The sequence below is a fragment of the Rhamphochromis sp. 'chilingali' genome, assembly GCF_963969265.1.
Source record: "Rhamphochromis sp. 'chilingali' genome assembly, chromosome: 6".
Classification (NCBI taxonomy): Eukaryota; Metazoa; Chordata; class Actinopteri; order Cichliformes; family Cichlidae; genus Rhamphochromis; species Rhamphochromis sp. 'chilingali'.
Window position 1 is genome coordinate 40326617 of NC_137933.1, and position 121896 is coordinate 40448512.

Below are 121896 nucleotides of genomic sequence, written 5' to 3' on the forward strand. Positions count from 1 at the left end.
CCGCAATGGGTTGGTCGCGTATACGGACAGGACATGGCTGCGACAGGCTTCCCAAATCCACCTTGGCTTTTATAGCCGTGGTCTCCCATCTTGATTACACGAAGTAATTTACTATTACTACTCTGAAATATGAATTACATCTGTAATAATCACATACATGTAATAGAATGTTAATAGTTCATTTCCCTTTTTTAGGAAATGACCTGTATGTATCTGTGTGACATCAATAAAAGGATCAAGTGCTGCATTATCTTTAGTTACATTGATGTTATTTATTTATGGTGAAACAGTGGTGGAATATCGCTGTTGCTTTCGTATAAATGAAGCGGACATACCTGCGTGGCCGCGATCTAATCCTGTTTACATAAAGTAAACCTGCTCCCGAGCAGGTTTACGCTTACGGCTCTGTTGCTATGACAGCAAGTCCCGGATGAGCTTCGGGGAACCGAACGATCCAGGATCACGCGAAATCGTCAACAATCTAATCCAGCTAACTTACTTAGCGAGGTACGAAGAACAGGCCCCTGGAATCAGACTGATGTTTCCCTGGATAAGCTGGAGGAGGTGCAGAGAGGGAGGTCTGGGCTTTTATAGGCTGGATGATTTATTATATGATTTTAAGTTTTATTGAAGTGGTTGTCATGAATCTTCCAATAATGCGTATTATTCATAATGCACTGCCTCAACCGCAACCTGTTCAGCTGGAGGTTTCTTCTTCTGGAGGTTTTTCCTTCCCACTGTCCCAACTTCACCTTTTCCCAATACCTTTCGACACCAACACGTGTAATGAATCTGCTGAGAGACAGAAAAGCGAGCTACGTGAATGCAGAGGAAATTTTGGTTTAGTGATCAATGGTCATGAGAATTTGCATAATTAAGATTAAGGAACTGACCTCCCAGCCCATTGTTCCCTCAGTGGGCTGGTTTCAGTCATTATGCAAATGTCCTGTTTATAAGATTGAAACCTGCAGTCAGCTGAGACTGAAGAAGTCACCTGGATGATGACAAAACGTTTCTCCCACAAAACGCTACGTCCAGATGAACAGAATCAACTTTTGGAGATTTACTTACCTGGATGATTGAGATGCATCGAGACGTTTGGTTTAGTGAATTAATAAGTGTCCAAGGCTTCTGCTTACTGGTCACAGAGATTTAGTGCCCAGCTGCAGTAAAGTCAGTGTGGTGTATTATCAAGCTAATGCTACTGAGTGTGAGTTTGATATACTTGCCTTGGAGGGGAAACGTGTAATGTTTTGCCAGAGGCTCTGATGTGTATGGTCCTTTTTCCTTCCTCAAAATTAGCTATCGCTGTTTTTACAGCAACAACTTTAGAACGCTCTCATGTTGAAGCTGTTATTGGTAAAAAGCAAACATTTGCACTGCTTGATCTTTTAAGGCCTGTTTATACTCCTTCAATTCCCCGTTTGTTTCCCCCAAATCTTTCCCTTATTTGATTTTTTTTTTTTTTGCTCAATGTCTTGAAGTTCTTTTTGAAAAATATGAAAAATTACAAACTGTCCCAGAATCTGTAACGGGCTTCATGTGTAACACAAGACATGTTCATGTCTAACCCGCTTATAGGATTTTAAAGGCCACCGTAGTTCCAGTTGTTCCTGTTCAAAACTAAGATACAAAAGCCTTTTTGTACATTTTTATTATATTTTTATATAATACATATAATATTTTATATTACAAAAGAAATATGTTACAACATTTTTTGACATTTTTTGATACATTTTTAATAATTTAAACCTATCACTTTGCGTGCATTTAACATTAATTGATCAAGTTAATAAAATCTGTGAATTTATAAGAGTAATAAATAATATATATACAATATATTTTCCATTATTAGTTTTCTGTAAATTTTGCCAATTAGGTCAAAACTCTGTGAAATTAAAGTTATTGTAACTGTTTTCAATAAATGTATTTTTCAGAGTTGACTAATGCTTGTAGATATATGTCGCAAACATTATACTGTTTATAGTTTTATGGTGAAGCTATTCATGTATTTTTAAGTATAATTCTTATACTTTCATGCTTCGTCTACTTTATTTTTCACTCAGTGCATCAGATAGATGTGTTTATAGTGTTAAACTATCATTTAAATTAAAATGTGAGAAATTATGTTAAATGTGTAGCTTAAACTAATTAAATTAATCTCTTTAAATTTGTCTTTTTATGTGAAAAATCTGTCACAGCTTCTTTCCTGTGTACCTGTACGGTGCGGGGCCAGAATGAACTGCATGCCCAGGAAGTGAATCTGTCCATGGCTGTTTCAGCAACACTGTCTGACCAGCAGTCGGCCACAAAAAAAGAAAGAGAAGAAAGAAAAAGTCTAACACGGATCAAACAAAGGTCTGAGGATGGTTCCTCTGCCACTTCCTGTCACACAGACCTCTCTGTCCAGTCATGGGACTCGTGTGTGTGTGTGTGAGTGTGTTTGATATCATCCAGCGATAAAGGTCAGACTGTCTGTCACGCTGTCACCAGACTGTTTTCAATCTCACCGCTTTGCTGTTTGATCGACTGTCCGTTTAAAACCGAACGAGCTGTCTGTGTGCAAAGTTCAAATCTTGAGCTATATTTGGAGGAATCTGTGTCTGCGTAAATTTGATCACTTAGCGCCATTAAATTCAAATTAAATTCACTTTGAGCAGCTGCTGTTTGCTCTGTGCAGAAAGAGCAAACAGACAACTTCTGAGCTTTATTTTTCTATGATTTCTGAGCAAATGTTTACAGAAAAAATAAAACCACCCCTTTGGATCATGCTGCTCCTTTGCTTTTTTTTTTTTTTCTTACAGCAGACATGTGATGTTACTGGCTGCGTGTTAACTCTTTATTGGAGAAAAGACAAATCTTCCCTGACCTTTAATCAGTTTATTGCACCTGTTGAGGTCAAAGATGAAACACATCAGTGCTTTAACACCCCCCCTGGACAAGGCTTAGAGACGGTGCAGGACTCAGCCTTCCCTCTTAGGAAGTCCATAAATGATCTTTGGATGGTTCCTTCAGTGCAAATGTTTGACTATTTTGGACCTTCTGAAAACAGAAATTTGGAGAAATTGTACATTATGTGTAGTGTTGCTGGCAACAACATCAGAAACCTTGACAGGTGAAGCCAGTAACTTTGATTATGTCCTTACAATTATATTATCGCGCACTGCACTGGAGACGTTTGCATTACTGTCACTCATTGTTTATGTGTGTTAGCAAAAACTCGCTGGAACTCACATGTGACACTGTTGCTAACACAGCTTGGTTAATTTCATACTTGTTATTAACCTCTGTCTCTCTTCCACAGCATGTCTTTATCCAGTCTTCCTTCTCTCACCCCAACCGGTCGCAGCAGATGGCCCCGCCCCTCCCTGAGCCTGCTTCTGCTGGAGGTTTCTTCCTGTTGAAAGGGAGTTTTTTCTCAGCTCTTCCCAGGAGGGTGGCACGGTTCCCCCCCTTTGGTGGTCCTCCTCGGGTCCTTGTACTCTGGGGCCTCTGGATGTCTGGAGTTTTGATCTCCTCCATACCTGCTTCATACCCTGGTGGACGGGGCTGTGGCTCCCCACACTCCCTAGCAGATCGTTACATGGAGAAACCTTTGGAATACAAGCATGCTGATCCACACAGGTATGCACACAGGTGCACACACGGGTATTCACAGACGCGGACTACACCTTTCTTGGCTGCTGCCTCAAAGCACATTGTGCGCTGTCTATCTTGCGTGCTGCACAATATCGTTTAATATTTAGTATTTACTGTTATCTACTGCTAGCTAGCTTATTGTGATGGTGCTGTTTTTATCATGTTGCTCTTTTTTGTTTGTTTTCTCTTCTGGTTTTTTTTTCTCCATACAGGTGATCCAGGTGCTTTGTTTGTTTTTCTTTCTTTCTTCCCCCCTTTCTCACCGTCTCTTTCTTTCATTCTTTCTCTCTGTCCTATCCCCCAGTCATGTCTGTCCCGTTTGTAGCAACTGAAAATAAAATAAAATAAATACATAATTATAATAAAGGTCAATCAAATGGACCAATATGCCAAGGCCATGATGATCCACTTGGTAAAGTAAATCTGCTTGGCATCTTTCTTGGCCTTAAGACAACAATTCTGATGGCTAAAGACAAAAAAAAAAAAAAATGTTGTTTTATGTGTGACTCCTCCCACCAGAGGATGGCTGTGGGGTTTTTCCCCTCTCTCTTAGGAGGTGGACACCTGGGCGTGCCTGCTGAGTAGCTGGGTGGAGTCTCTTCATGTCCTGGGATTGGATAATTGGTTGATCACCTCCAGTACTTAACTACCGGATCACAGCCACTTGGCCCCCGATCTACTAGCTGCCACCATCCAACAAAGAGCATGTGTTTTTGAGTCGTAGAGTGTCTTTGCCCATTGATTTGCAAGTATAACCGTGTGTGTGTGTCTGGTGTTAGTATCTTCATTTTGTAAATAGCTGTAATAGATTTGTAAAGCAGCAATTGTGTATTTTGTTCACCTTGTATATATTCTTCGCTGCAGCAGCCTAGTAGGCGTGAGAAGCCGTTTTTGTTGATTGACTTTTCTCCTGTTTTTCATTTAGAAAGTTAGGTAAGTGAATTGTCTTTTGTTTGGTTTTCATTTGTATAGGAAAGCGTAGGGACCATTAGGGAGTTTTGTTTGTTATTTTTGGCACTGCTCACTGCTGAAGCAAATAAATGGCTGCTTAGCACTTTAAAAGATACAACTGTTTGTGTTCTTGCTTTGGTGGAGCGGGAGTGGGCCAATTTCTTGTTGCGTTCAATACACGCCTTGAACGTAGCACCACTGTCGCCAAAGTGCTTCTCACAGGGGGTCATATGATTGTTGGGTTTTTCTCTGTATGTATTATTGTAGGGTCGACCTTACAGTATAAAGTGCCTTGATCTCTGTGCTGGGTGGTTACAACAGGACTTCCAGGGAGAAATCTGCAGACAGCTTTGGCAGGTGACATAGAGCACAGACAAGGCAAGCTCCTTAAAATAAAATAGTCACATCAGACATACTAAATTGTGTTTGTCTATAGATTTTACCCAGTGTTGGGGGAACTTTGTGTCAATACTAAAAAGGGGTCATACATTTATTTAATTTTCTTTTCTTTTTTTTGTCCTATTTGCATTTTTTTTATTCTTAGATTATTTTCTGTAAAACAGTTTGCGATTTCTGTCTGGAAAAAAAAAAAACCCTGCACAAATAAATACGCAGTAAATGTTTGTCATCATTTCCTACTCAACATCTTTCTTAGTGACACTTATCATTTCATTAGCATCAGGCCATATTAGAACATTATAGATTATAAAGCTGTATGTAAGCATGTCATTTTACTGTGAAATGCACCGTATACAGATACTGTATACGGTGCCGAAAGAACACGCGAACGATCTTTACACCTGTTGTTGAAGCTACATAATTTGAGCTCAATTACAGCAAGGAAACTTCAAACCTACTGGTTTACGCTGACACATGGTATCCTTCATGGATGACAGGATTTTCTTAAGTTTGTCAGTAAAATCATCAGATTTTTTTTGTTTATTGTGCCATCTTTGGACACAGGTTTTGTGTTTTCGCTTCGCTTCATTTTTGCAGATGACTTGTAGGGGCACAAATAATCTGACAAAGGCAAAGGGACACACAGATCTATATATAGATGACAAAAACACGGGGGTGCTTGTTACTAACACATATGAAAGTAATGAGGGTGGGACAGACAATCACGAAAGAGGGAAAGGAACAAAAACATGATGTCAAACCTCAAGGAGACGTCTGAGAAGAAAACAACCTTCACACTGAAACAGGAAGCAAACAAAAGACAATTAACGCGTGAGACTAACGCAGTGACAGAGACAAGGGAATCGGGAGGGAATGACTAAAAACTATTGAAGCATCAGTTCCAGGATTCCTGGATAGCCTGATATAAAACCGTTTGTTTGATTCAGCTCATTTATTTCTTGCAAAATCCCGGTGAAGACTAAGCATCCATGCATCCAGCTCCCAAATACCCACCGTTAGCTTTCACATTTTTGACGTTTGATAAATATACAGAAAAATGTACATAATGCTTTTTGCTTTATAATTTTCTGTAGTCTTTCTTTGAAGTAACATTTAGAGCGTTACTTAATCCACCGTCTGTTTGGGAACACATGAACAAAAACAGCGCAATCGATGTATTTGTGTAATAAAATTGATCAGGATCAGGACCCACCCTGTCTCTAAGCCTCACATCCTGTTGCGCATAATGAAAAGTAAAGTATGTGCTCAGATACACAAACGCACCTCAGCCTGTTGTCTGTTCATGCTCTCAGTGAACCCTGAATTGTGACTCGGTTACTCATCACCTCCCAGTGTTTTTGGTGGTTAAATCAATTTCAGCTGCTCCTTCCAACCTTCGCTGGAAACACACTTCCTGTGAAAGTCCTCTAGCCTGCCAGCTTCTCGACAGGGCTCTGCTTGCCCTAAAACCAGTTTACAAACCACACAGCACAAACCAAGCTGTCAGTGTCCAGCTGTGCTCGGTACACCAGCTTCGATTATTAACACACAGTCCCCAGAGCCTGCAGTGTTTGTTACAGCTGTTCTAGCGGCCCGCTCTAGTGAAGCTAACGTCCGTCCTGTGAGGCCGCCACCGAGTGATCGAGCTTAAAATGTCACTATATGGACAGCAACGTTAAGATGACATCATTACATGGAAATCTGTTCAGCTGCCCAGTAACAGTGAGTTACTGGAGTGATGTTGTCATCTACTGTACACTTGATGTTTGGCTGTTTATACAAACCGTGCGTAATCAACAACCAGCAAACATTTTGGGATTCACTCTCGTTTGAGTAATTATGTTTGAATTATACGTTTCAAAACAGAAACTTAAGCCAACATTTGGAAAATGAACTGGCCGTCTGTTCAGTGTCCTTAATGAACACGCACTGGAAGACCTTTCACGGCTGTCTAGCAAGTCCTGAAAGTTTGTTTTTTTTATGTTAATCAGGAAAGAAAAACATTGCAAGAGATAAAACTCAACAGCCTGGTCTGCTGGCAAAATATAAAATATACACAAAAAAGCCATGTGGCTGCTTGATGAGTCATTGTCACACAACTGGACAAAACTTTGAAAGTCATGGATTTCACTGGGAAGTGTATTCAATCTCTGCACCATTGATGCTTGTCACCCTGGCAACCAGAAAATAGAGCTTTGTATTAAAAATACAAAAGTTTATTTTAAACCAGCCAAGAACTTTTTCGTACCTTAAAATCTTTAGTAGTTTTTAAATATATATAAATAATTTCCCCACTCACCCCTGTGGGCGGTTAATCCTGCGCAGTATCTTAGCTGTTCCCAGGACTGCGCTCTTCTGGACAGAGATCTCCGATGTTGTTCCCGGGATCTGCTGGAGCCACTCGCCTAGCTTGGGAGTCACCGCACCTAGTGCTCCGATTACCACGGGGACCACCGTTACCTTCACCCTCCACATCCTCTCGAGCTCTTCTCTGAGCCCTTAGTATTTCTCCATTTTCTCGTGTTCCTTCTTCCTGATATTGCTGTCATTCAGAACCGCTACATCGATCACTACGGCCATCTTCTTCTGTTTGTCTACCACCACTATGTCCGGTTGGTTAGCCACCACCATTTTGTTCGTCTGTATCTGGAAGTCCCACAGGATTTTAGCTCGGTCATGCTACATCACCCTTGGGGGCATCTCCCATTTTGACCTTGGGACTTCTCGGCACAGATGTTCCTGTGCACTATGATGGCCACTTGGTTATGGCGTTCCATGTATGCCTTGCCTGCTAGCATCTTACACCCTGCTGTTATGTGCTGGATTGTCTCTGGGGCATCTTTACACAGCCTGCACCTGGGGTCTTGCCTGGTGTGATAGACCCCAGCCTCTATGGATCTTGTGCTCAGAGCTTGTTCTTGTGCTGCCATGATTAGTGCCTCTGTGCTGTCTTTCAGTCCAGCTTTGTCCAGCCACTGGTAGGATTTCTGGATATCAGCCACCTCCTCTATCTGCCGGTGGTACATACCGTGCAGGGGCCTGTCCTTCCATGATGGTTCCTCGTCTCCCTCCTCTTTCTTGGGTTTCTGCTGCCTGAGGTATTCACTGAGCACTCGGTCAGGTGGGGCCATCTTCCCAATGTATTCTTGGATGTTCGTTGTCTCATCCTGGACTGTGGTGCTGACACTCACCAGTCCCCGGCCCCCTTCCTTCCGCTTAGCGTACAGCCTCAGGGTGCTGGACTTGGGGTGAAACCCTCCATGCATGGTAAGGAGCTTTCTTGTCTTGATGTCAGTGGCTTCTATCTCCTCCTTTGGCCAGCCTATTACCCCAGCAGGGCACCTGATCACGGGCAGGGCGTAGGTGTTGATGGCCCGGATCTTGTTCTTACCGTTCAGCTGACTCCTCAGGACTTGCCTGACCCTCTGCAAGTACTTGGTGGTTGCAGCCTTTCTAGCGGCCTCTTCATGGTTCCCATTCGCCTGCGGGATCCCCAGGTACTTGTAACTGTCCTCTATGTCTGCAATGTTGCCTTCTGGTAGTTCAATCCCCTCAGTTCTGACTACCTTCCCCCTCTTTGTTACCATCCGACTACACTTCTCCAGTCCAAACGACATTCCAATGTCATTGCTGTATAGCCTGGTAGTGTGGATCAGTGAATCGATGTCTCGTTCACTCTTGGCATACAGCTTGATGTCATCCATGTACAGGAGGTGGCTGACAACTGCTCCATTCCGTAGTCGGTATCCGTAGCCAGTCTTGTTAATGATCTCACTGAGGGGGTTCAGGCCTATGCAGAACAGCAGTGGGGACAGAGCATCTCCTTGGTAGATCCCGCACTTGATGGTGACTTGTGCTATGGGCTTGGAGTTGGCCTCTAGTGTTGTACGCCACATCCCCATTGAGTTCCTGATGAAGGCTCTCAGGGTCCCATTGATCTTGTACAATTCTAGGCATTCCAGGATCCAGGTGTGGGGCATTGAGTCATAGGCCTTCTTGTAATCAATCCAGGCAGTGCACAGGTTGGTCAGTCTGGTCTTGCAGTCTCGGCTGACTGCTCGGTCTGCCAGTAGCTGGTGTTTTGCGCCTCTGGTATTCTTGCACATCCCTTTCTGTGCCCCCTCATGTATTGACCCATGTGCCTGTTCATCTTAGCCGCTATGATGCCTGACAGGAGCTTCCACGTGGTGCTGAGGCAGGTTCTTGGTTGGTAGTTGGAGAGGACCGGCCCCTTCTGGGGGTCCTTGGGGATCAGGACCGTCCGGCCTTCGGTTAGCCATTCTGGGTGTTTTCTCGTCAACTAGCAGCTGGTTCATTTGTGCTGCCAGGCACTCATGGAGTGCAGTCAGCTTCTTCAGCCAGTAGGCGTGAACCATATCAGGCCCTGGTGCTGTCCAACTCTTCATACTGGAGACCCTTTCTTGGATATCTGCCACTGTGATGGTTACTGGACCCTGTTCAGGGAGGTCGCTATGGTCTGCCCTCAGATCCACTAGCCACTGAGCATTGCTGTTATGGGTTGCGTCCTTCTCCCATATGCTCTTCCAGTATTGTTCCGTCTCCAGCCTTGGTGGTGCTGTTGTCATATTGTTCCCCTGCCACTGAGAGTACACCTTGGCTGGTTCCGTGGAGAACAGCTCGGTTATTCTCCTGCCTTCTATCTCTCTGGTGTACCTATTCAAGAGGCTGGCCAAGGCTGTGAGTCATTGCTTGGCAGTTTCCAAGGCCTCAGATATGGACAACTTCCTGTACTTCATGGGCACCTTCTTCATTGTGCCTTTCTGTAACTCCGATAGTTGGCTGACCTCCCTCCATGCTACCTTGATTTCAGCCTCTAGCCTCCTTCTCCATGGAGAAGTATATATATATATATATATATATATATATATATATATATATATATATATATATATATATATATACACACACACACACACACACTCTAAGCGGTTACCCGTTCAATGTTTGTGTGCATGAACGCTGAACATATGTTGTTATTGTCTGCTTGTCTGTTGTGTTACGTACATTGAAAGTACAAACAAAGCAGATTCTTGGCATCAGGTCCACCACACACCTGAGCTTAATGGTTGGTTATCCCCACACCTGAGTACAATCAATAAGTGGAGCGCATCAGGTGCCCGGGTCATTTGGCTACTGTGTTGTGTGATGACTGGGAGTTGTGGTTAGATTTGTTTATTGGACCTAGAATTGTGTTCCTTGGAAATAATCAGTTTAACCTCCCAAAAGCTAAATTTTTGAGATAAAATGTTTGTTTCGTTTCTCATGAGAAGGCAAATTAAGCCCCATAGGGTTATTGTGGCTTCCCCTCCTTTTTTGTAGTTTGCCAGGGTGCACATGTGATTTGATTTGCATGAAATTCTTACCAGAACAACTCCAGTGAAGGCATGGTGTGTGAATGTTTGGCCTTGGCAGAGGTATGCAGTCTCAAAGTATTTGTTATTTTGGTGTTAGAGACCCCGACATGTTTTTGGATGCCCTTCTTGCTTTTTTCACCATTCCTTGACTTCTCTCTGTAAAATAATCGTTGTTTAAATAAATGTTATTTGTTTCAAAGAGTAGTTCAGTGATTTGTTCCTTATGTTGCTCATTTAGCAAAAGTTGCTGTGTGCCTGGATTTTGATTATGCTGACTCTATATTCATGTGCACAGATCATAGAGCACCTTTTGCAGAATTTACAAATTATATTAGTTCATATTGTTCTAACAACATTATTGTGTAGGAGACTTGCAGCTTATTCTCTAAAATGAGCTGTTTTAGCTCCTTAAAGCTGGTCCCAGAGAGATGTAGCCAAAGCTGTGTGTCTGCGATGAGCTTTGGGATATCCCATGTTTTTCAAATCATAAAGATCTACGAGTGAAATAAAGTGATCAAACTGAGTGTTCAGATTGGTCTGAAGCCTTTTTGCTTACAGGGGTTACTTGAGCGTGTTATTTGAATATGGATTTAGATAAACTGGTAAACTAGTGAACCTTTGCTTTGAGGCTTTCTTCAGCATGAGGGACCAGTTCATCACTGCACCAATCCATCTGTCACTGGGAACGTCACAGGCCAAGCTCTGTAGCTGTACAGGGGATGAATGGTTAGTAAAAACAACCAAGATGCCTCATGTTCCCAAAGCACCTCCCACAGGATACTTCGAAGGACAAAGTCTGCAAAAAACATGTAGACTCCAATGCACACGTACAGTTTATCCTGCATTTTTCCAGGGTTTGACTCACACTGGCCAGTGTGCTTAGTGAAAACTAGGCAGCAGAAACCTGAGAAAGAAAAGGAGCAAGGAGAGGACCAATCATGGAAGGACAGGCCCCTGCATGGCATGTACCAGACAGACGAAGTGACTGACACTGAAAAATCATATTAATACATGGAGAAAGCCAGCACAAAGAGAGTAATCATAGTAGTGCAGGAAAAAACTTGATAGAGTCTAGGGTCCTACACACCAGGTAAGACCCCAGGTGCAGGCTGTGCAGAGATGCCCTGAGACAATCCAGCACATAACAGCAGGGTGCAGTTTTCTTTATATACTGTAGTGCCAAATCACAACAACAGCTGCCTTAAAATGCTCTATAATGTAGGGTAAAAAACCTACAGTAATACAGAGAACACCCCAACAATCATATGACCCCCTGTGAGCAAGATGATGTGGAGGGTGAAGGTAGCAGTGCTCCCAGTGGCAACTGGTGCACTCAGGGCAAAGATTGAGGGCTGTGGATCAGTATTTTTTCTGTCATATATATACATAGAGTTTATTGACAGAGTTTAGGAAAACCATGGACGATCCCTTTTAATGAGCTTATACTCCAAATTAACCTTAAAGACAAATCCTATATGGTCCCATGGTCACAGAAACCTGGCTCCCTGTCAGAAACTTTGGAGAGGAGAACTGTGACAGCCTTACCTGCACCAACCAGCAGAGCACAAACAATAGGAATGACTTATTTCCTTATTTTTCCCTCTCTCTGTCAGTCTCTTCATCTATCTCCTTAGCCAACAACAACATGATATCAGCAGCTTTGCGTCAGTTCTGCCACCACACGTTCAGAGTTTATTACCTTCTTCTCGCTCGATGGTTGAAATATGACACGGTCTCATATATCCATCAGAAATTCTCATATAATGTGCTGTATTCTTGGATCAGAAGGTGATTTACTGCTGCTGGGAGATGAATATGTTTAGAGAAAAATACAGACACGGGAAGATATGTCATATGGAGGCAGGGATGTTTTTTCTATAAGCATTCTTTGTACAATTACAGGAAGTCAATGTTAACATGGGAAAACATTTCCTCCAAATATCTGTGCAACACATTTTAAAGACCCAGAGTACCTAAAAGCGCCGTGGCATTAAGAAATATCAACTTCATATTCAGTATCTGGTCAGGAGTTATATTTTATACTGTAATCACATTTCTTTTGAATTCACTTTCTGCATATATTTTGGTTTCTCTTCCTACCTTGAGTCACTCTTTTGTTTTGATCCACCTGTTCTCCTCTTTGTTTTCTTTCTTTCTGCACCTTCTGATTTCATCAGCCATCATTCTTTGCTCTGACATCATGGCACAAAAGCCTTTGTGTTGTATGAATATGCCTTTGTGTGTCCATTCAAACTTCAGTCTTGTTTTACTTTTCAACCATCTAAAGAAAACAATAAGACAATACTAAAAGTTACTTTATAATCATTTATTCATTTTCGGCAAAGGTAACCAGGTAAATGACTCTGTCACCTTCAGAGTTTGAAAGTGTTGGTATACAGCAAACCGTTCTATTCAGCTACTGCAGTAATCCATATTACCTCAGGACAGAGACTTAACTTAGTAAAGAAAAAAAGTCAATTGTTACACTAAAATCAGTCAGTTGTCACTCCTAGGGCATCAGATTTTGCCCTTTGACATAATGCACCATTAATGTTTTAGTCATCAGTGAAATGAGTCTGTCACTCCGATCCTGTCCCATGTGGACATTTGTAAAAGACGTCTTGGTATTACTGGATGCACTGGGTAAGCATTTTTTTTTAAGTTGATAAACCTAACTAGTGAGTAAAAGTATAAAACCTAAAAGGGGTCTGGTGACCCAGTGTTTGTGTTTTTGGTTTGGTTTTTCTGTCACGTGTCTGCTCTGTGCCGTGGCCCACGTTTCATGTCTAGTCTCCCCTGTCTCTGTGTTCCCTGTGTCTCCTCAGTCACTCGTGTCTCCATGTCGCAGTTTGTACTCGTGCTCCATGTTCGCCCTGTTTTCCCTGTCAGCCGTGCCTCCTCGTCCCTGTGACTGTCTTGTGGTTCCTGTTTGACTCTCTTGTGTCCTGTGTTCAGTGTTTTGAGTTTTGCTTCCCATTATGTCAGATTAGTCCCAGCTGTGTTTCCCTCCTGTTTCCCATCCCCTTGTTACTCCCTGATGTATTTAAGCCCTGTGTTTTTCTCTGTGGGGCAACGTATTCCGTTACGTTACTCAATGAAAGTAACGTATTCTGAATACTTAGGATTACTTAATATATCGTCATGCTTTTTACAGCTACATGAATGTACTATTGCTGTGTGATTCATTACTATTACTGAAGGTTACTCTCCACACCAACACCAACTAGATGTTTAAATCTTGATATAAATGAGTAACAGTAGGTGGACATTAGGTAAGGCTGCACTTTTTGCAGCGATCTCGTATAGAAACTATTCCGCGCGTATATAAAACAGGTCCGCGGCTCCGAACTGTAGTAAAGGGACCTCTGGCTAATACGTCGGGTTCGTGTTGGGCTCTTAGCCGAAAACTAGGGGCCTGTATCAATATGCGTACTTGTGCGTTCTTGCGTTCTCATGTACTCGTGATACGTCATCAGTCGGAGACCAAGCACTGTTCCAATTCAAAGTACGCATCAAGCCGAGAACGCAAAAAAATTCCCGGACGTGTTCTCGCTCCGCCCGTTTTATCGAGCATGCATTGGTGGTGACTTGTGTGTACTTGGTACAGCTAAGTATCCCAGAATGCATTTCGTCCCAAACCCAAATGCGGCAATGGCGGAGGAGCGCGGCTAAAAACTTTGTAATATTACTCTTTCTGGGTCACAAAATAAACTTTTAAGTTATTTTCAAGCGCAAATGTAGCTGTGTAAGCTTCAAATATCTGCTCGATTTATCAAGATATCATATATTTCCAAACGTGCTCCGATGTTTTTGGAGACGTCTGTGACCCGCCAGCTCCATAACTGACCGGGAGGTCGAGGAGCACTAGAGCCGGCGAGAACTCCCGGCACATCGTTTTGAACCCCCCGGTGGTCTTTTCACTACTAAGGTTAAGTAAGTTACTAAGGCTGCAAGTAGAGGTGGCATGGGCCACGAGACTGAGACATTTGAGCCTCTTAATGTGTGTTTTGTTTGGGTTTCCACCAGCGTGGAATTACCAAAACTAGAGAGGGCATATCCTAACATATGAAACAGGAAAAGACTGTCGTCTAATCCATTTATTTCAACAAAGTAACTGTATTCTGAATACCACCTTCTGAAATGGTAACTGTAACAGAATACAGTTACTCGTATTTTGTATTTTAAACACGTAACGCGTAACATATATTCCGTTACTCCCCAACACTGATAACCCTCATGTACCCACTCTGTGCTGTGTGTGATTCCTCCATGCTCCTTATCTAGCTACGACTCCTGCATTTGGGTCCTTCATCCTGCCTGGCACACAGTAAACCATGACATAAAACTCCTGAACAAGACACAAACCATGGTTGCCTGGCTGAAGAGCTCCTAATGTGGACTTTCTTGTGGACTCCTTTATCCGAGTATCTCTGGAATGAGAAGAGGTTGTTCAAAAGAGGAAGGCCAGTGTATGGAATATGGAGCTGACAGAAAAGAGGAAAAGAGGAAGACCACAGAGAAGATTCATGGATGTAGTGAAGGAGGACAAGCAGAGGTGACAGAGTGAGATAGACGCAGATGATCCACAGTGGTGACCACTGAAGGGAGCAGCTGAAAGAAGAAAAAGACATTAAAGACACTGATCCAGTCACCTCCTACCCCTCATTATGGGATGGCATGACAAATCCCTTCCTTTTGGTGTTTTATCCTGACTCTGATCTGCTCAGTTCAGCAGTTACATGCACGAATACTGGCAGATCATCCCTGAAAATATTTCACAAAATACTGCCTACTGTTACTTTAAATGTGGCTATAAACCAAATCGAAAAGGACAATCTGAGCTGAAGTCTATAGTGATTATTCCTGATTCTCTGCCATTCATATTTCAACATGAGACATAACCGAAACAGTGCTCACTGTTCTGGTTATGTCTCATCAAATGAGACAGAAAAAGAGACTCTGTGGATCCTGTTTGACCAAGTGTGAGCATCCTTGTATAAAATGACAGTGCTGCAGTATTAAACTGGTGTATGTAAAGAGAGAAATCCCTGGAAGTGTTGTGAAACTGCAAATATGTTGTACTCTTGACATAAGAAGCTCATACAAAGGGCTTATTTGAAGAAAAATGCAGGAGTTGTTTTTGCATGACTCAGACTCGCCCAAGTGTTGTTTTTCTCTCTATGTGTGCCTTGCCTTAAATCCTAATCTGACCTTATCTGCCTCCCTTCTGTCAGATAACGACAGGTATAAAATGATGAGGCACAGGTGTACAGTTCAATGGGCTGGGCCATCGCTTCCTGTTCACCTGAGCCCTTTTACCGTCAGTGTGGGCGAAAGTGTCAACATCTGACGTGACGCTTTCTCACACCTACGCACGATGATTCAGATGTTAAGTTTTTAAGATCTAAGAAAAAACTCCAACAAGTTGATCACGATGACACAACCATGCTAACCACTACAACTGCATTCCAGACCTATGGGAAGATATCACAGAAACATCAGTGAATATTGAACGTGCGTGCCTGAAACCCACACACACAGACTTTTACTTTGAAGAAGGTCTAAATCTGCTTTTTTTTCTTTTTTTCTTTTCTTTTGACCTTTAAATTTCAAGGTTAGACTGTTTGGTAGATTCATACATAGACAGAGCTCTTTATGTCTTTTCAACAACTTGAAATATGCTTATAGCCAAAAATAGACATCAACTTGGGATAAATTTCGGCCACGTCTGACCAACCAGCACAACATAATTTTTTAATTGGTGCTTTTGGGCTAAGATGTAGTCCAGAGGATCGTATCCATGACCTTAAAAAAGATAAATTAGATCACTTTTCATATTCAAGAAACACTGACTGGCTCATGTATATTCACACAAATATTAATAATAGACAATTTAATCTTTATTTGAAATTTTGCCCCGTCTTCTTTCTAGAATGTTTTTTATTCATTGGAGGGTCTTCGAGGATGAATAAGCCTGTTTAAAGTCATGACAGATCATCTTATCCTCTGTGTGTGTGTGTGTGTGTGTGTGTGTGTGTGTGTGTGTGTGTGTGTGTGTGTGTGTGTGTGTGTGTGTGTGTGTGTGTGTGTGTGCGCGCTAACATTAGTGAGCTTGAACATCGCAGCCTTCAGGATTTTCTGATAGAAATTCGTGATTCCATCAATTACAGCAGACCAACGCACTACCACTACCATGTTTGACTGTTGTGTTAGTTTTGCACCAGATGTAATGGGACACACTTGCAGGTTTTACCCATTTGTGGATGATGGTTCTCACCCTGGTTCAGTAGAGTCCCCTATCCTTAGAAATGTCCTCGTAACCTTTTCCAAGCTGATAAATATCAATGAATTTGTTAATCAGCGATTTCTTTGGTATGACGTGCTTCCTTTAGCTTACTTCACTTTGTCAGACAGGTTCTGATTGTATGATTTCTTGATTCAACAGGTCTACAGTAACAGTAAGTGTAATCAGGCCTGGGTGTGGCTAGTGAAACTGAACTCAACTTTCAAAAAAATGTGGTTAATCACCTGAGGAGAAAAGGCTTTTTCACACAGGGCCAGATAGGTCTGGATAGGTTTAGCCGTGTTATAGCTGTCTAATATTAAAATTTGTTTGATCATTTGAAACAGATGTGACAAATATGCAAGAAATGAGCAAACTACTTTTTCACTGCACCATATAAATGTCCTCAAACATGTGTAGTGCAAATTAAAGGCACTTCTGAGGAATCAGACTTATTATGACAATAACAATAAATGACGCCTGACCGTGACTAATCTTGTAGAAAACAGACTCGGCCTCAATAATTCAGCATTTTTTCTGTAATGCTGATGTCAAGCAAAAAATGATTTTCTGAGTAACTGACGTCCAAAAGCACCTTTACCCAAACATACTGCTTTAGATGTGAGAACCTGTAATGACACAATGCATTTTCAGACCCCAAACACAAACTTCAACCATCGTAAATAAGTGGTTTACCTAAACCTGCATCTGGTTCTAATTTGAAGCACATAACCAGGTCTGAGTCATTTAACAGCTCTTTAAAACTCCGTCTTAAAGCAAAGCTGATCCAACTCTTAACTGGTCTTCACAAAGATAGACGCTCAAGTGCAAACAAACACATACACACATTTCTTTCCTTAGAAAACCACTCAGTCGAAGAACGCGCTGCCAGTAAGTGCTTCGGTGAGGTCACACACACGCACACACTCGCCAGTGTGTGATGAGTGTGTTTTGATGTGTGCGTGCATCTGTGTATGTGACGGATAATTGGAAGCATGTGTCTATCTGCGCCTTTTCTTCTGCAGCTCGACTTGGCAGAAATGTTACCTGGCTCAAGAGAACATCAGAAGCAGCAAAATATGGGATTCTTTCTGGAATATGATTCATTTAGATTGTTCCAAAAACACTTTAATGTAACTGTAAATATAGATAGAACAAATTCAAACAGATGCCCCAATGAAATGTGAACAAAGCAAACAAACTGGTTTGTTAGCAACAGATGAGAGGTGTGTGTAGGTGTTCTTGGAAGTTTTGCGGGTTTAGATGTGAGAGTCAGTCTATGCAAAATGTGTCCCCAGGCAGTGGCACCGATGGGACTTAATTTCGTAGTATGCACAGGAACAGCAGAACATGATTCCTGCATTTAGCATCAGCCACAGCTGAGGCACAAGGACAAAACCAAGGTGCTGCAACACACAGCTAAAATGAGAAAATAACATCACATCAGCCTGACGTTCATTCTGCATCTCAGAATTGTCCAACTTGCCAAATTGGTCCAAACATTTGTTCTTATATAAGGATATATGTTCATCAGTCCACTCGGTATGTATTCCTGGAATGTGTATTCAAGCCGAGCACTGGCACTACACGGGGCTGGACTGGTAATCTGGCATACCTGTCATTTTCCCAGCCTCACAAGCACTGACATTTCTATTACTGACAATGTATCGCCCAATCAAATCTCAAAACACAACCAGGGCCTCCTCTACCTTTGCTACACATCTCGTACAACAGAGTTCAGTGTGGCAGAAGTAGTGAAAAGGTGGAGCGATGGAGAGAAAAAGAAGCAAAAAATAAACACAGCAAAATTAACTGACATGGCGGCTGTACAACAGTAGATCCACCAACAACTAGTAACAAACCCTCGCTAGCACAGGAGGCTCCTGCTAGCACCAGCCATAGAGAAGTGAAGGAGAAGGGACAGCAGTCCCAACAACAGAGTGAGTAAGAGACAGAGGAAGGTGACATTAATGTGATAAGAAAATACATGGAGGAACAGAAGGGAAAGATTTCACTACGTGCCACTTCTAACAGCTAAAGTGTAGCTTTTAATTGTCACGTGCTGCAGTACAGTGCAACTAAGAAATGACCCGCCTGGACCAAAAATGTGCCAACACCAATTTTTCATCCCAGTCCAACAATGATACTAGATAGAAGAAAATAGAGTGCATGCAGGATTATGGGAGCTGAACGTCTGTTTAAATTCCAAATGATTTTAGGCTGCTATTAGGCGGTTGCTAGGCAACATGATAGTTACAAAAATGCCTAATTCAAGTTTTGTGGATACAAATGTTACTGTAATGACATGAAGATGATACAATTCCTTTATAAGTTGTTTCTAGGTGAGAAATGCTTTGCAGTAAATGCCATTTTAGCCCATTGGTAGGTGGTTGTTTGGTGACATGATCATGTCATAATGTATAATAGAGAAAAGAACCTCGTTGTATCATAATAAGATTCTTAAAATAAATTCTCCTTTAAAACTAGAGTTCATTGTTTGGTTAGACGAGCAGTCTGTGCAGAAGAAAAGCTCAATGCGAGATGATGAAACTCACGAAGAGAAAACACAAACATGATGAAAATTGGACATTTCTGTGGGCTTCATTTGTTGGTCTATTTGTATCTTTGTGTCTTTCTCCGGAAGTTTCAGTCAGTGAAGTCAGAATAAAGTTTAAAATCTCAAGCTGTTTCTCAGAATCCAGAAAAAAAGGTCAATAATTAAACAGCTAGGAAGCTGCTTCAAATTCCACAGACGAGCTGTTCTAATATTAAATGTAGTGTGATGTAAAACACACACACAACATTATATGTGGATTCTGAAAGTGGGTCCGTTTCAAAGATGCACATGTGAATACTCGTAGACTGTTTTATTACTCTATTATTAATTCTCTGTAAGCTTGGAAGGAGTCTTCCTAAGAGAGACCACTCGGTGTGCTGAAGATCTTTAAGTATCTGTACAGGTTCGTGTCCTCTTAGAACGTGTCCTGGACTAGCAATTGGAACATGCGACGAAGATGAACTGGCCATAGAGCGAGCTCAGTCAGTGGAGCTGAAACATCTGATGGATAATGTCTCTGTTTTATATTTCAGGAAACTGAATCTGTTTGAACTTCCAGCTGTTTTTTTACATTTTGTGCATTTCCACACTTTGCTTCATGAAAGTATACATGAAAATGTACAGATGAAAACCCACCAGCCAGTTTATTAGTGAAAAAAACGTATAACACGGACAATCATCATCCTGTGGGATTACATTGTTATACGGTTAATGCATTCTCTCCTGATGTTGAACAGATTCCAAACATATTTGTCCCGATAGTAATTTAGACCAAAAGGAAGTAAAATTAGGCAAAAGTTTATATGCGCTTTAAAAAACACAGAGTGCAGTTAAATCCAGCTGTGAGTGCTGGTCTGAAATCAAGTATGTCTCTGGGTGTAATCCTACGTACATGCAGAATAACACACAAGCCTGAACTTTGGTACTTCCTGTCCAATTAAAATACATTTGTGCCAAACTTAATCTTGGTTTTAAACATGTAATCGATTGAAAAACTATATTTTATAAGTTGTTGCTGGATTATGTTACCATGTTCAAAACAAAGCCACATTACATCGTGTCAGAATAAAGCAGCTACAAACTGTTTTGATTGGCTGAGCATCCTTTGAATTTATGTTTCTTAGACACAAACTGGCGAGTGTCATGGCTGCGCTTTGAATGTGTGTTGGACTGAAGCCACCAGTTCAGAGAAGTTTTAGTCATTTAATAAACTGGTATTCTGGCACAGAGCCAGCAGATTGCTGAGTTTTACTTCCAAGGAACTGGAAGCATAAGTGACACACCTGTGCACAACTTCTAGGAAGATTCATTCATCAGTAGTTTACATTGTTTCTCAGCTGCGGTACAGCTGGTTTTTCTGCAGTGCTCCACGTTCGTCATACCACACAATGTTTCTGAGAATTACAAATTAGATGTCAATACGTGAAACATCAGGGGCATATCTGCTCATGATGCAAGTGACAAACTGAAAACTGAAGACTTCCGTGCAGATGTGAGAGCAAGTTATTACTCATAATAAGTAATAAGATCAAGTGGAGGAATCATTAATGATAATTATCCTTTTAGGGTGGCATGTTATGTAAAAGAAGATGGTCACAGTCAGTTATTATGACCTTGGATCTGATGGTCTGATTCATTCAAACTTGACATGAAGTGAATCATGTTAATCAAACAAATGTTGGAATTTTCTAAACAAACTTTAAAGGTAGCTTATTTTTAACTTTGGTGTACATGCTGGCTGATTATTTCTCTCCGTGTGTGTGTGTGTGTGTGTGTGTGTGTGTATGAAAGGACTGATTTACTGTTAAATATATCATTGAAGGTCACAATATGTGCCTAAATTGGGTGCAACCGTAAAAATCATTTCTTTGTATCATTGTAGGCTCTCACAATATGAAGCACAGAGAGGTGACTGTTGTTGTGAATTGGTGCTATATAAATAAAACTGAATTCAATTTTGAATGAATTTAAAACTGCATGTGGAGAAAATGTTTTGGTCATGCTGGTCAGATTTATTGATACACACAGCAAACAGACTCTCGGTTTCTTCACAAAGTTTGTTTGTAATTCCTAAAGTGGAATTTTTCAGTACTTTCATTGGATTGGATTATTTTCCTGTACACCATATTATAATAATTAAGAAAAAATACCAAAACTTATAAACCAAATAGTTTTAACCTGCTGACCTCCAATGCCCCGGTACCCCGGGCAGAGGGGAACATGTAGTTTCACAGGCTGTGCCACCAGCTCTGTTTAAACATAGACATGTACGGTATCCAGAGAAACATCAGAATCTCAGCTAAAAGCTTGCTAAACTCTTTGACCACCAAACACAGCTAAAACAACAAACAATGCAAAAGCAGGTAAACAGATTCCACAAAAAGATGTAAACACAAAGCGTGGATTCCCACGTTCACCCGATGGCACGTACACGGACGAACAACGTCTCAGCTGAAAGCACAGATCTCAGATATCAGAACTGCAAGTTTCATCCGATCAAAATTCACTAAACCTGCAGCGAAAGAAGACCAAAATTATGCTTCACATTTGAAAAACATTAGCATGAATTCTGTCTTACCCTTGCTGTCTTGGTTCCATCTCCCAGTATGCTTCAAGAGCAGTTTCCCTTCATACGTCTCTATTTGTTTACAAGCAGATGCATTATGCACCAGCCGACCGTTGTGTACAGTGTGGCCGTCCGCTTTTTAATTCTTTTGTTATGCAAAAATGACCTCCAACAAGGCGGTCTAATTTCTGCTATTAAATACCAAACAAATGTACACCAAACAGCAAAACTCTTAGCGATGTCTCTGTTTCGCTTCAGCAGCATCAGTCTGTCCACAGGTAATGTCCATATGTTGGTTCATGGTTTTTTGATGAACTGCAGCATATTTACCAACAGGTTATATGTTATAAAAGAAAACAATAAAAAGCCTAGTAAAAAATTCATATCTTTCTTTATTACATCCTTTTCACCTATAATTAGGTCTCACTAGTGTTAGCTTTATTTTGACACGTTGATGCCAAGATGGATTACACACAGTTTGTAACTGCAGAGAAATAGCTGGTTCGTTTTGGGCAGGTCTTGTTCAAGCAGGCACCTCAGAAAGCCCCTGGGGTTTAAATAGTAACTGGGAACACTAACAAGTCAGACTAAACTAAAAAATAAACAAATAAAGAATGAAAATACTAGGGGTGCAACGATACTCGTATCGATATTGAACCGTTCGATACAGTGCTTTCGGTTCGGTACGCATGTGTATCAAACAATGCAAAATTTTTAATTTATTTTATCAACTTTTCTTCTGACGATGCTGTCTGTGTTGAGAGCTTAGTGGATCTGCGCTCAACAGTGCAGCCTAGGCGGAGTAGTCGAACGCAGATTCACTGAGCGCAGCGCAAGCTAGCAAGTGAGAAGTTAAGCTCTCGTTGCGACATGGCAAACTGAACCTCCCCCATCCTCATTCAGATCTGGCGTTTGGAACTATTTTGGTTTTCATGTGACGTATGACCCTGAAGGTAAGCGCGTCATGGACAAAAGTAAAACAGTATGTCGGATGTGCCACGCAATGCTCAATTACATGGGTGGGAACTAGTGCGTTAGCGCAGTTAGCTCGTTAACGTGTTGGCCGTCTAGCCCCATGCACGGGGCGATCCGCGGTAGCTTGTTAGCGGAGATTTGCCGTGTTGTGGCGTTAACGTCATTTCAGATTAACGCTGACAGCACTAGTGGGAACACAACGAATATGACTGCACATTTAGACAGCATCCTAGTGCAAAGACAAGTGGAAGCAGACAAAAACAACAAGCACACATGCTACAAACTTTACCCGAGTCATTTAGACAGCCGTTAGCACATGATTCTCCTTATGGGGACCTGATATGTTTAATATGCTGCTGAGAATATAGCCCAGAAGAAGCGTATAGTATAGCTTTTATTTTGGAAAGAGACATTTCTCTGTAATAAACTCTCTTTTCCAAAGATGAGTGATTCCTCGATCAGATAGATTTATTTTTTTATTACTTTGTAACATTAAATTTAAAAACTGTACTTTTGAGTTAAAATATATATTTATAATTTTAATAAATGACAAATTAAAAAGGCATGAACATTTTTTTTTGTATCGAAAAAATATCGAACCGTGAATTTTGTGTATCGTTGCACCCCTAGAAAATACGTAACAAACCTCCTTCATCGATAATGGCTCGTGTTATTTCTCTGACATAGCCAGATGCCATAAAACTAGATGTTGGGGGTCGGGGTGGGGGGTACAACGGGACACATTACTAACATGTGACAGATAATACAAAATAAAAGATAAACACACAGAGACCATGCGTGATTTTAGTATAGGAAACACTAACAGAGGCCTGTTGTTCTAACTCAGTGAAGACAAATCTGAAGTTTGCTCTTATTTTGATGAATTCTAATTTTCAAATATTCAAATAACAGATGCTCCTGTTTTGGCACTTGTTCTGTCTGATAATCATCTTTGGGTTTCAGTGGAGATGCATCCATATATCAGCAAACCTCCATTTAAGCCATACATCCTTTTCTTTGTAATAGTTTCCATTATTTTTCCATCATAGTTTGTAACTTCTGTGGTACTGCAACATTTCCCCATTAGGCAGCAAAAACGTAGTCTGTGACTCATGACGTCAGCCTGCCCTAGTTTCTTTATGGTCACTAAATTAAAGCCAGAGGGAAAAAAAACGTCTTTCCTTTAGTGTTGACGTTTGAAATCCAGAGTCAATAAAAATGTAGGAGATGTGTTGAATACGGTGGATAGGAAAGAATTTATAGAAATGCTTTGCAGTCCTCGGTAAATAAGGATCTCTTACCACCCTGTCAGAGAGCTTCTTTGATTTCTCAGACTATTTAGTTTGTGGTTAGTTGAGTAGGGAGGTTAGTCCACACGAGTCAGCCCAGTCTTCCAGTACACATTCAAAGCTCTGAGGTGTGTTTGGTCTCCCCGTCCCATGGCATTATAAATTATTCTCCAGACAGTGACACATGTTACTGTTGTTTCTCCTCAGCCAGAGTGGAGTTTCTTATGCCATATAAATATTATCTTCATTGGGGTTTGAACCTCTTCAGCTTGGGTTTGGGTTCTAATAGCAGAGCCAACCCAAGAGCAGGTGGCTTGGGTTTAAGATGTGCAGAGTCCAGGTTGGACGGTATCAGCTCGCAGGACTCTCTGGTGGCTTTGGCCAAGCTGGACCCGCTGAAGACTTAATTAACGAAGAATGAGCTTTCTCAGCTGATCCAAACAGATTCAAAGAAACACAGTCCAACAAGGGAGAACAAAACAGGAATCTAAAAACCAGGAGGATGGGGAAGATTATTGGAACACTTGCTGTGCCTAACAAATGCAAAGAGAAAGGCAGGATTCAGTCTTCCCCTATAAAAGTCAAAAGTGTGCATAGTGTATGTGTATATTAGAACAGTCGCACACAGGTGCAGGTAAGTCACAACAGTAAAGTAACTCACGTTAAGACATGATGAAAAACGCGATGGCAGAGACCAGGGAGGCCAAACGGTGGCCAAAGCACATCAAATACATTACAAAGCTCCCAGGTGATGATGATTATCATGAACTCAATTCTTTAGCGTGACCTCTGATGTCTGTGGCTGTGTTAGGTGATTCCACAGGCAGTCCTATATGCTAGCAGATACACACCTCTGAATATCTGCTTTATGCTAAGCCTGCAGCACATCTGGAGAATGCGGCGTGGTGTTTGTGTTTGTAGGTCACAACGCGCATGGCGCTCCTGTTTATGATCAAATGGGAATGGATGAGTTAACGCCATTATGGTCTGTTCTAACATGTTAGTGACTTTTACAGACTTGTTGGCTTCTTCTTCTTCTCTTCCTGCTGTGCATCCAGTAAAAATAACCTCTGAATTAACTCCCCTCACATTATTTACTTTAGTTTCCTCTGCACCACAACAACAATCAGACTGTGGGCACAGGTCCATCTGCAAGTTTTTCTTGGCCCCGGCCTTCAAACCGAACACTTCATATTAACACACATGTCCCGAACTAACAGGAACATTACACACATATCTTGAAAACTAATCCTTTAAGGCTGAGTTTTCCCAGAAGCGCTCTGAAAATAATTCCTCCTCTGTTGCTTGGGAGGTGAATGGTGCCCAAGAATGCTTCAGGGAAACCTGGGAAAGTTTCTTTCTGGATTTCAGCCGCTGTCATCATCTGAGCTGAGACTGCAGCGCTGCTCAGCACAGACAAGGAGGAGAAAGTCTGAAAGTTTGACAGGTTGCACTATGTCATGAAAAAGGAGAGTGAAGAGAACTCTTGGTTTGGGAGGCTTTTCTTTTTCACCCTGAAGTCACGTCACTCGCCAGGTTTTACAATTCACCTGCAGCTTCTCTCACCCTTTAATTTGTTCGGGTTGTAAAAGTCGGAAATTTGAGTTTGTGCCAAAAACAAAATGATAAAACCAACAAAATGAGCCGTTCATTGCTGCACAGTATTATAGAAAACACATCTGTTGATGTGTCCTTGAGCAAGAGAAAATGACTGTTGACCTGCAGTTTAGTGTTTACACGCAGTGATCAGATTTATTTTCCTTCTCCTAACTCAAAACTGAAAGCTGTGTTTCATCGTCAAAAAATATTTATCTTAGTCAGAATGAAACTGAAAAAAATGACATCTTACATTCACTGTTACATCACTGCAGAGTCGAAATCAACACAAACCTGTTGTTACTAAGTAGAAAGAGGTACGTTTGCATCAGCGTTTAGTCCATCCATAGCTGTGGTAGTGTGAGAACATTAGGGCTGGATCAGGTGACCCTGAATCCTCCCTTAGTGACGCTGCAATAGTTGTAGGCTGCTGGGGGATTCCCATGATGCATTGAGTGTTTCCTTCTCACCCACTATGTGTTAACAGACCTCTCTGCACTGAATCACACTTGTTATTAACCTCTGTCTCTCTTCCACAGCATGTCTTTATCCCGTCTTCCTTCTCTCACCCCAACCAATCGCAGCAGATGGCCCCGCCCCTCCCTGAGCCTGGTTCTGCCGGAGGTTTCTTCCTGTTAAAAGGGAGTTTTTCCTTCCCACTGTCGCCAAAGTGCTTGCTTAGTGGGGGTCATGTGATTGTTACTTCCAATATAAAGCGCCTTGAGGTGACTGTTACTGTGATTTGGTGCTGTTTAAATTGAACTGAACATTAGCAGATAACTTAATGACACCAGTAGCTCGGTGGAGAAGAAAAGCTACCAGAATCAGCAGGTATAAAGGCAGATCAGTGATCTGCAGCTCAGTCAGCACTTCCTCTGAGACCAACAGCAGTGAAGTTGTTATAGGACCCGTTAGGCCTTAGAGGCTCTAATGATGAACGTTGCTTCATTCTATCACAAATTGTTTGATGTTTGCAAGGTTTCGTTGCAAAAACTAAACACTTTCTCATTTTCTTTTTGACTCTTCTCTTTTGGGGTCACCATCTGCCTTCTTAGTGTCCTGCTCTGTCACAGCTCGAGTTTCCCTTTTAGCACTGTTAAAAGTGGAAAAGCAACATATTCCACATGCTAGTTTTAAGTAAAATTAAAATCCATTAATTCCAACTGTGGCTGAAGTGCACATTCCCAGAACAAGTTGCAGCAGCACAGACGTCAACTATGGTTTGTCTGGTAGCAATGTGCAGCGTAAACACAGTATAACTCAATGATAATATCTCTGTTAAACAACGTGTAATGGGCTGTAATTGTATCTAGTTTGCTCATTATGCTAATGCGATCGTTTGTGTTCTGCAAGCACATGCCTGCTTCTTCTCGTCTGACAGTTTGTGTACAGATGCCGTCTGTCCGGAAGTCTTCCATGTTTCAGTAAAGCTACAATTGCTCAACATTTATGTTTTCCAAAACCAACAAAATCAACTTGCGATAGACGAGCACATGTGTTTGGATAAAAATAGGGATGTCGCCTGCTGTGGCGTAGGCTCGTCGAGGCCTTTCGCTCTGCAGCGATGCAACAGATGGATTTTTTTAAAAACAGACCTCTCTCAGCACCTTAGTCAGAAGAATGTTCTCTCGCTTGTTCACTGAAATCATGTCGACATAATAATGATCTTCTAAACACCTACAGGAAAAGACGTAGAAAGAGCACCATGAATATTGTAGCATGCCGGCTGAGAAGAGTTTGTCTTCAGTGGAAAAAAATCTGGCAGTATTAATATATATTAAAGAACAACAGTGAGTGAAGCCAATGCCTCAGAAAGTATTGCAGTGCCTTCATCTGTGTGAAACTGGCATTTGTGCTCCAAAACACCCTGCAGGACAGATCTTGTGCCATGAGCCCATTTTTTACTTTAATGACAGAGTGATTATTTCGACTCACTGTGTAAATTGAACGAGTCCTTGCATGCCTTGCACGTTCTGTTGTATTAAGCTGCTCTCTGCAGGCACAGCTGTGTTTATGAAGTCATAATAAATGACAATATTGCAGTGTTGTAAAACTCATCTTTCAGTTTAAGGGGCACTCGTTTGGAATTTAACAACGTCTTTGACAGCTAAGATTTTTTTTAATTACTTCGATTTTAATTGCCATTAGAGATATTTGACCTACCATCTGCAGTAGGACTCGATTTGACAGCTCATTCTGACCCTTCACCTCAATTGAATGAGTTTATTTTGTTAGTTTTCTTTTGTTTGCTTAATTTACACTAATAACAGTACAAGAGTGACATTTACATTTATATTAATTTTACAAAACAATTTGACGAAATTGAAAATTTATTAAAAGACTTTATTTATAAAAAACAAACAAACATCAAACCCAATGATGAGAAAGTAAGAGAAATAAAAAAAGCAGCACATCCATGGATCAAATGTTCATAAGAGCCTTTGTTACAAGAATGTCTTAATAAAAGATTGCAAAGGTCCAGTCATCTTTGTCTCGATGCTTAAATCCTCCAGATAAGCAAATCCCAAAAAGTTGATTCTGTTCATCTGAACGTAGCAGTTCAATGTTTCTCCTGCTAAAAGAAAAAGCTACATCCAGATGAACAGAATCAACTTTGGGGGGTCCAGTCACCTTTGTTTGCTAGCTGAGACCACAGAATAACTAGCAAAGACTAAGCCATCGCTCAAACACTTCAGCAGCAGTGGATGTACTTCAGAGCAAGGGAATCTAATACTTTAAACCTGAGGAACAAAATGTTTAAATCAATAAAGACTTCAGCATGCAGCCAGATAAACTTGCCAGTACCAGAGAACTGCATTCATATTTTTTATTGCCAGTTAAGTCTGGGCAGCACTAATTCTGGATTAGCTGGAGTCAGTGAAGTCAGTTTGACTCATGCCAAGATAAAGAACAAGAAAAAACTAATCCATAAAGGGCCTTATGTAAATCAGTAGCAGACAAGAATCATCTAAATCTGGAAAGTATTAGACATGTAAGGACTTTTTTCCAGTGAACATAGTGTATTACTTAAGAAATAACCTCCATGAATAAAACCCAGAAGCAACCAGGAAAGCATCCTGTTAATCAAAGGCCTCGCAGTGATAGATGGACAAATGTGTGTGTTTGAATCCCTGATGTGCGCTCAGCAGCATGTGGACAATGCTGCTGGGAGTGACCACAGAAACAAGCCGTACATACATGTACTGCAAAGCTGACTCACACACACACACACATTTGCCTTTGTGAGATCCATTATCCATACCTTACTGTAGACCCCGGTTCTAATCGAGACCTTAAACCTGAACAAACAGTCTCAGGTCTGTCCGAGTGAGGCTTGGACAAAATGTCCTCAGATTACAGATAGTAAAACTCTTATTGGTCCACATGAGGATGCCTGTACAAGTATATGCACACACACGTCCTCTGGGACTTTTATATAATGTGGACTTTGTGTCCTCCCTCTGAAGGACGATAAGGTTTTTCAGCTCTGCAATAAATCCTCACTCCTCCTCCTCCTCCTCTTCCTCCTCTCTGCTGGAGTTTGGCTTTCATAAACACTCATCAACACACACACACATAAATATACACACTAAAATATGAACAAGCAGAAAATCTATTAGTGAGGCGTCCTTATTTCACTGCTGCCACAAACCTTAAAATCCAACTGGAAACTAAACCAAAGCCAAGGAAATATGACAGAGGAGAGGAACCAAGGAGAGGGAACAAGAGAGGGAACCTAACCCTGGTTCTGTGAGAAGCTGTTATTAAAATACAGGAAGGGTTAACCGAAAGTCTGTGAAACTTGCAAAGAGTTGTTGCGTCATTTTATTAAAAAATTTAGCCTGAATTCTTTGTGTGTTTTGGAAACTTTGAAGATGAGTGTTTCCTCAGGACGTGCAGGGACGACACCAGCGATGCACGTCAGTCATCCTTCCACCACGAGGCTCTGGTATTTCCTCTCCTGTGACTCCCAGTCACTGCCTGCTGACTGCAGCACGCTCATCTAAAATTAACCCTCCTGCTGTCACCCATGATGATGTCACCACAGCTGGAAACGCTGAGCAAACATCAGTTCGCTTCTCCAACGTCACTTGGCGAGCCCTGACGACCGACCAGACACCAAACTGTTCTGCGCCGCTGTACTTTCATATGTTTGTCATGGATGTGTCAGACCTGTCCTGGTGGAGTCATATGAGACCAAAAAGCTGTGCCTTGTATGACCTGTATGACATCATCCACACCCCCTGGTGAAAGTGTCTTTCTCACCCTTTTGTTTGTTCCTCTGTTGTTTTCCAGTTTCTGACATGACAGCGTAGCCGTCAGGACAAAGGCGGTCGAGCATTAAGTCATTGAGTCGGAGATTTTTAAAATGAAAAAATAAACAACCTACAATATTTTACCAGTTAAAAAAGATGAAAATCTGTCTTTTCACACTGTTGAAAAGACTTCCCTTCATGTCTCAATTTAGTGGCAAAGTCTCCGTCGTGTTCAACAGACACCACCCAAGACACAATACATTTTAAATGTCTCAGAGCCTGGTACAAGTAAGCTCACCTTGCAACGCACAGCCACATATAAACAAGTGCGTCGGGTGTGTTTTAATTCTTACGTTTGAACATATGCTACGGCTCAGCAGCGCTGTGGGAACGCCAGTGTGCATCGTTCTGCTTCTTCAGTTAATGAGTAATTAAATCTGGCAGCCAGGTTAGTGCTTGTTACTGCTGAGTTAATTTTTCATCAGCTGTAGCCTGGAGTTGCTTCCACTGATGGCAAGTAAGTAATAGGAAGACAATGACATCCCGTGGCCTTCACTGCAGCTGTGAAGCTTCCCTGTGGTCTTCCTCTTCCTCCTGCCTGGCAGCGCCATCTTCAATGTCCTTTGTCTAGTACATCCACTCTCCCTCCTCTGCACATGTCCAAACCATCTCAGCCTTGCCTTTTGTCAGTGTGGCTGTCTACAAACCTCACATCCTAGCAGGTCTCACTACCGTCTTCGAAACCCTTTGCTGCCTTCCTTCTCCTGACTCATCTTACTTTGGATTAACTCATCTACCTTCTGCCTCCTATGGTCCTTGGATCCTCATCTGTCCTCCTGTCTCTCTCTCATTCACACACATATATTCTATCTTGCTTCTCCACAGCCTACACCTCCACCTCTCCAGGCTCTCTTCCACTTGTTCACTATTCTCACTGCAGATCAAAATCACAAGATCTCGAACGTCCACAGAAACTCCTGCCTGACCTCATCTGTCAGCTTGTTCATCACCACTGCAAACAAGAAGCAGATCCCTGATGTAATCGCACCCCCACCTCAAACTCGTCTGTCATTCCTATTGCACACCTCGCCACTATCTGTCCTCATACATGATCTGCACCACCCTCACATGCTCCTCTGCCACTCCTGACTTCCTCCGGCAGTAACGCAGTTCCTCTCTCGACACCCTCCCATCTGCTTTCTCTAGATCTAAAAAGTGCATCTGCTTCCAACTTTAAATCCAGCACTCTTAAAACAAACACTGCAATTGTCCTGCTCTTTCTAGAGATAATAAAGCAGAGTAGCTCTGAGAACATCATCAAAGCTCGGTGCTTGGCGAAAATCCCAGTTAGCCTAAATGTAATTATTCATTTTTCACTTGAACTTAAATTTGCTTCCTGGGATCATCTGTGTGTAATTTTTCTGCAACAATGTTTCCTACCATTGAATTTTTCTGTCTCCTACACGTGTTTTTTACAGGAGTTGGCCCGCTGGTGTGGCAAGGATAATGGAAAACTGTTTGGGATCATTTATATAATCGTATACGCTTTGATTTAACTGCAATTTTCCACTTCTAATCGCTACATTGTGATGTTTTTCACTGAACCCTGGCTAACAGACCCAGAACAAGATTCAGAGATATAGTGAAGTACACGCAGTTTGACAGTAACCACGGCCGACAGCCATGTTGTAGCCCAGATAACCAGTTACTGTTTCCTTGGTATTAAATCTCTTTGCATTAAAAATGAAAACTATCATGATTTACTTTTGACACAGGGAAGAACACAAAAAATAGCCATTAAAACGCACTTCAGTATAAGATATAATCAGGTCATTTATAAGCACCTGGTGACAGTATAAACAGTATAAACCTTCATTTGAGTTCATTTACATTGGGAGGTAGTTAAATGCATTTTTTTCTGCTGTGTGTTTTACAGAAGGACCTCCTAAACAGAAGAAATGTGCTGAGTGTCCACCGCAGTGTTTGTCAGAGTGGTCAGCCTCTGGACCTCTGGGTCATTCAGGAGGAATAACTTCATTTCACCATAATTTCGTTTTGTAGAAAAGGTCCTGGTCACAGAATGTACAGATATGACTAACATACAATATAATCACAGGCTTCTCTCTCCACTATTGTCTCCCACATACAGTGTAAACACTCAGCTTAACAACAACGAGAGTCCTCCCACAGACTCCTGTGGGACTCGGTCTGACCAGCTCTGTGAGTCTCCGACTTGTGTGCAGACCTCTGGCTGTACTCAGGGCTCAGCTTTCTGCAGCGCCCCCTCCTGTGTGGATTTAAATTTGCATTTCATTTCCACTTAAAACGAGTTATTAGACTAACTGAGGTTTGCAGCGGTGTGGGATTACAGGTTGGTAAGCGCTGCTGTGGGGTTAAAAAAAACACAGCAGTTTAACATGAACCCTGGGACCTTCGTCCTCTCTGCTCACTTCTATATGTTCACTCACTCTATCAAAGCTGATAAAATAAAACGTGTCACGATGATTCGTATAAACCAGCAGAACATAGTCATCATTACTTTGTAGAGGAGCTTACGAAATGATTGATGTGAATAAAAAACAAAAGGCTTATTTGACGTCTCAGTTTCTACAGATGTCAATCAAGTCTTTAAAGAAGAAGGTCAAGTATTAAACAGTAGTCTTCTGCACATTTATCATATTATATAACTACTTCACTTCTGTACACTTTACTAATTGTGCAAAGACTCCAAACGACACCACCGCTTTGTTCAACTGGAGCAATTATCAACTTGATAAAAAAAAAGTGAATATGACTTAATTATATCTGCCAAGTATTTGTCAAAATGTTTTTTTAAATTAGACGCTCCTGTCCCATCTAAGCGAGAACCTCTGGGACTAAAAATGAAGCTACAGATCCTCTGATGGCCACTTCAGCCTTCAAAGACTTTAAAATACTCTAAAACAAACACGCTTACAGTCTGCTACACAAAACTGTTTTAGCTGGTTTCAGATAAATTCTCCACAATAACAGCTGGTGATATTTTTGTATGTATATAACTAATCTGTTTAACCTGTATTAAAGCTCAAATCTATATGTTTTAGCGGCACTGTTACTGTCTGCTGTCTGCTATTCAGCTCACTAACTGCACTATGTTTGTACTTCTGGTGCCTTTTGGGGTGTTTTTAATAATATACTTATATTAAATAATATAACTATTTGACAAATAGTCAGGCTTGGTGTCAGTTAGTGTTCTAAATACCAACTTGTCTTAATTTCTCTAAATTTTTAATATTTATTTCTCTCTTTTTTCCTCTTTTATCATTATTGTTGCTATTTTCTGTTATTTTCTTCCTAATACAACTGCACACTTTCTATATGCTCATGTAAAGCTGATGGGTAAATGTGGCTACACTGTGTATCTGTACATGACAATAAAACTTGAAACGTGAAACTAACAACAAAGACGTCCGTGCTGCAGTTTTGGTGTGAATTCAAGTATTTTATGTTACTTGGTATTAATTTGTGTCGTTGTCAATAAAGGCTGCTGTGTCTCCAGTAAGAGGTTGGGTGTCTTCTAATTAGAAGGTTGGTAGATTGATGCCTGGTTCCTTGAGTCTCCCTGTCAAAGTGTCCTTGAGCAAGTTGCTAAACTCAGAGTTGCCTCCGATGGTCAAATGTTCATTAAAGCACTTTTGTGATGCACATTTAGCCAAACTTGCTAGCAGTAGCTGAAAATTTAGCAGTCCACCCAGAAAATCAGGAGCTAAAGCTAACATGATGGGTTATTGCCAAACAGCCGCTTCGAGTAGACGACCCAGATATTTTGGCTTCATTACATTCAGTCTTCATTTCTGTGCAGTAAATGACAGCTGGATAGTTCAGGGCCTCTTTTTATAAAACCACCGTGGTTTGTGTTCTTGTTTTGGTCTCTCTCTGACGATCATCACCGCAGCTTCTTTTTGCTGCTTTGTGGTGGAGGCCAATAGGTGAAGACAAACTATACTTTCCTGATCCGGGATTCAAACGTAAAGCAGAGAGGAGTCAACAGACTCCCATCACCAAAATATCACACCCATGTGACTCTGAAGGCATTTAAAATGACGAATCAATCTTGCCTGAGCGTATATAGCACACGGAGAGCATTTAGGTGCTGTAATGATGAGCTGTGGTTGTGGAACAGCAGAGTTCAGGCTGACAGCTCAGTAATCGTTCTCATTAGACAGAAAACTGCTCTGAGGTCAGACCACACCTTCGGCTCCTTCTGTCTTCCTCTCTTTAACTTCTCTTTTTCTGCTAACCCTCCTCCCTCTCTCCTCGCCTGCGTGCCTCACTCCTGAGGCAAGTTGCCCCCACCCTTCCAGGCTCTCTCACCTACGCAGGGTGTCTCTCGCCCCGTCTTGCGGGTTTGGCAGGGCGGGATGTTTTTGTGCTCGGTGGTTTTGGAGGAACGAAGCGAATGAACCTCCAGCGCGCCGAGTCATCAATCAGCACAGTCTGTCACCTAAATCATGAGAGGAGTCATCATGGGGGGTGCACAGCTGTGCGTGTTTTTGTGTGTGTGTGTGTGTGTGTGTGTGCGTGTGTGTGGTGGGGGGGGGGGGGGGCAATGTCATCACAACAATCAGAGGAAGAAAAATTTAATCCTTCAGAGTGAGAACGCTTTCTGCTTTCTTCCTTATTCCTGTAGAGGTTATTGAGTTCAAACCAACACCCTGTTATTCTATTATCACACAGCAGCATTAATTTCACTTTTGCACGGTTAATATCTTTAAACAGTTAAGAACATACCGGGATGCATTCATTGGTCGGTTCATGGATTCAGCTGATGATATTACATGTAGATGTTATTGCTTCCTGAGCGAAAACAGATACTGCAGCAAAAAAACTGTAAGAAATACAGCAAATGATTGAAGATACAATGAATCTAATGAATAGACTAAGGTAAATGTATCCACATGTGCCTATTATTGTACAATCTTAATGCTATTTACTCTGAACTGTGTGTTTAGTCTGTAAGGTAGTGCCCTGGAGTGCAGCTTTAGGACAACCGCTGGGGGTGCACACAGGATTTTCCAGGTGAAGGTGCAACCCATCAGTCCTTCTTCCCTGATTATTTCTTTCCTCACCTGGTGGGATTTCAAAATGCTTGCACTTAGGTCCACTCGGGATTTACGTTTCAGGCTGCTTGATTTATGAGATGCTAAAGAACGTGTTGCCTGCCCCGGCTTTAATGCCTCTATTGAAGGTTATTAAAATCAATGCGCAGCTCTATTGAGACTCTGTGTTTTTAAGTTTGCATCATCGCACCGGACGAACAACATTCACCACATCTGCTGTAACAGTTTACGAAACTTTCTCCTGACCAGGATCTTTGAAATCTGTCAGGATATAACAACAAAGTTGTGGTGACAGCCGACCTTCAGGCTTCATCTCCATTTTTGAGAGTTTCTTAGAGGGTCGTATGAAAGACCTGCTGTGTTTGTCGCCATCACTATCATATTTTTTTCAAACACTGTTGGATTCCACTCCAATAACTTTATACGAAGGAAAGCTTCCTTCGTATCAGCTCCTAGTTGGTGTGTTATTGCTTTAGCAGATGACCGTGTAAAGAATCTGCAAGGAGCTGAAATCGTGTCATTGTGACCGAATGCTGGCACATGTATACGCAGAGCAGTGTGTAGTTTTGCAGTCTCAAGCTCCTGCACGTTGCCCTCCCCTCTCTGCTGCTCTGGTAATCCATCCTCATCTTCGACAAAAATAACTACATCATTTAATCCAAATACTCCTCACCAGCTTTATTTGAAAACTTCAAACATAAAATCTCTGCAGAGTTGAACTTTGGATTTTTAATTCCTGGGTTAGAAATGTCTACGTCACGGCGTGGCAGTCACTCGTGGTCTGGCATGGCCTGGTATTGTATTGGTTTCAGTGGTTGGCTGGCACTGGGTACTAAACACAACACATAAGAGCATTAAGATCTTTGGGAATTCTTTGATGGATAATTTAACCCTCTGGAGTTTCCTAATTCATCAGTGAAACCAACACTGAGTATGATTGATGACATTATAACTTTATTTAAAATCGTGCAGAGACGAGTCATGTAAACTATATATGTGGTGGTCCAGTTGCTTTATTTCTTCTGCCATTTGACTATTAACAGCCTTCTGCTAAAGGTTATACGCTGTATTTATCATTGTTATGATTGGGGATTTGCTGATGTGTGAGATGTTCATCTTTTTAGTTAAAAACTAAGCAGCCTTAGAACCCACAGTGACACAGGTGTCACCGCCCCTCGCACATTGAGGAAAGTTCCTGTAAAAGTTTCAACATTGCCGCTCATGTAGTTTTCCTGGCAGTAAAGATGGGCCTGGGCTCTTACAGGTAAAAAAAAAAGGGAGTTTTTACACAAAAAAGAGAACCTTCGTGCAAAATTTGAAGCTTTTCAAAAGGCAAAGGCATCAATCCATCTGTGTCTGAAGGGTTAACGTTGGCGTGACGTAAAATCACTGTGAATAAAACCTGGAAAGAATTTCAATGATCCCACCGTCAATGAGCTGGTCAGAGTGGTTAGGTAACCATCTTCTGCTCGGTGACGTTGGAGTCGGAGATGTCGACCAGCAAGTAAAAACATTTTAACGAACACTGTTAAAAAAAAGAAAAATAAAAAACCTGCAACTTCCCGTTTAATGCTGTTAACCGCTCGTCTCAGCCTTATTCCGTAAGTGGCTCTCAGGTTTTGCAGAACTATCTCACCACAGGACATCAATACAGAACAACTGTCTTCATCCCCTGCAGGTTTCAAAATCTGCTGCACTGAAGCAACAACAGTTGCAACGTTTCAACACGCGAAGTGGCTGCAGGTGAAACTTGCTCCTTCAGTTTGGGGTCACGTACAGGCCACGGCGGGATCCAAAGGCTCCACGGGTCTGATAGCGCGGAGCGACCTGGCGTGTCGGCGTGGCCTCTTGAAGCTTCAGTCCTAAAGTTTTTCTAAGGACATTTTGTCAGGTGAAATCCCCAACCTGCCTGCAGCAGTGAAAGTATTTCTGTCTGTCACACAAATGCAACATTCATTCGCAACTTTACATTAGCAACACAGCGCTGACACAGATACAGCTACATGCTCAAACCGGTCACATACAAAAAAAATCCTTGGTCATCATATTGTATCAGATCATTGCATCTTTGTACGTCTAATTTGCAAATAAAAACAGGAACTAAAGCAGCGCCGAGCAGAAACATGTGCCACTTTTCCTCTTAACCGGTGGACAAGGATAAAAGTGTTTGATTGATGTTTGTTTGTACGATGTGCAGCACAGCGGACGGCTTAAAAATAGCATCTTTGCACCCGAAACAATTGGTCAAATTAACTGTTAAAATCATGAGCAACGTTTCTGGGATGTTAGTTCTCTTTGTTGTTTCATCTCCATCTTACATCATGGCAAGAATGACTAAGATGCTATAAGTGGCCCCTTGCTGACACACACAGTGATGCTGAAGCATATTCAGAGTTCATTAAACTGTCACAAGCATCTGTTTTTGACTTCTACAAAGGACCAAAAACTTTAATGTTTCATTGTAATAAGAGCTGCTGTACGGTCGTTCGTGACAAAGGAGGGAGGTCAGTGGATGCACGGTGACCACAACGAGACACAAAAGAACTACAAAGAGAGGCTTTTTCTCCTCTGTCCGAGGTCTTAGGGGCCCTTACATGTCGCGTGCAAGTGTCATTATCATAATCTGACCGCAGCTGTGGATATTTGAGTTTCCATACAACAGCTCCTTATTAGGAATTTATATTCTTTTAACTTCAATAAGCTGTTAAACCTCAAAACCTTCAAAGATTCATCTGTATGGGAATATATGCGTCGTGTCGTCATTAATCCCACTCAGCCTGATCGCTGCTGTGATTCAGCGTCTACCTGCTCTGGAATTAGAACCTCTGCTAATCCAGCGCTGCTGACTGCCAGACTGTAATCAGCACCGAGCACAGAAGCACTTAGCAGCCTTCAAATTGTAAAACTCTTGAAAAAATGAGGAGTAAATTTGAAAGCCACTGGAAGGATTTCAGGCTGGGCTGTTTACGCCTCTCGTTACAGCTCGAACGCCAGCCTCTGAGCTGCTCCGAGTGTTTCCATGATCTTGTAATCGGCTGTATCTGCTGCTTTGCGGTTCACCACTGTCCTGTTAAATCACCCGAGTGTTCTCTCCAGCCCAGAGCTGTAATTGTGGCGCAGAAACAATCTATGGAAAACAAATAAACTGCTGTGTGCGAGGCCCGGAAGCTCCTCTCCGCCTTCTCAAACCTCTTTGAAAAGCTCTTTAATCTGCTGACTGATTGAATCAATAAAAGTCCTGCCGTGTGATGTTCAAACCAGTAATTACCTTGTCATAACACAGAGGGGAATTTTTGATGGATGGTGAGCTTATAATGCTGCCGCCACACTTTAATTAAGACTGCTGCCGCCAGCCAATCAGAAGTCCGCGTGGATGCATAAGGCGGGGCCTGCTCGCTCTGACCTGCCATTGGATGTGTGGGAGGAGTGATGTCACTGCACAGGTGCATGCCGCTGGGGCACGGCACATCAGATTAATGCAGCGTCATTATGAGCTCAGCCTCGCTGATGATGTGGTGTAAGAGCACAGACGGCGAGACGGAGTAATCCAGCAGCGAGTTTACCTGAGACACTGTCTTTGCTCCGACAGTCTCACCTCCTGCAGACTGGGAGGAGTGGAGAGGGGCCGACCTTTTCCTCGAAGAATATCCAGAACCATGTTTTAACTTTTTAGCTGAAAAGTGCACGCCACCGACTTGATGAACGTAGAGACAGAGGTTTGTTGCTTAACAGTCTGCGTGGCAGGGACACTTTGCAATTTCAAGGCCTAAACGGTGGTGCAGCAGAGTGTCTGGTGGACTTGCTACACCTGCAGCTGCTTTCGGGTTTAGTATGGAGAAGATACTTTATATATATATATATATATCTGAGGGTTTGGAGGACAAAACATCTGGTCTTGGAGATCTAAGGCCCTTTTAATGAAGAGTATTTAGTTTTATTGAACAAGATCATTTTAAAGCTTAACCAGAGCCATGACGATGAAAAACGATGTAAATATGTCCGCTCAGCAGACGTCAGGACTCTCCCGGGTGCTTAAACATCACTGCTATAAACAAATATCATCATTATCTATTAATAAGCATGAATATATTAGCACAGCTTCATCAAAGAGTAATTTCACTTTTTTAATATCTGTATGTGTGTCACGGACCTGGGTCTGAAGGACCCACGGTCTGTGAACAAGCATGGACGTGTGTATTTTTGGTGCTTCTGTCCTCTGTTTCCTTATGTTTGTGTGTAGGTGGGTGTGTGTGGGTGTGGCAGAGCACCTGTTCTTCAGCCCTGGTGGGCGTGGCAGTCAGGAGCCTGGCCACACCTGAGGAGAAGCGCACACACCTGAAGTCGATCAAGCTTCGTCGGGGAGCTATTTAACAGTTTGCCTGAGCGCTCCTCGACGCCGGATTGTTGCGTAAGACTCCACGTCAGTGTCTTGACTAAGGTTTAAATCAGTGTGTGCATACCTGCAAGAGCGTGTTTCTTGACGGCTGCCTCTGGTATTCTTTCCCCCAGGACGAGCGTGGAAACAGGAGGGCAGCGAGCACGGGGATCGCGAAAACACAGGAGCGGAGAGCACCAAGACACGGATTTTGGGAGAAGACACTGCACGGGAGTCAAGGGAGCACACGGGGATTTATTGTTTTTTCTCCTACACCATTGCGGTGAAGAGTCCTGCGTTTTGGGTCCTATCTTCCCCACACACCCACGGTCTTCCCCGCAGACCGTGACAATGTGACAGAGATGCTTTCGAGCTTAAAAGTTTGACCAAGCAAAAACAAATGTAGAGGATCCATAATTGATCCCTGAGGAACTCCAAACCTTATTTTAGCTGCAAAAGACAAAAATAAAGATCAAACTGTATACGTTTCCTTTATTCACCTCAACTTTAATTATTACACTGGAAAATCTTTAGGTGAAAAACTGGCCGTCCGACTGCGGTCTGGAGTGTGGGGCCTCCCTGCTGCTGCGGAGTCGGGGCGGTCTGCTTCTCCCCACCGCAGGTAAAAGGGTAACACCACCTGGGTCTGGGTGCAGTTTCCCCCTCCAGGGGCAAGGGTACCTAGACCCGGTTCGTAGAGTACGCTTGGGGAGTGTGATCGTGTGTACAGCGTCTCTTTATGTCTGTCTCCACGTTGGTTGAGTGTGGAGTAAGTGTATATGAGAGCATGAGGGTGGGAATGGATGTTTGTATCTGTGTGTGCCTGTATGTCTGTGTCTATATGTCAGGTTGGGTGTCAGGCGCCACCTCTCTGTGGACATCTTAGGCCCTCCAAGGTATGGAGGCCTATCTCCCCCCACCACCACTTCCCCTGCCAGTGGCGGACGCCCTCAGACATCGGTGCGTTGGTGGTTCTTTGTGTCCGGGGATGGGCGTCCAGGTACACACCGGCTCACTCCTTGGCGGCCGCTTATCGGGGCCTGGAGCCTGGGGCTCGCTCGGCCCACTTCGGAGGTGGGGTGCCCCCGGCCTCTCGGCCTGGGGCTCGGTCACTCAGGCACGGCTGGCTGCCGGCGGAGCTCACGGGCGCGTCACTGCAACTCCCCCTGGCTTCTGCTCCGCGGCTGCTGAGTGAGCCCTCATCTGGGACTCTCCTCAGCTCTTACTGGAACAGTGGCGCGGCTGCCCCTCTGTTGGTCTTCCATGGTCTCTTGTGTTCTGGGGGCCTCTGGATGTCTGGAGTTTTGATCTCCTCCATACCTGCTTCACGCCCTGGAGGACGGGGCTGTGGCCCCCCCACACCCTCTAGCAGATCATTACATGAAGGAACCTTTTAAATACAAGCGCGTCCATGCTCACAGGTGTACACACGGGTGATCACACCCACAAACTACACCCTTTTTTGCTCCTACCTCAAAGCACACTGTGTTCTGTTGATATTACGTGCTGCACAATAATGTTTAACACTTAGTATTTACTGTTATATTCACATAGATCATCATGATGTTGTTTATCCCTTGTTAAAGGCTTGTTTTCTTTTTTCTTTCTCAACAGGTGATCCAGGTGATTGATAGATGTATTTTTTGTCTGCTTATTTAGTTGTTTTTTGTTTTTTGTCCTTCTCCCCCGTCCCTCTTCTCCGCTGTTTTTCTTTCCCTCTTTCTTTCTCCCCTTTCTTTTCCTCATTCAAATCCGTCCCGTGTTAACAAGTGAAAATAAAAAATAAAATAAACAATAAAAGGTGAATCAGATAGACCATTACAGCAAGGCTGGGATGGTCCATTTGGTAAAGTAAATCCGTTGGGCATCTTTCTTCGCCTTTAGGCAATAATTCTGATGGCAAAAGAGCCAAACGGGAGAAAAGTTCAAAACTGGCAAAGAAATGCAAGAGAAACATTACCTGTGCAAAGTCAACCTAGAAATTTGCAGATAACCAATAACCAAAGTGCAATCTCAGAGAGGCAAACGAGGTAAATGTGTGGCACTTCCCATGAAATAAAGAGACCTTATTGGCCACTTATATCTGTGAGGATGTAAACAGTGCAAGGAGACTATCCACACCTTGTTTTCTCAACTCTGCACATTTGAAGTGAGCCTTTGTCTGATAAATGCATTATCATTCGAACTGTGCAATGAGGAAAGTTTAAAAACATAAATAATCTCAGGCAGGTGAAATTCTGTGTCTATTGCAGATCACAGCTCATAATTTTGCGATGGAATAAGCTGGATGGGAGTAGCTTATCCCTCCATCCACAGTAGCATCAGTCACATGCAAACAGCACTAAAGTGCAGGATTCCCCATTTCTGTTTTTTGTCTCTGTAACCATGTAAAGGATATACCTTTTTGCTCTTAATGTCCCGTTGAGTTCACAGCTCGTTCTAAACTAACTGTGCTCATCTACTGAATCAGACAGGAAATGTGCATCGACACCAAAATATAGAGCTAAAAGTTGCCGAAAAGCTGCACGCAGCTGCACATATTGTATTCTTTTATTTTTTTTACATTCATTGCATCTACTGTTAAACAGTAAAACTACTGATTAGAGCAAACAGCAAACAACGCAACATCATTCTAACGTAGCAGCTCAGCCTGTTCCTTTTTTCAGAGTTACATTACTGTGGTCACAGAGTTCCTCCTTTTTAAATCAACTGCGGTTACAGCTACATTACCACATGACAATAACATACCAAAGTTATTACTGTCAGCTCACAAGCTCATAAAAGTAGCATTTGATACTAAATTGAAACTTATCTGTTGATTAAAAAAAGTGTAAAAGCTGCTTTTCCTCTTCTTCACTTTTTCAGCTTTTTCTGGATGACTGTACGAAATAAAGAACATCATCCTGCAAAGGCTGCACTGCTGCACTAACAAAGAAAATACTAATACTGATAGAGAGGAGGCCCAAAATGAGCGAGTGGAGCCTCTACACACCTTAAACTCCACGCGTATATATCTAATATTTGATGTATTTCATCTTCTTTCTTCCTCCTCCTCTGGAGTCCCAGAAAGTCTATAGAAGTGTGTTGTGAAAAAACAATTGTGACATTGTTTCAACTGATTGTTTGCTAATCTGTCTTTTCCTCGAGCTTTCTAGCACCACCAGCATGTTGAAGTTTCATATGCGTTAATGCCTACAACCTTTGAATAGAGGATACCTGCTGTAATATAAAAATCCAAAGTAGGGTGTGTCGGGATTTTTGGGATCAAGCCGAGTTTAAAATGCACTGCGATGGATTTTTCCACCATCTTATCAAAACAATACATTAATTTAGATACTTACATTTTCTTCTTCTTCTTTTTATTTGTCAGACAACAGGAAACTAAAGTGTTCCCATAGACGTTCTGGGCAGAACAGAATCCCAACCACAAAAGACATTTGTTGTGTTTTTTTATAAAATATCACTACACAAACTGCATCTTCTACTTCTTCATTCTGCTTTAAAAATAACAGCAGTGTGACCAAATAGAAGCAGAACTGAGACCGAGTAAAAACTTAAACAGAAACTAATAAAAACAACCAAAAGACGAAGTTAAAACAGCAAACTGAAACCGAAATAGCATTATTGAAAAGATAAACCACACTGGTTTGTCTGCTGTTGATGACTTCCCGATAAAAATACAACCGATGGGCACACAAACTCAAGCCAGAGACGTTTACTGAACCATCTGCCAGTTTTACTTTGAAACTACTGAGTTGGAGACAATGTGGAGGATAATACAGTCCTGCTTGTGTGTGTGTGTGTGTGTGTGTGTGTGTGTGTGTGTGTGTGTGTGTGTGTGTGTGTGTGTGTGTGTGTGTGTGTGTGTAGTCCATCATGAAGCTGCAGAAATGTTAAGTCCGTCTGACTGCTGGGAGGAAACGCTCTGATCCCTCACAGGGGGACGCATCATCATATTTCTTGCAGTGGAGGAAAAGCTTTGTTGGCTCCGTGACTATCGTTGCGATTTATGTTAGCGCGTTATCGCTGACCTTCAGTTCGCCGCCATCAGCTTGCTGCACAGAGGCGTTCAGAGGTCAGGGGTCAGGATAACAGATTAAGCAGAAATGTCGCAACGTGCATTAAATGCGCTTCTTTATCTGAGCTGTAAATTCACTGGGAAGGTGAAAGAGAGGCTGGAGCTCTACAGCCGGTGAGAAACGTCAGAGCTCGTGATGCAACTGCAGCCCAGGAAATATGTTCAGCTCAGCTTGCAGTCACTGAAGCTTTTATCTGCTTTCAAGGAGCACAAGTCTGCTTTATGTCAATTTTTCACTCATACATTTATTTTTCATTCATTTTTCTGGTTCTCTTGGTTCCTGTGTTCTAACTTTTCTGTTATTTCAGACCTCGTTACTCCTACGTGCATGCAGAGTCACCTGACCTGCTTATACTCAGCTCATTCACCTGCTTCCACTTCACAAATCAGCCCCAGCAGCGTTTATAGCCCCAGCTTGCCATCCTTCATTTGTCAGCTTTTTTTAGCATTTTTGTTTGCCCGTTAACTTCATTGCCTGCTGTCTTGTGTTAAAAATGAATGTACTGAGCATGAATTTGAAAGTAATGCCTTTCAATGACATTTCATGTCATGAGCACATATTTTTGTAGAGAAAACAGGGAGCACCATGGAAACCAGGAAAACTATGTTTTAAATCATGTTTTTTAACTACAGCGTTAGTTAGTTTTGAAATAAAACTATATCCAAATGACATATTTGTAATTAAAAATGATATGACAAAAACGGTGATGTCAAACTTAGGTGTCCAGCATGAAAGTCAAGACAAAAAACAGACTTTTTGTTTTTCATCAGCACGTATGAGAGTGATGCTCGGGGGCATGAAAGGTCATAATGTTGGGAAATTTTTGGTGAGGATCAGAAAAACAGTTGCAAGTTGCTCAGCACCACAGATTAATAGAAGCTGCTGAGATGAGACCAGGTCATGTGTGTATCCTTATATCCTTATTCAAGTAAAGCTAAATAAATAAAGCTTTTAATATATATTTTTTTAACTTATAGCTTTGAGCTTATAGTTTGTATTTGATCATCATCAGCTTTTAGCTTTTAGCTGCAAGACATTGAGTTTTGAAATTACATTTAGTATTTCTAGCTTTTGTTTCACTTCCCCTTTTGGCATTGATTGTAAAGTCAAATACCCTGGGGCCTCAGGGGCCTGCTAGCTATTTATGTAAAGACCTCTAAGCATTAAAACTGTGAGAAAAGAAAGCTGTTCTGCGATGCTCAATGAATCAGACTCTCTTGATGTTTCAGTCAGTTGCAGCTAATTAATGTACATTTTCTGAGTAGATATTAGCCGAACTAAAAAAATGACTACATGAGGCACTAATGGGTTCATGTGACTCCTACACAGGCCTGGATGAAACATCATGGTGCCACATTTCTGCAAAGATAACCGCTGCTGACACGCTGTATAGCATCAGCTCAGCAACACATACATGCAATTACAGTGTGTGTGTTTATATCAAATTTCAGAGAATTTCCTTGCAAAAAAAAAAAAGTGGGAAAAAGTGCAATTTTATCTGTAATATAAAAAAAAAACAGGATATACTCAGAAAAACTCAGGCAGGCTCCTTTAAGTGAAGGAGGCTACAAACAGGCTCAGGAACAAAGTGACGGCATGCTGGTGTTTTTCAGCCGGTTTGTGTTGGAAACTGTAGCGTTGAGCGCTCTGGACACCAGTAATGAATCAGCACAAAATCTAAAACTCTCAAGAAGCAAGAAGTGGTTTGTGCGACTTCCTCTTTCGGGTTTACCAAGAGAAGTCAGCGAGACACATGATGGACAGACGCGAGATGAAGGAGCAGAAAATAAAAACAACAAACTCGGCAGAGTCCAGCTTGGCAGACACAGATGCCGAATCCTCTTAAGGAGCATGTGGCTGTTTGTCATCGCCGCAAAGTAACACTGAGTTCAGCACAGTGAGTTATATAAGAGCAATATAAGCTGCCGGCAGGCCTCTCAGCCTCCAACACACTGAACACAAGGAGCTGTAAAGAGCTTAATAAACCTCCAGTCAGCGTGAAAAGCTGTTAAAACAATCCTCGACGTCACCAAAGTGAGTTCAGTGCACACAAAGCACCATTAGGACCTCCGACGACCCCCCCCCCAGAGACCTGAGGTGGCCTCTCAACCAGCATTTCTGTAACTACGCACCCTGCAACCACACCCACTTAAACTTGTCCCACTGATGCCAGGACATTCAGTCAGTCACATGTCAGCAATATCTGGATCAGAACCAAAACATCTTGCTGAGTTACTTTATGTTTTGCATCCAGCTCTCTTAGGCCATCTTCCAAACAGCTTCTCTCTGCCTGCCTCACATTAAAGACTTACTGTGAACATTCTTTATGGAACACCATGCCCAGTTCTGGAATAGTCTACGGTCCCAATAAATTCCAGCAGTTGACCCTTAATCACCCACATTTTCATGTACTTTACTATACTGAGGTGCCTGAGGTGATTTTCTAGTTAGTTGTTGAAAGTTTTGATTCTTTTTTAACAGTTTCACCCAGAAATGTTGTCTTATTTTATACGTATTGCTATCATTGCAATCTTTGCTTTTCATTATAATGTGAGATTTCCGTTTTGCGTCTATATTCTTGTATATTTGAAGCGTTAATATGGAAAGTAGTCAGCTTCTAAATAAAGTGAGCTGACGTGTTTTCGAAAGCTGCTGATGCCATTTTCACCACAGCTATCTTTTTAGTTTATTCAGAATTGAGAAAAACATCCAAAGAAAAAACCCCTGTGTTCAATTCAGTTCAATTCAATTTTATTTATATAGCACCAAATCACAACAATAGTCGCCTCAAGGCGCTTTATATTGCACAGTAGATTGTACAATAATAGATACAGAGAAAAACCCAACAATCATATGAGCCCCTATGAGCAGCACTTTGGCAACAGTGGGAAGGAAAAACTCCCTTTTAACAGGAAGAAACCTCCGGCAGAACCAGGCTCAGGGAGGGGCGGGGCCATCTGCTGTGATTGGTTGGGGTGAGAGAAGGAAGACGGGATAAAGACATGCTGTGGAAGAGAGACAGAGGTTAATAACAGATATGATTCAATGCAGAGAGGTCTGTTAATACATAGTGAGTGAGAAAGGTGACTGGAAAGGAAAAACTCAATGCATCATGGGAATCCCCCGGCAGCCTACGTCTATTGCAGCATAACTAAGGGAGGATTCAGGGTCACCTGGTCCAGCCCTAACTATATGCTTTAGCAAAAAGCAACGTTTGAATCTTGAAAGTAGAGATAGTGTCTGTCTCCTGAATCCAAACTGGAAGCTGGTTCCACAGAAGAGGGGCCTGAAAACTGAAGGCTCTGCCTCCCATTCTACTTTTAAATACTCTAGGAACAACAAGTAGGCCTGCAGAGCGAGAGCGAAGTGCTCTAATAGGGTGATATGGTACTACAAGGTCATTAAGATAAGATGGGGCCTGATTATTTAAGACCTTGTATGTGAGGAGCAGGATTTTGAATTCTGGATTTAACAGGAAGCCAAAACAGGAGAAATCTGCTCTCTCTTTCTAGTCCCTGTCAGGACTCTTGCTGCAGCATTTTGGATCAGCTGAAGGCTTTTCAGGGAGTTTTTTGGACTTCCTGATAATAATGAATTACAGTCGTCCAGCCTGGAAGTAATAAATGCATGAACTAGTTTTTCAGCGTCACTCTGAGACAGGATATTTCTAATTTTAGAGATGTTGCACAAATGGAAGAACGCAGTCTTACATATTTGTTTAATATGTGCATTGAAGGACATGTCCTGGTCAAAAATGACTCCAAGGTTCCTCACAGCGTTACTGGAGGCCAAGGTAATGCCATCCAGGGTAAGAATCTGCTTAGATACCATATTTCTAAGCTTTTCAGGGCCGAGTACAATAACCTCAGTTTGATCTGAATTAAGAAGCAGAAAGTTAGCGGCCATCCAGGTCTTTATGTCTTTAAGACATTCCTGCAGTTTAACTAATTGGTGTGTGTTATCTGGCTTCATGGACAGATAGAGCTGGGTGTCATCAGCATAGCAGTGTAAATGTATGCTATGTCTTCTAATGATGCTGCCTAAGGGAAGCAAGTATAGTGACAGTGTATAGCAGGGGTGTCAAACTCACATACACAGTGGGCCAAAATTCAAAACTGGAACAAAGTCGCGGGCTAACGTTAATATTTATTGAAACATATTTATTCCTCCAGATATAAGAATGAATCTTTTCTTATGGACTCAAACACGTTTTGCTGAAAAACTGAATATGGAACAAGCAAAGCTTAATACTAAACAATATATATATTAGCTGTATAATACCAGTAGGCTAGCTCTGATAGTAATTTGGTATGGCTTCACGGGCCAAATGTAATTAGGCTGCGGACCAAATTTGGCCCGCGGGCCAGAGTTTGACACCTATGGTGTATAGTGTATGTATAGTGAGCTCTGAAACCTGACTGAAACTCTTCAAATAAGCCATTCCTCTGCAGATGATCAGTTAGCTGTTTGATATCTACTCTTTCAAGGATGTTTGATATGAAAGGAAGGTTGGAGACTGGCCTATAATTAGCTAAGACTGCTGGGTCTAGAGATGCTTTTTAAGGAGCACCCCTTCCTCCTCTCTCAAAGGAACTCACCTGAGTATTGCCCAAGCCTGCTAGGAAAGAAAGGGACTGTGTTTACTGTTGGGTAACAGACCAGTCTTGCCTGTGTAATGTTCCGGGCTGTGAACCTGACTCAGATACTTACCTGAAAACCTTATCTGAGTTTCAGCAGAAACACACACCTGTGACAGTTAACTGTTGTGTGCCGTCTGAAAGTCTTGTTCATTAAAACTTGTTGATCGTGAGTCCTTCAGTGTTGTTCTGTTCACAGGCCTGTGCTATCCTGAGAAGGCAAAAGACATTTTTCCCCGTAGTTTGAATTAGAAAAAAGGCTTTTTTGTGACTATTTCCTGTTTTAGACTGGGCCAGTCAGAAAAATCTGTCTGTCTTCTGTCTGAAAGACTTGCTGTCATGATGAGCTGTCCATCACCAGTCTGTGGGCGGGCACTGACCTGTGACCGCTAACGTGGGTTTGTTTGTTGTAGTAGCATCAGATTGTGCATACCTTTTTAAAAGTTGGGAACAACTGAGCCGGATGAAATCATAATGATTTCCAAGGGAGCTTAACAAAACCGCTGTTGCATCACTGACTGTCATCGCTAATATAAACACAGTAACTATCATAAGCTGCATATTAAAGATGGATACAGCCAAGTGGCCTTACTGCCTTGTAGTCTGAAGCAGGGGGTCATTGGTGATGCCTTCAACAATCATTGATATACAGTCTGTGGTTTTAGTGTGCAGTTTAAGTTTTCAAAAATATAGAAAAAGAAAAAAAACGACATTTCTTATAATGCAGACGGATCTGTGTTTAAAGTGTATATGCAATACTCTGTTTCCTGACAGCAGATGTGCTTCCATGCTAGAGTACAGCTCAAGGAGCTTTCTGAGCATGTACTTACATGTTAATGTGCAAACTGGTGATAAATAAAGTTTTCTCGAACGCAGCCAGTTGTTCCAGCTGGTTTGTGTTCCACTGCTGAACAATAAACAAAAAGCCTGTGTGGGTTCAACAGCCTGCAGTTTAGCAGGAATTAAGCGATCAGGTCTCACTCATTCATGCAGGAACCTTTTGTCCCGTGATTGTTTGCTTCCTGTTGTGTGCTAGCTGCAGACTTTCAGGAGTCTCGGCTTCGCTGACTCGAGGTCGTCAGCCCAATTTGAACCTGAAAACAGACAAAGAAGAGAAAAGTAAAATATCTGCTGATGGGGAACTGAAGCAGTTATATTTCATTTATAAGTACATCAAAGTGATGGGAGTAAAGCTGTGCAGCTCCAGACTTTAAAGGCCCATTTTGATTCAGCTCAGCAATCCATGTAAATTTTTCACTTGCAGGAATCAAGTGAGAACGAAGATTTTAAAAAAGTTTTAGGATTCAAAAGAATTTTTCCATCTGCAACAAAGCTGTTCATTTATTTATTCAATGTAATGGAATCCATCAGAAGTCAAAAAAGGTGGACAAACCAATATGTCATACATAAATGAGGAAGAAAATGATTCAAGTGGCTCAGCCACAAACTGCTGCTGCTGGGATCTGCTGGGATTTTTCCACACAACCGTCTCTGGACTTTACAGAGACTACAATTAGCACCAGAACTGGACAACAGAGGTTTACTGGTCTGATAAGTCTCCGTTTCTGCTGCAACATTCAGATGCTGGTGTCAGAATTAGCCATAAACAAAATGAAAGCATGGCTCCATCCTGCCTTGTATCGATAGTTTAGGCTGCTGCTGGTGGTGCAGTGATGTGGGGGATATTTTCTGGGCACTCTTTAGCTCCTTAGTACCAAATGAACATTGTTTCAACTCCACAACCTACCTGAGTATTGTTGAACATGTCCATCCCTTGGTTGCTTCCAGCAGGATAACCTGTGTGTCACAAAGCTCAAATAATCTCAAACTGGTCTTGAACACGGCTATGAGTTCACCAGATCTCAGTCCGGTAGAGCAGTGGTCCCCAACCCCCAGGCCGTGAGTCGTTCGGGGCCGGGCCGTGAGAGTTGAGGCTCGGGTGTGAAATTTATGGTTTTCAGGGTTTTTAGCATTAACTCGGTTTCCCTGAGTCTTTTCCTGTGTTGTAGTTGTGTGTCTTATTTTGAAAGAAATATTTACACATTACCATAGCAACCAGAGAGCATTAAGGGGCAGAGAGGAGGATGTTACTCTCAGTGTTGTTGTTGCATTTCAGGAAGACGCTGCTGATAAAGTTACACAATTACAGTGACTTTGCTTTAATTACTATATATACAAAATAGCACAGTTTTTGTCTTCGTCGCATTGTTTTATTTTGTTGCATTTATCCGCGACACCTTAAAGGCCGGTCCGTGAAAATATTGTCTGACATTAAACTGGTCCGTGGTGAAAAAAAGGTTGGAGACCACTGCAATAGAGCACCTTTGGGATGTGGTGGAGCGGGAAGTTCACGTCACTGCTGTGGAGCAGCTGTGTGATGCCATCATGATCTCTGATCTTTGTAATGTGAAAAGTATATTTAAGGTAAAAGGAGGTCCAAAATGATGCTCGGAGGGTACCTAATAAAGTGGCCAGTTAGTATATGGTTTGTGACTTTAGTTACTCGGAGTCAGTAACTCGTACTACAAAGCACCAAACAACAGCTGCCTCGCTGCACTCTATAATGTAGTTTGTAGTTTTTCTTTTGCTTGAAACTTTTTAAAAAGCGTCAAATCCTGTCACTCTGTCAGACGTCACCCTCTCTACGTTAGGCACAAGATGTCATTCGCCATCTGTAACGTGACACACCACCGTAGTGCTCGGTCACAGCTGCAGCTGCAGGTGGGTGTCAGGCAGAGTTATGCACCCAAAAATGCAGGACTCAGCAACACAGAACTAAAGATCACAGAAAACAAAAAACAAAAGGTAAGAGAAACGCAACTTAACAGTCGTAAACATCAGGGAAGTCACAGAAGCACCGCTGTCAGACAGAACCGCCACCTACAACGAGGGAGAACGTGACAGAGGAAACGGGCCACAGGTGGGGACACAGCTGGCAGTATTGTGACTGACAAGACAGGGGAAGCAAAGCTGAACATAATACACACAAAACAGGAGACTATCAAAATAAAACAGGAAGTACAAACGCTGAGAACATGACTAAGACACGTGGACTTGACACTTGGAGTTCAGTCAGATTACTTTAATAAATTATGTGGGTTACAGTTGCTCCAAGACAGTAACAGAAACAGACTAAACGAATTAAATAATACAATATATTACAACATTTACAAATATAAGAAATAGCACTAAATTATACAATCGCTCAATAATAAATATCAAGCATATTACAGAGGTGAAATATGCATGATCGACATTTAACTCTGTGAAACTTAATCATTTGTTATTTCACTGTAGAGCGTGTGCAAAGGGTGTAACTATCGCAGTGTTTACAGTTAGATGGCCACGGGCAGGAATGAGGGGACTCAGCAAACACACCTACAGAACCAGAACATAAGCCACAAACACAAAAACTGGTCCAAGACCCAGGTCCACGACAGACCATCCATCCATCCATCCATCCATCCATCCATCCATCTTCATCCGCTTTGTCCGGGGCCGGGTCGCGGGGGCAGCAGCCTAAGCAAAGAGGCCCAGACCTCCCTCTCCCCAGCCACCTCCTCCAGCTTATCCGGGGAAATACCAAGGCGTTCCCAGGCCAGCCGAGAGATATAATCTCTCCAGCGTGTCCTGGGTCTGCCCCGGGGCCTCCTCCCGGTGGGACATGCCTGGAACACCTCACCCAGGAGGCGCCCAGGGGGCATCCTTGTCAGATGCCCGAACCACCTCAGCTGGCTCCTTTCGATGTGGAGCAGCAGCTGCTCTACTCTGAGCCCCTCCCGGATGGCCGAACTTCTCACCCTATCTCTAAGGGAGAGGCCAGCCACCCTTCGGAGGAAGCTCATTTCTGCCGCTTGTATCCGCGATCTCGTTCTTTCGGTCACTACCCACAGCTCGTGGCCATAGGTGAGGGTAGGGACGTAGATCGACCGGTAAATTGAGAGCTTCGCTTTTACACTCAGGTCCCTCTTCACCACGACGGACCGGTGCAGCGTCCGCATTACTGCAGCTGCAGCCCCAATCCGTCTGTCGATCTCCGGCTCCCTTCTCCCATCACTCGCGAACAAGACCCCGAGATACTTGAACTCCTCCACTTGGGGCAGGAACTCATCCCCGACCCGGAGTGGGCACTCCACCCTTTTCCGGCTGAGAACCATGGCCTCAGATTTGGAGGTGCTGATCCTCATTCCCGCTGCTTCACACTCGGCTGCGAACCGTTCCAGTGCGAGCTGGAGGCCCTCACCCGATGAAGCCAACAGAACCACATCATCTGCAAAAATCAGAGATGAGATTCTGAGGCCACCAAAGCAAAAGCCCTCCGCCACTTGGCTGCGCCTAGAAATCCTGTCCATAAAAATTATGAACAGAACCGGAGACAAAGGGCAGCCCTGGCGGAGCCCATCACCCACCAGGAACGAGTCCGACTTATTGCCGGCAATGCGAACCAAGCTCTTGCAACGGTTGTATAAGGATCGAATGGCCCGTATCAATGGGCCAGACACCCCATATTCCCGCAACACCTCCCACAGGACACCCCGAGGGACACGGTCGAATGCCTTCTCCAAGTCCACAAAACACATTTAGACTGGTTGGGCAAACTCCCATGCACCCTCAAGTATCCTGGAGAGGATAAAGAGCTGGTCCAGTGTTCCGCGACCAGGACGAAAACCGCATTGTTCCTCCTGTATCCGAGGTTCGACTAACGGACGAACTCTCCTTTCCAGCACCCTGGCATAGACTTTCCCAGGGAGGCTGAGGAGTGTGATCCCCCTGTAGTTGGAACACACCCTCCGGTCCCCTTTCTTAAAGATGGGGACCACCACCCCGGTCTGCCAGTCCACAGGTACTGCCCCTGATCTCCACGCAACATTGCAGAGGCGTGTCAACCAGGACAGCCCTACAACGTCCAGAGCCTTCAGGAACTCGGGGCGGACCTCATCAACACCAGGGGCTCTGCCACCAAGGAGTTGTTTAACTGCCTCAGTGACCTCGCCCCCGGAAATTGGCGGGTCATTCCCCTCATCCCCAGACTCTGCTTCCTCCTCGGAAGACGTGTCAGTGGGATTAAGGAGGTCCTCGAAGTATTCCTTCCACCGCCCGACAATTTTCTCAGTCGAAGTCAGCAGCACTCCGCCAGCACTATACACAGGTGGAGCACCGCTTTCCCCTCCTGAGACGTCTGACGGTTTGCCAGAATCTCTTCGAGGCAGTCCAAAAGTCTTTTTCCATGGCCTCTCCGAACTCCTCCCACACCCGAGTTTTTGCTTCAGCCACTGCCCGAGCCGCATTCCGCTTGGCCTGTCGATACCTGTCGGCTTCCTCCGGAGTCCCACAGGCTAACCAAGCCCGATAGGACTCCTTCTTCAGCCTGGTGGCTCCCTTCACCTCTGGTGTCCACCATTTGGTTCGGGGATTACCACCACGGCAGGCACCAACCACCTTGCGGCCGCAGCTCAATGCAGCAGCTTCGGCAATGGAGACGCTGAACATGGTCCATTCGGACTCAATGTCCCCAGTCTCCCTCGGAATGCTGTTGAAGCTCTGCCGGAGGTGTGCGTTGAAGATCTCGCGGACTGGGGCCTCTGCTAGACGTTCCCAGCACACCCTCACTACACGTTTAGGTGCACCGGGTCTGTCCAGCGTCCTCCCCCGCCACCTGATCCAACTCACCACCAGGTGGTGATCAGTTGACAGCTCAGCCCCTCTCTTTACCCGAGTGTCCAGAACATATGGTCGCAGGTCTGCTGATACGATTACAAAATCGATCATCGACCTACGGCCTAGAGTGTCCTGGTGCCACGTGCACTTATGGACACTCTTATGTTCAAACAGGGTGTTCGTTATGGCCAAACTGTGATTAGCACAGAAGTCCAATAACAGAGCACCGAGAGACCATGTTTTCATTAACGGGTTGGATGGGCAGTGGGGTTTTTGTTTCTGTTATACTTCTCCTTTTTGGAGTTTTGTGTTTGCACTTCATTTGATTGATCCTATCAGATATTAACCTTTTGTTTACAGTTCAGTGTGATTTTTGTTGTTTTTAATTTTCTTCACAAGCATCCATATGTGATGAGTTGAAGGTGAAAGACTAACTCAGTGCACCAGACACATTTTGATGAACTATTTTGCCTCACACACCACACGGTCTACTACTCCTCTATTTGTTTTTTAGAGACTTTGGTTTTAAATGCGATATTTTAATGAGCCGTCCATGTACCGACCCATATTCTGTGATGTAAAGTTATTGTTTTTGCAAACAGAGTGTACATTTGAGAAGTGAACATGTGTTTCCTATCAGAAAGGACAACCAATCATATGATTGTTGGGTTTTTCTCTGTATGTATTATTGTAGGATCTACCTTACAATATAAAGCACCTTGAGGCGACTATTGTTGTGATTATAAATAAATAAATCGTATAAATAAAACTAGAGATGGCACGATACCACTTTTTTATGTCCGATACCGATACCGATATCATAAATTTGGATATCTGCCGATACCGATATGAATCCGATATAGTGTTTTTTAATCAACAAAACTGTTTTTTAAATATCTTGCTGCATTTTGTATAAGTTCATACTCAAGTTTAAAACAACAACTACACTAAAGCTATTCTGTTATACCTGTATGCAAAAAAAAATATTTCATAGTTCAGCAATACTGATCAATCTAATAAACTTAAACCTACACCATCCTCCCTATTCTGGTATTTTAAAGAGTACTTAGCATAAATATTAAGCAACCTAACTAATAGGGTTCCAACTCCCAGCAACAACAAAAATAAATAAATAAAAAATAGGGAACCACCCCTCACCCTCCACCTCATGATGCTTAATCGACGTAATCAACCTTAATTTGATGCAGTGTGAAAAAAAATGCACAGAAATCAATAATTTTTCAAGAAATATTAAATAGATTCAACATCTTTCTTCAACAAAATTGCAGACTGCACAGATGGTACCTTCCCAAAGGAAAAAGTACTATAGCTTACTAGGGTATATATATTAGACTTAATAGTTACTATATACAGTAATTGACTTCTATTCATTTTACATCAAATTAAAACTTTGGGTGTCAGATAATTATTTATTAAAAGCTAGACATTTTAAATGAGAATAAGAAAGAAAAGTATGTCTTTGTGCCCCCTTTTCCCTGTTAATGCCCTATCGGCCCCCCTGGCTAAACTTTGCTAGATCCGCCCCTGCACAGTTACCAGCGTCAGCTACGTAGAAAAAGATCCTCGAGTAGAAAGTAATATTAAATACATTCTAACAACAGCTGATCAAGCTTAAACGTGCTGCTGTTGTTCAGCCGCTGGTTTCCTCTTTCTGGTGCAAAGTGGGCCAAAAACAAACAAGAGAGACGGACTCGCGACAGAAAAGCCGATCAGCTGATCGTTAAGCAGTTTCATGATTGAAGTAGCAGCAAGAAGAGGCAGTCGCTTGTTAAGCTTAACGCAGGAATGCTTTACAAACATTCAGAGATGGACTTACACACTTGCTTTACTTCTCTCGGGATAACTTTGTCGGAGATGAAATGCCGGGTTGCTAGCGAAGCTCCAAATGCTATCCAGACCACCGACAGGTCCCGCATGCCACAGCCGCTCTATCACGTGATGCATACTGCTCCAACATGCTAACGTTCTGAGGCGAGTTACAGCGTGTTGCAAGTTTTGTGAGGTGCTTTCGTGATATTTAATGGATCGGATTACATTTTTTTTATTTTTCTCCGATATCCGATCCAGTAATTTAGGTCAGTATCAGACCGATACCGATACGTAATATCGGATCGGTCCATCTCTAAATAAAACTGAACTGACATACTGACTTACATTTAAACTAATATAGAGTTTTTTCAGATGGCTAAAATCAGTGAGCTCCTCAGCAGCACTGGCGTCACGCCAGCTGTAATCTTCAGTAGATAAAACGAACTACTGATAAGAACCTCATTAAGATCTGTCACTCTTGTTGTTTCTGTTCTTGTTATCAGTTGATGTTCAAAATCTGAAATGTAAATTTGAATCCATTTACGTCTCACCTGGCTGACCTCTGATTGGCTGCACCATGTGATGTCACAGTGTAGCCTCAGACCATCTGGTGAAAAGTACAGTTCACTGTTTTAGGAACTTTGTGGGAGGCCCTCGGCCCCCACGATGTCTCTGTGTGTAAAACTTATCTGAGAAGATAAAACGGCTCCATTGACAGGTCACTTTGTCCTCCACCATCGATCGCACAGTTCAATAAAGTTTGCCGGAGACATTAACAAACAGAGTCACAGCTCACTGTAACATGTGGGCTAGTGTTTCCTCTAATCACTCTCTGATGTTTCCACAGTTTTTATAGGGTCAAATTCAGCTTCAAACGAACTCAACATTTGTTTTCCTGCAGGTTTCTCTGACTGAGAAATATATTAGCTTCAATATCTTTTAGGAAGTGGACATCAAGTACAAACACTATCAAGATATGGAAGAAGTACTGAGGCTGGATTTTTAAAAGAGAACATCGTTCCTCAACCTTTTCTACCTCCTACTTTCCTTTCTCTGTCTCATTCTTTCCTTCTTTACCCCTCCTTTTCTTCTCTGTATCATCCTTTCCTCATTTTTTCATCTGTTCCATCTCCCTTCTTCTTTCCATCTTTCCATCTATCTTTCATTTCTACTTTTTTCTTCTTTCCTTATTGGCTTCCTCTATCTGGTCTTCAAGTCTGACGTCATTAGCCGTTTCCAGGTTGAAACTATGCTTTAGGTCCCAAAGTCAAACAAACACTGCGGCATCACTGAGAATTACAAACTGTCTTAATTCTTTCATCTTTGATAAAATGATCAGTGTGGCTGCTTTACCAGGTCTAACTATTAACTTTAACATCCAGGCATAGATGAAAACAGGATTTATGGAGTTTAACGGAGTTAGAAATTAGCAGAGAGTTAGCTCGCTAGTTTCCGTCTAAGCATGATATAGCATGTTCTGACTGAGAGATTTGTGAAAAATTCAAACGTACAGCTCTGCTATCACTTCCAACATAAATGAAGACAGAAAACTAAACAGCAGTGACATTTGTAGGGCTACTGAAGTTGGGCTAGCTGCTATATAATGATGTGTTGCCTAGCTACACAGCTATGATTGCAATTGCTAATTTTCTCGACTTGATAAAAATCAACGTGCAGAAAAAGATGCTGTAAACGGACCAAACTTCAGTCAGGAGAACAACTGAGATAATCGATCCACAATATGAGGTTAGTCATTAATACACTGCTGCTGGGCTGTAGTTACAGCGTAAAGTGCTGCCGATGAACAGCGGTAATAAAAACCGAGAGAGGCCGACATCGATCACTAACTTTATTTAGGGGCTTGTACAGATTAAACAGAACAAGATACTAAACATTAAAACATTTTTTTAAAAACGTAACAGCCTTAATAAACTCAGAGTAGTTTGGACCCCAAAGCACGGTTCATACGTCATCACTTAACAGCTGATACCTTCGGCGCCTTCTTTCATATATATTTACCTCTTTCTTCCTTTCCTTCTCTACCTTTTGTTTACTTTTTCTACTTCTCCTTTTCCATCTTGATTTCCTCTTTATGAGGCCGTTATCCTCGTGCTAAACGGCACAATGCAACAGAAGTAAGATCACATCAACTGGTCATATGTTTGGATGATGACTTTCAAAATCTGTATTTTTTTTACTGAGCCACTGCCTCCGCAGCCAGGTGACGGTGTATTTGCTGAGGTTTTTTCCATTTTAATGACATATCAGAAGCTCATAGATTCACAGATTCATGTTTCAACAGTTTGAAAAGTGAAACCACTGAATAAGCTCTTCAGCCTCTCGAGGATGTTTGAGAGTCGCGTAGCAGTTTGCCCAACTATCTGCATGTGTTTTGTGGACTTGGAGGAGGCATTCGGGTTACCCTTGGGGTAAACTGTGGAAGGCGCTTCGGGAGGGGTCTGTTAAGGCCCAATCAGTCCCTGTACAACCATAGCTAGAACTTGTTTCGTATTGTCGGCAATAACTCATTTTAGTTGTTGGACTCCACCAGGGCTGCCCTTTGTTCATAGTTTTTATGGATAGAATATCTAGCGTTAGCCTCTGAAGTAGCCTCCGTATCTGGTCTTTGCTTTGTGCTTTGTCAGTCTGCATTCCCACCCTCACCTATAGTCCTGAGCTCTGGGTAGTGACCGAGATAATTAGTTCTTGGATACAAGTGGAAATTAGTTTCGTCAAAGAGTGACTGGATACTCCCTTAGAGATAAGATGAGGAGCTCGATCACTCAAGAGGGACTCAGAGTAGAAGCGCTGCTCCCCCACATGGAAAGGAGCCATTTGAGCTGGTTTGAGCATCTGAGCATGATGGGTTCTGGACTCTGTAGGTGAGGTGATCCAGGCATATCCTACAGGCCCTCGGGCAGAATCTGGACTCGCTGGAGAGATTATATCTCTCAGCTTGTAAGAATTTAATGGGGTTTTGTTCCTTAATTAAAATATAGTTGCCTCGTCTAAATCAGACTTATGGGAATGGGTGATTTCATGCAATGAAGAAAACTACAGCTATTTTATAGCAGCAACTATTTGAGTTTTAAAGCCATATTTAACATTTGCCCACCATCACCAGCGACGTGTAGTTTAAAATAACAGCTGATGATAAAAAGTTTAAAGCTGCAGGTTGAAATAAGAGGATTTTGTGGGAGGAGTGCGACAAGTATGAACAAATAACTGTATGCCGTGCTGTGTGTTTCAGAAACACACACTTTTAAGAGAGCCATGAAGGGGGTGCCTGACACTGCCTTGGCTCAGGAGCACATGGTCGGGGATGTTAGGCATGATAGTCAATGTTCAGGCCCATTCCTCTAAAGAATTTCTCCCCTCTGAGCTGTGTACGTTCTTCTATATGAAGCCTTTCCAGCAGAAAACTGTGATTATCCCCTGCTCCAGCTTAATGTGCAGTAAGGTGAGGGAAATGAGCATGTGATTGCATAGGCTGCAGGGAGACCTACAGTGGCGTGTTTGTGTTTTGGTGACGTTTTCGCAGCTCCAGTCTTTGCATATGACCACTGCGGTTATTGCTTTCTAAGAAAAAAACGTACCTTAAACAGGTCACACAAAGGTCAACTGGTTTGGGATCAGTGGAAGCTGATTGGACCTCATACTTGCTGGTTAATGCGAGCGAAAAGGAGCGGTGTGAGTAATTTACCAGCTTTACATTGACCTGCTTTCACAATAAAGCTGAATTAAGAGTTACAAACAGCAGTGACATGCTGGTCAAACAGAGGTCAACACGTAGCTGTGATCTGGACCAAAGGGTGTGAGACGCCTGACTACATCCATCCCTCCGAGAGTGACGAGCTTTAAAGGGTTCAGAGTTTATGTGGGTCCCTAAATTCAGTAGAATATGAAGCTCCAGCTCATGTTTAACGGTGTTTGTCTCACACAGGAGGAACAGGACAAGAACCAAACTAACTTGGAACCAGCAGCACCTCATATAATCACAAATCATCTTCTCAAAGCAACATGATAAATTAACTCTACCAAGTTCCAAGATCACTAGTTGATCATTCGTTGAAATATATACAGCGGTCCCTCGCTATAATGCGGGTCACCTTTCGCAGCCTCGCTGTTTCGCAGATTTGTTTTTTGTGGAATTTTGCATGTTTTTCTTTTTGTTTGTTTGATGTTTTTTTACAGCCCATTGTGTTCTGCATCCTGATTGGCTGTGTAGACTATTGTCAATCAATCTTGTGTCGTGTCTCCTGTCCAGTACAGAAGCTTATCAAATTTACATAAATCTTCCATCGCTAGCTTTGTGACTCTGAAGTGCTGGACTCTATGTCTGACAACATAAAACGTTTTGCACCATCAGAGGCAACCGCGGCTTCCTTTGGCTTCATTCTATAATACTGGGCTTATTTTTCTACGAAGGTTTGATCTTTGAGAGTTTAAACAAGAGAGAAAAGTGTGAAAATGTCTGTGCCTGTCTGAGAAAAGTGTATAAAGTGTGTAGTGAGGGGTTTTACAGCCTTAAAACATCTATAATAATTGTAAAAAATAAAGTTGGCTACTTCGTGGAGTTCACCTATTGTTATTTTTAGAACGTAACACCCGCGATAAACGAGGGACCGCTGTATATGTAAACTCCCTGCTCGCCTCTGCGGGCGCTCTATCCCTCTACCAGAGGCCTGGGAGCTTGAGGGTCCTGCGCAGTATCTTTGCTGTTGTTAGGACTGCGCTCTTCTGGACAGAGATCTCGATGTTGTTCCTGGGATCTGCTGGAGCCACTCGCCCAGTTTGGGGGTCCCTACAACTGGGACCACTGTTACCTTCACCCTCCACATCTTCTCGAGCTTGTCTCTGAGCCCTTGGTACTTCTTCTCCTATTTTACCTTGAGACTTGCAGGCCATACTCGGCACAGATGTTTCTGTATACTACATGTATATATATCTGTGAAGGTTCTCAGTCATCCAGGTCGTGGTAGTCTGAGGAGCTTGGAAATACTTCATTTTTTAAATTGAATTGCACCCAGTTCACTCAGTAAACAGGAGCTAGAGTTTCAGTCATTATTGCAGATGTGGTGAAAAAGGAAGTGATGCAGGCAGAAATCCTGAATGTTCGGCTCAACGTTAGAAGAGAAAACAGCTCATTTTTTTTCATCACTGTGGTTTAGATTTAATGACTTTATATCCAAGGTCTATATGAGCTTCGGGTGGTCCTCTGACTCTGAGGTCATGCTGACCGGCTGTTCTGAGATCAGATTTGGCTGTATCTGTCCCAGCTGAGCAGTAACTCCACCTCCCTTTATTACAACCGCACATCACTTTTTATTACTAAGAGCAAGGACAGCAGCAGGTCGGGAGGCTCCGAAGGTCCACAAAGAAACTTTAAAATGCTCAAAATGTCTGTAGTTTCATCAAAGTCCCGCCCTTTATTTCTCATAAAACACTGCAGTCGCTTCCAAGAAATATTAAGAATGACTTTTAAGCAACGCTGCAGCCCTCGGAGAGCAGGTTACAGCACCCAGAAGGAAAATGTGGAGAAAGGCTTTCTGTGTATTCAGCTGTCATGAGTTAAGTCACATTGTTGTTCTTATCGTTATATTTTATCTGTTTTTAAACGATTTTAGTTTTTTGTAAGTCCGCTCCATGCTTCACCTGCAGCCGTTTGTCTGTTCTGTGTACATACAGCATGATGTATTTAAATAAACTGCACAGCAATTAATAAAAGCTAAAAAGCTTTAATATACTTCATACGTGTGATTGTTCCCATTCAAACGTTATTAAAGCCATCACCACCGCCTTATTAAAGGAAGCGTCAGATAATTTATTTTCTGCATTCCTGTCAGTTAAACATGCTCATTTCTGCTATTTTCTGTGTCAATACATAATTTAATTATCTTTTTCTGTGTAAAGGCAAACACAAAAAACAGGCAAACATGGCAGATTGTACAATATCACCACACATACGCGCACATGTCCTCGTTTGCTTTTGCTTGAGTTGTAAAGGTGGTGAACCTGCTGCTGTGTGTTTTCTGTCAGGCAAGCTGCTTAAATGTGAAACTGACATCTATTCATACTTTATGGTCTTTGATCACTACTTGAATTTTAGTAAATGAGGCTTCACAGCCCCGACGTTCATCTCTTATTTGGGCCAAACGTCCTGTGCTCTGATAGCACACGTCTGTCTTTTGTTTCTGGGATTAGAATAAAGGTTTGATTTTGTGATGTGAAGTTAAACACAGCGCCGAACAGGCTCCTTTCTCTCTGATGCTTTCTAAATCTTCTGCTCTGTCTTCATCTCCTCCTTCTCTTTTCTCTTTTCTCCTTTCGATTGGGCTTTTTTGAAACTGGCTTCCTCTCGCCCTCCAAACTTCTCCGGAAAGGCCTCCTGACCCTCCCAGCGTCGTGAAGAGGTCCAGGTCTCAGCGCTCAGCTCCAGCTTGCTTGCTTTGGATGTTATTTACTCACAGAGGGTTTGATGACGAACAGCGAGCAGCTCTATCTGCTCTGCTGGGAGGAAGCCGAGCGGGTTTTCATGCTGAGACAAAGACGAATGAAACCAGGAGCAGGCGCATTGTTCACACGGAGAACACGTCTCGCTTGCTCACAGCCCCAAAACAATATTCAGTTACTTTCACCGGCTGGGCGGGAGTGTGTCGGCATTTGTTAATCGCCGTTTCACTTTCTCTCAGAATCCTTGGAGATTTTATTGTGAATGTCTTTGGTTTATTCTGCACGTTTAGGTTCTATGCCGGGTGTATTTATGATCTGGTTTGTGATAGTTCTGGTCCCGGGCCGGTCTGCACCCTGTATCTACAGCCAGCAGGACAAAGTCCAAGTGCCTTAATCTGATTTGCAGAGAATTTGATGCGATAAGCAGCAGCGAGGGGAGGTGTGAGAATACAGCACAACAGCCAGCATTCTTATCAGACACACTTCTTTTTTATCCGTTTCTTTTCCACCTCCTTCTTTCTTTCTTTCCTGTGTCCTTCACATTCCTACGTCTCTTTTTATTTCCCACTTTAATCCTTTTCCTCACTTCTCAGTTCTTTTCAATCCTTTCTTTACTTTCCTAACATGCTGTTTGCTTGTCGAGCACTTTCTCTCATATCCTACACTATTGCTTCCTTTTTTACCTCCTTCTTTTCTGTCATGTCCTTTCCTTAAAATGCTGTAGACCTTCTCCAACTCCTTCTCTCATTCTCTTCCTTCCTTCTTTCCTTCTGTACCTCCTAGCCTAAAATACTGTGCCCTCTTTCTTTATTTTCCTTCCTTCCTGTCACATCCTTTCCTTTTCTACCTTTTTCCCTTCAATACGTCATTTTTTCTTTTCTACCTCCTCTCGTGTTTTCCTATAAAATCTCTTTTTTTTTCTTTCCTATAGCGACCACTTACTTTGCTTTTCCTCTTCAGTTTATTTTTTTACTGGTTTTTTCCTTTTACATCTTTTTCTTCATGTCCTCTTCTTTCCTTCTATGTCTCCTGCCAACTTCCCTGCTTTTCCTTTCCTTTCCTTTCCACTTTGTACCTCTTTGTATTTTTCATTCCTCCCTTCCTTATTTCCTTTCCTTTCCTGCTTCCTTTCAACTTTGTACCTCTTTGTATTTTCCACTTCTCTCTTCCTTATTTCCTTTCCTCCCCCGTGCTCTCTTTCTCTCACCTTTGCTTCTGCAGTTTGTCTCCCGTGTCTCTTCTGCATCTCCCCCTTTGTTTCACTCATTTACCTTCTTTTATGTAACTTTTTATCCTCTTCTCCATGCTCTTCTTTCCTCTTCATCTTCCTCTTTGGATCCACACATACGTGCACAGTGAGTTGCAGCGTGTTGCCTCATGCAGCAGACGTGCACAGAGAGATCAGAAGCAGCCCTTAATGCTTTAGTCATGAGTTTCTGTGCAGCAGCCTGAGCGCTCGTCTCTTTAATATTTCAGGCGTTATCGCACCATGATGACATTTGGAGCTGAGGAGGTGTAACACTGCTCAGACAAGACCGGAGGACACAAATGACAGCAGCAGCAGCACAAGAAGAAGGCACATCCTTTGCTTCAGCAGAGGATGTCAGCGCTTCTTCATTTCAGGTCACCTCAGGTTGAGGAGAGAGGAAACACGATACCTTTTACGCTGATTTCACTTTGATAAAGCTCCTCACACAGGCAGTGCAGCAGGAGTCAGAAATTCAATATTAAATACACATGACCTGGTTTTTAGAAGCACGCCATGCAAATATACCAGAAACTAGCTGTAATTTGCCTACATGCACATGAACATATAAAGATTGCAGGAACACATTTCTGAGTGTGAGCTAGGGGCTAAGATATGCTTCACTCTTTTGATGGCTCTTCTAACATCGATACTTATTGATGATGTGCTGTCACTGATCATCAACCATAACTGTCTGAATAAAGTGCTTGAGTGCAGGTAACTGATAACATTCGTAGTTATGAAGGTCGTGTTTATAAGGACTTGCATACGTTTTTTATTTTGCCCGCTTTACACTGCGAAGGCTGTGTCATGGTTCGCGTTGGAGATCTTGTCAAAATTGGTGAAATTATGAATGCAGAAAAGTCAGATTCGATCCACCGTGCAAGAGCATCTGGAAAGTATCTGATTTGGAGCAGCTTCATTTTTTAGCAATGATCCCAAACACGCTGCCAGTACAGTAAAAGTACACCTGGATGGAAACACACATCAGTCATGGATTGACTTCCCCAGAGGCCGGACGTCAACATGGCTGAAGCAGTGTGGGATCATCCTGATGGAGAACAAAAGGCAAAAACAGCCAAAGAGGACGTTTCGGTGTTCTTCAAAAAGCCTGAAGATACTTAAAGAAATGATAGAAAGCTGCTGAAAGGTGATCATGTCAAATTTTAACTTCTAAGCTTGTGAGAGTCATTTTTGCCTTCCATACCGTATCTCCGTGTACGTATGTACATGTTTCAATAAATCACAGCACCTTCTTCCCATTTTTCCAGCCAGTTATACAGGGAGTGCAGAATTATTAGGCAAGTTGTATTTTTGAGGAATAATTTTATTATTGAACAACAACCATGTTCTCAATGAACCCAAAAAACTCATTAATATCAAAGCTGAATGTTTGTGGAAGTAGTTTTTAGTTTGTTTTTAGTTTGAGCTATTTTAGGGGGATATCTGTGTGTGCAGGTGACTATTACTGTGCACAATTATTAGGCAACTTAACAAAAAACAAATATATACCCATTTCAATGATTTATTTTTACCAGTGAAACCAATATAACATCTCCACATTCACAAATATACATTTCTGACATTCAAAAACAAAACAAAAACAAATCAGCGACCAATATAGCCACCTTTCTTTGCAAGGACACTCAAAAGCCTGCCATCCATGGATTCTGTCAGTGTTTTGATCTGTTCACCATCAACATTGCGTGCAGCAGCAACCACAGCCTCCCAGACACTGTTCAGAGAGGTGTACTGTTTTCCCTCCTTGTAAATCTCACATTTGATGATGGACCACAGGTTCTCAATGGGGTTCAGATCAGGTGAACAAGGTGGCCATGTCATTAGTTCTTCTTCTTTTATACCCTTTCTTGCCAGCCACGCTGTGGAGTACTTGGACGCGTGTGATGGAGCATTGTCCTGCATGGAAATCATGTTTTTCTTGAAGGATGCAGACTTCTTCCTGTACCACTGCTTGAAGAAGGTGTCTTCCAGAAACTGGCAGTAGGACTGGGAGTTGAGCTTGACTCCATCCTCAACCCGAAAAGGCCCCACAAGCTCATCTTTGATGACACCAGCCCAAACCAGTACTCCACCTCCACCTTGCTGGCGTCTGAGTCGGACTGGAGCTCTCTGCCCTTTACCAATCCAGCCACGGGCCCATCCATCTGGCCCATCAAGACTCACTCTCATTTCATCAGTCCATAAAACCTTAGAAAAACCAGTCTTGAGATATTTCTTGGCCCAGTCTTGACGTTTCAGCTTGTGTGTCTTGTTCAGTGGTGGTCGTCTTTCAGCCTTTCTTACCTTGGCCATGTCTCTGAGTATTGCACACCTTGTGCTTTTGGGCACTCCAGTGATGTTGCAGCTCTGAAATATGGCCAAACTGGTGGCAAGTGGCATCTTGGCAGCTGCACGCTTGACTTTTCTCAGTTCATGGGCAGTTATTTTGCGCCTTGGTTTTTCCACACGCTTCTTGCGACCCTGTTGACTATTTTGAATGAAACGCTTGATTGTTCGATGATCACGCTTCAGAAGCTTTGCAATTTTGAGACTGCTGCATCCCTCTGCAAGATATCTCACTATTTTTGACTTTTCTGAGCCTGTCAAGTCCTTCTTTTGACCCATTTTGCCAAAGGAAAGGACGTTGCCTAATAATTATGCACACCTGATATAGGGTGTTGATGTCATTAGACCACACCCCTTCTCATTACAGAGATGCACATCACCTAATATGCTTAATTGGTAGTAGGCTTTCGAGCCTATACAGCTTGGAGTAAGACAACATGCATGAAGAGGATGATGTGGACAAAATACTCATTTGCCTAATAATTCTGCACTCTCTGTATAAAAATGACGGGTTTGCACAGTATTTGTGTTGTTCTAGAAGGTTACTACAACCTTGCAGAAAAGTCTCCCTGCGGTTTGCTTATTTTGCCACCACAGACTAATTTTGTCACAACACCAGCCGGTGATGTTGCAACCTATCAAACGATGACCAGATGCATTCTGTATTATGAATCGCACGCATTACGTAATGTTTCTGTAGGGAAGGTTCTGATGTAAAGTCTGAAGGTTGCTTTTAGCAAACAAACCTCTATTGCGGGGCGTCGGGTGCACTCGTATCAGGTGTGCCGTACCATCCACAAGCATGTTTGTGTTTGCATATGGTCGCTTCATACCACAGGTCAGAAGTCGAGGTGGTAAGCCTGTACTGCGATTGCTGGTCATGATTAAGTATGCATAAACTTATTGACCTAACTGTGCTTTATAGGCATCCCTTTCTAATTCACTTTTAATAGTATAAGGACACAGAACCTAGTGTGAGTGCGCCCTAAGATGCTTCTGGCAAGTTATGCACAAGGTGTCCTTGAAATCTACGTTTTGTTTTGTTTTGTTTTTTTCAAAAAAGGTGATTTGGGTTCAAACATTCCCCTTTCACATCTTTAACCCTGCGTCCTGAAGAAAACACGTTTAACCAGTGAGGTTAAAAGTGAAGGAGTCCTTTACAAGAAATGGGAGTGACAGATCCATCTGATTGTTGCCTAAACCGAGTGCTGCAGGTACAGATACTGAAGGAAACCTTAAACTGGGGACACCAGCAGCTGTGACAAACAGCAGTATGTAACTCCACCAAACTTCCTTTGTTTAGAGGAGCAATGAAATTTAGACAGCACGGAGCAGCAGAACAGCAAAGAACGCCAGTGCAGAGAGCACAGACGTCGCCAAAACCAGTCAGCGAAAAATATATAACAGTCCAAAATTCTTTCTTGCACATGCACCAGTTAATAACTGAAAAGGTGGTTCAGTTACATTTGACCATGCAGTTTTTGCATGACCCTACTGACCCTAAAAGCACACAAAGAAGGGAAAGAAATGAAAGAATGGAAATTCGAGTGCAGCAAACAATCATCCAAATACAAGAATGATTATTTTTAAAAATCCGGTTCTTTACAACAAAGAGACCTTCCTTCATTCTGGTGTAACAACTCATATTGTTCCATTTCACACAGTATCACATCTGGCTGACAGAGTTCAAACTGTTCACGGGTTCAGATCAAGTCTTCAGATGGTGGATCATGTAAACGTGTCCCTCAGAAATACAGAAAACTCTACTGAAAGTAGATCCTGCAGCTCTGTTCTAGACACACGTGCATGCCATCGCATCGTTCTATGCAGACCTTCTTTATCCTGCTTCAAACAACAGTGACTAACCAAAGTCTCCAGTCACAGGTGAGATTTTCTAAAGCACGAACACAGTCACAAGGAGGTGCAGAAGCGTAGTTCCTTCTCCGACCACTTCCTTAACAGCATGCTGAGAAATTATTGTGGTTTTTTTGTCCACTGACACCTAAAACATGGTGCCTACTCCATTTTTAACTCAAAGTGACTAAAGCTACTGCAGGCTATTCCAACAGGCCTCTTTGTGGAGGCGATGACGTGCAGCTGTTGTTGAAACTGTCAAAGAGACTCATGATGAAACTTTTGCAAGCTGCGCTGCTGGTCAGCCTGCCTCATAATGAGACCTGCTTCTCTTACTTAAGCTGCCCTCATCGACTGTTCCACCACAGAACAGCAGAAACAGCGTCAGACTCGAGCTCCACAGTATTCCCGAACAAAAGTGTGCAGCTGCGTCCAAAAATACTTCATTCATAGCTGTTCAACGACAAACAGATCAGACACATAAACCCTCAATCAAACGTCAGCACACATATATATATATATATATATATATATATATATATATATATATATATAGTTATCAGGAAAGTGTGAGTGAGGGAAGGAGCTGAGGGTCGTTTTCTCATACAGTCACTCTGTGCAACCAGAGGAGTCGCCCCCTGTTGGAGATTAGAAAGAATGCATGATTTGGACAGTTGTGCACTGGCGTCATTTTGCAGAAGTGGAAAACACGTCCATCTTTCACATGCAGTCTATGCTCACTTTACATCTGCATGTTAAATGTTTGTATACAGTTTAATTAAAGTTACTTTTTTCACAAAGGGTCACCACAGCAGGTAGATCTGAATGAAGTGATTCCAATCCCGAGGGACTTGTGTCTCCTGCCGAGATCAAACCAGGGACACTTGTTAAGCAAATGTGTGAACCACAACTCTACGGATCCACTTTAATGAACATATGCAACGATTTATGAGGAGCAGCCACATGGTGAGATGTCTGCAAAGATTTCTGGCTTTTCAAGAAATGTCCTGCAAAGTCTTAGCAACCAAGGGAGGAAAAACAGCGCATCTTTTAATTTTATTTAGCATATTGAAGCCGTTATCTTGGAAAACTATGAAGGCATGGTTAATGTTTGTATCTGTCTTCTGGAGATAGGAACAACTTTTCCCTCACTGATCATCAGACTTTTGGGGAGTGTAAACTTGGTGCCTCGACGCGGTGCCTACTCGTGTGGATTTTCCATCTCTGACCTGTTAATGCATCACATTTACAAGTTCATCCTGCAAGTGAAAGTCTAAATTATACAAATATATATTTCTGTCAGTTATTTTAATGTGAGCGTGCAGAGTAAACCCAGCTGTGAGACAAAGCCGTGATCTGCAGGCAGACACTGACACCTAGTGGCCAAAAGGAGGAAGGGACTCGTTAAGTCAACAAGCTGAGGTCTCCAAAACTATTCAAGGTCAGGTTAAAAGTTTATATTTTTTATATGATAATTCTTATCCAAGCATAGTTCGTTCAATTATTCATTATAGTTCACTCAACCTCAGTAAAAACTGACAAAATAGATTAAAAGCTATCTCTCTGACAGACTGGTGACCTGTACAGGGTGTACCCCACCTCTCGGCCTATGGCAGCTGGAATAGGGTCCACACGCCCCCACCTCACCCCACAACTCTGAATTTGATAAGCAGATGAGGATGGATGGACACATGGACACAAAGATATTGTGTCAAACTCAAATGAAAAAATGTTCTAATTTTAGTCCGTTTGGTGGTTTTGGTAAAGAATTTGTTGACTTTGAGTATCTTGCCTTTAAAGTTCTGTGTTCATATTGTCAAGTCCATGTTCAGCATTTCCTAGTCAAATATACTGGTAATGATTAAAAAACTAGAAGAACTGAAAAATAACTGAAACTAAACTGTATTGAAAATGAAATAACGACAGGGAACAAAACTGTTATAACTCTGGTGTCCCGGCTCTACCTCTGTCCGGGCTCTTTTCTGATAACCTGGTTCTTTTGTGGCTGTTCCTGCACTGTCATGGTTCTGAGTCCACACAGCTTCATCCTGCCCACAGATTTCACCACCAAACTGACCCTGTGGCCCCCCACCCTGAGCGCCGTCCAGATTCAGTTAGTTTAAACCCCCTGAAGTTTAGCAGTTCGGTCGGGTTACAAAGAGCAGGGAGGCTCTGTGTTTTCTGTGCAGAGACGTGGGGGTCTCAGATTTGGATCTTTACAGGGTCTTGGCTTTCTGCTGAGCCAGGCGTTTGGCTTTTGTCAAGAGCGTGGGGTTTTATGGATCACTGAGGGGGTGTGAGTGATTTCAGGCTCAAAGAAAACAAATGACAAACTGCTGTGAGCTTTGGATGGACATTCGATAGCCAACACTTCAGCTCCTCCGAGGCTGCAGAGGAAATTACACAGTTCAGTAAGAAACAATAAATCTGGTTGTTTTATCAACAAACCAAACAAGAAGAAAAGACAACTAAAACAAGCACTTAATAGCAAACAAGGGAGAAACCACCTTCTTCATTAAACGCACTAATGACATTTCAGACAGGAATATTTATTTCCAGTAAAGAAACAGAATCATAGTGAACTAGAAGAAAAAATGTTGTCACTGTAAAAGTTTGTCTCACACTAACGACTTTAAGTCCTTATAAATAACTCATAATAACATAAACTAGTAATAGGTAAGCCATCATTAATTCTGTTATTTTGCTAGACTTTAAGATATTAGACTTTATTTTAATAATAAGTATATGTTTCAATATGCCTTATCTTATCTTAAATGAATTATATGAAATATTTACAATTGTTGATTTGTTGATTTTAAGGCAAGCTATATCTGCACAGATATCCTCACAACAGGGAAAGTGTCTCACATAAATATTTTACTAAAGTTTGAGTGAATGTAGTTACAGCTGATGTAGTTATTTGTAGCTAACGCAAGGTGTCGCTATTTTCCCCAACCGTTCTTGTAAAGCGCTAAAGTACACTTCACAAAGTTTGTCCTTTTGCGGATACCGTAAACGGAGTAAAAAAATAAATCATGGCGTCCGACAGCGACAGCGATGAAGATTTTGTGACTTACGGGACTCCTTTGGAACCTTTGGAAGAAGGTGGGGTGAATTTTATGATCTCGGTCATCTGTTTACTTGCATTTAAAAAATCTCCCAGGTGTTTAAAGCAAAGCGTTACTAGCTGCGCCGTTCGCAGCGCTACTTCACTGAGTTCAGCTAACGAGCAGCTAGCTAAGCGCAATCATAGCCTCCTAGTTTGAAACCCAGACCTCATTCAAAAACCCTTTATGTTAATGTTGCTGATTAAAGTAGTTGAACATAACTACTGAATACAGTGCCATTTCTCATCTCTAAAGTTTCAGCACTATCAGGTCTTCAGTTCGGCCTCAAAGTTGTAGAGAAAGCTGCCATTTATTTTTTCCCCTTCAAATCTGAAGCTGCAGTGTGTGTGATTTGTGTGCTTACTGCGGTAAAGACTATACTGTGGCTTTGTGCGACATTGTGTGTCTTAAATATCGTTACAGGATGTAGATTATTTTTAGTGTGTTTAATGCGGGAAAACAAAAAGAAGAATATCAGTAAATGTCGTTACTAGTTGGAGGAAAAAAGAAATTGTATTACACAGACTCTGATGTAGTGGTTAACTCATAGCGCAGTGTGAGCCTACCCTGGGCTCCGGCGGTGGACCCGCTGGTTCTGCATGGTGCTGGGCTGTGAGCGCGGGTCCCACTGAAGGATATTGGACCTTCCAGCCACCGTCATGAAGTCTTTTTCTGACTGTTTGGTCAGAAACATGCAAACGGGTAACCAGCTGAAGGTCATCTTATAGCAGAGCTCATCCTGCTCCTCACACAAAGGAGCAGATGCCGATCTTGGGTGATGACCTTCTACGGCTCCATCTCCTGGTATCTCCTCCACATTCTTGAGACAAAGATGATACACATGGAGGAGCCATCCTGGAGGAGCTGGACTACCTGTGCAACCCAAATAGGATACAGACACCATCTCAGGCTGCCAGCAGTGACAAGTGGTGATCATCGGTGACGCTAGCAAAAGAAAGAGGAGAGAAAAGGAGAGAGCAATGGACTGTGCCCTCATCTGCTTTTTGGGGGGTTGTCTTGTTGTTGCCTTTGCTTCATTTTTGACCAGTGTATAAATCAGCAATAAATTACTTCCAAATCCTTATAGTTTACTACAACCTCTGTTTTGTACAGAATTGACAACAATTTTAAATGTTTTCCCATTTCAATGTTTACCATTTAAAAATTGCCGTGTTTTCACAGACGAGCCGCTGAAGAAGCCCGTCCCACTCCACGATCAGACAGTCAAAGATGAGAAGGGACGATATAAGAGGTTCCACGGAGCGTTCACTGGAGGCTTTTCAGCCGGATACTTCAACACTGTCGGCTCAAAAGAAGGTGAGAGACCTCCTGTAGAGTTCACACATATTTTAGTTAATGTGATATTTATGGAGCGCTGCATGCAGACGTGTAAGGGGAGGTGGTGTCCCCTCATCGTAAAGCTAACGGTGTTTGGTTCAGTCCAGCCTCTGATTTTGAAGTTGGCTTTAGAGCAGACCTGGCTGCTTTGTAGCTGCGTGTTGTTTTCTTTTTTTTGTCCTCCACTTTTCTTCCATGTTGCGATGCTGGCGTCCGTCGCAGATGTTGTTCTGCAAACAGTGAAACCGCTTTTTCAGCTCAAGCATTTTAATTTTGATTCCATATCTTGACATTTGGCGTCCCCGTGTCTTTTTAGGCTGGGCCCCGTCAGCCTTTGTGTCGTCACGGCAACAGAAAGCTGAGAAACACCATGCCAGGCCAGAAGATTTCATGGACGAGGAGGTACAACCACCCAGAGAGAGGGGAAGGTTTTTTATTCACATGTAAAAGAAAATCTGGGACTTTATCCAAATAACGTCAAATACCCTAAAATATCAAATAACATTTTATACGCTTCTGTCAGAGTAGCTGTCTGATGTCTGGAAATCATCTAAAGCTGATTTTATAGCTTTTACGCTGCAGCGTTTGAGTGCTTGGTCTTTCCGGTATGCAGAACATGTTTCAGAAGAGACGTGAGGAGGTTTGAGGTTCAGGTTTAGTGGAGCTGATGCACATCGTTGTTGGTGTTTGTCAGGATTTCAGCGAACACGGCATCGCTCCCAGAGAGATCACCACCAGTCAGGAGTTCTCGTCCAGCCGCAGAGACGAGGCCGGAGAGAAGGCGAGAGCCATCAGCGCTCAGGCGGCTCTGATCCCCGGAGACACGCTGCTGGAGGAGCTGATCGCACCTGCCAGGTAACTGCTGCCACACCCACATCCCACCAACTGTGTCCCAGCAGCCTGCTTCTGCAGCACCATCCTTCCCTCTTTAACAGTTTGCAGTGAATTTGCTCTGAGGTGTGTTTGTTTTGTCTCTCAGGTCTTCCATCGGGGTGGAGCTGCTGATGAAGATGGGCTGGAAGGAAGGTCAGGGCGTCGGGCCTCGTGTGAAGAGGAAAGCTCGCAGGCAGCAGATGGGTAAGTGTGTCATCTTTACAGGCACAAGGTTGCTTGACCAATAAGAGAAATTCAGGAGTTTGTAAAGGGTAAAATAATCCCTGTGACACTTGACTTAGGGCGTTTTCACACCTGTAGTTTGCTCACTGTGATCTGATTCATGTGAGTTCGGAAACTTGAAGCTTTTTCCCGTCTTTGATGTCTTTTCACACAGAATAAACTGTGTCAGTAAAAACCATGTGAGCACATTCACTCTGAGGCTGCCGATGAGGAGGTGGAGTTAGCTTTGGTGTCTTGGATCATTTAAAACCAGAACTTGAAAAAATGAAATACTGAATCAGTCCACTCAGCGTCTCAAGTGAAGATTCGCAGCAGCTTTGATGTTTGATGCCGGTTTTTTAAATTCTGTTTTTCCTACTTCCCCTTATGCTGTGTTTCATTTCAGCATGAATCCTGTATCTGTCTGGTGTTAGTTATAATGTGTAAATACTGACACTTTGTCCTCCTGACAGACGGTGGAGGTAAAGTTTACGGCTGCACGCTGCCCCCTGCTGGTTCGGAGGAATCGGAGGTGAGTGCGGCTGCTTAGACAGAATATTTTAACACAGAACCTGATGGAGGACGATCTAAACTGAATCTGAAATTCATAATGCATGCTGCATAATGAATCTGAAATTCATAATGCATGCTGCATAATGAATCTGAAATTCATAATGCATGCTGCATAATGAATCTGAAATTCATAATGCATGCTGCATATTTTCACCTGTGCGTGCATGAAATCTCTGCCTCATCAGGATGACGATGAGGAGTTTGCCCCAGAGAACGTGACCTTTGCCCCGAAGGATGTAACTCCGGTGGACTTCAACCCTAGGTTGGGAGTTCAGGGTTTGGGGTACCGCGGTCTGGACCCGAGCCTGGCGTTGCTGGGTCACGGCACGGCTGAACACATCGATCTGTTTAAACCTCAGTCTGAGACGAGGAATCGCCTGTTCGGAGACACAAAGAGCAGCTCGAGGAGAGGAGGAGTGGTCGGACAGGTGAGCCCACAAAACCCAGAAGTGTTTTTGGTTGTCTTTTTTAAATACAAAGTGTTTGGCTGCTGACCTTTGACCTGCAGGCCTTTGGCGTGGGTGCGTTAGAGGATGACGATGAAGACGTGTACCACAGAGACTCCATGTCCAGATACGACACAATCCTGGGAGAAGAGGAGCCGGGCGACAGCCTGTACGGCTGGACGGCCCCGCAGCAGTACACTAAGAAGAAAGGTAATGCTTCCTGGGAAAACCTGGAACGTTCCAGGCATTTTTTAAACCAGTCATTAAGCTTTTTCACACAGAGAAGCTCTTTGTCAGTCAGCCTTATTTTAGAGCAGGGAAATCATTTTTAATACTTTCTCCACCAGAGAGGTGTATTTTTTAGTTTTTTTAATTATTAAAGAATAATGTCTCTCTCTCTTTTGTCCATGAAAAACTGAAATGAAAGCATTCATGAAGTAAGATGGAAAATTATTTGGATTTTTTTTTTGCTTCCAGTCAGAAGTAAAGATGCTTCGTATCTCGGCAAAATCCTGGAAGGATTCACTCTGGCACAGAAACCCCTCGAGGAAAAAACAGTGAGGAGCTTCAACATATCTGATCACGTGTCCTCATCAGTACCTGGACACACCCCTCATGTTTCTGTATCTCTCTGTAGATCTTCCCGCCTCCCTGTCTGCCTCGCGATTATCGTCCAGTCCATCATTTCCGTCCTTCGGTCGATGTTTCGCATCTTTCCGGGGTCAGCCCCGCGTTGGCCGAGGCTCTCCGGGTGTCCAAAGGCCACATGGTCAAAGAGGAGCCCCAGCAAGCAGGACGCCACCAGCTGGACTCTGGCCAGAGGAGGGCGCTGCTGGGAGAGGACGCCCTGCAAGGTAAGAGATGGCTGAAAAATGAAGCAACCACAGAAGTGCAAAAAACAACAAATGAGGAAAATTAAAAACGGTTGAAACTATATGTAGTTTTTCTAGATTAATTAAAAATGTAGGATAATCAGGACATCGTGTCCCATTCTGATGGCGAGTGCGTTAATGCTGCTGGTGATGTTTTCCCAACTTCATCCCGATCAGGTCCCAGTTCGGTCATGGAGCTGCTGAGGCCCGAGGACAGGCAGCGCCTGCTCAGCTTCCGCAACTCCTCTAACCCGCCCTCGGCCAAAACCTCCACCCCCGTCTCCGGTCATGCCTCGCAGACATCAGGGAAGTCTGCACAAGTGCTGCCTGCCTCCTCCGGCCTCCAGCAGGAAGCTCTGGCAGCGTGGAGAGGCATCCAAACATCGTCACAGACCTTCAAACCATTTGAGAAAAACCCCAGCAAGCAGGCACGCTACGAACTCTACCTGAGCCGTCTCAAGCAGGGAGACAATGGTACGAGGCTCCGCCCTGCAGGTCCCATCATGCACTGCAGGATCCTTTGATATAGTTGGTACAGTTTTAGTTAAACCACAAAAACCATCATTAACCCTCTGGGGTCGACAAACGCGTCGGCGCATCAAAATCACATGACCAATTTAAGACGTCACAGCTACAAGATGCAGCGACTCTGAGTCGCCATTTCAACTTGGGTCGAAAGTGCAGACTTCAAACTATATACCAGTTTTTGAATTGTGTCGATGGGCCACGTAAAACCAGAGTTATGATAAAAAATACACGTGATGTTTTTTTCTCAACAAAACAGCGGCGTTTACAGCAGGAAGAACGGTAAAAACGGCGTTTTCTACAGACAGCGCTCGCAAACACTCTCCGCTTACGAGTGAAGAAAGAAAAAACACCCCTTCCCTATTTGATGTTAGAGTTTACCATGTCAGCCAATCAAAAAAATGATATGGTAACATGGGGCACTTGGTTGCTTAGGGAGAAGGGGAAGATTTAGGAGTGACACCTGTGAGAGAGAGAGCGAGTTTTCATATGTGAGACATTAGTGACGTTTAGCGTGTTTGGAGGCTGTAGTTAGTGTGTTGTGTAGTTATTGTCTTGTATTGTGTGTCAGTTAGACTGCTGAATGTCACATTTGCTCCAAAAACGCCACCAAAGGCAGATTCCAGTGTAAACGCTGTTCCCACATGGAAAACGGGACTGATGCTCCTCCTGCTGTCAGACCTGCAGGTTTAGGCCGGTGCTGTTCTCCTCTGTCTTATACTGAACACAAACTATTTTTTTGGACCGGCACAAATAATTTGTGTCTTCTTATTTGATGCAGCACAGCTGATTGTTCTGTAAATAGATTTAAATGGTTATATAAACGCCTGAGGCCTTGGCTGCATTTTTAGGTGAATAGTACCATATAACTTTGTTGTTTGCAAATCTTGTGCATAATTTTTAGAAATGTACAATTTCTATTTGCATTTCAAGTTATGAAAATGATTCGTTAAACATGTTTGTGGGTTTTACAGTAAAAAATAACTTTTTTCTACTCGGATTTTGAATTATTTGTCTGAATTTAGATCATTTGTTCTAATATAGTTTGCCAAAATGAAAAAATAACTCAAATTTCAGATATTTGAGGTTGTGCTGAAAATAATGATACCAAACAAGGCAAGATAAACAGTTTTTAACGGTGAAATATAGAAGTAAAATCAAAAGTAGTCAAAAATGGCCAATTATACCCTGGACCCCAGAGGGTTAATGCTCCTACGTGTCTGAGCACGTGCGTATATGTGATTACTGGCTAACACAGACGCTGGATTAAAGCTCCCACATTAGAGACCGCCTGGATATTAAAATGTAAAAATCTTCTGTGTGTCCCTCAGACGCTCTGGAGCAGAGTCTAGACCCGGGAATGACAGAGTGGGAGCGCAGCCGGGAGAGGGAGGAGTTTGTCCGAGCTTCTATCTTGTACCGGCCCACCTCCTCCTCGCTGTCCTCCCGCTTCACCAGAGCCAAAGACCAGGAGGACGATGACAGCGTGGAGGTCAGCCAGGACCAAGAGGTAGGACGCCACCTGGTGCTGTAAAAAACCACACCCCTACACTGCAGGTAAGCTCAGGAGTCACTGATGCTTTCTTTTGGTTGTCAGGGAGACCTGGATGACAAACAGTCTGCAGTAAAGATGAAGATGTTTGGAAAACTGACCAGAGAAACGTTCGAGTGGTATCCTGACAAACTGCTCTGCAAAAGATTCAACGTGCCCGACCCCTACCCCGGGTACGGCACACAGATCGGACTGAATCAGCTCTAAACAGAACGTCGAGGTTAAATCCAAACTCTGCTGAGCTAAAGTCTCACTGTGATTGGTCCTGCAGGTCCGGTATTGTGGGTCTGCCCAAAGTGAAGAGAGACAAGTTTTCAGTCTTCAATTTCCTGACTGTGACTGAGAGCAGAGAGGCTGCAGGTAACTTCATTCACACACAGGAGGCGCTAAAGAGTTTTAACAGGCAAGCAGTAGAATATTCTGTAAGAGAACTTTAAGCCCCTTTTCTTGTTTCTTTAACTTAAAAGCTTGTTTGAATCCATGTTGTCTTTACTGCCACCCACAGCACCCACCTGTAATAATGCTCAGTATTATTTTAAACATAAAAGATGTTCCCAGGTGTGCTGAGAGGGAAGATCAGACCTTCAGTATCAACTTTTGCCTGCTTGGCTTGTTTCTGTCGGCCACACGAGCAGCTGTCAGTGCACGAAGCAGTTAAGCAGAGTTAGCTTTGACAGCGAGACGTGAGCGAGCTCCCAAGCTCCATTTACACATCGATGAGCCAAAGCGAGTAAGGCTACGTTCACACTGCAGGCGAAAGCGCATCAAATCCGATTTTTTTGACCCTATGCGACCCATATCCGATCATGGTATGACAGTGTGAACGGCGCAAATCCGATATTTTCAAATCCGATCTGGGTCACTTTCGTATGTGGTACCGAATCCGATACATATCCGATGTTTTAGAAAGCGACTGCTGTTTGAACGGTCAAGTCGCATTAAATCCGCCTTTTACGTCACCGACACAAGACTGAAGCCAATTATCAGCGCCAGAGAAGCGCCCGAGAAGACATCGCGAACGCTTCCTGGCCATCCAGTGTAGATGTCAGTGAAACTGTTGGGAAGACAACGTAAACATTTTATTTGTACTGTATAATCTGCAGATTCTGACAGAAATCTGCAGCTATCTTTGAAGCACCGCTCCTCTCTTAAACAGCAATAAGGATCATTATTAGGTTATTTACATTATTATGTAAATAACAAAATAACTTAAAGCAAAAATTGGGAAACGTGAAGTCCGAAGTCTTTATATTAAGGGCCATCAGTCAAACAATACTGTTGCTCTGGGTCTAAACAGAGCGCGTTGTGTGTGACATCTTCTTTTGCGCATGCGGGCCGCTTTGAGCGTTCACACTAGAGCGCGTTTGCTGTCGCATTTTATTTGTAGTGTGAACGAGCAGACAAAAAAAATCGGATTTGATCAAAAAATCGGAATTGAGCATTAAGACCTGCAGTGTGAACGTAGCCTAAATGTTTCTGACTGCAGCAGCTTTATCACATCCTGCCCTGTCACAGTCACACTAAACCTCAGTAGACAGATTTTTTTTTCAGCACAAATGAAAGTTAAATGTGTTTTTAAAACTCAAGTAGATGAAAACTGATCCGAACTCATTTTTATCAAAGAATATCTCAGTGTGACTGAAGAGTTATGTAAGAATTTATTTAAATGTTTTAAGGATTAAATCTGCTGTTCCTCAGACTGAGGTTTGTTAACCAATCAGGATTTATTTAGGATAAAAAAGTAAAGACAGGAAAACTGAAGTGATTGCTTTTATTAAATTGATACTTTCTTTCCGTTTTTTTCCTCCATGAATTTAAGTTTCTTTGTAGCCTTAACACAAATTTGATGTTTTCTTAGTTTCCGTTTAACACCACAGTGTTTGTGCTCACAGATTAAGCTCATTGTTTCTCTTCAGCACCTCCAAAACCTCCAGAATCCGGGAAGAAGTCCAGGTGGGATGTCTCTGAGCAGAAGGTGGAGAAGAAGAAGGAGGACCCGCTGGGTGAGCTTCTCAGTGCTGCACGCAACCAGACCGAGACCAAAGTGGAGCACACCCCCACGCCTGCCTTACCTGCTTTACCTGCCTCAATCAGCAGCAGCGATCAGGCTCCAGGAAGCAAACCGGAGGTAGTGAAAGAGCAAAGTGTCCAAACCAGCAGGCGAGGAAGTCCTTAAATCTAAAGAGTTTATCCTTCCTTCTACAGATAAAGTCATCAGAGCAGCAGAGCTCAGAGCAGAAGAAAGAAGGTGATGAAGAAGAGGAGGAGGAGGAAGAGGAGAGCAGGCCTCCCATGGATCTGTTTAAGGCCATCTTTGCCAGCTCCTCTGATGAGAAGTCCTCCTCTTCATCAGAGGGGGAGAGCAGCGATGAGGAGGAAGAAAAGGTGACAAAGGAGGATGAAGGAAAAGTGGACTCGGAGCCACTGAACCTCTTCAGCATCCCCTCCTCCTCCTCAGCCACCACCACCTCCTCCTCAGCCACCGCCTCCTCCTCAGCCACCGCCTCCTCCTCAGCCACCGCCTCCTCCTCAGCCACCACCTCCTCCTCAGCCACCACCTCCTCCTCAGCCACCGCCTCCTCCAGTCACCAAGCAGGTACTCTGAGTTTGCTGAATGCAGGTACTCTGAGTTTGCTGAATCACCTTAACCTTTCCTCTAATCTCACGTCCCTGTCGAGCATAACTCTGTTAACTCTTTTCCTCTCTGCTCCTTCAAAAGCAGCAATTTCCACTCAGGCCTCCGAACAGGAAGAGGAGGAGTTTGGGCCGAAGCTGCCGCCTCCCTCGGCTGCTCTGAGTGAGTGTCACCCACCAGATCAACAACAGACAGCTCAAGTTTATTCACCGTGACCCAGTCACATGGTTTCCCTTGCGTGGACATTGTTTTTATAGATACAGCAGTCTCTCTGTGATCAGCTCAGCTGGGTTACATTCGTGTGAATCGATCCACATTCAGTGTGTAGAACTAGAGCGTCTGTTCATCGACGCTTTCACTGCTCCTCTTCTGCTTCTACTTCATTAAGTGCATCCTGCTTCGTAAAAGCGTTGCTGGAGGATTAATAACCTCTGCCTGTTGTTCCTGTGTTTAGTCAGAGGGGGCGCCGCCTCCATGTGCCCTCCAATCAAGGAGGTTAAAACGGGCAAGAAGAGCAAAGAGAAGAAACACAAGAAAAAGAAGCATTACAAACACAAGAAGGAAAAGAAGGTGGAAAACGAAGAATAAGGATCAGATCAGATAAAATGGCTCCTTCCTCACGCTGAAGCTGTGACTTCTTTTTTCTTTGCAGAAGAAGAAACACAAGAAGCACAAGCACAAAGAAGCAGCCGAAGAAGAGCAAGGAGGAGGAGCCGGCGAGCAGGAAGGTGAAGACGGACAGGTGTCGACAGACGAGCTGCTAAAAAGGTCAGAGGTCACCTGTCAGAGCATCGAAAGATGACCCTGATGGAGTGGGAGACATTTGGAAATTAGTTTGTTATAAAGTGCTGATGTAAGTCGGAAGCTGTGTATGCAAAACAATCATTATTAACAATATTTAGAGTTTTTTTCTCTTTTTTTTGTTTCCACCAAAACGTTTTAAATCCGTAATCCATCGCTCACCGACAGAAACGCACTGCGTTCAATTAAGAACATAGTTTGTTTTCATCTGCTCTTCTGATTCTGATATCATTTTTATTTATCAGATCTCTTAGAGGGGGGAGTGTTGTGTTTACGTTTAGTAAACAGATGCTTTTATTTTTAAACACTGAATTTAGTGTCGTATGCAAAGCACCTCGAACCGTCTTCTTCACTGTCTGTGTGTTTGTTTTCTCTTCCAGACTAAAGAGCATCCGCTCCCATCAGATGTGGTGAATCAGTTGGAGGTCTGTCCTCTGTGAGGACCGTCAGTCAGCTGATTGTTTCACCTGACAGATTACCTGCTGTGTAGTTTTAGGTAATAACAAAAAATCTTTATAACCAAGTGTTCTGTATTTACTGACCTGCTGGGAAACCTTCAATCACACGAAAAACTGACGTTTTGTGTTTAAGTGAAGAACTCTCTCTTAAAGGAGGTGAACATGTCACTGTCACAGTCTGTTTCCATTCATCGATTGCAAACGATGAAACCTTAGGTTACACTCGAGACCAAAAAGGCCACATTGGACAGAAAAGACGTGTAACCACGATTACTATGGAGAAGGAAAGGAACAGCTGATTTGGGTTGCTGTGGTAACATTCCTGCTGCCCCGTATAGATTCCTTCGTTACCAGTTACATTGTAAGAAGTTTATTGATATTGACACAAAGAGAAAACTGTGATCTTTTAGAACTTTTGCTACATATTCTGATGATTTCAGAGACTTCTGTGTGTGACGTCATTTAAGCTTGACATTGATATAATATTACAAACATTAATCCAAGATTACAGATTGGTAAGAAATGTGTTACAAATGGAAGTATATGTCACAATTACTGGATTCCACGTTTCACCACATCTCGGACAGAAGCAGTTCTATTTTTTTTCATCTTTATTTAATCAGAAGGAAAAATATCCTCATTTCCAAGAGAGACCCGGAGGAAGAAGCAGCACAAACAAGCTCTTTGTTAGCTTGTTTCACAGTTTGTGAAACTGTGGGATGAAGTATATGTTGTGTAAATGTCACTTGTGACTTTGAGCTACACAGTCGACAGGTGAAAGTAAACATGGACAAAAACAGTAATAAGACTTTCATTATTGTATAAATCTTTGATCAGGATCAATAATCAGGATTGATTCATTTCAAATTATACTGTAAATCTATAGATTTAAAAAACAAACTCTTTCCCATTTTAGCTTATGCACCCAAAGCTGTGTACTATTCTAATAATAACTGATAGAAAATAATTGATTTTCATCAGTTAATTCACACATGAGACGATACATGAACAGCCAGACTCAGACTGCAGGCTGATCTAAATAATTTCATCTCATCCACTGGAGCACACGAAGGGTTTTAACTTTCAGTTGAGGACAAAGCTTGGTATCTGACCATCGATGTTTCGGCCCTGAACGTGAGCACGCCACAGATCATAGCGACAGCAGCAAGAAGACATCCAGCTATGAAGACCAGGTTCAGGTTCATGGCGTTCCCTGGAAACAAGAGAAGATCAGTTTAATTCAGCGTTATCCAAAGTTACAGTGACTAAAACAAAGCAGCCGACTCTGTTTCCACACCTGCACTCCTGCTGATGTCTGCTGACCTCTTCAAGCACAGGGGACCCTGGGAAATTAAGTGCTGTGCAGTCTGCATGACAGCCCCTCTCTTTCAGCAGTGGGAGTGGTGGTGAGCGTTTGACGTGGAGTTGATGCATCCCTGTGAGCACCTGGTGTTGGGGTTTCCCGCTTCACATACCATCACTGAACAGCTGATGTAAACCTGAATGCAAGTGAAACTTTTGGCTGTGTGTGTCACTCAACCTCAAATCTCTCAGTATCCAAGTGCTGCACCTGCATTAAAACATTCTGATGGAAAAACTGAATTTACGTTAAGTGGACATCACAGATTTAAATGGAGATTATTTATTTAGCTTCCCTGTCCGCAGCGCTACAAGTTGTTGATGGAGATCATGGAGATCTGCCCGGCCCGGGAGCCAGCCTCCTCTGAGGCCTTCCCCAAACCGCAGCCTCAGTTCATGCTTAAGCCAAAACTAGAAATGCTGTCAAACCTAATGTGAGGATGTATTCCCAGCCAATGAAATAACTATTTTAAGCATTAAATTATGAGCATAATAGCTGCCCTCTCAGTCTGTTGTTGGTATTATCTGTAAAACAACAAATACAATCTTGATCTTAAGAACAATTTTGGCTGAAACCCATTAGGTAATCATCATGAAAGTTTCACTGAAACATACTGAAGGAGGATTCTAGTGACTGATAGCAAACATCATCTGCCCTTTGGCCACATGAGCAAACAACAAATGACAAACTATAGCATATAAACAAAAGCAGGCCTTTTTCCTGCAAAACCAGGCCCCATGATGGACACATTTTCAATGTTTTCTTCGCATAATACACTTTTTTTAAAATTAGGTAACTTTTAGCAAATTTCAAGCAATGTGTGCACGAGATGTGTGAGTATGCAATAAAGTTAATCAGATTAAAAAGATACGGCTTGAGTTTTGGGTGTAGAATTCATCAGAATCAGAACCCCCCTTTTTTGCCAGGTATATGTGCAAACACATACAAGGAATTTGGTTCCAGCCGATGGTGCCGCTCAAGCACAACAATGTGAAACGTATTTAGAGGTCTGGTCTAAACTCATTCTTAACCTGATCGTGCAAACCAATGAACTTGAAGGCCTCGACGCAGAACCTAAACTGTCTCTTGTTGTCTGGTGCATGGGTCATAACAGTGGAGTGCAAAGAAAGAGACTACAACTTACAATTTCATCATAAATCCTTGTTTAACCATCATACAGTGCCATTCACAAATATTCAAGTGATAGCCTGATGCCTTAAAAACCTTTAAAGAGCCTTGTTCTATGGACTTCCACTTCTGTATAACACCTGAAATTCTTAAAGATGAGAGAAATTTTTATTCTAAAAGGCACTCAGGTAACTGCTTCAAGTACAAACAGATAAACAGGAGAACCTTCACTGATACACCACCTGTCCTCATGCCTACCCATTTTCGATGATGGAGTAGGTCAGGTGGTAGTTGGGGTTGTCATATGGCGAAGCTCTGCAGGACTCCACAAAAATCTCTGTTGTTGACTGTAGAGGAGGCATCTATCTCCATGTAAACCTTCTCTCCTACGTTATACACCAGAGGGTATGAATTTGGATCAATCATTCTTTGGAAGTGGTTGTTTGGGTAGAACTCAAACTGGTAGGTGAACATGCCGAAGCCTTTATCCCACACTGTGACGCTCTTCCTGTGTGCCGTGAAGCCCAACGTCACATTTCCTTTTTTTGGGGTACTGGCAGTAGAACTCTACTTCCAGCTGGTGTTTTTTTGGTGATCAGATCTGTGTTGTCATCTACTGTGGTGATTTCATTCTTAAAAATGAGGGTTTCATCATCTTCCTGTAGAGTAAAGAAAAAGAAACCAAAAGAAAAACTAAAAGTGTGTGTGTTGACACAAATGAGCCCTCGTTACCTCAATTTGAGTGCCGCAAGCACTGAGGGGGATGATGCCGATGACGTGAGTGCTGTTGGAGTATCTCTCCAGGCTGCAGAGGGTGTTGCTGGGTTCACTGAGACGCAGGTGATCCTCGTGGAGTCCACGGAAGGATGATTTGTCAATCTCAACTCTCATTGTGGACTCAGTGCAGATCACATTGGTTTTAACTGAAACAAGTCAATAACACGTCAAAATAAAAACACTCACATTACAACTATTTAAAGTAAGCAAGTAAAGTAACTGAGTAAAAGTTTATTTATATAGCAGTTTTCACAGATATATGTTACAAAGTGCTTCACAAGAGAGGTATTACTCAAACCACTCTGCAGTACTGCCAGTATGTTAAAACTTCAAGTGTTAGATAATAAATGTTGACATCAGAGTAGCCTTTAGACTCACTTTCCTCCTTCCTGACATCCAGGATAGCACACCTCATCTCAGACTGATAGACTCCAGACCTGAGAAAAAAAACATTAATGAACAATGACTTAACAACTTTACTATGGAGAGGATTTATAATTACCATCATTCACGTAGGCAGATTAGACTTGGGCCTGGTTACTTTCCAGTAAACGGATACACCGGATGTTTTATGTGTTTACCTGAATTAATCATGTTAAAGTTCAGTGTTGGTAGCTTTGTCATTATTTGTTTCAGATCCTTCTTTATTTTCATTTTTCAGGCAGGAGATGGTTTATTTTCTTAACACCTAACATAATGATGAGTCATTACATCGTCTACCGGTCACGGCAGATGGCCCCGCCCCTCCCCCAGCCTGGTTCTGCCGGTTTCTTCCTGTTAAAAGGTTTTGTTTTTTTTTTCATTCCCACTGTTACCAAGTGCTAGCTCATAGAGGTTTATCTGCTTGTGGGGGTTTTCTCTGTAATATTGTAGGGTCTTCACCTTACAATATAAAGCAGCTTGAGGTGACTGTTGCTGTGATTTATTGCTATATAAATAAAACTGAATTGAACTGAACTTACTGTGAGGTTGGGTTGGCATGTGAGTGGGAATGTGTAACGCTTGGAAAGCTGGTACACCCAGCCTGCAAGACAGGGAATGAGTCAGTTGATGGTTTTTGGTCCCCATACTAACTCCATCATTAAAGGAATGAATGAAAGGCTAACCCTGTCACGGACTCCACAGCAAAGCAGACTGGAAAATGATCTCCCAGGTGACTCTTTAATGGCATCCACCGAAGGACAAATTCATCATGTGTGGTCCTGTGTTTGGTCATATTGGCCCGCTGATGATGATATCTTGTATTCTGTATGAAGGCAAAACAACCTCTGCATCACAGGTTTGATCTTGCATGCGCAAATGTTGACAACGTTTTGCTGGTGAAATTTGGTCTCACTTACACTGAATGTGGACAGAATAGGCGTCTATAGATCAAAACAAAGCATATATGGAATAGAGCTGCTGAGTTTTGGGTTGCAAAAGAATCCACTTAAGAAAATATTTGCAGCGTTCATTTAAGTTCTTAAGACAAACTAAAGTATTAAGTGTTGCTTTTCGAGACAGTTGTATGACTACTTGTATGATCTATGACGGGCAATCGTGGCTCTAGAGTTGGCAGTTCGCCTTGTAATCGGAAGGTTGCCGGTTCGAGCCCCGGCCGTTGTGTCCTTGGTCAAGACACTTCTCCCCTTGCCTACTGGTGGTGGTCAGAGGGCCCAGTGGCACCAGTGTCCAGCAGCCTCGCCTCTGTCAGTGCGCCCCAGGGTGGCTGTGGCTACATGTAGCTGCCATCACGAATGGGTGGATGACTGGATGTGTGAAGCACTTTGGGGTCCTTAGGACCCCAAAGTGCTTTACACTATAAAGCGCTATGCAAATACAGGCCATTTACCTGTAGGAGCCATATGAGTTGTTCCTTTTTGACTAAGTGGGTTGGTTTAAATGGACTCACTGTATTGGTGCACGGGTGTGGGGCGTGTCTCATGGGTGTGGTAGATGATAAATGTGGTTGCACTCCCCTGTTCACGGCACCTGATGTTGATGAGCAGAAAGGTAGGGTGAGCATGAGGCAAAACTTTCTGTTGAGCGCAGCTTGAGCATGTGGAATAAAAGGAGCAAATGGTACAGAAGTGTATTTTATGCGTTTATTGTTGCACGTCATCTGTGTCCTCATCTTTAGCCTGCCGCGGCCATTGGTTGGAGGAGCCGCAACAAATTGTCAACAGAAAAGTTTGTAGGTTTTATTGGATTATTTATATATAGATGAGTTTTATTGATGAGAGTTTTATAGTTTGCTGTTGCCTTTGTCCATGCAGCTTTTAGATGAAGCCTTTGGCTACATAAAACAGATTTCTTTCAGGAGTCATATTCCCCTGTTAGGTTTCAGCAGTACAGCTGCACTAGGCGTTGTACTGATTTGCTTTCTAGTTATTGTGCATCAGGCGGCTGAAGCCATTGGCTTGGGAGTACCGGTATGGAGGTACATAAATACCCACCGCTAGTATGTACGGAAGACTAGGTTGAGTTAGTTAGGTTTAATAGGCAGATAGTGGGGGATATTGTGTGTGTCCAAGGTTTATTGAAGGGAATGTCATCAAGTTGATGTGTTGGAATGAAGCTGTGTGGCATAGATGCAGGTCAGCGTTTGGATTTTGTAATGTTTTGAAGAAAAATGGAGACACACCAATTAATACAATGTGGTGATGTGGATGGAAAGAAAAGACAGCCGAAACCGACTACTAAGGCTTTGGAGAATCAGATTGAAAGGCTTCAAACAGAACGTCACAATAAGATTAATAAAATTAAAAAGGTCATAAAGGTTATTAAAGAATTAAAGCAATCTGAAGATGTTTCTACTGTTCAGGCTCAGTTAGAAAATTTGTCTGTGTTGCTTAATGAGGCGACTCATCTGCATGAAACCTTGCTCCCTTTGCTTGCTCAAGAAGAGCAAGAAAAACAAACTGCTTGGTTTATAAGTGTGCGAGCACATAATACTGAGTTTATGGAAGAGATAAAGAAATGGCTTCATGATGCAAAGGGAAACCCTCAGAGTAAAAATCTGGGGTCTGAGCTTGAGTTGCCACATTTAAATCCACCTGTTGTTGAGTCTTCTGATGTATTACCTACTGGAAAGGGTTCTGGTGCTTCTAGGCACGCCGGGAATGTTGGTAAAGGTGCTGCGATAGATGATGTTAATCCAAGTGATAGCATCTCTAATGTTGGAAACAAAAGTTGTAGGAAAAGTAAATCATCACTCAGTGGCTCAATGGTTTCATCTGCCTTGTCAGCACGCATAATGGCAGAAGCTGATATGGCTGCCCTTCTTGTTCGACAGAGGTTGTTGAAAGAAAAGCATGCTTTGGAAGAACAAGAAATACAGCTTAAGAAAAGAAAGGAGCTGCTTGACTTAGAAACTGAAATAGCAGCCTCAGCAGCAAAGGTGAATGTTTTAAAAGCTTCTGAAATGTCCCGAGTCTCAAGTGCTGTTAATGGTAAATCTGATGGAATGAATTCGTATTTAGAACGAGAGCAGGGGCGTTTAGGCGTTTTAAATCCTAATGCTCCGACGTTCAAGCCTGTGTTACCAGAGCGACCATATCAGGGTGTTGATGCAAGTGATCATCAAGCGCATGTATTGGATGTAAGGCCCAACGTTAAAAACAGTCAGAGACTAAGTTATATCAAGTATTTCCAGGTGCAGTTTCGACTACTCGGACGATGGCGCAGTCTCACGCACAAGTAAAACATCTTACACATACAGTGCAAGGTGGTGAGGGTCATGATCATCTAGTCACAGTTTTGAAGAAACAAAATGAAATTACAATTTGATTGGCTGAGCAGCAGTCTCTGTTTTTGCTACCAAGGCGTGACATTCAGTTCTTTGATGGTGATCCTTTGCAATATCAAACATTTATGAGAGCTTTTGAGCACATGGTGGAGAGTCAAGCTCACAGTGCTAAGGATTGTTTATATTTTCTCAAGCAATACACTAGAGGCCATCCAAGAGAAATGGTCAGAAGCTGTCAGTGTATGCCTGCTGAGTATGGATATGCTAAAGCTAAATCTTTGCTCCAGGAGAACTTTGGCAATTCGCTGAGAATTGCTGCTGCCTACATTGAAAGGGTCAGTAAATGGCCACCTATAAAATCTGATGATGTGAAGGCTTTGCAGGAATATGGGTTTTTATTAAGGCAATGTTGTAATGCAATGGGAGACGTTGAGTCCTTGCATGAGTTGGATGTCTTTGCTAATATGCAAGCAGTTATAAAAAAGTTGCCTTATAGGCTCAGGGATAAGTGGAGGAATGTTGTGTACGATCTGCAGGAGAGGTTTCAACGTAAAGTGTTTTTTAGCGATGTTGTTGAGTTTGTCGAAAGGCAAGTTAAGATCGCAAGTGACCCATTGTTTGGAGATATACAGGATCCTCCGACAGCCATCAGAAAAGAGGCGAGGAATAATAAGTCTCAGTTTTACCCTAAGGCTAAGCGGAGTAGTTATGCTACTACAGTGGCCAAGGTGGAAGAGAAGATTGAGCCAGTGTTGAGGCAAGAGAGTGGTTCAGTTGTGACCAAGGTTTGCTTGTTTTGTGGAGCAGGGCATATGTTGGATTTGTGTCCTTCATTTGAAAGAAAGTTGCGCTGTGAAAGATTATCTTTTTTGAAAGAGAATGGTGTGTGTTTTGGTTGTCTGCGCATTGGGCACAGAAGCAAGGACTGTAGGAAACGTCTCTTGTGTAAAGTCTGTAATCAGAAACACCCCACACTCTTACATATTCACTCCAAGCGGAGGGAAAGTGTTTCAGTGCAAACTATAGGAGGGGGAGAACCACCAGATGAAGGTCCTTCATGTGCTGTGCAAAGCAGTGGTGTTACTGGGGCCGGTGAGCAAAGTAGTGCTCTATCTGTAATACCAGTTAGAGTGAAGTCCAAGAAAGGTAATCAGTCACTGATAACCTATGCTTTCCTAGATCCTGGGAGTTCAGCTTCATTTTGTACTGAAGGGCTCATGAATAGGCTGAATCTTTCGGGAAGGAAAACTGGCATTCTGTTGCGGACAATGGGTCAGGAGAAAATGGTCAGTAGTTATGTTGTTGTTTGATTTGGAAGTAGCTGGTTTGGATTTGGATCACTACTGTGACTTGCCTGACTTATTTACTCAGAAAAGCATGCCTGTTCATCAATGTAATATTCCCCGACAGGAAGATCTCGATAGATGGCCACATTTGCGCTATATTAAGATACTGGAGATAAATTCCGGGGTAGACCTGTTGATCGGGACCAATGTGCCCAAGGCTTTAGAGCCATGGGAGGTTGTTAGAAGTCAGGATGGAGGTCCCTATGCAGTAAAAACTATGCTGGGTTGGACGGTGAATGGTCCTCTCAGAGAGGATTGTAAGACTGACATTTTTGATGTGAGTGTCAATAGGATTTCCGTGGCAAGATTGGATGAGCTGTGGGAACGTCAAATGAAGGCTGATTTTCCAGAATGTATTCAGGATGAGCAGTTTGCTTTGTCTAGAGAAAATCAGCAGTTTATGAAGTCAGTGATGGACTCTGTTAAGTTGGTTGATGGTCATTACACCATTGGTTTACCTTTTAGGTGCAATCAGGTAAAAATGCCAAATAATAGGAAGGCTGTAGAACACAGAGCTATGAGCCTTAAACAGAAGTTTGTCAAGGATGATTCCTGGTTGTCAGGGCCAAAGTTTCTTGCTGAACCAGAAATTAATTGATTTTGGAAAGATATCTTCAAATGATCCAGAGATTAAAATGGCCATTTTAGTTCATGCTGTTGATGCAAATGAATGCAAGAGTACGGTGGCCCTGAGAGGCCAAACGGACTGCAAATTCAGAAAGCACTTGCAAAAAGAAAAATGCTGCAAAAAGAAAAACGCTGCAAAAGCACACAAAGCACAACGGAAATAGGAAAAAAGACAACGGAAATGTTTCTGGGGAGACAATAACCGGACGGACCAGTTGCACGAACCAAAACATGCTAACAAGTGCACTGGGACTGGGAGACACTTCAAAGAAGTGGAGCGGCCAAAGAGTAAACTTTCAAAAGTAAGTTCTGAATATTATGTCACTTATTTATGTGCAAATGTTAGCCGTTAGATAGTCGACCTTAATCTTACAGAGAATGTGATGATTTTGTGGATAATTAAAGTCAGTCATGTATCCACAAACACAACAAGCTGAAAGTCAGTGATGCTGCTCGGTTTGCAGTCCTGAATATCACAGCACAAGCAGGATTCACTGCACTGTTAATGTGAGCTGTGTTATATTGCTGCCTCTGTTCGGTGGTGTCGAGCCAAACGCACTTTAACGTGTGTTTGAACGAGCTGACGGTTCACTCGTTAAGCTGAAAGAAAGATGCTTTAATCACAGCAGTCACACATGTGTCCACTGTACCATCTGGGAACTCTTCTTGTTTAGCACTCGTAATAACACAAACACTAAATCCTCCTGTTTGTAGCAGTGTATACATCTGAGACTGCCACCTGTCTGTCTGTCCTGCACTCTCTCTCTGTTTCTTTCTCTCTGATTGTGGAATAAAAGTATGAACATGTGTTTATAAGTTACACTTGTGTTTGAATCCTGCAGCTTATCACACATTTGATTTCCATGTGTGACGACTGCAAGTGTCCAGAGTGAGGACAGACTGAGGGACCCACTGCTGCACATCATCTGTGAGGCTTTGCACCCCTGATGATCCACCAGGACAAACTCAGCAGTGTGTGAGGAAGAGGAGGAGGAAGAGCCAGCAGCAGCTGACAGATGGAGAGAATAGACAGACTGTTCTCTGTTTGTGAAGGACTGCTAGGAAAGTTTAACATAACTGTCTGTGCTGAATCAGTCTTATTAGGTAATGTTCAAATAATGTGATCATCCCAGTGTTTCCAGTGTGGGAGAAAGTACTCAGGGCCTTCAAGTTACACACTATGAAAGGCAGCACCAAGTTTAATGTTCAGAAACCTAAAGTATGTATCAGCAGCAGAATGGAGCTAAAAATAAATGTTTGTTTCAGTTCTATGAAGCTTTGAGTATTTTGGATTAGTAGCACTGCTGTGTTTGTTGCATCATATTGCTGTAATTGTTTATATGCTTTATATATTCTGAGGTAAGTTGATCTATAGTGTTACATCATATTCTATAAGGATGTTCTGTGTTTGTAGACTTTCTGCCCAGTTTGACCCATTTAGCAGACGTCAGCCTGTTTAAGGCTCTGATATCTATTCTGTATGACTTAAAGCAGTTATGACATGGTCTGATTTTCTCACCCAATAAAGGAATATTTCATATATCAGTCTACTCTTCATTTTATCAGAAACAGTTTTCACAGCTCGTACATTTTTTTACACATATGTAAGCATTGAGCCAAATTTAGTAATGCCAACATATTAAAAGAACAATATTTGTCTCTTATATATAATACATCTGTATATACACTGTCACAGATACTTGTGTTTAAGTGAAGATTTAAGGTGATAGGAAATATAAATAAATGCAACTTGAATCTTTACTGAAGCTCAGTGTTTGGCACAGAGTTCATGTTCACTGCTGTAATAACTAATAATGATAAATATAATATTGGCCATATTATATTTACATTACCAAAGTGAGATGACTTTAGTCTCATGAACAACATTAGCTAATTGTTATTTACTAGCTAATCTTAAATGACTGTTCAGTACAAAAATGAAGCCCAACAATCATGTTTTACAGTCCTGTGGTCTCAGCCTCAGATACTTATCAAATCACACAAAGCTCATGTAGAAACAAATGTACAAAATATGTTCTCCTTCATTTCTGTCAAACAAAGATGTATGAAACGTTTCCAGCTGTTAGTATCATGGTTGCTAGGCAACCTGGGCAGCGCGACGGAGGCTAGACCGCCCATTTCACAAGCCTACAAGCCTCGCACTTCCAGCCTCAGCAGTCTTTGAATACGCGGCCCTTGAGGACCGTTAAGGCTGCGTACTTTAAGGCTGCAGACCCTGAATTGGGAAACAGTCCCTGAATTGGGATACAGCCATACATACATGTTTTGGTTCGTGCAACTGGTCCGTTCGGTTATTGTCTCCCCAGAAACATTTCCGTTGTCTTTTTTCCTATTTGCTTTGTGTGCTTTTGCAGCGTTTTTCTTTTTGCAGCGTTTTTCTTTTTGCAGCATTTTTCTTTTTGCAAGTGTTTTCTGAAGTTGCAGTCCGTTTGGCCTCTCAGGGCCACCGTACAAGAGTGCATCAATCAGGGACATCAAGAAGGCCTACAGAAAGCTGGCTTTGCAGTTACACCCCAACAGAAAGCAAGACGACCCGCAAGCCCTGGACAAGTTCGCAGACTTGGGGGCAGCCTATGAGGTCCTCTCAGATAAGGAGAAAAGGAAACAGTATGACATGTATGGAGAGGACTGGCTTAAAGAGGGTCACCACAACTTTCACAGCGATATCTTCTCCAGCTTCTTTGGTGATTTCGGGTTCATGTTTGGTGGCAACCGACAGCAACAGGACAGGAATATTCCCAGAGGAAATCACATAATACTGGACCAGGACTGGAAGACACTGGAAGAAGTGTGCTCTGGGAACTTTGTGGGTGGCGAACGTGAGTTGAAAGAGGCAGTGGAAGGATGGAATGAGGCACAGATTCATGAGATGCTGCTGCCAAAGGGCATAAAGTGGATTTTTAATTCTCCTGCTGGTTCCCATCATGGCGGTTTTTGGGAACGTCTCATAAGGTCTGTCAGGAAGGTGTTAAATTCCATTTTGAAAGTGCAGAATTTGGATGAAGAAGGCCTTTGTACGGTTCTTTGTGAGGCAGAGGCTATTGTGAACAGTAGACCAATAACCAAAGCCTCTACTGATCCTAATGATTTGGAGGCCTTGACTCTGGTCTTGACATCTGTTGCTGCTTAAGACCAAGCCATTGATGCCACTAGGAGTGTTTCAGAAGGGGGACGTGTATGGACGACGTCGATGGAGGCAAGTACAGTACATGTCTGACTTGTTCTGGAAGCGCTGGGTTAAGGAGTACCTGCCCCAGCTTCAAGAGCGTCAGAAGTGGCAGAGAATCGGACGGAACTTCATTCCTGGGGATGTGGTTATCGTTGTCGATGATTCTGCGCCTCGTAACTCTTAGGTGACTGGAAGGATTGTGGAAGCAATTTCTGACAGTAAAGGACTTGTACGTCAGGTTCGTGTTAAAACAAAGACTGGTTGTTTGGACAGGCCGATGACTAAAGTGTGTCTTCTACAGGAAGCAGAAGAGTCATGAAGATTGACTTTTTCAAATGTCTCTTTGTATTAATGTGTATTTGTTTATTTTGAATTGAAATTGTATTTTTGAATGATCATGTTTCTCAATATGTCTCCTACATGGTAAGTATGATGTAATTATTGCTCTAAAATAATTAGGGGCCGGTATGTAGGAGCCATATGAGTTGTTCCTTTTTGACTAAGTGGGTTGGTTTAAATGGACTCACTGTATTGGTGCACGGGTGTGGGGCATGTCTCATGGGTGTGGTAGATGATAAATGTGGTTGCACTCACCTGTTCACGGCACCTGATGTTGATGAGCAGAAAGGTAGGGTGAGCATGAGGCAAAACTTTCTGTTGAGCGCAGCTTGAGCGCAGCTTGAATGATTTGGATGTATTTTGACTGGAACTTGATGGTTTATGTATATTTATGTATAACTGCAATGGTAGTTTACTGAGGGGAGGACTGGTGGCTCGCAGCTGTTGACTTGCATTGGCCCAGGACCATGAGGTTGTTTGATTTGTGTTGATGAAGGCCTGCCTCCTTCTCCTCACAGTCACTTTTTACGAGACCATGAGTGTGTTTCATTTTTTGTTCTGTCAGTCTTGGATGTGACTCCTGAAAAGAGATTCACCATGATTCTGGTTCTCCTTTCACAGTCAGTACTGCTGGTTTCTCTCTCAGACTGACTGAAGATGAGTGATCTGGAGTCTCCAGGATCCAGCAGTCTGTCTGTGACCGACACAAAGTAAGATACTGTCTCTAATGTACACGAAGGAAATAGAGAACATAGGTAAACTCAGTATATAGAAACAATTACAAGTTTAAAAGGACAAGTAAGATTGAGTGGGAGAGGACTGGTTTAACAGGAAGAAGAGAAAATTCCACAGTATCCGTGCAAAAGGTTTCACTTTGAAATCTTTAAAAGAATGTGGACAAACAGGTGGACTTGGTGTCAGTGGAGTTTACTCCTGGAAGTTTGAGATTATGATGATTATTACTTCAAAAACACCTGTACAGACGTTTATCAGCAGGGCTGGACTGGGACAAAAAATCGGCCCGGGCATTTTGACTAGAGACCGGCCCACCAAAAATGTGACGTCATTCAGGGGTAAAACCGCAAAGGATTCTGGGAACTTGTGGCAAGAGGTACTAGCACATGCAGGCTTTCAATTGAACTCAGTTACACAGCGATAAAAAGAAACACAAAAAATGGCAAGAAGCTGTAACTGCAATAGCCGGTGTTGTGCCAAAAAGTGATTGCTCATATTTAAATTGCTATAAGAAACTTGTTGGGCTATAATATGTGAAACATAGGTCAAATGCATCCCTCATGGATGACATAAAGTCATCTCTCCATCTCTCTCTCCTGCTCTTTTATTTCTCTCTCTTGCTCCATCTCTCTCTGCTGCTCTTCTGTCTCCTCTGTCACAGACTTCTCCACTTTTGATGATAGATCAGCCTGGTGCAACATGTAAGGATTGGCACAATTTGTTAAGATTTTGAGGAGTTTGAGAAACTAACCTTAAGCATAAAATAAAATTTACTATCAGTGACTTCATAGCACCCGCCCAGCAGTATATAAACTCCGTCATGCTAGCTAGGCAGTACCAGTGACTGTAAAAAGTCAGCACAACGAAAACAAACTACAACTAAACCTGGTTTATATCTGACACAGATAGACAGCAGGGCCCTATTTCAAGAAGCCGGTTTAGAGCAAAATCTGAGTAAGTATACCCTGAGTTAACGAAAACTCTGGGTTTTCGGTTTCACAAAGCGAGTTTAGATTAATTCTGAGCGAGTTACTATGACAACACACTCCGTGAAGCTAACCTGCCCCCTAGCAGGTTTACTTCAACTAACCCTAACTTTCTCCGCCTCTTTGTCGGAAACCTGACTGTAGGAAGTGTCAGACATGGCGTGTCCCTTCCTTGAAGAGCCAGTAGATGTTGAAGCCCAAATTCTCCGCAGAGCTCTCCGCCGGGAGAGAGTGATTAGAGCGCGTTTGGACATTTTATCATTTCCTGATGATTTTCTGTGTGAACGTTACCGTTTTTCAGCACAATCTATAATTGATTTGAATAACATCCTCAGGCCTAATATTGCTCATGTGACACATCGCGGACATCCTCTCAGTTCTGTACATTTTATTTGTATTGCACTTCGGTTTTTTGCAAACGGGAGCTTTCTGTATAATATTGGTGACGCTGAGCACGTTTCCAAGGCTACCGTCTGTCGGGCAGTCAGGAATGTTACAGTTGCACTGAAACGTCTCCTGTACTCGTCTGTGGTGTTCCCCGGTCATAGACCCACAAGATTTATCAAAGAGGGATTCCACAAAATTGCAGGTATCAGGATGAACGAAACTTAATTCATGATGTGGTGATATTTGAACTACTACTTAAATTTTACATTTATTCTCACGGTTCCCAGGCGTGATTGGTTGTACAGATGGCACTCACATTCCAATCATTGCTCCTTCAGTAAATGAAGGAGACTATGTGAACTGAACAGGAAGTCTTTCCACAGCATTAATGTACAGGTACATAGTTCCCTGTAGCATTTCAAACTAACAAATTATTTCATTATAGTAATGGATGCTAATTTGTGTTCTCTGCACTGTGAAGATCATATGTGATGCTGCCAACATTATCACAAATGTGGAAGCCAACTGCTCAGCCTCTGTGAGTGGTGGTGGTGGAGGACCTCCACCTGTTTTTCAGGCCTCCGCTTTTTTTCTGTTGGTTATAACGGGTCACATTTGAGCATACAGAGTAAGCAAATATGTACTTGTAATGTGCTCAGATAATTTCAATAAGTGCTTACAGAGGGGAAATTAATGTAGCCTCTAACTGCAATTGATTTATATAGGACAAACAGACCAAGCACTATGGCTCATAATACAATTACACCTTACCTGTTTGGACTATATTTTTATATTTCATTTTTACTTGCTGCCAGGAACGTTTGGGGCCTGTTGGGTTGCACCTGCGCTCACATCACATCACAAAATCAAATGTATGAAATAAAAAATAAAATAAAATATAATAAAATAACGTGTTACATGGGTGGAAATCCCTAGATCAATGTTTAAATTAACACTCATGCATTGACTCTGTCGGCCATGTTTTGCCATGCATGCTCCCTTTCTTTTGCAGCTGAGGCTGTGTTACTTTTTTTCCACAAAATTTGCATGTTATCGCCCACCCCCGTGACATCACGCTCCAAAGCCCTATACTGCCATCAGAATTTCGGCCTCAAGCGCTGTAAAATACATTGACCGCGCCTTCTTTCCCTCCGTCTCCATGGTGACTCGCTTAATCTGTGCTCCACTAATCAGGGCTTTATGTATCCTCGTGCGCGCGCTTAACTTGGGGTTAAAGCAACTCCGCGTTGATTGAACTAATTGTTATCAGCCTTTCTGAAACCGAATATTCCGAGGTGGACAGTTCGGGGTTACTCAACCCTGAGTATCGTTTTTCACTCTGAGTTTTCTAAACCGGCTTCCTGAAATAGGGCCCAGGTCATAACTTCTTACATGAAGTTCAGTTCCTCTGCCACTATGACCGGTGGACGCCTCGGGTCTCTCCTCCTCTTGCCTCCCCTTTCCCTTATCCACCTGCTGGCCTCTTGGTGATGTTGCTAAATCTGTGGAAGCTATGCCATAGCTACCGCCAAACAATTCAGTTATTTTTACACATTTGGCAGCGTCTGCCTGAAGGGCTTGTTTCTTTTTGGCCCTAATTTTTTCTGCACCTCCTTTCCTTTTTTTGTTCTCCATTTTCTTTAGTTCGTCTATAAGATTGCTAAACAAGGGCGAGGGTGCATCCGACCTCCTCGGCTGTAATTGGTCCAGCCCAGAGTCGATCATGACCAATTGGCCAATCCAACACCTTTCATTATTTATACCCTTCCAAAAAATAATCGATCGGCCCATAAAAACAAAAAATCGCCAGCGGCCCACCGGGAAAATGCCCGGTATGCCCGATGGCCAGTCCAGCTATGTTTATCAGTCATTCCATACCAGTGGAGTGCCCAGTAACACTTTGAGGTGACTGGAGCTTTATATATAAAATGAATACAGTCAAAAGCTTGGCATAATATAGTCATACATTTTCACCTGAATACATCTGCCCTGTGCAAATCCGTTTCGAAGGCCTTTGCAGCTAATAATGGTCAATATTTTTAATTTAAAGAATACAGAAAAACAGCTGGTTCTTTTTCAGGGTTTCATAGCTTTTTAGTGTAGAATGCCAAGCTTTAATATTATAGAGATTTGCAAGTATCTACAAAGCATGATATGATGTGAAGTTCAACATCTGGGACATGTGTCCCGCTATGCATTGCAGAAAATGACTCAATCTCTTAGTACAGCAAACAAACAATGCAGGAGGGCGGGAAAATAATGGTCTCCTCTGCCGTGGCATCAGAAGTTGAGAATTGACGGGACAAAGTGTTGGGTTTCTCGTTTTGGGTTGCCGGGTCTATAGATCATAACACAGTTGAACCAAGCAAAGGAGAGGGCCCACCTGGCTTGTCTTGAGTGGCTGCTGTGAGATATGCAAGATGCTTGTGGTCAGTCAAACGATGAACAATGAGCAGGTGTTGTGCTCCCTCCCGCCAGCTAGCAGTTCCACTTCTCCCACGTCATAGTTTTGCTCAGTTCAAGAAAGCCAGCAGAAGGAAAAAAGCTGCATTTTCCCTTCCTTGTTCTGGAACAAGATGAACTCCATCAACGATAAATTGTTGGTTGTACATTTGTACAATGACTGAAACCAGCCCACTGGCTGTGATGTCATTTCCTTGATCATTAATATTCAAATCGTCATGACCATTGATCAACAATCATTGATCAAAGACCATTGATCGTGGAATAATCTTTCACACTGCACCTAACGTGACAAACTGAAAGCAGTCATTGGGTGGGAAACCTTGAGAAAAACACTTTTGACCTTAGAGAAGAGCTCTGCATAGAAAAGGATCAGGTTTGAACTTAGTTTGTGCAGCTGTACCTTTAACTAAGGCAAGTTCCTGCATCAACTTGTCCTGTTGTCTTTGTGTGGATGCTTTAAGCATCCACACTATTGAGTTCCTCTTGGGACTTCTGTACACTTTTTGGCACTTAACTACTTCCACAATTTTCAGCTGATTTTCACCGTTCAAATTTTAAACTATTCTGCTATTTCTGCTCATGATGGCTATGTCTTTTGGTATTTTTCACTATTATACTTTTTAAAATATTAAGCTTAATTTGTCCCATTGAAATGAATGGGAAACTTCTGCAATTCTGCTAAAATTTGCTTGTTTTTGAAACTTAACTACTTCCTCATATTTTCACGTAGAACAACCATTCAAACTTTAAAATGTTCTCAAATTATTGGGCTATTCAGGTATAAATCATCTTTTTCAAATCTTTTACCGTTTTACTTTTATGCCTCTTAAAGTTTTCAGTTGCAAAATTGTGATTTTTCACAAAATACATGCGTTGTTATGGTTGCTATGCACTTGGCTTCCAGTGTGCCACTGAAGGTTTTGCAGTCTTCTCTTCATGTCCGAACAACTTCTTGCTACTTGCTCAATTTTCACTCAACTTCCACAAATTATACATCAAAACGTAGGTATTTTTGCTGGTTTTCCGAAAATGTCACTATCATTGTTGTGGGATTTATAGAATTTTGGCAAATCTCCTCAGACCAACACAAAGTCGCAAAACTCTCCATAGAAAGTCAATGGAGAGCTTGTTCAAAATCACCGCTTGATTTCTGTAATGAGAGGCATATTCGAATCGTCATATCTCCTTAACGAAGCAAAGTTAAGACATAAGGCTTGTCCCAGTATATCTTCAGACACTCCTGACGCTCACAATTCAAGAATTATTTTCTCACCTATTACCGTTCTGAAATGAGTTAGACTTGTTTGAGGGTAGGAAATTCGTCCTTCGCTCAGATTTCTTCAGATTTCAAACTCTGGAAATGAACCACTTTTTTCTCTCGTCATATCTTTTTAATGGATTTCCACAGAGACCTGAAAATTTCCATGATTGTTCACCAAAGCCTGCTGTCTCTTACGGTGAAAGAATGATATTGATACTCCAAATAGATTTAGAGTTAGAAAGCGTTGTTTGAGGGCATGTCAAGGCAGTTTTTGCTTTGCTCTACTCAGTTATGGTGCATTAGAAGTCAAATATCTTTAATAATTCATATTTTAATGATAAATTGTCAACACTTTAAGATTCCCCCATCTCTTCTGAACAAAACGGTGTAAGAATGACCGTTCTAGCCCCTACGGTTAGGAAACAATGGTCATTTGTTTGAGGGGAGTCCTCACTATGAGAAATAGACTGCAATAATCCTGTGTCTCTCTGTGCACCTGTTTTGGCGGGAAAAAGTACACAGCCTCTGTGGATTCAAATTTAGCAGCTCCCAGGCTGCTTGACTGAAAACATGCTTCTCTCTCCGTGTGTGTGTGCATGAGAGAGAGAGAGAGAGAGAGAGAGAGAGAGAGAGAGAGACCCTCTTTAGGGCAGCATCTCATTGTTGGAAAAAAATATAATATATTCAGACTGGTTGACTGGCATAGACCCTCCGTGTGTCTCTCTCCCTCTGTGCATTTGTGTATACATATTTGATTTTGTGTGTATCTGTTGGCTGTTCCTTCTTGTTTTTTAAATTTATTTTTATTACTTTATTTTTTTTTCACAGGTGAACAACAATTAGTTTTGAGGGAACTTAACCATGTTCAGTTTTTTTTTCAGCTTGTCATCTTACTTTTCCAGTATTTTCACTTAAGTTATAACTATTCTGCTCAATCATAGTATTTGTTCTAAATCATTGTTATTATGCTATGTTGTAGTATTTCTGCTAAATCATACTATTTCTACTATATTATATTTTTCTTTCTAAATATAGCATTTCTGCTATATAACTGTATTTCTGCTATGTTATAATATTTGTGCTAAACCAGAGTATTTGTGCTGAAACATAGTATTTCTGCCAAATGATAGTATTTCTGCCAAATTATAGTATTTGTGCTAAAACATAGTATTAATTTAAAATTACAATATTCATAGTTCATCACAGTGTCTCTGGTAAATCACAGTATTTCTGCTCTGTTGTACTATTTTTCTAAATCATAGTGTTTCTGTAATGCTTAAGTATTTTTGGCTAAATATATTCTTTCTGTTATCTTATACTATTTCTCCTAAATTCTTGTATTTTTGAGAAGTTATCATGTTTCTGGTAAGTTACAATATTTCTGCTAAGTTCTGCTATGCTATTGTATTTCTGCCAAGTATTATGTTTCCTCTAAGATATTGCAGTTCTGCTAAGTTATTCCATTTTAGCAAAGTTCCTTTGCTTCTGCAAAGTTTTTACAATTTCTGCAACTTTTCAGCTTTTTCAGTTAGTTTTTGCAGACAGCTTCAGCTTTAAAGCATCCACACTGCATTTTCGCAGGAAATGCAAATTTTTCTAGTTTTGAACTGTGCTTCACTATTCACTACAGATGAATGCACTGTAAACACCTGCGTGTGAGTCACTTTGGTCACTTTGACAGTTGTACTGGTAATAATAATTTTCCCTTTGTGTCCTCAGAGAGAACAGTGATGTTGGTGTGGAGGAGGAGGAGCAGTTGTCCTGCTGTGCTTTGGGTCAAGATGTCTCAGAGGATTCAGTCGCTACCAGTTGTGGCGTCTCTGTCCAAAGTAAGAGTCGGTATCCGTGTGCTGATGAACACATTTTTGAAAACTTGACTTCTTGTTTTGTAGGTGCATGAAAAAGATTTCATTCGATTTTTTATGGTATAGGTTTTTTTCCTGTTTTACTTTGAATGTTGTTTCCTTTCATGTCTCACGTTAGTTTTACTTCCTGTCTTAATTATTTTTCACCTGGTTTGCTAAAGTTCAGCTGTCATGTTCCCCACCTGCTCACAATATCAGGCAATCCTCAATATATACTACTCAAAACAATCAGAGGAACACACTGAAAACATAATGGCTCTCGCGCGGAGAAAAACATGCTGGAGATCAATACTGATGCAAACTGGGTGATGTGTTGGAAACGAAAGGATTCAATTGTTTGTTGGAAATAAATGATCAAAATACTGGATACTGGCTGAATCCAAATACAAACAGAAAATCAGAGTGAAAAACGCTGCAGCAGGCTTTTCCATTTGGCTCTGATTTCATAGCAGCAGCTCAAAATGAAATAGTTTGTATGGCTGCGTGTGCTGCTGGGCCAAAAGTTTAGCTGGTCATTTGTAGATTTTTAGATGAAATAAAAAAAAAACACCCAACAAAAGATCATCTAAAGAAGAGCAGAGTTCATGTACACACTTTATTAAGCAGCTACTGTACAACAAGAACAGAATCATGTAAATGGCCAAACAACAGCAACAGTAATCCCAGGGTGTAGCACAGCAGGCAAAGAGACGCAGTAGCACAGAGAGAGTAAAGGATCACATGGAGAACAAATGGAGCGCGCTCACGAGCCCTCTCTTCGTACAGAGCCAGAAACTTCTGACCCACAGAGCTCACTAAGACGACAATAACTCGTTTTTCCCACACAGATATAACATCACACTGAATGAAATTACATGTAGCAGATTACATGAACTATATAAGATGAGGATTCGCGTATTAAGCATATTCAGAACTATTTCCTTCCATTATTTTCTTGGGTTAACAGTTTTTGTTGCTTTTCTGCTATCGCTTAAATTTTATTCATATAGCACCAAGTCACAACAGCCACCTTAAGGCACTTTATAGTGTTAGGTAAAGCCTCAGTAATAAAGCCTCAGACAACTCCCTACGAGCAACGACTTGGAGACATTAAGAAAGAAGAACTCTCTCTTTGTACAGTCGAAAACTGAGACGGAACCAGGTTCAGTGACGGGCCGCCATCCACCACGACTGGTTGGAATGAGGGGAGGAGGGCAGGATAAAACCTGCAGGCTGAGAGCAAAGTGCTCCATCTATCTGATATGATACTGTGAGGCCTCTCAGATAAGATGGGGCTGTTTTATTATGGCCCTTTTTATGTGAGAAGCATTTTGAATTCAGCTCTGGATTTAACAAGAAGCCAATGATGTGAAGCCAGTATGAGGGGGATTTTCCCTCCTCTTAAAATGTCTCATTAGGAACATTTTTAACAGTTGCTTCTTGTCTCTGCTGTGACAAAAAAAAGGTTCTGATTATGAATCAAAATGTTTTAAATAAGTCACACACTGGTTATAACTTAATGCTGAAAATGTCATGTTACACGATTTACTATTTTCTGAAGCTTATTTACAATTTACAATGCTTAACACCATTCCCATCCCTCCCGTCGAAAGATAAAAGTCTGTTTTTCATGCAGTTTCACACACTAAAGACATTTCATTCTTTTTGGTTTCTTGTTGTCAATCAGCAGATGCGAGTCTGGAAGACGTTTTAGAAGAATATAAGATCAGTCTGAGGAGGAGGTTTGAAAGTGTGACTGAAGAAACTGATAATACAGGAAGTGGAACCCTCCCGAACAGGATCTACACTGAGCTCTACATCACAGAGGGACAGAATGAAGACGTTCATAACCAACATGAGGTGATGCAGCTGGAGACAGCTTCCAAGATGGAGGCTCTTGATGACATTACAGTCAGGTGTCACGACACCTTTAAAGCCTTACCTGACCAACAGAGACCCATCAGAGTGGTTCTGACCAACGGCGTCGCTGGTATTGGAAAAACCTTCTCAGTGCAGAAGTTCACTCTGGACTGGGCAGAGGGCTTGGAGAACCAACATGTCAGTGTGGTGGTTCTGCTTTCATTCAGGGAGCTGAACCTGATCAGAGATGAGCAGTACAGTCTTCTGGAGCTGCTCCATGTTTTCCATCCAACATTACAGAAGGTCACAGCAGAGAAGCTGGCTGTCTCTCAGCTTTTGTTCATCTTTGACGGCCTGGATGAAAGCAGACTGTCATTGGATTTCACCAACAGGAAGCTTGTGTCTGATGTCACACAGAAGTCATCAGTCAGCCAGCTGCTGACAAACCTCATCGAGGGGAATCTGCTTCCCTCGGCTCTCGTCTGGATAACTTCCCGACCTGCAGCAGCCAATCAGATCCCTCCTAGACGTGTTGACAGGGTAACAGAAGTACGAGGCTTCACTGATGCCCAGAAGGAGGAGTACTTCAGGAGGAGATTCAGTGATGAAGAGCTGTCCAGAATCATCTCCCACATGAAGACATCCAGGAGCCTCCACATCATGTGTAGAATCCCAGTCTTCTGCTGGATCACTGCTACAGTTCTGGAGCACATGTTGACTACAGAGCAGAGAGGAGAGCTGCCCAAGACCCTGACTGACATGTACTCACACTTCTTGTTGGTTCAGATGAAGAAGGGGAACAAACATGTGGGGGGACATGAAACAAGTGAGATGGCTGAAAGGAAATTTCTTCAGAATCTGGGGAGGCTGGCATTTAAACATCTGGAAAAAGGAAACACCTTCTTCTACCAAGAAGACCTAGATCAGTGTGGTCTGGATGCTACAGAGGCCTTGTTGCACACAGAAGTTTATACGGAGATCTTTCAAAGAGAGCAAGGTATCTTACAGAAACCAGTCTACTGCTTTATTCATCAGAGTATTCAGGAGTTTCTGGCTGCAGTCTACATTTTCTACTCTTACAACAACAGGAATACAGAAAGAACAGGAAGACTGGATGATTGCAACTCATCTCTAGATGTCTTTCTAAGTAAATTAATGAAAAAGTTACTCCAAAGTAAAAATACCCACCTGGAAAAGTTTGTTCGCTTCCTTCATGGCCTCACTCTGGAGTCCAACCAGAGACTCTTAGGAGATCTGCTTGGTCAGACCGAGAACGGTCCAGAAATTATTCAGAGAGTCATCCATAATCTGAAAGAGATAAACCTATTTGGACAGCCTCCTGCCAGAAGCATCAACATCTTCCACTGTCTGATGGAGATGAAGGACTTCTCAATATTTCAGCAAATCCACAAGGAGCAACTTTCTTTGATGAACTGTTCAGATCTGACCTACATGTTGCAGATGTCCGATAATGTTCTAGAAGAGTTAGACTTGAAGAAATATAACACAACAGAGATTGGTCGGCAGAGTCTGATTCCAGCTGTGAGGAACTGCAAAAATGCTCGGTGAGTACGGATTTGATTAAAAAAAAATTATAAATCTTTGTAGATTAATAGTTTAATTTTTCAGACATTCTCAGTATAATGTAATATAATGTTTGGGATCACAAGCATCAACCCTCCCATGGCGCCTCAACCCCTCATCTTAATGGGCCACATGATGGAGTGAGGCGAGGTCTAACAATGCTTTCACCCAAAACCTCTGATGATAATGACCCACGCTTTTTTTCACACCTTGGCTCATGTGGTGAGCCACATGGTCAATAGTGGGTCAGTAACCCTCTTAAGTAGGGGTGTCAAACTTCATTCCTCGAGGGCAGGTGTCCTGAAACTTTTAAATGTGTCTCTGCTGCAACACACCTGAATAAAATGAATAGGTCATTAGCAAGACTCTATAGAACTTGACTGCATGCTGAAGTGGCACTTCAGCCATTTGATTCATGTTACAGCAGCTCAGCAGAGTGAATGAACACAGTGCAATAAAAGTACTTTTGGAGGTACAAAACGTACTTTACTTACATTTATGTAAATTTAATTGAGTAGGGTTAGGGGTTGCTGTCTATACTACACAGTAACCTGAACTGTCTATCAAAGTAACCAATCACATAATTGAAAAATGCCCACAATGCTTTGCTTTGACTTTTTTTCAGTTGCAAACTAAATATTATTTGTCCCACAGAGTCAATGTGATCCATAGCATCATCTTTCATTAAATGTTTTGTAATATGCATGTCCTTATAGACTTGCTGCCTGCGGACTGTCTAAGATGCACTGTGAAATTGTGGCCTCAGCTCTGAAGTCCAGTCCTTCACATCTAATAGAGTTGGACCTGAGCGAAAACAACTTGCGTGATTCAGACGTGAAGCAGCTATTTTCTTCACTGGAAAGTCCAAACTGTAGACTGGAGACTCTGAGGTCAGTTTGCTAACAGTTTCTGCTCCTTAACATATTCAACAAGATAAAATGATCGACTTGTGTCCTGACTCAGAAGTAACCCAAGAAAGGGAATATATTTCTTTGTGCTGTGTAACTTTGTAAGACTTGGTTTGTGTTCAGAAGGATGATTGTAATATAGATAAAATAAGAGTCAGAATCTTATATTTCTAGACTCCAGTGAGACATGTCTACATGTGATGTTATTAATTACTTTTTTCTACATCCTTTATTCACTATTCAGATTGAGTCGCTGCAATCTGACAGATGTAAGCTGTGATGCTCTCAGCTCAGCTCTAACATCCTACCCTTCTCGTCTGAAACATCTGGACCTAAGTAGAAATAAACTGCAGGATTCAGGAGTAAGCCATCTGTGTAGTTTTCTGAAGAACCCACAATGTAAACTGGAGACTCTAAGGTCAGTAGGTTACTGCTTTCACCAAATACATTTACGTCAGAGCAATGATCCTGTAAACCTGCAGCCTTTTCAGCTCCACCATTCCTTAGTGAAACTGTTTGGGGGAGAATGGTGACAGTCAAAAAGCCAAGTCACATGTTGTACAGCACATTTATAAACAACAGCGCGCACACAAAAAAACAAAAATGAAAGATAAATCAGAGATGGGGTTTAAAAGAAACCCCAAAGTAAGAAAACTTGAGCAAACTACATGGTTTTTCAAACAGGTTCTCATCAGTGGGGTGAAATAAAAAATAAATTCTCAATAAAAAGAGAATGATTGCTTAGACACTGTTAATGACAAAACCATCAAAACCGATGAAGACAGTCTCTGTTTTATGTGCTGAATTGCTGCATCAATTAAATATTTTAATGCTTTATCCTTAACAAAGTGCGTCAGAAATCTTTCTTATTTTATTCATTCATTCAGAATTTCAACTCAATTTAAATTAAAAACCAAAAAATTGGTTTCAGCCTGATGATTAAAGTGTCTAATGCTGGAGAGATTCTGATATGAAGAGGCAGTTTGTTCCACTGTTTAGGAGTAACTGCTATAAAGGCCCAAGCTCCCCTATGTCTGGACCTCCAGACAACTGAGGCAAAATAAAGGCATGGATAATCCCTACAAATGACATCAGGGGCCCGTTCTTCGTACCTCGCTAAGTAGGTTAGCCGGATTAGATTGTTGACGATTTCGCGTGATCCTGGATCAGTCGGTTCCCCGAAGCTCATCCGGGACTTGCTGTCATAGCAACAGAGCCGTAAGCGTAAACCTGCTCGGGAGCAGGTTTACTTTATGTAAACAGGATTAGATCGCGGCCACGCAGGTATGTCCGCTTCATTTATACGAAAGCAACAGCGATAAATAAATAACATCAATGTAACTGAAGATAATGCAGCACTTGATCCTTTTATTGATGTCACACAGATACATACAGGTCATTTCCTAAAAAAGGGAAATGTACTATTAACATTCTATTACATGTATTTGATTATTACAGATGTAATTCATATTTCAGAGTAGTAATTGTAAATTACTTCGTGTAATCAAGATGAGAGACCACGGCTATAAAAGCCAAGGTGGATTTGGGAAGCCTGTCGCAGCCATGTCCTGTCCGTATACGCGAGCCACCCATTGCGGAAGGTGCAAGATTGATAAGGAGAGTCCTCAGAATTCAGCGTATATTGCGGGACAGACAGGATCCTTTAGCTCAGCGCGACAGTGTGCTCATAGAGAGATATCGATTTTCCCGTGAGGATATTATTTACTTAACCAACTTGTTGACGAGGGGGTGCAGGACCACCACCTGTCTTTTTTTGCTCTGCCCTTTTCTTGGTTGCTGTTATAAACAAACAAACAGATTATTTCAGGCTCTCTTTCCAAGAGACGACAAGCAATATAAGTGATAAATATTACCATTCTGTAAAATATTCTTATATTTCACTTTTACTTGTTCCCATGTTCTAGTGGGTCCTGTTGTGGCTCTAATGTGAAAGAGGATATAATATAACAATATAATATAATGTAATATAATATTGGATAATATAGTGTAATATGATAAATCTACCCTACCGCCTACTGGTGTTGGCCAGAGGGGCCGATGGCGCGATATGGCAGCCTGGCTTCTGTCAGTCTGCCCCAGGGCAGCTGTGGCTACAACCGTAGCTGCCTCCACCAGTGTGTGAATGTGAGAGTGAATGAATAGTGGCATTGTAAAGCGCTTTGGGTGCCTTGAAAAGCGCTATATAAATCCAATATATTATTATTATTATTATTAAATTACTTACGAGTTTAATTTGTCAGCAACTTTCTGCCAGCCCTCTCTCCTTGCTTTTGCAGCCTTTGCAGTGTTCCCTTGCGTTCTGATTAAACTCTGAAACTCCTGAAATCCCTCACTCAGGAGTTCTTGCTCTGCTGCCGAAAAATACCGAGCCGAGCGCGCTCCTTCGACATTTTCGCCGACCAATCAGAGGGTTGCCGATCAATGTTTCTACTATCGATGCGTAGCCCCTTTTATGACACCCAGTGATGTCACATTACTGCGTCCAGCTGTACTAATCGTCAACAGCAGGTGTGTTCGGGGAACCGGATTAGCGAGCTCACGGTTAGCGCGATGATTTGATCTTGGATGTGTCATTTGATCTTGGATGTAGTAAGCAACGTACGAAGAACGGGCCCCTGCTTTGCAGTTAGCCAAAGTTTAAAGAAATTAATTTCAACAGTATTTTTATTGAGCCCAAAGGGAGCATAAAAATTGCCAAAAGAGCTGGGCCAAAAATAGACCCCTAGGGTAAGCCCAAATGACAGGTCCCCTAAAACCTATTTAATGTAAAACTTCTGTGGGTTAAACAGGTTTAAAACCATTGTCAAAAATTAAGGAATTAAGGATTAAAGTGTCTCAACCTAGAGTTATGGATAGCATGATCTATAGTATCAAGGGCAACACAGCAGGCTATGTACTAAAATGGCAGAACCTCCTGAGTATATAATGGTTACTGAAAGTTAGAGCAAGGGATCAGAAAACCAGTAACATCTGTCAGAAGGATGTTGGGCTCATGCTTACAGGAAATGAAGCTGGATTACATCTGACAGCCTCGCAAGATGTATATAGACATCAGTTGTTGAACTGCTGGAGTAAATCTAATTTCACATCATTTGTTTTCTCATGGAACTTTTACTTTTGTCAGAAAACAACTGATCTGTTTCATCAGTGAACACTAGCTTTTATTTTAGAGAACTAATATCTGATTGCATAATCCTATTGATTATTCAATATCTGATTTGATGTTTCATTCTCAATTCAGATTGGATGACTGTGGTTTGTCAGAGATAAGCTGTGCTTCTCTGGTCGCAGCTATTAAGTCAAACCCTTCCCATCTGAAACATCTGGACCTGAGTTTTATCAACATGAAGGATTCAGGAATGAAGAAGCTGTGTGATTTTCTGGAGAGTCCAGGTTGCAGACTGGAGACTCTAAGGTTAGACACGATGCTTTTGTTGTATGCTAAGATGAATATGATATGAACAATTATTGTGGCTGATATCACTAATGTCATGAATTTTGGGGCTCATGAAACACCAATCAATTGATCCCTGTCAGTTAATGACTTTTTGCACTGTGGAAAGCTGACATTTACAAGTGCTAGTAAATTGCTGGGATAAAACCTTAGCAAATTATGTGGTGAGCATGGTTGTGAATTTTGTCAAAGGTGTAAATTAGATTAAATATTGCAGCACTTCACTCAGTTCTGCATTGTTGGAAAACGGTGGGGGAAAATGACTTGCTATTGTTTGATAGGGTTGTCAGTGGGAGAAACGTTTCGTCAAAGCTGGGAAGGCTCCTAAGTAGAGCTCCAGGTGATCAAGGAGAGAAGGAAAACTGCTGTCTAAGCGAAAACCCGTAGTGGTCCTTTGTGTCAAAAGTATCGGAAATTCTGAGACACATCTTCACTAAACATCGCGTCTCTCTAGCTTTTAAACTCCAAAGCACACTGCACCAAAAATTGGATGAGGATGTCCACATCCTGGATGAGGAGGAATCCTGGTTTGAGCACGGAGTCAAGGAGGCCATTTACATGAAAAAGGAAAGACCACCTCTGAAGGAGGGGGCCTAAGGGTACATCTGTCACCATCTTACAGTGCTGTGATTGCAGCCATTCCCCAACTCTCTGTGAATGGAACTCGTGGCCAATGAACAGTGGTCTTGGATTAGTGGTTGTTGATCAATAGTCTATCCCTCGGTGGTTGTTGAGCAATTTGCATATTAATGATCAAGGAACTGACCTCACAGCCCATTGGTCTTTCAGTGGTGCTGGTGTCAGTCATTGTGCAAATGTACTGTTTATAAGGTTGGAAACCTGCAGTCAGCTGAGACTGAAGAAGTCACTTGGATGAGTGACGAAACGTTTCTCCCACACAAAAAAACGCTAAGTCCAGATGTGCAGAATCAACTTTTTGGCATCTACTTACCTGGATGAAAGAGCATGCATCAATATATCAGTGAGTAAATTTATAGACAAAACATGTCACGTCACCAAACATGTTGATTCAGAGTCAAACTTTTTCTGAATAACAAGCAGTTTTAAACCATCAAAGAGACCTTTTCTTTTCATCAGATGTCCACTGTGTTGCTCCCAGCAACTGTGAACCATAGGACACTGGTAGAACACATTGAACCTCATGTTGAGTCTGGCAATGACAAAAAAGGGGAAGGGTCATCCCAACAGTTTACATCCACCAATTTACGTAAAAAATAAAGCCCGGTCTACCAGCAACAGCAGTGATGTGATTTCATTTCATTTCATTGTGTTTTGTTTTGTTCTGTTTTGTTTTATTTTTACTTTCTATGCCAAAGTTTTTAACAGTTTATAGACAGCCTGAGGGAGAATAAGGAAGGAAGGAACCACACAATTTTACCATTATTACATTAGAGACAGCAAAAAGTAGTCAAATATCACTCTTTTGTTACATTATACTCACGAAGAACGTTTGGCCAATATTTCCTCATTTTTATATAGAGAGTAAAAAGAATAGCCAAGGCTGGACTTGAATCCAGTGCACTTTAGCAAGGACTCAGTAGCCCTCAGTATATTCACAAGTCACACTTATCTAAATCAATTAGCCTCTGACTCAGGACTTCTTAGCATTAGCAGCATGGTATTTTTTTCAAATCCCAAGGTTAAAACATACTAAAAAGTTATTTACATACTCTGTCTATGCTATTAAAGGCATTCAGAGGCAATGCCAATCTGTGAAAATAAAATCGAAGTTGATTAGAAAATGTATCTGTTTATGTTCATAACAGAACAAAGGGTGTTTGCAGCGGTTTCTGCTGACACTGGTAGTAAAGCAGTACAACAGTCAAGATGTTTGTGTATGTCTGTTAAAAATTGTTGTGGGAATCCAAACCTAGATGTGACACCCATCTCAGTTGTGGTTATGACTTTACTAAACATCATCAGTACTCCAAAAGAATAGAATGCAGAAGTAAGGGAAGCATGGAGCGGTTAGTGCTAAGCTAAGGGTTACCCCCCTCTCAAGCAGGCGTTCCCTACCATCTTGTTGGTGAACATTTACTCTGTATGTCTGTGACGTTGTAGACATTTACATTTACACTATGGAGAACTATCCACTGAGCAGTGAGGGGCTGCTGCAGCTATGTGCGCACAGAGCTGACTGACAACATACTAGAGTCTTGAGTTGAGCTGACCACTTCACAAAATGGACAGAGTAGCTATGAACCCTCTGCAGCAATTCTAAAACACTGACTCATTCACCCAGCATTGTTTTATAAACCTGCATATTTTTTTGTCTTTTTACAGTTTGAGGGGCTACTATTTGTCATCAATCAGCTGCGCTTCTCTGGGCTCAGCTCTGAGGTCCAACCCCTCCAACCTGAAACATCTGGACCTGAGCTTCAACTACAACCCAGAGGGTGCACTAGTGAAGAAGCTAAGCGGTTTTCTGGAGAATCAAAAGTGTAAATTGGAGACTCTCAGGTAAAACCAAATATCATTTATTGCAGAACATGTCCACTGTTAGTTTTTAAAGTAAATTTGTTTGTCCATTCTAATTAAAATGCATGTACAAAAGATCCACTGAACTCAGGTTTGTTTCAACTGATAGCTGATCAAGTAGTGTGTCTGTCAAGGTTACTTCAGCCTGACTGCATAAATAATGTCTGATGATCATCTTATCATACTGATCCAGAACACATTAAAGCAAATTTTCAGATTTAGGACCTTAAAGCATTTTTATGGTATAGACCCAATATATGTTTGAATGTTGTACTGACAATTTGATGTTTTTGGAAGAATGTCCTTCTCTTAAATGGACCATCACGTCAAAGTGGCCTTCCTGTTTAAAGTGAAAAACTAATCAATCAGGATAAATTAAACTTGAGGTATTTATTTAAAACCAGCACATCTGGTGGTGAGTTTACTTTCATGTTATTCTTTTTTCCAGATTGATTCGCTGCAATTTGTCAAACGAAACCTTAACAGCTCTGGTCTCTGCTCTGAAATCCAACCCTTCCCATCTGAGAGACTTGCAGTTAAGAGGAAATGACCTATGTGATTCAGAATTCCACAAGTTGTGTGGTTTTCTGGAGAGTCCACAGTGTAAACTGGAGAGTCTGGGGTTAGTTCATGGACTGTCTTTCAGAAGGCTTTACAACTTTTAATTTGTTTCAATAAAGAAGGCGTGGATAGTGTGATGGATATCAGCTGTGCCACCCAGCCTTCCTTGGCACTGTTCCCTAAACCCGCTGCTTCACCCCTCCCCTGCAGCTGAGCCACAAACCACACCCTGCCACATACCCCCTTTTTCCCAGTTTGGGCCGGGGGGCCATTCGGCCTTGGATGAGGTCAGTCAAGGAGCAGGTCGGCTCCCAAACGTTTGGCACAAACTGGTGGTAGAGCTAACACATAGAGAGAGACAACCCTTCACACTCACACCTATGGGCAATTTAGAATCACTAACCTAACCCCACTAACTGCATGTCTTTAGATCACCGGTCCCCAACCTTTTTCGCGTCAAGGACCGGCCTTTAAGGTGTCGCGGATAAATAAGACAAAGTAAAATGATATGACTATAAAAAAAGCATGCACGGCAGACCCAGTTGTGTTCTGTACGTTTTTATTATTATATGCACAACACCAACGGCACCCAGGACTCGCGGACCGGTACCAGTCTATGGCGCGTGGGTTGGGGATCATTGCTTTAGACCAGGGTCTCGAACTCCAGTCCTCGAGGACCGTTGTCCTGCACCTTTTCCAGTGTCCCTTTTGCAACACACCTGAATACAACGAGTAGGTCATTAGCAAGACACTATAGCTGACTGCATGCTGAAGTGGCAATCCCTAACCCCACTCAAGTAAATTTAAATAAATGTGAGTGTCTGGAAAAATGTACTTTTATTGCACCATGTTCATTCACTCTGCTGAGCTGCTGTCACATGAATCAAATGGCTGAATTGCCACCTCAGCATGCAGTCAAGTTCTATAGAGCCCTGCTAATGACCTACTCATTGTATTCAGGTGTGTTGCAACAGGGACACATGGAAAAGTTGCAGGACACTGGCCATTGAGGACTGGAGTTTGAGACCCCTGATTTAGACTGTAGGAGAAGATGGAGTACCCAGAGAGACTCCACACAAACACGAGGTGAACATGTGAACTCCATACAGAGAGACTCTAGCTGTGTCCCAAAACGTAGGCTGCATCCTTCGGAGGCCGCATTTGAAGGCCGGTTACGTCACAGCCAGGCGACGTCCCAATTGGTCGACTCCTTCAAATGCGGCCGACAAATGCATCCTTCATTTCCCCGAAAAAAATTTTTTTTATTTTTTTTGCCTGTCCTGTTTGGCTCTTTTGCCATCAGAATTGTTGTCTAAAGGCGAAGAAAGATGCCCAACGGATTTACTTTACCAAATAGACCATCCCAGCCTTGCCGTAATGGTCTATTTGATTCACCTTTTATTGTTTATTTTATTTTATTTTCATTTGCTAAACACGGGACAGACTTGAATGAGGAAAAGAAAAGGGAGAAAGAAAGAGGGAAAGAAAAACAGCGGGGAAGAGGGACGGGGATAAAGGGCAAAAAACAAAAACCAACAAAACAAACAGACAAAAAATACATCTATCAGTCACCTGGATCACCTGTTGAGAAAGAAAAAAAGAAAACAAGCAGAAGAAAAAAAAAAGAGCAATACAATAAACAACATCACGATGATATATGGGAATATAACAGTAAATACTAAATATTAAACATTATTGTGCAGCACATAAGCTCGACAGCGCACAGTGTGCTTTGAGGTAGGAGCCAAAAAGGGTGGTGGGTGGTGTGTGTGTGTGTGTGTGTGTGTGTGTGTGTGTGTGTGTGTGTGTGTGTGTGTGTGTGTGTGTGTGTGTGTGTGTGTGTGTGTGTGTGTGTGTGTGAGAGAGCACCTGTGTGTACACCTGTGAGCATGTGCGCGCTTGTATTTAAAAGGTTCCTTCATGTAATGATCTGCTAGAGGGTGTGGGGGGGGCCACAGCCCCGTCCTCCAGGGCATGAAGCAGGTATGGAGGAGATCAAGACTCCAGACATCCAGAGGCCCCCAGAACACAAGAGACCAAGGAAGACCAACAGAGGGGCAGCCGCGCCACTGTCCCAGAAAGAGCTGAGGAGAGTCCCAGATGAGGGCTCACTCAGCAGCCGCGGAGCAGAAGCCAGGGGGGGTTGCAGTGACGTGCCCGTGAGCTCCACCGGCAGCCAGCTGTGCCTGAGTGACCGAGCCCCAGGCCGAGAGGCCGAGGGCACCCTACCCCCGAAGTGGCCCGAGCGAGCCCCAGGCTCCAGGCCCCGACAAGCAGCCACCAAGGAGTGAGCCGGTGTGTATCTAGACGCCCATCCCCGGACACAAAGACCCACCAACGCACCGATGTCTGAGGGCGTCTGCCACTGGCAGGGGAAGTAGTGGGGGGAGATAGGCCTCCATACCTTGGAGGGCCTGAGATGAGATTTCCCCGAATTTGAAGGATGGGTCGGGTGTGTCCTTCGTGGCCCACCATATCCCAGAATTCGTAGCGCGGCCCAGCTAATTCCAGTTTCCAACAATGGTGGCCGCTACTAAGTTTTAAAATTACTCTTATTTCTCTTTCTGGGTCACAAAATAAACTTAACATATTTTCAGGCGAGAAAGTGGCTGTGTAAACTTCAAATATCTCCTTGGTTTATCAAGACATCGCATAAAAGTGCTCCGACGTTTTCAGAGACGTCTGTTACCCACCCGCTCGATAGCTGACCGGGGGGTTCAATGGTCACTCGAGCCGGCGAGAGCAGCGGACTCCCGGCTTCATCATTTTCAGACCCCCGCTCTTTCGCTACTCAGGTTAAACATGATATATAAGTCACTCGGATAACTTAAAAATGTTATTGCTTGCCTTTTTTCGGTGTGTTATTTGTTCCGGAGCAAATTGGTTTGGCTGAGATCAAAGTTAGATTAGATTAAATAAAACTTTATTAATCCATCAGGTGGGTTCCTCCGGGATTTTCACACAGCTGAATAAACGTCAAACAGAAAACGGTCCAGAATTTACGCCAGTGCCCTGTTATGTTTTAGATAGCAAGGAGCAGACGGCTGAGTTTACTCCACCGAGACAGTGGTGACACAAATCTGAAGGCTAGACTGTCCCATTTCACAGCCTCGCATTTCCGGCCTTCTCATTCTTCGAAGGACCCGGCCCACGTAGACCACGAAGGCCAGGTCCTCCGAAGGATGCGGCCTACGTTGTGGGACACAGCTTTTGTGTCTTTCTGTGGTGGAATTAAACTCAGGGCCTTCTTGCTGTGAGGCTATGTGTTAACCAGTGCGCCCGGTGCCTTATTCTATCTCCGATCCACACAAAATGGGGGTAGCTCAGTGCAGCATAAGGGCGCGCCATGCGACCATCAATTTTTATCACTTTGGAAATCTTTGCCTTGTGGGAAATCTCTAGTATTGGGAAGGTTACTTTTAAAACGTATTCCACTACAGATTACAGAATACATGCTCAAATGTATTTTGTAACACATTCCATTACATTACTCAATGACAGTAACGTATTCTGAATACTTTGGATTACATAATATACAGGGAGTGCAGAATTATTAGGCAAGTTGTATTTTTGAGGAATAATTTTATTATTGAACAACAACCATGTTCTCAATGAACCCAAAAAACTCATTAATATCAAAGCTGAATGTTTTTGGAAGTAGTTTTTAGTTTGTTTGTAGTTTGAGCTATTTTAGGGGGATATCTGTGTGTGCAGGTGACTATTACTGTGCATAATTATTAGGCAACTTAACAAAAAACAAATATATACCCATTTCAATTATTTATTTTTACCAGTGAAACCAATATAACATCTCCACATTCACAAATATACATTTCTGACATTCAAAAACAAAACAAAAACAAATCAGCGACCAATATAGCCACCTTTCTTTGCAAGGACACTCAAAAGCCTGCCATCCATGGATCCTGTCAGTGTTTTGATCTGTTCACCATCAACATTGCGTGCAGCAGCAACCACAGCCTCCCAGACACTGTTCAGAGAGGTATACTGTTTTCCCTCCTTGTAAATCTCACACTTGATGATGGACCACAGGTTCTCAATGGGGTTCAGATCAGGTGAACAAGGAGGCCATGTCATTAGTTTTTCTTCTTTTATACCCTTTCTTGCCAGCCACGCTGTGGAGTACTTGGACGCGTGTGATGGAGCATTGTCCTGCATGGAAATCATGTTTTTCTTGAAGGATGCAGACTTCTTCCTGTACCACTGCTTGAAGAAGGTGTCTTCCAGAAACTGGCAGTAGGACTGGGAGTTGAGCTTGACTCCATCCTCAACCCGAAAAGGCCCCACAAGCTCATCTTTGATGACACCAGCCCAAACCAGTACTCCACCTCCACCTTGCTGGCGTCTGAGTGGGACTGGAGCTCTCTGCCCTTTACCAATCCAGCCACGGGCCCATCCATCTGGCCCATCAAGACTCACTCTCATTTCATCAGTCCATAAAACCTTAGAAAAACCAGTCTTGAGATATTTCTTGGCCCAGTCTTGACGTTTCAGCTTGTGTGTCTTGTTCAGTGGTGGTCGTCTTTCAGCCTTTCTTACCTTGGCCATGTCTCTGAGTATTGCACACCTTGTGCTTTTGGGCACTCCAGTGATGTTGCAGCTCTGAAATATGGCCAAACTGGTGGCAAGTGGCATCTTGGCAGCTGCACGCTTGACTTTTCTCAGTTCATGGGCAGTTATTTTGCGCCTTGGTTTTTCCACACGCTTCTTGCGACCCTGTTGACTATTTTGAATGAAACGCTTGATTGTTCGATGATCACGCTGCAGAAGCTTTGCAGTTTTGAGACTGCTGCATCCCTCTGCAAGATATCTCACTATTTTTGACTTTTCTGAGCCTGTCAAGTCCTTCTTTTGACCCATTTTGCCAAAGGAAAGGACGTTGCCTAATAATTATGCACACCTGATATAGGGTGTTGATGTCATTAGACCACACCCCTTCTCATTACAGAGATGCACATCACCTAATATGCTTAATTGGTAGTAGGCTTTCGAGCCTATACAGCTTGGAGTAAGACAACATGCATGAAGAGGATGATGTGGACAAAATACTCATTTGCCTAATAATTCTGCACTCTCTGTATTATCAGGCTTTTTACAGCTACATGAATGTCCTATTGTGTGATTTATTACTTTTACTGAAGGTTACTCGCCATACCAACACCAACTAAATGTTTAAATCTTAATATAAATGAGTAACAGTAGGTGGACATTAGGTAAGGCTGCACTTTTTGCAGTGATCTCTTATAGAAAACTATTCCGCGCGTATATAAAACAGGTCCGCTGCTCCGAACCGTAGTAAAGGGACCTCTGGCTAATACGTCGGGTTCGTGTCGGGCTCGTAGCCAAAAACTAGCTTTACTTTGTTGTCTGGGTCAACTTTGCTAGCGAGAGACAGAGAGAGGCGTTGAAAGGCTGCTGCAACCGAACTTATTGTTTCGGAGGAAAACAGGAACACGGTGTACAGTCGAGTCTTAATAGCTTACTTACAACTGGGCTCGTCAGGCTCTCTTTTTGGCTGCAGTGGTTATTATTATATTTACATGCTTCTATCTCCCATTTCTGCTCGATGACAAGTTGTGCTTTTCAACTTTTTCTCCCTCCCTCGCTCACAGACACATAACGGATATGGCAGTCCATTCTCCCTGCAGCACGGACTACACTGCCCATGAGGCTACATTCTTTAGGGCTATGCCTGTAACACTCTGCCTGTTGTCTTCATATTAAATAACTTTTTAAATAATAACTTTAAAAAATATTCCTTCACGTCGTTATGCAGCCGCAAGTAGAGGTGACATGGGCCAGGAGATTGAGACACAGGCATTAGAGCCTCTTAATGCGTGTTTTGTTTGGGTTTCCAGTGGCGTGGAATTACCAAAAATAGAGAGAGCATAGCCTAATGTATGAAACAGGAAAAGACCGCCGTATAATCCATTCATTTCAACAAAGTAACTGTATTCTGAATATCACCTTTTTAAACGGTAACTGTAACAGAATACAGTTACTCATATTTTGAATTTTAAATACGTAACGGCGGTACATGTATTCCGTTACTCCCCAACACTGGAAATCTTCAATGGAAATAATTACTGGAGTCAGCGGTTCCCTGAGAAAGCCTCGCCATTTCCTACACTCCAGAATCTGCGTCGGACAACGTTCAATGCAGCGAGCAGCAGGCCGCAGTGATGACAGGTCCCAGAACGTCCTCTTTGGCACCGGGACTGGACAATGTCCCACAGCTGGTTATGGCTGCCCCACCAATTCTCTCACCTGGGCTAACAGGTGGTCCTCTGCTAACATCACCACGATGTTCAGGTTGGCCAGTCAGTGGCAGTGCACTTACTCCACGGTGTCTGCTAGGAGTCCCTGCATGAACCACTCGAGCATGACAAAGTCCTGCAGCCGAGCCTTTCCCTGGGGCTGCAGCCACGTGTTTGTGCAGCCAACTGGCATAGGTAAAAGGCCGGTCTTCTTTCCCCATCTGCTCCTTCTGGAAGTGGCAGCTGTGGTCCTCAGGGAAGATAAGATGAAGCATATAGTCAGGGCTCACCATGTGTTTATACACCACTCTGCATTTAATTTTCAGTTATTATTAATCGTGCTTCCACAGCACATCTTTTGTCCCGTCTCCCTCTCCTAACCCTCAACCAGCAGATGGCCCCGCCCCTCCCTGACCCTGGTTATGCTGGAGGTTTCTTCCTGTTAAAAGGGAGTTTTTCCTTCCCACTGTCGCCAAAGTGCTTGCTCATAGAGGGTCGTCTTACTGTTGGGGTTTTCTCTGTATTATTGCAGGTTCTTTACCTTACAATATTAAGTACCTTGAGGTGATTGTTGTTATAATTTGGCACTGTATAAATAAATTGAAGTGAATTGAATATGCTAAACTGCACATTTAACATATATATTAATTGAGTATTAGTTATTTTACCTACCTTTATCTTTTTCATTCTTTATTCAGAGTGATGGACTGCAGCTTGTCAGAGAAAAGCTGCATTTCTCTGGTCTCAGCTCTGGAGTTCAACCCCTCCCATCTGAAACATCTGGACCTGAGTGAGAACCATCTGCAGGATAATGGGTTTCAGCAGCTGTGTAATTACCTGGAGAATCCAAATTGTGAACTAGAGACTCTGAGGTCAGGTCGCTGACTTATTTGTAGATTTTGGTAAAAAAAAATTAATTAATTAATTCAATAAAAAAAACAACCTGTAAATAGATATCTACCTTAGCTGTTATCTTCTATCTTCTTGTCCTGCATTTTTTTTTTCATGTGTCAGACCTGAAAACATCTGAATGGATAGACAATTTTTATCTCATATCTTATATATTTTCAGACTAAAGGGCTGCCATTTATCAATAAATGGCGGTTCTTTGGTTTCAGCTCTGAAGGCCAACCCATCTCATCTGAAACATCTGAATCTGAGTGAAAACAACCTGGAAGATGCAGTTGTGAACCAGCTGTTTGATTTTGTGGAGAGTCCACACTATAAATTGGAAACTCTTACAGGTTTTTATATCTTTGGTTACAACTTCCATGTTTATGAATCAGGTGATATTACAGAAACACAGATGCAATCTCCATATCTGAAAACTTTAAGATAGCTTGAAATTAGAGTCAATCTCTGAAGTCCCTTTTCCATTAGTACCTACTCAGATCAACTTGACACGGTTCACCACAGTTTTATGGGTTTTCCATTAGGTCATAGTACCAGATACTTTTTTTTTTCTTTAGTACCTGCTCGGCCAGGGTTCCAAGTGATCCCAGCAGGTACTAAAATGTGATCTTGTCAGAATGCTTGCCCTTGATTGGCTGGTCAGTGGTGTCACTTGATGAGTCGTGAGAGCCTTTTTTTTTTTTCTTTTTTTTTTTTTTTTTCCTTCAGAAAATTCAAAACTGCCATTTTTGAAACCCGGCAACGAGGGAAATGGCTACAAAAAACAATGCCATGGTCTCCTGAGTCTGACAAAAAGCCACAAACTCAGCACCAGGTATATCATCGCCTCTATATCCACATTTGTTGTAGCATTTGTGCTACATACTAATTACATCACGGGATGCTCAAAAGCGTTGCTATGGCCACAGCCTCTAGATTGTAATGAAAAACCAGTCAATCCAAGTCAAGTCGTGGCGATCCGTGGCAAGTCAGAGTAGCTACTAATGGAAAAGGGGCTCAAGTTAAGGTTTGCAGTAATGAAGCAAGACTCGTTCCACTCTGGATTTCAATAAACATACACATTCCAGCAATATGTTAATATGAAAGCTGAGAGAAAACATGCTACTTAGCTGCTCCAAATAAGTGCATGCCGCTCATTATACGGGATGTGTTGCATTTTTGTCTGACAGCTAAGTAAGCATTTTGACCACTCAACTATGACTATTTCTTCTTTTCTCTACAGTTGTGAGTGATCAAGATGATGTGGGTCCTGAGAGAGAATGAGCTGTGCCTGATGATCCAGAGATGTTGAAGAAATAGCAGCTTGTTTGTAAAGAGGCTCTGACTTTGCCATATTACTGGGATGAAGTATTTAATTACCGGACTTCATCCAGTGATGACACATGGAATTTAGAATTTAGATGTCTCAGTTAGTAATTTAAAATATTTGGTTCAAATTATTGTGAACAAAAATCCCATTTATTTTATTTTTAACTTGGGTTTTTTTTGGGGGGTTTTTTTTCTTTTTTGCTTCCTGCCTTGATATAGATTTACATTTAGTTTTGTAGCATACAGTCTTATTACTTTTATGTAATTCCACTTCCATTTTTCCATCAAAGGATCTGTAAACAGCTAGAATTAGGCCCACAGTTGAATGTCCTTTTCTGGTTTCCATAGGAATTCCTCAGCTTGTTGTACTTGTACTTTTGCTATTGGGTTTTGGATAATTTCTTGTAACAATAGGATAAACATGGGATGGAAGGAAAAAAAAACTTTAGCATACATAACAAATCAACTATGCTATCAGGTGCCTTTTTCACCAAGACCGTGAATAGTTTATCTGACAATAATCATGTATATTGTTTGGTGCCTTCTAGAAACAAACAGGAAAAAGAAAAAACACTAATCATTTTTTATTCTATTTTTGTGATATTAAAAGATGTCTGCAGTGTGCATTCTATTACATCTTTAGTTTCTATTGAAAAAAGGGTGTAATTAGTGATTACTATGATTATTCTCATAACTGCATTTCTTATTCCACAATAGCGGAAATGTTTTTCCATTGTCATATTTTTCAATTATTATTTTACAGGTATTTCTTTGGCTACTTTCATAATGTAAAACAAAAAAGACAAAATGTTCCAAGTGAACTAGGTGCTAATTTTCAGATGCCAGGTCTACATCTAGAATCAAAATGAGCACATACATGTAAAGACAAAAAAAAATAAAACTTTGGTTTTTTTTATAGACACCAAGACTTTACTTGATTTCGGGCTTGTGTTGTAATGTTTTTTTGTTTGTTTGTTTTTTGAAGATACATGACCTTTCCATGACATCTATAGATAGTTTTTGGTGATGTGTTTCTCCTTAAGATGCATCTTTTTACATTTTTAGCATGCTCTTTTTTTTAAGATGAATAAATTAATTTCTCCTCATCTAATATGGTAATCTCCTTAAATTGTCTTAAATTTGTATGGTTTAACTACACTATTCTATGGTGCATTACTGGAATTTGTTCCTTAAACATGTTGTGCTGGAGTAAATTATTTACTCACAATTATTTCTTTTGCTCAACTATATTGCCAAACATATTCACTCACCCATCCACATCATTAAATTCAGGCGCCCAATCATTTTGATGGCCACAGGTTTGTAAGACCACATCTTTAGGATTTGGGCTCAGCCCCTTAGTTCCAGAGAAAAAGACTCTTAATGCTTCAGCATACCAAGACATTTTGGACAATTTCATGCTCCCAACTTTGTGAGAACAGTTTGGGGGATGGCCCCTTTCTGTTCCAATAT

The 121896-nt window shown here is 42.3% G+C and overlaps 3 protein-coding genes across 12 annotated transcripts; 2 read left to right on the forward strand and 1 right to left on the reverse strand.

Moving 5' to 3' along the window:
* Nucleotides 1–70433: 70433 nt before the first annotated feature.
* gpatch1 (G patch domain containing 1) lies at nucleotides 70434–81940 on the forward strand. 2 transcript variants are annotated; one of them, XM_080885049.1, is made up of 20 exons: nucleotides 70434–70568; nucleotides 71753–71887; nucleotides 72225–72310; nucleotides 72603–72763; nucleotides 72888–72985; nucleotides 73477–73535; nucleotides 73762–74004; nucleotides 74085–74232; nucleotides 74500–74579; nucleotides 74660–74876; nucleotides 75072–75368; nucleotides 76751–76929; nucleotides 77017–77144; nucleotides 77243–77331; nucleotides 78888–79099; nucleotides 79177–79567; nucleotides 79691–79768; nucleotides 80061–80176; nucleotides 80259–80374; nucleotides 80788–81940. In XM_080885049.1, the coding sequence occupies exons 1-20, from the start codon at nucleotides 70499–70501 to the stop codon at nucleotides 80819–80821; spliced, it is 2937 nt and encodes a 978-aa protein (XP_080741175.1). In that variant the 5' UTR covers nucleotides 70434–70498; the 3' UTR covers nucleotides 80822–81940. The 2 variants fall into 2 exon arrangements, with proteins under 2 accessions (XP_080741175.1, XP_080741176.1); XM_080885050.1 differs by having other exon boundaries at nucleotides 79694–79768.
* A 132-nt stretch (nucleotides 81941–82072) lies between these two features.
* On the reverse strand, nucleotides 82073–84545 carry LOC308398900 (oncoprotein-induced transcript 3 protein-like; the record flags this gene model as incomplete). The annotated part of the gene is given in 6 exon segments (XM_080885767.1): nucleotides 82073–82353; nucleotides 83612–83695; nucleotides 83697–83902; nucleotides 83904–83930; nucleotides 84086–84276; nucleotides 84509–84545. Coding segments are annotated over 6 exon segments (645 nt in total). The 3' UTR covers nucleotides 82073–82253.
* LOC308398412 (protein NLRC3-like) lies at nucleotides 84128–121345 on the forward strand. Of its 9 annotated transcripts, XM_080885047.1 has the most exons (12): nucleotides 93661–93831; nucleotides 93981–94069; nucleotides 100914–101023; nucleotides 102726–104463; nucleotides 105199–105372; nucleotides 105635–105808; nucleotides 108653–108826; nucleotides 111170–111346; nucleotides 111813–111986; nucleotides 118902–119075; nucleotides 119275–119447; nucleotides 120338–121345. In XM_080885047.1, exons 2-12 carry the CDS (start codon nucleotides 94017–94019, stop codon nucleotides 120376–120378), a joined length of 3162 nt encoding a protein of 1053 aa, XP_080741173.1. In that variant the 5' UTR covers nucleotides 93661–93831; nucleotides 93981–94016; the 3' UTR covers nucleotides 120379–121345. The 9 variants fall into 9 exon arrangements, 8 of the variants coding, with proteins under 8 accessions (XP_080741171.1, XP_080741168.1, XP_080741170.1 ...); XM_080885045.1 differs by lacking the exon at nucleotides 93661–93831 and adding an exon at nucleotides 84128–84914 and having other exon boundaries at nucleotides 119275–121345; XM_080885042.1 differs by lacking the exon at nucleotides 93661–93831 and adding an exon at nucleotides 93589–93648 and having other exon boundaries at nucleotides 119275–121345.
* The last annotated feature ends 551 nt before the right edge of the window (nucleotides 121346–121896 follow it).

What these genes read in the sequence shown, in the direction of transcription:
- LOC308398412 (XM_080885045.1), top strand. Translation starts at nt 94,017, where the DNA reads ATGAGTGATCTGGAGTCTCCAGGATCCAGCAGTCTGTCTGTGACCGAC. An exon ending in AGGAACTGCAAAAATGCTCG is followed by an intron (nt 104,464 to 105,198) that starts GTGAGTACGGAT and finishes ATGTCCTTATAG; the next exon opens with ACTTGCTGCCTGCGGACTGT. An exon ending in TGCAGACTGGAGACTCTAAG is followed by an intron (nt 108,827 to 111,169) that starts GTTAGACACGAT and finishes GTCTTTTTACAG; the next exon opens with TTTGAGGGGCTACTATTTGT.
- gpatch1 (XM_080885049.1), top strand. Translation starts at nt 70,499, where the DNA reads ATGGCGTCCGACAGCGACAGCGATGAAGATTTTGTGACTTACGGGACT. An exon ending in GAGGAGGAGTGGTCGGACAG is followed by an intron (nt 74,005 to 74,084) that starts GTGAGCCCACAA and finishes TTTGACCTGCAG; the next exon opens with GCCTTTGGCGTGGGTGCGTT. An exon ending in AACCCCTCGAGGAAAAAACA is followed by an intron (nt 74,580 to 74,659) that starts GTGAGGAGCTTC and finishes ATCTCTCTGTAG; the next exon opens with ATCTTCCCGCCTCCCTGTCT.